The following is a 144,179-nucleotide window of genomic DNA, read 5'->3' as shown; positions in this document are numbered from 1 at the left end:
ACTTCTGTTTTATCCAGATCCTGAGATAAATGATCTTGTGGTCTTGATATAAAAAATTTTATTTATTCATTATTTTGTTATGATTTCCCTTTAGCGGTTCTGTAGAATTGGACTCCGAGTGTCTGTAATTAGAAAGCTCTCTGTGACTCTTACCAGCTCCTCCTTGTTCTCAATCACAGCAAGATGAGCACCGAGTTTGGAACAGGACTCGTTAGCAAAGTTCCAGGACTTCTGCTCAGTGGATAAGAAATAACAGCTTCCATTGTATCCCTTCCTCCATCCATCCAGACAGACTGCACACGACTCCACTGAAAATAATGAGAGCGGCATGAATGGTTTATTTAAGCAGAATAATGAATAAAATACAAGCATGATAAAAGCAGCACCTTCTGTACACAGACTTGCTGTCTCCACTCCAGTCTTCAAGATGTTGAAATAATAATGTGATCATTGTGGACACTGTGACATGTCACAGGGTTGGGGGGTGGGGGGGCACCACAGCACTTGAGGGACATTCATTCCAATCATGTATTCAGGGACAACATGAGGTACAGTATAGAATTCACAGGGATACCAAAATATCTACCTTCCTTGCCAGTGTTAGGATCTACACATAGTCTCTGCCTGAGGCCCTTCTTATACTTGCTGAGCTCTCTGGTGATGACATCGTTGCAATTCTCCAGACAGGGTGGACTGGTCGACTGGGAGCTGCTGTGATTGTGATGCACTTGTAGACCTACTGAAAAAACAGCAGAGTTTATTACCAGTGCTGCAGATCAGTTGCATCAGTTCAGTTGATCAATCAGAATGCTCTATTAAACAGTAAGTTTAAAAGTCTAGCTTTGAAAAAAAATACAAATTGAACGAATAGCAAAACATTATTGAAAAAGTTGCAGCAGGCTAAAACGGACATGACAACTTTCTGTACTTGTGATTTTAACAGCTGAACTGTTGTGTAGCTGAGTGTTAAATTCAAAGATCACATTTTCAATGCTGCTTCCCATTTTAAGAAAGCCATTCAAGTTAACTGAGCTGCAGTCTTGTACTCCCTGCAGATTGATAGCTTTAGATAAAAACTCAGAACAACGTTTAAACCTGTTCTTACTTGCTGTCCCCATGACGATCACTGCCAAGAGCAAGACCCCCACTGTGACCCCCAGAGCAATGGTGACCCTGGACTGAGAAGTGGGCTCGACTGGGGGGACTGGGAGAGAGAGAGGAGAATATGATCAGCTCGAAAACATTCTAGTCTAGAGAGATATACTTGTATTGTGCTGTTTTGTAATGCCAGGTAATTTCTGTACTGTTGCATATTACTTCAGCAATGCCTGTAATTGTACTGTTGTTGTATGTTATTTGCTGAATAAATACAGAAGTCCAGAAATAAATCAGCAGTGATTTCAGGAGTGAACACAACAACACAAAACTAATTCAAGTAAAATAAGATGAAATACCAGGAAACAATCTTCAAACACATATTATTTTTTAATTCAGGAGATGAGCTATCAAGTGTTATAATTCATCAGTAAGCAGTGAAATAGTTTCTAGTAGAAAGAGTTTTGGAGTGTTTCTAGAAGCATGGTACCTGCTTTGTCTTCCAGAGGGGGGCTGGTTGCTGTTGAATTGGGAGCTCCTGTACCCGCAGCTGGGATTTTAGAGAATTTGATATCTGCGTAGGTCACCTCCTCAGCCATCGCCCTTCTCTCTCAACTGCCCTGTGCTGTGTGTGTGAAGACAGAGAGACCAGGAAACGAGAGAGGAGGAAGCGTGGTGGAGGAAAGAGGAGGAAGTGGTTCATGTGATTGATGAGTCATGAAGATATATTAAGCTCCCGGCAAGATAGACCAGTCAAACCAAACTTTAATAAAGATCTTCAGTCACTTCAAGGATCAGCATTGGGATTCGCCTGCATAATCAGGGCTGCCTGCCTGCAAGTTGGCTACGAATTGCTGGCAGAACTGCATTTCCTCCGACAATGCGACAGTTCTGGATAGCTAAGCTGTCGGCTTGCAGTGTGAAAAGAGGTCGGCTGACGGCACGCGTTTCAGAGGACGCGCATGATAGTCTTTGTCGCTGCCGAGTCGAAACGGGAAGTTGCAGCGCTGAGACAAGGTCTTAAAAAACAATTGGATATTTCAAATTGGGGAGAAAAATGTGGTAAAAAAATGAACAAAAATAATAGTGCATTTGCATGTACTTGCGTTTCTTTAGGTCTTTTTGCCTCTTACATTCATCTGTAGTAGAACGACCCAGGGTCTGGTGGAATGATTGCACGAACTCAAAGAGACAGTTGATTGGGAGTTTCAAAAGTGTTGTGGATTTTATTAAGTTCACAATAATTGTTGTTTCTTGGTAAAACACCTCATTGGCACAAGCAATAAACTTTGAACAAACAAAAAAAAACAGTTTAAACAAACACTTTACCTAAACTTATACTAGTTTATAATGAAAAGAGAAACCTGGCTTCAGCAACCATCAGTTTTTTTAATATTATCTACAAATCTTCACAGAGTTTTTCTTTTCTTCTGGTTTTCCCTTTTATAACCAAACTAGGATGGGATCATTATTTATAAAGTTTTTTAACAACTCCCTGGCAACCAGCTTTTGGCCAATCAAAAGTCAGGACCTAGAACCTCCACTTGCCGTCATTTAGGCAGCCGTATTAAAAACAATCTAATGGTTATAATAAATGGTGAAGAATCACAGATTGAAGTCGTAGTTGTATCTACCCCGTCGCATAATCATCTGCACAACCGCAGTACTGTACGTTTGAACAGAAATATGTCTATATGCAGGTATATTATGATAATACAAAACTATACAAACAAAATAAGAACATGTTTTAAAAATAAATGTGTTTTTGTATCCTATAGACATACAAAGCAGTTATTGTTTTTACAATATCTCTTTGCTATTGAGAAATTGATATGGGCATAATTATTAGTTTATGCAGGATTCAAAGTTGGCCAAAATCCTTAGGGGCATCTGGCTCCTAAATTTTAAAATTTGGTTGTCTCAAAGAAAATTAGGGGCCAGACAAAATAATATGGTGATGTCACCGTTTGATGCCCCCCCCCCCCCCCCCCCAAGGAGATTTCCTGTAACCTGATTGGTCAATACGCGTGCCTTAATCCTCTGTGAAGTCGGGCCGAATATCCAAACTGTTTAATCACTGTTAGAAATCAATCTGAAAAAAATGAATTTGCTTGTGTAATTGAATTTCGTGAAAGTAAATCTCCTTTTTTGTACACACCCTATGAACGCTAGCAAAGAGGATGAAAACTAAATGTGAACGTGTTTGCAGCTGCTCTATGGTTTTAATGGCAAGTTGTAAAAATATCATACATGGATGCCGACACTGAGCAACTTGATTTCAGTAGTTCTTTATGCAACAGCAGACTTTGAATAAACTTTATGAACACACTGAAGAAGTAACTGGGCAAACAGCACGATAAGCAACAAACGACACGCTGGCAACCAGATAGTGTAGGAATTGAAATGTTAATCACATCAATTGATATTATATTAATCACATCAATCAATATTATATTATATTAATCATATCAATATTATATTATATTAATCATATCAATATTATATTATATTAATCACATCAATCAATATTATATTATATTAATCACATCAATCAATATTATATTAATCACATCAATCAATATTATATTATATTAATCACATCAGTCAATATTATATTAATCACATCAATCAATATTATATTATATTAATCACATCAATCCTTTATTCTGTTGTTCTGAATCAAATGTAATAACATTAACACAAACTTTTAAAGAGTAAAGGTGGCTTGATAAAGAATGTAACTCCTAGTTTAAAACAAGTCATCCAGCTTCTGCTTTTACATGCTTCTTTGTTTTCTGTTTCTTCCTGCTGCTGTCAAGAATAACGGCCTGTGGTTAACAGCAAAAAAAACATGAAAGGGGGGGGTCAAGATAAGCCCAGGTCAAGGCGTCCTTGCCAAATAACACAGGAGGGGAGACTTTTTGGGACACTTTTGGGGCGTAAACGAAATGGGTGTCATTTCTGTAGTTTGTGTGCATGCAAATTCATCTGCGCATGTGTAAGGGTCTCTCTCTCTCACAGTTCATTTTCCTGGACAGGGATTCGTTTATATCTCTGTGTGTGTGTGTGTGTGTGTGTGTGTGTGTGTGTGTGTGTGTGTATGTATATATACACACAGTGCTGGCGTTCTCTTCACTGTAACTAAAACAACAAGTCAGCAAACAATTGAATCAGTTCGGATTTCTTTTTTTTTACTGCTGCAATTTAAATAGCAAATCTGCAGCTGTACAAGTTTTTTAATGCACAATTACATAGGCATCAACACAAGAAAAGAATACAAAAGAAAACATGATATATATATATATATATATATATATATATATATATATATATATATAAATGTAAACCCCCCCCCCTTTACCAGGGTCGTCGTGTTTTGTTCTCTTTCTTTGAACACACTCACACAGGGTCTGCGGTTTTTTTCAGGGTCTCGGTTTATTCACCAAAAGTAGTAAGAAAGGAGGATTTGAGAGAGAGGTAACACAGGGGAAGGGTACAAATGAATAGAGCAGGTAAAGATAGAAATAGGGTTTGGTTTTAAAGATAGGTGAACAATCTTATACAGAGCAAGAGGGTGGTGGCGGCCTCTGTAAGAAACAGATACACATTATATTCAGGGCCTGCCATCTCCCCACGTGTTACATCATCTCTTGTCAAACAGTCAAATTTAACATGTTCTATACACACATTTGACTAAATCAACAATAGCGAAATCATACCTTTATTACGTGAAAGTATACACACCCGCTATTTCTCTTTTCAGGTTTCCCAGAAAATGTGCGCAACCGGTGCTTCAACATACAGCTCTTTCTCCATCCAGAGATATTCGCGCTCTGCTCAAACTGTTCTGATGCACTCTCTTTTAACTCGGTGCCTTAAAGGGATAGTGCTGCATTTGGCCGATATATATATAAAAAACACTTGCTTTTAACCACCCGGTCACACACATATATATATATACACACACATTAACCGGAGCTCAATAACTCATCTTCCCCAGGAGGCTCGCCACGTGACGTCACACATTGAGTATTAATAAACTGTTGTTGCTCCAACGAACCACTAGGTGTCATCAAAGAGACAGGTAGGGTTGGCTGCACACAGAGCACGCGACACGGGTATTCAAATACGAAACATGTTGAAGACACTAGAGCAGGGGTCTCCAACCCTGGTCCTGGAGAGCTACTGTGGCTGCTGGTTTCTGTTTCAACCAATCTCAGTTAATTAATTGAACCAATTACTGGGTTAATTAGTCAGGATTAACAGGTGTTCCAGATCTTTAGCCACTGATGATGTAAAGACACCTAGAAAACCTGCTGGATAGGGGCTCTCCAGGACCAGGGCTGGAGACTCCTGCACAAGACCAAGGGTTCCCAACTCCAGTCCTGCTTCTGACAAGTGCTTAATAAAAACTAAACCCTCCAGTAGGAGACATTAAGAAGCTGTGACACGGACGGGCTGTGCAGGTCAGGATTCAGAAACTCTCGTGCCGTGTTTGGACCGAGTCAAGCACGTTCACATCAGAAGTGATGATGGATGAGCAGTGTATGAAATCAAGACTTTCAAAAGCAGCTCACCCTGAAATACACAAGGGCTTCAGACTAAAAGAGACCATCTACTGAGGAACAACATGCTGTTTTAAAACTTGTCTGAACTGAAACTAGTAAAGTATTTTCTCAAGCTAGGGAAAGGAAGTGAAAAACTCTCAGGCAGCAAGAACTGTTGCCTGGTCCGTGGTTTCCCAGAGGAAATGGGCTACTTGGAAAAGGGAAGTGCTGGAAATATTTAGGAGTCACGGCTAGCTACTTTATTGGTGTTAATTAATCAAAGAAAACAGGTGTACTGCAAAAATATGAAAGCATTGTTCCGAAGAGAGAAGCAAACAGCTTGAGCAGCAGATGGTGTTGAATCTCAGTTTCTTATATGAAAAAAAAAAAAACGTTTTGCTGAAACACTTTTCCTTGGCTTGGTCACATGTGCCTTTGCATAAGTCGGGCTGCCTTTAATACACTCTGCCTGTATAAGGCACAATCACAGTTCTGAACAGTGGATGAAGCCAAGGCAACCTCTTGGTTTCAGCATGTAGTGCTGTGTAAGCAGGCAGGGCAGGTGAAGCAACACAACCTGTAATCAGATTACTCTTCAGCACCCTTTACAATGTAACTCCCAAGTAATTAGCTTTCTTTACAGCACCAAGTAATGAAGACTCCCTTAGACAGGTGTTGTGTGAAATTTTAATTACTTTAAAATTAGAAGGAAGTTGATGTGGAGGTAAATAAGACAATTACTACACAGAGTAATTCCAAATAAGGTCCGCTTTATTTCACACCCTTGATACAATAATAGACAAACACACATACAAGAATATATTAATCAGAGATATAATATACTCATAGAGACGCAACTGAACTAATTCTTACCCTTGCAAGCAGATCGGGAGAGCCCCTCGACCCTGGTAAGAGAAAGCAGCTGTCTCCAAAAATACCGAGCAGGACTGCGCATGTCCCCACGGCTGACTCTCACCAGAGTAGGGGAGGAACCCGTTCTTTTATAGCTTACCAAGTTAGGCTTCTGCGTACGAGAGAGTAATTGGCCAGATCACTTTCTCGAGGCTCGCCCTGTGAATCATTTCTGTAAGCTATCCCTTTCCCATAACATTCTGAGAAAAACAAGATAAATTAGCAGTACAGAAACAAGTTAGATAAGCAGTACAAAACAAGTTAGATAAACAGTACAGAAACAAATTATACAAGCAGTACAGGTTATTACAGGGCAAGGGCACAGATGGACTCGAACGCATTTCTAGAACTTTCTAGAACATTTTTTTTTTATTTCAACAGGAGATACAGATTGAAGTGAGGGTTGGTGGTTAAGTACAGGAAATACAAAGAAGTCAAGTGTATTTATTAAATAACAGCACTTTGTAGTCAGTGATCAATTTAATATGCCAGTTGAATATTCAGTTACACCTTCCTACTGGTTTTAGGAATCAAACTGTGCGAGTTTGCCTACAAGGCAGGTAGGCATTTCACATTGTGCAGCATCTCACCTTGCTAATCACTCCCATATACGTTGCACAATATGTAACACATTGCAGGTCTTCTACAAGAGATGTCACCTTGTGCAGTTTGGGTGAAAAGACTTGGATCTTCACTAAGCATCTATATTGCACACCTCATATAAGACACATTGAACACCACCGAGCAAATACATTAGCTTTGACAAGGCTTTTATTATTCAAACACATCAGGAAGACACAGCAAGCAGTTTGTCAGTAGACTGGGAGCGCCTCTTCAGGAACACGGCCAACAGGACAGCGCAGGAGAGAGCCAGAGCCACAGCGGAGACTGCCAGCACAGGGACAGAGGAGCCCGAGTCTGAGACAGGAGAGACAGAGGGGTTAACAGGACAGTGCAGCAGGGAAGCAACAGCCATTGAAGACTCCAGAGTAGCAACTCTGCAGAGAGCATCACTTAAATTAGATCTACAAGTACAGAAACCCATGGGACTGGAGGACATACTGGTCCAGTGAGGAAATCGGTTGTAGCCTAGTCATTGAAGGCTCCCATAGGTTTCCCCAGTACTGATAACAGCACAGAGTCCAACACTATACACACGTAATGGAACACTAGATCACAATACTAATAGCAAGTCATTCATTTGAAATATGCAAGACTAAATTGTTAAACAAATAACCTTTAGATTAATAGAAAGTTAAAGCAGGCTAGCCCAGCTCAGTAGCATTGACAGCTGCACTTACCCTGCACTTCCACAAGCTGCAGGGGGTGGTACAGGGACTCCTTACTGAGCACGACAGCATGGTCTCGGGCCACATGCACCACGGTCAGGGGGCCGATGGTGATCTCCTTTACATGCACTCGGTGGTCCTGGCCAGCTACACAGAGGGGGAAGAGACAGGAGGGCAAGGTTACTGGCATTGCTGAAACCAAGTAATGCACTGGTGATTGAGCTACTCCACAATGCAACTCCATTGAAGGGGAGCACATGGTCAAAAAAGGTTAGAAATGCTTTAGCACTAGCAAAGTCACTGGAGTTCATTTTCTTAAATTGAATATATAGAGTATCACACATGCAGCTTTGGAACACAAGATGTTGCTTCTTGCTGATCACTTCATGTGTTTAAACTCACACCAGTGGTCTAGCACCAATCAGACCAATTGACTTACTGCCAAGGCCAGTCACTGTTAGAATGGCAACAAGTGGATTTAGAATCATTGGTTAGAGTTCCTTTTACTGCCCAGTTTAATGCCTGTTGTCAATGTCAAATATATTACACTGGGCATCAAAGGGTTAAGACTAAATTAACTGGAGTTGCCAAGTGACAATATTGGAGCCGCTTGGTTAGAGTTCCAGCCCTATGAAGAGGCCTCTCCCAGGCTGGGTGTTCAGACAGTACCTGGATCAAGAGGAGCCGCTCTCTTCTGCGGCCACTTTCCTCTCCAGTTGATCCCGGCAGGAATCCCGTAGCTCGCCACCTGCCCGGGAGGAGGAGGGAGGAACTGGGGTGTCCCAGAGCAGGAGCCAGAGTCACAGCACCCACACACTGCAGAGGAGCCGTCCTCAGAGACCCACCTGGAGAAAGAGGCACAGCATGAGGGGGGCAGGATCACAGAGAGCCAGCTAGGATACAAAGACTGTGCAGAGCTACAGAACCTTCACTGTCCCAACACTCATGGGATTGGTACATTCAACAAGGGCACACAGGGAGGATTCAATATTTCTGCAAGAGGACATCAAATAACCAAACTGGATATGAAAAGTATGTATGATAAAATTCACACAGGATTAGAACAGAGGGCATGGGCAAGCAACAGGGCAACCTAGCATCTAAATAGATATAAAAATAGCCACACACAACCCCAAATCAGTGTGAAGAGAGGACTTGCAACTAACAGGGCCACCACCGCCGAATGTTGGAAGGCGTGTTGCAGAGCTTGTACTCAGGGAGAGCTGCAACTGGGCCACAGAGGTAGGCTGCCATGATTGCAATGGCAAAGTTCATCCCACAGGTGCTTGTGCTTGCTTAGGCAGACCGGTCTCCTAGAGACCATCACAAACAGCATGGTGGAATAAGGGGGCAGGGTCTGGATTTAAAGGCTAGTCTGCTCAGCACAGAGGATCTGATCACTTTTGCACAGCTTACCTGTTGGTTTGCTTCTGGTAGGAGCAGGCCTTGTTGGAGGCATCAGCTGGTTTTTCAGCATTGACAGCCCTCAGTGTGCATGTCACATAGATCTGTGGGGGGGAGGGAAAGAGTTAAAGGGAATGTAGTTAAACACCATACAGCACTTCAATGCACCAGAAAGCAAAACTCTAAATCATAGTATACTTTGACACGTTAAAAGGACCCATGTCTAGCTAAGCCTTACCAAACTCCTGGAATCCCCCTGGAACCTGAAAGCGGTGATGTCAAAGCGCAGCTTGTTCAGAGCAGGTCTGGTGAAGTAAGAGGAGGAGTCTGGAGCTTTGCTATCCATCAGGCAGCTGGGAGAGACAGGAGGAGAAAGGGTTACACCTCCAACACACACCATTCAAAACAGGGTCAATAAAGCAGCGTGCAGCACAAGCCGGTGTGTAAAGTAACACCAGTTCTCACCCAAGCTTGTCCACGATGGCATATCTGGGCTCCGAGTCCTTGTTGCCACTCAGGGTTGCAATGCAGCTGTCGACGTAGAGCCGCAGTGGCACGTGGTTGTCGACGGCAACAGAAGCCTCGATGTGAAGGACGTCACCCAGGTAGATGACATTGGAGACTCTGGGACCACTCCAGTTATCTGGAACATGAAGCAATTAGACACATTATACAGAGACCAGCATTAAACACACAATACATTAACCTCTACTACAGGAAAGTACGCACTAGCAAATCCTCACTACAGGACCACTCCAGTTATCCGGCAGAGGAATTGTGCACTGGCAACAAACAGCTGCAGGAACCCTCCATGCCAGGGGTGTGCAATGAGTCCTGGAGGGCCCTTCTGCTCCAGGGTTAAACAAACTACTTCAGGGCCTGGATGGAGGTTCAATTACATTTTAGAACAGAAACACCAGTAGTGGAAGACCCAGCTTAGGCCACCCCTGCTCCATGACAGACTGGCAAATCACCGGCAGGGTGAGAGTAGGTGGACGGCTGAATAAGTCTGCTATGCCAGAAGAGGCTAAGCACCCAGCTGTACTTTCTAAAGATCTTCGAGTTGCCACTCTCATTCTTCAATACATCCACAGAGAAGTTGGACATTGTGGACAGAACCACATGCTCGCAAAGCTATGGCAGAAGTATTGGATTCATCAAGCTAATTCGGCAATGAGAAGAATCCTCTCAGAATGTACAGTCTGCAGAAGACTACACGTCAGAGCTGGAGAGCAGAAAATGGCAGACCTACCAGAGGACCATTTGTTACCAGACAAGCCCCCCTTTACGAACATCAGAGTGGATTACTTCGGACTCTTCGAAGTCAAGAGGGGACGCAGTCTAGTGAAGAGATACGGTGTTATCTTCACCCGTCTGACTATCAGAGAAGTTCACCTTGAAGTTGCCCACTCTTTAGACATTGATTCTTGTATTAACGCTCTGCGTCGCTTCATCAGCAGAGGACAGGTGTCCGTCATGCGTTCTGACAATGGCACTAATTTTATAGGAGCAGAGAAGGAGCTACATGAAGCCATTGAAGATCTGAACCAGACCAAGATACAAGAAGTTATGACACAAAAAGGATGGGAAAAATTTTCAATCCACCCACTGCTTCCCACCACGGAGGTGTATGGGAAAGACAAATTCACACTGTGAGGAAGATATTAGGTTCAGTGCTCAAGCAACAAACATTGGATGACGAAAATCTCCAGACAAACCTGTGTGAAGTCGAATCCATCATCAATGATCGACCGATCGCCAAGACATCGGCTGATCCCAACGACTGAAGCCTTGACACCTAATCATCTGTTGTTACTGAAAACACAACCAGTTATCCCTCCAGGTGTGTTTAAGAAAGAAGATCAATATGCACGACGTAAATGTAGACACATTCAATACATCGCTGACCTATTCTGGACAAGATGGACATGTGAATACTTACCTATCCTACAAGAACATCAAAAATGGTCTAAACCAAAGAGGAACTTCGAGCCAGGAACCATCGTTCTGATCCTGGACGACTCTGCTTCCCGGAATTCCTGGATGATGGGGGAAATCATCAAAACCATGCCAGACTCAAGAAAAACAAGGACTATTAGTTATTAGTTTAAGTCTTTATTGAGATTTTTATGGCTCTAGTTTGAGTTTTGTGTATAATTGTTATGCTTCCCGCCTAGTCAATTAGGGGCCGGAAATGTAAGAGCCATAGTTAATTAAAAAAAAGGGAAAGGGGATATTTTCTAAATTAATATTATTGTTTATATGCATATTTGTATTCATGTTAGAACTTGAGAGAATATCTGTGTGTATTTGGACATTTGTATAGAGACCCCTATTAGATGCTCCATTGGTTTGGTCTGCGTGATGTGTGGCCATGACATCACTGCTTGACTCAGTAGGCAAGAAGGAGTCTATGGAGCAACACAGTTTTTGACCGTATACATTCTATTTCTTTGTATTGCTTTTATTTTTCAAGTAAACAGTCAAACGAAGAACCTTGTGGATATGTTTTATTCCCGTCAGACTCATTGCTTCACAGACAACTGTGGTTGCATTTTTTAAGAAAGCTGCGCCTCTACAGTGTGCATTGCAAATGTTTTTTACGTTAACTTTTTCTGTTGCGGGGGGAGAGGGCTAGAGGTAAACTGTGTAAGTTTCAAACAGAAATGTTATTCAGGGATATTTTCATTCGGCAGTGCTTAATTTGTAAAGGATGAGGTGCCGGGGCACAAGCAAAGACAATAATACCGTCCCAAAGAAGCGCACATTCAAAATCATAACACGTTTATTTGAAAGAGTATTGCACGTACTAGTGTTAGATGTTTACATTCACATATTCTACATCATATACAAAGTAGTAGTACATGCAGAAAAAATAAAGGCGGGGGTTTCACTCAGAGAAAGAAAGTACTATACTGTCTAAATCTAGAGTACACATTATGCACAAATGTACTTTTGTTAAAAACTATTTTGGGAAAAATATGTTGAAGTTTCTGTAATGATTATAAGTAAAGCCAGACGTGGTTTTATCTTATTTTCTTACATGAACTGAATAAACAAACAACTTTAAATGACAAATGTGTAATAATACACTGGAACGGGGCTGAATGCCATTACTCTTGCTTGACTGGTTAAAGTCGACCATCATTAAAATAAATTTGAAAAAACATTTCTAGTTTTTACTTTTGTAAAAGGAATGCAACAGAATTGTAGTCTTGAGTAAAGCAGCAGTATGCTTTTGATTGACAATGGTGATTCTGTCTTTTGTAAACTGGTAATTCTCAATGCTTTATGCATTTTTTTAAAGGATAAGGAACTGCTTTATTTCTAAACTTGTTTAATTTAATACACATTTCATTATTCTTTCATTTCATTATTCTTTTCATTTACGGGGTGTGAGCTAGGGGTGTAAAGATAGGGCCGACACAACCCAGTGGCAGAGGACCCAGCAAACGAAACAGTATAGAAAGATGGTCACTGACTGAGGGCGGCGATGCCGACACAACCCAGGGACAAGGTATAGAGGTTAGTATGGGACTCGAGCACAGAGTAGCCATGTCCCACATTGAGGCAGAGTATAGAACAGAGCCTCAAGTGAGGTAAGATAAGCACAGGAGCTGCGAAAGGACAGAGTGTGGCCGGGGGTCTGCTCTTACTCACATGGTGAGAACCCCCCTGAAGGTAAGGGAGGCAGATGCCTAGCCCTGAGGTCGGGGAAGTGAGAGTCACTTGCCCCCCAAAGGATGGACCCCCGGCTCCTCGCGAAATCTCCCACACCGTGAAATGAACAAAAGACAGCACATGCCAGCGCATAATTAATTATTTCCATTACACGAGAGTAGATGTTAAAACTTCATGCTGATTTGAACTCGGCTCTCGCCAAGATAAGCACCAACTAAGACGTAGCTTTACAGTAAACTAATGTGATCCATATGCGTCTCCATCCATTTACGTTTCCTTCCATATGATGATGTAGATATCCTTCTGTCTGGTGTTAATGGCTGAAGTGTAATGCTGGCTCCAGGGATCAGCTTATTTTGCCTCCCTGGCGCATCAGCACACACAACGGCTGCGATGCTGGCTCTGGGGATCAACCAAAGTGCGGCCTCCCCAGCGCATCAGCATGACAACCGTCTGGATTGAGCTAAGTAGGGTACATCTCTGGGGTTTTCAAGTGGGCACCTTCCATCCTCAGTGTTTCGTCGACTAGCCCACGACACCTCAAGAGGGCTCGACGGTGATTCTGGCGTCCCAGCATCACCCCCCTCCGTCCCCCACTCAACTCAGCCCAGCTTACTTACCTGTCCCCAGCCAGAATCTTTCCGTCTCAACCACAGCCAGTTGCTGCTCCTCTCTGCTGCTTCAGATAAGTTCTTCACTGTGCGACGCAACTCTTGGCCACTGAATCCGACGTCTCTGAGAAACCGGGTTGTAGAGTGTGCCACAAATCCTCGACAACCCACTTCCACTGGGTAAACCCGAACTCTCCATCCTCGCTGTTCCGCTTCAGTGGCTAGTTGAGCATACCGCAGTTTCTTCCTCTCATACGCCTCATCTACAGCGTCCTCCCATGGCACTGTTAACTCTACCAGGTGAACAAGGCGTGCTGATCCAGACCACAAGACAATATCTGGTCGAAGGTTAGTGGTGGCAATCTCAGGTGGAAAAATAAGCCGTTGACCAACATCTGCCAGCATATTCCAGTCTCTAGCAGCTTCCAGTTGTCCTGGGCGAGGATTGGTTTTAACACCTTTTCTTGGTGGTTGCTCTCCTGGGCGGAGGAATGTTGTCTTTTGTGTGTAATGTTTTGATGGAACAGGTGGCAACTTATTGGTCATGTTACGCTTGTCTTCCAATGCTAAGGCCAAACATCGCAGCACCTGGTCATGGCGCCAAGTAAACCGTCCTTGGCTAAGAGCCACCTTACATCCTGTCAAAATGTGCCTTAATGTTGCAGGTGATGAACACAAAGGACATGAGGGATCCTCTCCTACCCAGAGGTTTAGGTTCTGTGGTGATGGGAGAACATCATATGTTGACCTGATGAGGAAACTGATCCTGCTCTGTTCCATTGACCATAGGTCTTGCCAGCCAATCTTGCGTTGTTCCACACTCTCCCATCTCATCCATTCTCCCTGTTTGGCCTGGGAAATGGCCTTTATACACCTCATCCTCTCCTCCTGCTTTTGCACCTCGTTGACTACCAGCTTCCTTCTTTGAGCTGGGGCCGCCTTGTGCCATGTAGGAGGAGTTGAACTGAAACCAAGACCCCCTCTTCCATGCTGAACTTGCCCCATGATATCACCAATTCGAAGGGCAGCCTTTGCATCTTCCACAGCTTTCTTTGCCGCCCACTTTCTTCCAGTTTTCAACACAGGTGCTGCCTCCCTTACGCATTTATCGCGTGACTCTACTAATGTCATTTCCAGTCTGACCTTGGCGCACTTAAACTCCTCGGTTAGAGCAGAGACTGGTAGCTGCAGTATTCCTTTACCATAAAGTCCCACTCTGCTGAGGCAGCGTGGAACTCCCAACCATTTCCTGATGTATGAACTGATTAAAGCTTCCAGCTTCTCTACTGTTGTCAAAGAAACCTCGTACACAGTCAGTGGCCACAGCAACCTCGGCAGTAGACCAAACTGAAAGCACCAGAGTTTTAGTTTACCTGGTAGAGCGCAGCTGTCTATGCTCTTCAACCCTTCCACTGCTTGTTGTCTAACTTCTCCCACACGAACTGTGTCCTTTAGATCCCCGTCGTACCATCTCCCAAGACTCTTCACTGGCTTCTCAGACACTGTTGGTATTGCCTCACCATTAATGAAGAATGTTTTATCTACTACTTTGCCTTTAATTATAGAGATGCTCCTTGATTTAGTGGGCTTGAATTGCATTCGTGCCCATTCAATGTTATTGGTTAATTTACCCAATAATCGATTAGTGCAGGCTACTGTTGTAGTCATGGTTGTCATGTCATCCATGTATGCTCGAATTGGTGGTAGTCGCATTCCAGAAGCCAAGCGCTCTCCTCCCACTACCCATTTTGATGCCCTAATGATTACTTCCATTGCCATGGTAAAAGCCAGTGGAGAAATGGTGCATCCTGCCATTATTCCAACCTCTAGGCATTGCCATGTAGTGCTGAATTCTGAAGTTGAAAAACTGAATTGCAAATCTCCAAAATAGGCTTTCACTAAATTTGTTATTGTCATCGGTACACTGAAAAAATCAAATGCTGCCCAAAGTAGTTCATGTGGCACTGAACCATATGCATTAGCCAAATCCAGGAATGTCACATGGAGCTCCTTCCTCTCCTTTTTAGCTGATTGAATTTGTTGCCAGATCACATTGATGTGTTCTAAGCAACCTGGGAAACCTGGAATGCCCGCTTTTTGTATTGAAGTGTCAATGAAGCAGTTCTTTAATAGGTAAGCTGCCAATCTCTGAGCAATAATGCTGAAGAAAATCTTGCCTTCTACGTTTAATAGGGAAATGGGACGAAACTGACTGATGCTTGTAGAATCTTTTTCTTTAGGTATAAAGACTCCACCTGCTCGGCGCCATGCTCTTGGTACAACCTGTTTTTCCCATGCCACTTTCATCAATTTCCACAGAATTCGTAGAACTCCTGAAGCACTCTTGTACACTCTGTACGGAACTCCATTAGGCCCTGGAGATGATGAAGCCCTTGCTTTTTTCACAGCTTGCTCTATTTCTTTCCACTTAGGTGCACAGTCCTCCATTTGGTATTCTGGTGGATTGATAGGTGGGATGTCTGACGGAATTGACATAGGCTCCTGCCTTTTTGAATCTGTATGTGTTTCCTCCAAATATCTCTCCAGCTCAACCTTAGATGCTTTTAGTGTGCCATTCTTCTCACTGGTGAATAACCTCTTTACAAATTTGAATGGGTCTTTATAAAAGTTAGCTCTCGCACGCTCCTTCTTTTTGTAGCGTTTCCGTAGGCGCTCAGCTCTGCGCAATGTTGCAAGCTTATCTTTTATGACCCTTTGTAAGAGATTGAGTCCCTCCTTCTGACTTTGTTCTGCTCTTCTCCATTGGTTCCTCAGCTGTCTCCTTTCTCTAACTAAGCGTTCAATCTCCTGCTGCCGTCTAGACTTTCCAGGAATAGTTTGTACTTTTTCCTTCCTTTTTTCAACTCCAAACCTCTCACTTCCATATGCGTAGATGATGTCCCCAAATTTATCCAGCTTCTTTTCAACTGTTCCACTTAATCTTTCCAATGCAACGCAGAGATCTGTGTTTACTGTGTCCCATGCAGTTTTCTCACAAGCTCTTGGCCATTTAACTCCAGGCTTGTGCCCGTTGAGGTTCTTTTCTCTCTTATGCTGGTTTGTCTGACCGGGTTCACAAGGATCATTAGGTTCATCACTAACTGTGTCCATGCAAGTCCTCCTCACATCTATGACAGGGGTGCTGATATCCTGCGAACTGTGGTTTGCTTCCTGTCGCTGGATTTCATTCGACTGACTTGACTGACTTCGTAAGAAGTACTGATCAATGCGAGGCCCTTGTCCCTTCTCCCTCAAGCATTTCATTCTCCCTTGATGAATCTTCAAACCCCTGACCGTTGTCGCCTTGCTCCAGCCGCAGACACAAACCTGGAGTTCCATGTCTTTGTTAACTGCAGATCTTGAACTAGTCTTTTGTGAAGTACTCTCCATACTCATATCCGTTTCCGTTCCTAAGTCGTTAACCGTGTTGTCCAACGTTGAGTCATCTTCCGCCCCCGCTCTCGCAGACTCTAGGGGTATTTTTCTCTTTAATTTCTTAGAAGCCTTGGGCGGGTGTCTCCAGCATCCTGTAAACACAGAGCTGGATACTGCTGACAAGGGTAGCTAACCCTTACCAGCCCCTATGGGGTCTCTTTCCTCCTGTCAGCTGTCTCTCCAGGCTGTCACAAGGTCTTTCCCTTGTTGCCAGCTGCACTATTCACAGCAGTCACTGGACGTATCCAGATCTTCATGATTTCCATTACACGAGAGTAGATGTTAAAACTTCATGCTGATTTGAACTCGGCTCTCGCCAAGATAAGCACCAACTAAGACGTAGCTTTACAGTAAACTAATGTGATCCATATGTGTCTCCATCCATTTACGTTTCCTTCCATATGATGATGTAGATATCCTTCTGTCTGGTGTTAATGGCTGAAGTGTAATGCTGGCTCCAGGGATCAGCTTATTTTGCCTCCCTGGCGCATCAGCACACACAACGGCTGCGATGCTGGCTCCGGGGATCAACCAAAGTGCGGCCTCCCCAGCGCATCAGCATGACAACCGTCTGGATTGAGCTAAGTAGGGTACATCTCTGGGGTTTTCAAGTGGGCACCTTCCATCCTCAGTGTTTCGTCGACTAGCCCACGACACCTCAAGAGGGCTCGACGGTGATTCTGGCGTCCCAGCATCACCCCCCTCCGTCCCCCACTCAACTCAGCCCAGCTTACTTACCTGTCCCCAGCCAGAATCTTTCCGTCTCAACCACAGCCAGTTGCTGCTCCTCTCTGCTGCTTCAGATAAGTTCAGAGCTAAATGTGAACAAGCCATTATTAATGTAAAGTTTCTATTTCACCTCCCACAGTGCTAAATGTGAACGAGCCATTACTAATATAAAGTTTGTATTTCACCTCCTAGCAGAGCCAAATGTGAACGAGCCATTACTAATGTAAAGTTTGTATTTCACCTCCCAGCAGAGCTAAATGTGAACGAGCCATTACTAATGTAAAGTTTCTATTTCACCTCCCACAGTGCTAAATGTGAACGAGCCATTACTAATGTAAAGTTTGTATTTCACCTCCTATCAGAGCTAAATGTGAACGAGCCATTACTAATGTAAAGTTTGTATTTCACCTCCTAGCAGAGCTAAATGTGAATGAGCCATTACTAATGTAAAGTTTGTATTTCACCTCCTAGCAGAGCTAAATGTTAACGAGCCATTACTAATGTAAAGTTTGTATTTCATCTCCTAGCAGTGCTAAATGTGAACGAGCCATTACTAATGTAAAGTTTGTATTTCACCTCCTAGCAGAGCTAAATGTGAACGAGCCATTACTAATGTAAAGTTTGTATTTCATCTCCTAGCAGTGCTAAATGTGAACGAGCCATTACTAATGTAAAGTTTCTATTTCACCTCCTAGCAGAGCTAAATGTTAACGAGCCATTACTAATGTAAAGTTTGTATTTCATCTCCTAGCAGTGCTAAATGTGAACGAGCCATTACTAATGTAAAGTTTGTATTTCACCTCCTAGCAGAGCTAAATGTGAACGAGCCATTACTAATGTAAAGTTTGTATTTCATCTCCTAGCAGTGCTAAATGTGAACGAGCCATTACTAATGTAAAGTTTCTATTTCACCTCCTAGCAGTGCTAAATGTGAATGAGCCATTACTAATGTAAAGATTGTATTTCACCTCCTAGCAGAGCTAAATGTGAACGAGCCATTACTAATGTAAAGTTTGTATTTCATCTCCTAGCAGTGCTAAATGTGAACGAGCCATTACTAATGTAAAGTTTGTATTTCACCTCCTAGCAGAACTAAATGTGAACGAGCCATTACTAATGTAAAGTTTCTATTTCACCTCCTAGCAGTGCTAAATGTGAACGAGTCATTACTAATGTAAAGTTTGTATTTCACCTCCTAGCAGAGCTAAATGTGAACGAGCCATTACTAATGTAAAGTTTCTATTTCACCTCCCACAGTGCTAAATGTGAACGAGCCATTACTAATGTAAAGTTTCTATTTCACCTCCTAGCAGTGCTAAATGTGAACGAGTCATTACTAATGTAAAGTTTGTATTTCACCTCCTAGCAGAGCTAAATGTGAACGAGCCATTACTAATGTAAAGTTTGTATTTCACATCCTAGCAGAACTAAATGTGAACGAGCCATTACTAATGTAAAGTTTCTATTTCACCTCCTAGCAGAGCTAAATGTGAACGAGTCATTACTAATGTAAAGTTTGTATTTCACCTCCTAGCAGAGCTAAATGTGAACGAGCCATTACTAATGTAAAGTTTGTATTTCACCTCCTAGCAGAACTAAATGTGAACGAGCCATTACTAATGTAAAGTTTCTATTTCACCTCCTAGCAGAGCTAAATGTGAACGAGCCATTACTAATGTAAAGTTTGTATTTCATCTCCTAGCAGTGCTGAATGTGAACGAGCCATTACTAATGTAAAGTTTGTATTTCACCTCCTAGCAGAACTAAATGTGAACGAGCCATTACTAATGTAAAGTTTGTATTTCACCTCCTAGCAGAGCTAAATGTGAACGAGCCATTACTAATGTAAAGTTTGTATTTCACCTCCTAGCAGTGCTGAATGTTTGTTTAACTCCCCCTCCCCACATTGTTTGTGTGGCCTGTGAAGCAAATATCAAATTCAATATATATTTCTTCAATAGAATGTGACACATGTTGCTAAAGTTGATAACATTCTGGTAAAGAAAGAAATAACACTGAGTAAATCAAGTGCTCGTGTGCTCGCTTCCTGGGCTCAGCTTTAACAGGAAGTGTCAGTGAGCTGCTGCAGCTACAGTTCAGACCAGTTCAAAGGGCCTCAGCAGCATCAGCATATGACACTGTGAGAGGACTTTCTGTACCACTATTTAACATTTTACATATATACTGGTTTTCAGACTCCTATAACTTAGCAATTTAGCAATGTTAGAATCCTTGTACACACATGTGTTTTATTCTTTAGCATGCCTGCCTGTCCTTTATCGTGTTAGGCTATACTTTTACCATAGACCATGCAGTACCACACTTACATTTCATTTATCATACATTGACTTGGTTTTCTACCCTTTACTACACTTTTACGATCAAACTACCATGAAAAACACACAGTGCTCCTCACGTCCCTGTGCTTTACCATGTGCTTCCCTGCTTTACCATGCATACAGTATGTTCCACAATACTCTATTTCATTTACCTGGCTTGCATACTTTGCTTTTATCATGACATTTCAACAAGACACCACCTCAAAATACAGATTTTAAATTACGATCTAGTCTTCAAACCCAGAATCTTTCACTCTAACTGTCCCCAAACCAGATGGATAATCAGCAAAATGTTTAATAAAGCACCAGCGATAATACTTACATATCAGTGCAGCGACTTCACAAGCCTGCATTCTGTCTGGAGACGCTTTCAAAGATGAGCTCAGTGTAGAAACGTCACTGTTTTGAAGCTGTCAACATATAGGTTCCTCCCACTGTGCCTATTTAGTAAATGACCACGAATCTATTTCTAATGTGTCTGATTCTGTCAACTGATAGAACATCGCTACATGATCTCATTTCACAGAATATTTATTTTTACACTTAGAATCTAACAACTTCTTCAATATATTTAAGAAGATAAAACTTCTCTTAACCAACTGGCTGCTGGAAAACAAAAACACTTTACTCAATCTGGTCTGGTGAAACCACTGTTCAACTGAGGTGATTGAAACACTTCTCTACACACAGAGAGTGCTGAGGGTATGGAATGGGTTTCCTTGCCATGTTGAGTGGATTGAAACACTTCTCTACACAGAGAGTGCTGAGGGTATGGAATGGGTTTCCTTGTCATGTTGAGTGGATTGAAACACTTCTCTACACACAGAGAGTGCTGAGGGTATGGAATGGGTTTCCTTGCCATGTTGAGTGGATTGAAACACTTCTCTACACAGAGAGTGTTGAAGGTATGGAATGGGTTTCCTTGCCATGTTGTTGATGCTGAATCATTGGGATCCTTTAACAAAATATTGTGATCAAACAGCACTCAGAACTGGATGAGCACCGAGGGGTCGAAAAAAACCTGTACTGGCAAATGAAATAAGAAATGCACCAAAACACACACACACACACACACATACACACACACACAGACCGTGTGCGTGCCTACACACACACACACACACAAACACACACAAACACACACACACAGACGTGTGCACGCCTACACACACACACATACACAGACGTGTGCACGCCTACATACACACACACACAGACGTGTGCACGCCTACACACACACACACACAGACGTGTGCACGCCTACACACACACACACAAACACACACACACACAGACGTGTGCACGCCTACACACACACACACACACACAGACGTGTGCACGCCTACACACACACACACACACACACAGACGTGTGCACGCCTACACACACACACACACAGACGTGTGCACGCCTACACACACACACACACAGACGTGTGCACGCCTACACACACACACACACAAACACACACACACAGACGTGTGCACGCCTACACACACACACACACACACACACATATGTGTGCACGCCTACACACACACACACACACACACACACAGACGTGTGCACGCCTACACACACAAACACACACACACACACAGATGTGTGCACGTCTACACACACACACACACACACACACACACACAGACGTGTGCACGCCTACACACACACACACACAGACGTGTGCACGCCTACACACACACACACACACACAGGCGTGTGCACGCCTACACACACACACACACACAGACGTGTGCACGCCTACACACACACAGAGACACACACTCACATACTCACACACTCACACACGCACACATAAGTTTTAGTTGTGTAATTGTTAAATGGTTAGAGTAAATAATTGTTTTATTAGTTACATGAAAGTGTGACATGTGACCAGGTGGTGATTGAATGATTAATTGATTCAACCCCTGGCCACTGCATTGCTATATAAGCACAAGGTATTGTGTGTTTGTAGTGCAGAGTTATAGTCAGACCTACTAAAATGTGTAGTTATTGCAAACTCACTTAAAACTGGTGCTGTGTCTGTGTTTGCTATTCTCACCGCTGACCAGCCTTGACCATATATATGTATTTATGTAATGCTCTCTTCTGTACTGTAGGCTAGTCACATGAAGGTAGCTACAATGTATCAGCATATCATTATCATTAACATTATTAGTGGCAATAAGTAACATATATAGTCAAGATTTTTACACATTTCTAGTCTATAGAAATCTACAGCCAACATATTTGTATAGATTTGTAAAATGTCAACTATATGTGTGTTACTTTTATTTTCTATCCAGACTACGCAGTTTATTAGTAAGGCTGAACCAATTCACAGAGATCATCCTCATTGATCAATGCAATGCTTGTTTAAACAATTCAATGTGTTAATCATTGAATTCATGAAGCAGGAGAGAGGGGGTGGGTAGACAGTATGTTTCCTAGCAGTTAGGAAGCTGTCATTTTAAAATGAGAACATGAGAGCGAGCCCCTTCCTGTCTGCAGAGCAGCAGAGGCCACTGAGCTGCTGCACAGCATTGAGTCCAGTGAAGGAGGGCTTCAGGGGCTGCGGTTGAGTGAGAGGAAGTGCTGGAGGATGAGCACACAGCAGGGTGCACAGGAAGTGATAGCAAGGCATTAAACTGACACTTCAGATTATTATTTAGAGGAGATGTTAATGTTAAGATCTTCAATCCCTGTGAACGGGGCGGGACATCCCTGGACAAGAGATGCTGCAACTCAGAGGATTCAGAAAGCTTGAACTCACACAGCTTTAGATGATGAATTCAATACTTCAGTGGGGTTCTTTAACAGCACTGCAGAAAAGAGTCTCACATGCAGAGCTTCATCTCATGAGTTACAAGATCAAGTTAAAGCTTTGTGAACAGGGCCCTTCAGACAAACCCTCACAGTGACGCACTGTAACATAAACACTCACACTGCACCTGCTCTGTGGATGCATGGAGATGCACTATAAAGAAATCATTGCAATACTAGATTAGTAACACACATCTACTAGAGACACACATCTACATGAACTAGACAAACCCTCACAGTGACACACTGTAACAAAAACACTCACAATGCACCTGCTCTGTGGATACATGGAGATGCACTATAAAGAAATCATTGCAATGCTAGATTAGTAAGTCTGATCAGTCTGACCTGCATCCAGTGAATGTGCACAATGTGAATGTGACAGACAGACATCTCTTCATATTCCCAGATTCTGGTTCTCTCAATACACTAAAGAACACCCTCACCAAGTGTCACCACAACTGCACTTCAAGATAGAAATGTGAATATGAACCAGGTAAAATCTCTATTAACAAAACTAATAGGGACCAGGGGGTGTTCAGATGATCAAATTGTTCAGATAATTGAATTAAAACTGTGAAATTGTTTATATGACTCCCAATAAAATATATGATACTGCTTTATCTTTAAATACATATTGTACAGTACTGAACTGTACTGTAAATACCTGAGGTTGAGGGCTGAATACCACATTTCAATGACAACAGGGCAGAAGAGCACAGCACACAACAAGACAGGTTAACAAGGGGCTGCTTGGATAACAGAGGGGTTCAGATCATCAAGGTTTAGACGAGGATGTGCATCCCCAGCAGGGATAATACATGTTAAAGAATGAACAGGGGTCGGGCCAGATAGAAGAGCCTGAAAAGAGCATCACTGCTGTGCTTGTGCTGACAGACACAAGTCATCTTGACATTGGAGAGGGGACAGTACTTGCAGGGACAGTTAAACAAAGGCCATAATGACATTGAAACTTCCTCATTATGCAAAGGCCCTGATACTAAAATAAATGTTCAGTTTATATTTCTACACTTTTATTTTGGTGCTCATGAAGCTGCTGGGTTGGCATCACTGGAGGTTTTTAATCCAGAGAGCTGGGATAGCATGAGCAGTGGTAATGTGAGCTACCTGTGAGCTCCCCCACTCTGCCACTGGAACCATGTCTCACTGCCCAGCCAGTCTGTGACATCTCTTTTGGAGGCTGCCTGCAATGATGCACGAGGCAGGGGCAGCTTCAGGCTGGATTGAAGTGACTGTTTGTCCAGGGGGTCCCCCTCTGTCCCAGCAGGGAGTCTCCCTCAGAGGGGTGAGGCTCTACAGTGCCTGAGCCTTTAAGGAGGGGTGGCAAGAACCCCCAGAGCAGACACACAGAACACCACACTTGTAGGTTTGCATTCAACAGGAGAATAGTTAGAGAGAAACCCTGCTTCAATGTTCCCCTCAGATTTTCACATGAATTGTTTTTCATTATACCACAGCTTTATAACAGATCTTTGTTTAATTATTTTCTAAGGAGCAGAGCAGACCTCGTCATCTAAAGATGATTGAGGGCATGTTTGGTATCAAGCTACTCAGCTCAATCTCCCCTTTTCAGAATCCTCTCTTGTCAGTTTAACAGGGGGTGCAGGGCTGCATTCCAGTATTCAGGCTCAATTTAAACCCTGCCTGCCTTCACTTCCTCTCACTAACCACAGACACGTATTTCCTTCTCAGAAATGAACGCAGAGCAGAGCTGACTGCTTCCCAGCAAAAAAGGAGAAGTGTGTTCTGTTTTTGAGATGACCTCTCCAGTGAACAGCACTGTGAGCTCCACTTTGTATCTATAATACAGATCTATCTAAAGATCAATCTACAGTAAACCCTGTATTTACACACACTCTGTACATGCACTTTTGCTGGGCAAATTTAAATTACTGCAGCATCATAATATATTTTAAATGAAATTAAATGAAAATTTCATTTAATTTCATCTGATCATCTGATCATTTTGCAGTGGTCTCTTAATTTTTTCCAGAGCTGTAATTATATATATATATATATATATATATATATATATATTTCCCTTGTCATGCACGGTCTGCACTGTTGATGGTTAATATAAAACATGGCTGCCCTTGTGTTGCTGTTTTAACTGGTGTTGAGGTAAATCCCACTACAGGGTGCTTCATGTGGACAGCCTTTGGAAACACATTTAGAAGCACACTGCTGGAGTTTGATTACTATAATATGCATTTTTAATGGAATGAGGGTGAAATGATGCAAACAGTAACATGAAACAATAATAATCCTTGTTTGTTAACTTTAGTTTGTAGTTGTATTGGAACCCAAGGGCTGAAGCTGAAATGTATAGAAGGGGTTCAGACTGACACAAATGAACAAGGAAATGTCACTTACACTAACAAGGACCACATTAGAAATGGAAACATAATTACACCACAGAAATCTAACAGCGGTATTATTAATGTACAATAATAAACTGGATTGCTGGACTGCACTGGATAAAAAAAAATAATAGGATCCTTTCTGCCATCTACTGGTCACCTTTATTAACTGTGATCCAAATATAAAATCCATCACAGACTAGCAGCTCTGCACACACTAGAATCAACCATCACAGACTAGCAGCTCTGCACACACTAGAATCAACCATCACAGACTAGCAGCTCTGCACACACTAGAATCAACCATCACAGACTAGCAGCTTGGCCTTTCTAACTTCCTTTTTGACTTGTGTTTGCAGTTCCAAATAGGAGGAGTGGCAGAGGAAAGTGTAAGGTACTGAACGCAGGCAATACATTTCTCCCCCCTTCCTTTCTATATTGTGTGGTGCCTGCCTTGGAGTGGATCTGTGTGTATTTAGAAAATACATCAGTCATGATAAAGACATTCTCTCTTCCATCACTGGAAGGCTCCAAAACAGTAAAGTCTACAGCTGGAATGTCACCAGATGGCCCATAAAGCTATGTACTTTTGGCTGTACGGCTTTTGAAAAAGTCCACCGCTCACAGTTTTTACACCACTGCTCTACTGTCGGGGTCATACCCGGCCAATCGCATTGGCGATGCACCAAACTCCTGGTGCGTTCTGCCCCCTGGTGGCCATGGTCATCATGGAGGCTTGTGAGTACTTCTTGATGGAGTGCTGCAGGCAAAAGAAGCAGATGAAGCTCCTTTCCTCCATCAGGTGTATAAATGCGATGATAGAGTACGCCATCTTCTACCAAGATCCTATCCCACTGACGGAATAACTCCAGTACCTCCCCTGACAATTTTTCTCTCTCATCGTGATCTGGATGCTTCCTTTGCTTCCAGAAATTCAAGAAAAGTCCTATAACTGGATCGGAGGTCTGCAACAAAACAAGACTGCTCCTCGGACGCACTGGGGGTGCCACGATGGCCTCCTGCGCTGCTACCCCCTGCCCAGCATCCCTGGTCTGATCCCCTTGAATGTGCTGCTGCAGTTCCATAGGGACACCCGTCACAGGAACAACATCCTCCACAAAGCAAGGTGCATGTTCAACATACTGTCTTGAGAAAGCATCGGCGTTCTCAACAACCGCATTCTGCATGGTCCTAGTGTCCCACCCGCTACTATTGGTTAATTGTGGACTCTAGTTTTTTATTTAACATCACTGAGTCCCTTGTCCCTGTGGATTGCAACCACAATGTAGAAGCATATAGAGAATGGTTGGGAATGGTCAATAAACATCACTGCTGTTTCTCTTAAAGCGTGTTTATTTATTTATAATACTGGACCCTGTCTTAATACTGTATCACATTCTGAATATGAATATAGCTGAATTATTAATTGTAGGTAATACTTAGAATACCAGATACATATTTAGCATTAAAAAGCAATACATGTGATTTCTTTAACATTATTTTGTGTATCAGCCTCCACACAAAGCCGAGCGCAGTGCGGTATACTGTAATGATGCTGCAGTCAGTCTGCCCGGACTGCACCTGAACCATCTTAAAAACACGAAGCCTCCAATAAGCTCATTTGTAAAAGTTAGTAAAGAATGGCGCTATATAATCTAAGGAAGCTGAATGTGAACTCCTAGCTGGAGCAACGAGAGAGGGAGAGAGGGGGCGGGGCAGAGAAGGAGGCGGAGACGCTGCTAGGCAACCGGCTCCTGAACATTCCACTCCGCTGAGCAGAGACCGTTAGGATTTAAAAATGCGAAAGTTCCGAGCGGCGTCAGGCGCTTCGTTTAATTAACACACCGTTGCTGGCATTTTAATTTTGAAGATAACCATATTTTAAATACTCAAATAGCACTGTATTAAAAAGCACTTTACTTCAGTTCCAGACCGTTTTCCAACAAATAAAAGAAGGTACGTATTTATAATAAGTATATTTGTTATGATATTAAAACTAAACGAATGTGCTACAGTCTGGTGTATCATGTATTTGTTTATAAAATGTTGCAGTGTTTCTTTTTTTTAATATTAATATTTTATTGTTTTCACAAAATAACATCCATACATTATCAGTTCATCTGCTAGTGTAATCAAATCTCAATATTACTCGTCAGTAATTCACACATAGACACGCTGTGGTATCTTCAAGAAGTTAAAATGTAAGGCTGGATTACAGTTTAACCAAATAAATAAATAAATACATTAATAACGACATGAAACAAAAATACGTTTTGGTAGCTCGTAGGTATTTAAATTACAAAATGCGACCCGTTTTAGAAATGGATTTATATACTAACTGCCGTATTAATGTAAAATGATATTTCAGAGTGTTTGAGGTGCAGACTCGCATAGGTGATTTGTAAAATCCAGTAGTGTTGTAGCGGTCCGTGTGTTTGTGTTTCGTGTTGTGTATTCGCTCTTGTCTCCCCTGTCTGGGTGCTGTTATTACCGCTGTATTGTGTTCCTCCCCTCGTCTGTATTCCCTGTAGCTGCGGGTTCGCTCTGTCTCTGTGGCTGTGCGAGCTGTCCTGCACGCAGGGTGCGCCCTGCTCCCTGTCATTGGCTGTTAGTTGTGTGTGCCCATTGGTCCTGGTGTGCGGCTGAGGACCAATGGGATAGCTGTTCGCTCCGGCACCTGATTAGCATAAAGGGGCGTGGTTGAGTTATAAAAGGGGGCGTTGCACGCTGTGTTTTGTTGTTGTTCCAGGTTAAGCAGCGAAGCGTGTGGAGCAGTGATATGCAGGGTGCTGTTGAGAGATGGCAGTTTAAATACAGCTTTGACCCTGAAAGCAGCGTGTTGTCTCCTTCTCTTCTGTCTACTGCGTGAAACCCTACAATGTGTTAAGAAACTATAACGCCACGTTTTTTAGCACTCGGGGGGAAGCAGAAATGATTCATTTGGAAAGAATTCGCTGTGAGATTATTTGGATAAATACTCAGAATTATAGATGCATGGACTTTTGATTAAAATATACCCACATGTATCTTTGTTTCATGTCGTAATTTATTTATTTGTGTATTTATTTAAACTTTAACTGGCGCTTTCATTTTGAACCTCTTGCTGGTGCCACGGCTTGTCTGTATCTATTCACTGATATTTGAGATTGTGTTCAGTACACACTAGCAGCTGAGCTGATAATCTTATTGATGTAATTTTGTGAAAACAATAAAGCGTTAATACTGTATTAAAAAAATGACTCGCTGTGTTGTAACTTGTGCGGGTGATGTCATAGGTTGTCATGGCAGCGCCGCTCATCACGGGAGGGGTTATCCGGGACAAACGCTTCCTTCACTGGGTCGGAGAAACGCTGGAGTTCCGCTGGCTTCTCAATAAGGATCCCGAGGTATCCAACCTGAATATCTAAATCAATACAGTGACAACAAAGGAATGTGACATCTAAACCTAATGACTACATTAATGAAGCAGTAATACACGACAGGGTGTGTATGTTATCATGAGGTAATATCACCACACCTTGGGCGCGTTGTGAGGCACTAGACGAAGTGGAGTTCTTCAACCCTCCAGGAAGTGAGGATATTACCTCATGATAACACACACACCCTGGAGTGTTTTAATGCTATTATTAAATGGGTCTGTGAGTGTGTTGTTTTTGGTAAATGAAGACTTTAAACTTTATTTTAATAATTTTTTTTGTGGTTTTGTAGTTGATCTCAGGGATTGCTGTCATGCTGACTCGAGTGGTGTTGTAGTTAATCTCAGGGATTGCTGTCATGCTGACTGACTCGAGTGGTGTTGTAGTTAATCTCAGGGATTGCTGTCATGCTGACTCGAGTGGTGTTGTGGTTAATCTCAGGGATTGCTGTTATGATGACTCGAGTGGTGTTGTAGTTAATCTCAGGGATTGCTGTCATGCTGACTCGAGTGGTGTTGTAGTTAATCTCAGGGATTGCTGTCATGCTGACTCGAGTGGTGTTGTAGTTAATCTCAGGGATTGCTGTCATGCTGCTGACTGACTCGAGTGGTGTTGTAGTTAATCTCAGGGATTGCTGTCATGCTGACTCGAGTGGTGTTGTAGTTAATCTCAGGGATTGCTGTTATGATGACTCGAGTGGTGTTGTAGTTAATCTCAGGGATTGCTGTCATACTGCTGACTGACTCGAGTGGTGTTGTAGTTAATCTCAGGGATTGCTGTTATGATGACTCGAGTGGTGTTGTAGTTAATCTCAGGGATTGCTGTCATGCTGACTCGAGTGGTGTTGTGGTTAATCTCAGGGATTGCTGTCATACTGCTGACTGACTCGAGTGGTGTTGTAGTTAATATCAGGGATTGCTGTCATGCTGACTGACTCGAGTGGTGTTGTAGTTAATCTCAGGGATTGCTGTTATACTGACTCGAGTGGTGTTGTAGTTAATCTCAGGGATTGCTGTCATACTGCTGACTGACTCGAGTGGTGTTGTAGTTAATCTCAGGGATTGCTGTTATGCTGACTCGAGTGGTGTTGTAGTTAATCTCAGGGATTGCTGTCATGCTGACTCGAGTGGTGTTGTAGTTAATCTCAGGGATTGCTGTCATGCTGACTCGAGTGGTGTTGTAGTTAATCTCAGGGATTGCTGTCATGCTGACTCGAGTGGTGTTGTAGTTAATCTCAGGGATTGCTGTCATGCTGACTCGAGTGGTGTTGTAGTTAATCTCAGGGATTGCTGTCATGCTGACTCGAGTGGTGTTGTAGTTAATCTCAGGGATTGCTGTCATGCTGACTCGAGTGGTGTTGTAGTTAATCTCAGGGATTGCTGTTATGCTGACTCGAGTGGTGTTGTAGTTAATCTCAGGGATTGCTGTCATGCTGACTCGAGTGGTGTTGTAGTTAATCTCAGGGATTGCTGTCATGCTGACTGACTCGAGTGGTGTTGTAGTTAATCTCAGGGATTGCTGTCATGCTGACCCGAGTGGTGTTGTAGTTAATCTCAGGGATTGCTGTCATGCTGACTCGAGTGGTGTTGTATTTAATCTCAGGGATTGCTGTTATGCTGACTCGAGTGGTGTTGTAGTTAATCTCAGGGATTGCTGTCATGCTGATTTACTCGAGTGGTGTTGTAGTTAATCTCAGGGATTGCTGTCATGCTGACTGACTCGAGTGGTTTTGTTTACCCAGGCGTACAGGTGCAGTTGGCGTATCGATTTTATTTACTGTGATGAGGCCGCTTCACAGAAAGAAGTTCCGCACTGTTGTGTTATCACCAGATATCTAATGGCTGGGGAGAATCTAGTATTTTCACAAATTGTTTGTACCCATTTAATAATAACAAATAACATGATGTCTAAACCTAATATCTAAATGAATAACAGCAAATCAATATGACATCTAAACCTAATATCTAATAAATAGGGTGACCAGATTTTCAAAGCTGAAAACCGGGACACATTGTTAAATAATTGACAAGACTAATTAAACCATTTAAATACAGGCTGTTTTAATGGCTATTTAAACAGCATATCCATCCTGTCACTGGCAGCTCTTTTATTTATTTCATTTTCTTAAGCAGATAACTCATTTCAGTTCACTCCTGGGTGTATCATTTGCGGCTATTTAGTTTAAGTAGCCATATTGTGTTATATACGTATTGCTACTTTTACATTGAGTTTAATAATAATAATAATAATAATAATAATAATGATTCAATACATTCACGGTTTGGCATTTCTTTCTTTTTGTTTCTATTTTTACTCCCTGTGTCGGGACGGCTCTGTTTCTTAACGTTGTTGATGTTTTTAACCTGGTGGATTCGGATGCTTGCATCCTCTCACTGCTCTGCCTAGTGAAAGGGCTAAATCCCACCAGAACTGAGCAGCTACGAAATTACTGTGTTAGACCCAATTAGATTCATATTGAATATAAACTCAATGGGAACGCACGGCGCACTGAGGAATAAGCATGTATGTCTGTGTTAATCACTTTATACAAATATTGCTCTTGATGACCCTCGTGTCTTTTTATTTTATTTTGTTTTTGCTGCAGACGCCATAAACTGAAAGCGTTTGTTTCTGTTGTTTTGACAGAAGGTATTTATAGTGAGTCGCGCCCCAGCCCAGAGTGAGCAGAGCTGGCCTTTGTCCTCCAGGGGGCAGTAACTCTCCTGCACATACATTCGCTTTCCAGGTCGAAACACACATTACAGCAAACACGCCTTTTCATTTGAACACATCTGGCGCTGCACTGGGTTAAAGGAATATCTCTGTTTGTCAAACACACGCTTTCACACAGCGTTGCACTTCCTCGCCACCTGGAGGGTGAAACTGTCCCCGCCCCTCCACTGGCCTTTTTCTTGTTGGTAACCAATCAGCTGCTGCCTCCCCTATTGACCGACATGCTTTCAGCCAGTAACCTCGAAGACACTGCTGAGGTGAGCGAGGAAGAGAAGTTGTAACAGACTGCCAGAGAATATTTTATTATTTGTTTCTTGGCAGGCACCCTTATCCAGTTCGACTTAAAGTTGTTACAAAGTATCACATTCAAGATAATAGCAAGTTCAAATGAGAGAAAATAAAAAACACAGTAAATAATTATGTTTTGGAGTGATTTCGACTAAGAGCAGTTAAATTTACAAAGATCTGGTTATAAGAGTAAATTCCATTAAGAGCAAGTAGTCAGTACAATAAATAGAGAAGAACAATTTCAAATAAGCAATTACAAAAAAATGTGAATACGGTTACCTTTAAGAGTAAAATTAAGAGATACAGAAAATATAATTGGGCATTTCCACGCTAACGAGGTGCACCTGTGTAACACAAAGATTAAACATAAAGCTCATGGTTTTGTTGCTTGCACACAATTATGAGATGCCTATTTCCATGGCGACGTTGTGAGGGTGTGCCGAGTGGCTGATGTTAAACAGGGAGGAGGCACAACCACAGAGGTCAGGTATCAACCTCCAGCCCTCCCAGAGCTCCTCATACTCACCTCTTTGATACCTTATCTCAGGGAGGTCCCTCCCCCAGCAAAACCATTACTGTGCAAATACCCATAATAATTAAATACATAAATCCATTATTATTTACTCAATAAGAATGCTTTACTTCACATTCATTTCAATATACACTCAATCTTACCCTAAAATTTACCATTATTAAAATAGGATTCAGCAAATTCAACATTCCCTCTATGGAAAAGGTAAGCCGAGTCCTGAAAGAACAGCGCATATCCAGCATGAGCCTCAGGAGTGCGTTCCCCTTCCCATACAGACAACAGCCTGCCACAGAGAACAAGCAGACATGCATCACCTGAGCGCCTTCAATCCAATGGTGAGCACCATGTCTATCACTGATTGTTAATCTTCAAAATCACAACTCCTGTATGTAGAAGCATTTTCATTAGCAAAGAATACTGAAAATATACAAGTTCACTTTACCAGCAGTGTGCACCCCGCTACCCAAAATGATATATCACACTCAAAAAAACAACAAATGTATAAATACAGATTTCATTCTTATGCCATTCCCCGATCCCCGACAAGCAGACACACACACAGATTGAATAAGCCTTCAGTTATGAGGTAGTTTTATCTGTCCATTAACAGAAAGAAAGTGAATCAGTTTTTAAGTTTGCAGTTTCGGTTTTTGAAGCTAGTGTGGGTAGAGAACCGCTTTCTGGCTGAGTGAAGTTTAAACAGCGTGTCTTACTACAGTCAGAGAGAGAATTAGGGTAGGGTGAGGGAAGGGGCCCCCCTTAAGGATAATTCATATCTGTCATATAAACAAATGTACATTTCAACCCTTTTTATGTTCTAAATAAACTCATATGCAGCCTCCATATCTGAGTATAAGCAGGTGTCTCTAGTGATATCATAAATGCACAAAAAAACAAAAATCACATTTGAGAAAGGGGGCTGCTTACCCCCACATGCCACTCCAATATATGTTCACTCAAAAACACATCTCTCAAACATTTGAACTATACACTTCCATGTCCAGAAAAAAATTTCTTCAACTTAATTTTTTCAGACAAAATTATCTACACTATATTTCCAGTGTGGGATATCCTATTTTAATATTTAATCTCAAAGAAATCAAGCTGCAACTTGTCAATTTACTCAAACATTTACACATGTGTTAAGTTTCAATTAGCATGGAAATGCCCATGTATACACACACACACACACACACATGCATATTGTAAATGTAGCCTACCTGCAGAGGTTTACTTTTCACACTTTTAACACACAGAGCCAGACACAGAAAGGTACTTTAGCACTTTTATTATTTACAAAAACAAAGAAAACAAAACAAAAACCAAACTCCTTTTCGGAGCACTAACTAAAACTTCCTCCTGCAACTAACAATGGCTGGACAGCTAAGCCGTTTACCAGCCATACCAAGCCCCTTTTTAAACACACAGTTCACACACAGTACCTTCTTCAGGGCTCTTCAGCAGCTGGCTTGTGCTTCTTCAGCCAGTCTGCCTACGGCTGCTACTCCATCAGCCCTGACTGCAGGGCTTCTCCTGCTCTTATGCAGGGCTTAATTGGTCTCAGGTGCTTCCCATTTCCTCTGCAAACCTGTTGCCTTCTGGGTAATGTAGTCCTGCCGGTTCCTCCAGGACTACATTTGTTCCTCTTCCTCCCCCTACTCTGTCACAATATATATTTGTGTATGTATGTATTGCACTTTGCTCTTCATTGCTATTCATTTAATAGCAGTACTATATGTGTCCAGGTTTATGCTGCAGTAGGGGGTTCACTCAATTGCAGGAAGGTTCACATCATTTCATGGAGTTTTGCTTCAGGTTATACCAGTGCAGATTCATTCTTTTTAATCTACACATTTGTTTTTGTGTTGCATTTTATTGTATGTGGAAAACACTGTAGACACAATAAAAGGAGTAATGCAGTGGTGCCCCTCGATGTGCTAACCTCTAGAATCACCGCTGTGCAGGGCTTTGAGGTTGTGTTACTGGTAATATGTAGGCCTGGTGATTTCTTTTGTTGTTTTTATTTATCTTTGAAAGTCACCTTCTGGTACCATTTCACTGTGACAGACACGTTTACTGTAAAAGATAAGACCCCATTATTAACACATACCATTAATAATAATGAAACAGATCTGTTAACACGATAGCAACCTAAACTAAAGCTTTAACAGTATAGCAAATAAAGACTAACACTTGCAAGACAATAGCATTTATCTTTACCATGAAGCCTCCCACTTCACACTTCAGAATTGGGTACACACACAGACGCACACTCTTTATTCCTAACTTCAATACATAATAAACTTGACGTGTACTTTCGGCTGCTGAAATGCAGGTGAGCCTGCATCCTGTTGACAGTGCTATGGCAGGTGAATCAGTCCCAGTGTGGATCTACACCCTATTGACAGTGCTATGGCAGGTGAATCAGTCCCAGTGTGGCTCTACACCCTATTGACAGTGCTATGGCAGGTGAGTCAGTCCCAGTGTGGCTCTACACCCTATTGACAGTGCTATGGCAGGTGAGTCAGTCCCAGTGTGGCTCTACACCCTATTGACAGTGCTATAGCAGGGGTTCCTATTCTTTCCCATCCTCTGTCCATACAGACAGACAACACAAACACACACACTCTGACATACACACACACTGTGTCAGTGCTATAACACAGTGTCTGGGTATTACTAGCTTCAGTACCCCAGGATTTTCAATTAGGTTTAAAGTATGTGGCATACATACAAGGAGAGGGAGAGTGGGAGAGGGGTGTCCCCGTCCCACTTGGACATTTTTGAAAAAGGGATTAAAATGATATTTAATCCCAACACAGTGTGTTACGGGACTCCAGTATACAGAAAGGAAACAAAAGCAGTTTATTTTATGCAGTTACATCGACTTTAAATGCTTCAGCAATCTAGTACAGAGAGAACAAAATACAGTTCCATTAGTCTCTGAGGGCAGAGGCACACAAAGACACACAGAAGCACACAAGACACACAGAGACACTCATAGGCACTGGAACAGATGGTCTTCTATCGCTGCTCCTCTTCTACGGCTGCTCACTAACCTATTCCTCACTCACTTCTTACACACCCTCTCACTACGTGACCTTGTGATCTAAACTCCTTCTTCAGCTTACTTTACAACTTATTCACAGCTTATTTTACAGCCTATTTTACGATCCTCCATCCTATCTCCTCAGGACACTGTTGATAGTTTCTGTGATTAACGTCTATTTCCCTGAGATATGGTGCAGTTGTTTCATATCCTCCTCTAGCTCTCATTCATTTCTTTTCAGGGAGTTGGTTACTAGGCATTGCTATCTCGAGCTTCTTTTGAGAACAGAGACCACATGTGTAACCTCTCCTTCTCTCTTCAAACCCTAACCCTAACCTCTCCTTCTCTCTTCAAACCCTAACCCTAACCTCTCCTTTTCTCTTCAAACCCTAACCCTAACCTCTCCTTCTCTCTTCTAACCCTAACCACTCCTTCTCTCTTCTAACCCTAACCTCTCCCTCTCTCTTCAAACCCTAACCCTAACCTCTCCTTCTCTCTTCAAACCCTAACCCTAACCTCTCCTTCTCTCTTCTAACCCTAACCTCTCCTTCTCTCTTCTAACCCTAACCTCTCCTTCTCTCTTCAAACCCTAACCTCTCCTTCTCTCTTCAAACCCTAACCTCTCCTTCTCTCTTCAAACCCTAACCTCTCCTTCTCTCTTCTAACCCTAACCTCTCCTTCTCTCTTCAAACCCTAACCCTAACCTCTCCTTCTCTCTTCTAACCCTAACCTCTCCTTCTCTCTTCAAACCCTAACCCTAACCTCTCCTTCTCTCTTCTAACCCTAACCTCTCCTTCTCTCTTCTAATCCAAGCCCTAACCTCTCCTTCTCTCTTCAAACCCTAACCCAAAGCGTTTTTGTACACTTTCCTACCTATACCACTGGTTAGAGAAAGCGTCGGTTCTCCTAGTGGCCCCCAAGTGGCCCAGGAGAGTCTGGTTTTCAACCCTGTGCCAGCTGTTGCACGGCCAGCCCTGGGAGAATCCACTTTGCTTGGATTTCCTCAGTCAGGCGAAAGGCTCTCTTTGGCACCCGGAACCGGGCAGGTTCCGGCTATGGGTCTGACCCCTAAAAGGGGCCGCTGGTTAACCCTAGGGCTATCAGATGCGGTTGTGGGTACGTTGCAGTGCACTAGGGCAGACTCCACTAGGTCTCTGTACACCTATAAGCGGAGCTATTTCCAAGCTTGGTGTCTGGCTGGAAGCCATGACCCAATATCTTTCCCTATGCCATGCTGCTAGGTCACCATCCACTTTGAAGGTGTATTTAGAGACTATCTCTGCTTGCCATGCCCCCATAGATTTGGTGTCTCCGGGTGCACATTTCTTGGAGCCTTAATATTGTACTGGAGGCTCTCACGAAGGCCCAGTTTGATGCAATACACTCCATAGAGCTGAAATACCTGTCTATGAAGACAGACTTCCTCTTGGCTATCACCTCCGCTAAGCGGGTCAGTCAGCTGCAGGCACTGTCTGTGCACAGCTCCTGCATGCGTATTTGGGAGGATGGCATCAGAGTGTCTCTGCACACCAACCCTGCTTTCCTCCCCAAGGTGATCACAGCCTTCCACATTAATCCATCTGTGGAACTGGAGTCCTTCAATCCACCCCTGTTTGTTTCAACAGAAGATGAAAGATTGAATTTCCTCTGCCCAGTGTGGGCATTGAGATGCTACGTGCATAGGACAAGAGCTCTGTGTCAGTCTGACCAGCTCTTAGTCTGTCACGGACCCCAGGACAGCCCTTCTCTAAGCAACATCTTTCATATTGAATTGTGGATACAGTCTCGACTGCGTATAATAGTGCTGGCTTGCCCCCATCTGGTAGGGTAGCCGCACACTCCACTAGAGGGTTGGCTACATCTTGGGCCGTCTTCAGAGGGGCCTCGATGTCTGATATTTGTACTGTGGCTAGCTGGGCTACGCCGCATACCTTCTCCAGGTTCTACTGTCTTAATAATCATGACCATGAAACATAAATATAAGTAATTGCTATTACAATAGAGAGCAAGGATTTAACATATTGCTCATTCTTCACTAAAGTTAGATCTTTTTAAAAGTGATTCTATTATTTGTAATGTTAAACTGCAGTTACAGTGTGATTTTATGCAGCACTGGTTTTTGTTGTGAATGAATGCAGGCACGTTCCTCCTTATTCTATGAGTGATGCGGTTTGCTCAGAATTCCACCTGCGGTCAGGTAGTCTTCACTCGAGCTTCATCCCAGCCGTGGACACTTCGTGGGTGTTTATCGGTGTTTATAGTTCAGGCACCTCATACAGAAAAGTGTTTTGTGAACTGTTTGTAAAACATGTAAACAATAAAAGCACACCTAACTTTTTTTGGGGGATTTGAGTGCATGTTCGTGTTTTGGTCTCTGTGTGTGTTCAGAAGTCAAAGCCTCCTTCCTGGCTTTAGAGAAGAGAGTGCCGTGCCTGTGTTGTTATGATTTGCTGAAATAAAGTTGCTGAATGTAATCAGACTGCAGCCAGTTGATTTTATCATCTCGTCATTCAAACCGCAGACTAGTTGCTATTGTGGTTACTGTGTTGACACTGACAGCAAACACTATTCCCTTCCACGCACCTGGACTCACAGGGCCCTCTGGTGGTCCTTTAAGGAGAGTACACCTGTGGCAACTTTAGGTGAAATGCAGGACAGCGCTCCCTAGTGGTCATGATGGGAATGAGGACCCATTTTTAGACCCTGGCAGCCCCAGTAGACTAAGTGAGGTCATTTCTACAGAGGAGAGAAAAACTCAAAATGAACACAAAAATGCGTAACAGTACCAGATATGTGACCTTAAAGTGACGTAGTCTGGTTCATGACAGGAGGCGCTTTGAATAAAGGTCATGAACAGCAAATTCATTTAGGAGTGTAGACAACAAACAGCTAATATAGATCCATTCAACCAGCACCCAGTCTCCTGAACCACACTGTATAGAAAGGGATCCATCGCTATAGAGCATTCTTGTCAGGGGACTGCAGTCTCTGTGAAAATAGTAATAATAATAAAAAAGATGCCATAGATTGAGATTGAAACTTTATTGAAATAAATCAGCAAAAATACATTCAGAAATACAGAGTAGTAGAGTATCATTGCCATGCACAACCCTTCATACAATACAATGACATGAATCACATATTTTCTTTGGTATAGCTCGTGTGATTTCTATGTGTTTGCATGAGATGAACATGTTTCATGAATGCATGGATTTGCCCCCCTCCCCTCTGCTCCCCATACACTATAATGAGAAATAAAACTGAGTCAGTGACCCTGTTATTTTTAGTTTTTACAGTAATGTAAATTAAATATCAGAAAAAATAAGACATTTCCATTGAAATCATAAGCTGTAGCAAACCACCCTACTCATAGCCTTAATGATTCACCCCATGTTGCATTGCACCCTGCAGACTGCACATATATTTCTGTGTGATAATGCAGACCTATTTAAAGACCATAGGGGGCGCCACAGTGCTAGTATATGCTGTAGCTTCACTTGCATTGCGACAGGCTCCAGTCCTGGAGGGCTTTTCCTCCAGATAGAAACGCAGCCATGGTTGGAACGCAGACCTGGACTGGAAGGGACCAGCTTGCTGAGCTGCACTAGGACAACTCGTCTCACTTACCAGACAGAGACTCAGAGTGACCCAGGCTAGAGCTGCCCATGTCATTGCACTGGAGGATCATGTGAAAAAGAGAACTGTCCTTCATCTGCCATCTACCTTAGCCCTGTCCTCCTGATAAGCAATTCAACAGCTGTATCCTGGCTGCTGTTTGTAATGTACTGCAGCATCAAGACCTTCCAGGTGATTGTATCATTATACAGGAGCTTGCTCCCTTCCTCCCTCAGTAAATGTGTTTGTGGTGCCCTCTATGGGATTTAATAGTACACTGCAAGTTGTACATTCATTCTGTAAATCCATGCTCTGCCATGCCATGGTGAAGAGGCCTGTTACTCTGTTAGCACTCTGAATATATTCTTTACAAGGTGAAAGAAACTTGCACCAGTAACTAATGTAACCTCTATTAGAATCATTTACTACATTAAAACACACACACCTCACCTTAATATAAATATGTGCTGCACCAGTAAATAATTGAATATATATTTAAATTACCATTAAATTAAAACACACACCCCATCACCTTACTATAAATATGTGCGGCACCAGTAAATAATTGAACATATATTTAAATTATCATTAAATTAAAACACACACACAACCCATCACCTTAATATAAACCAGTGCTGCACCAGTAGATAATGTCAGATTAATATAAACAGTAGATAATGTCAGATTAATATAAACCAGTAGATAATGTCAGATTAATATAAACAGTAGATAATGTCAGATTAATATAAACAGTAGATAATGTCAGAGTAATATAAACCAGTAGATAATGTCAGAGTAATATAAACCAGTAGATAATGTCAGAGTAATATAAACCAGTAAATAATGTCAGAGTAATATAAACCAGTAGATAATGTCAGAGTAATATAAACCAGTAGATAATGTCAGAGTAATATAAACCAGTAGATAATGTCAGAGTAATATAAACCGTAGATAATGTCAGAGTAATATAAACCAGTAGATAATGTCAGAGTAATATAAACCAGTAGATAATGTCAGATTAATATAAACCAGTAGATAATGTCAGAGTAATATAAACCAGTAGATAATGTCAGAGTAATATAAACCAGTAGATAATGTCAGAGTAATATAAACCAGTAGATAATGTCAGATTAATGTAAACCAGTAGATAATGTCAGATTAATGTAAACCAGTAGATAATGTCAGATTAATATAAGACAGTGCTGCTCTGAAAGCCCACGCTTGTCATTGTGGGCGCTGGTATCTCACGGCTTGAAGTACTTCTTCTTCTCCTCCTCCTCCTCCTCTTCCTCCTTGTGGAATATCTCCCCGTCTTGTTTTCTCCAGCGCAGATTAACGTCGTCCATTGGAATGTTCTTGGAGAGGTGCTCCCGAATCTGAAACAGCAACACAAGAAACACAGTGTTATCAAGGAGCACCACATCTCTCTGTGCATCTATCAGGGAAACGAGAGGAAACTAGAAGGAACTAAAGAGAAGCAAAGTCAACGTGAGATTAGCTCATCAGTGTCACACGAAGCCCAGTACACAGGAAGCAGTGTCAGTTTGGATTTCTGAAAGGGAGTGTCACCTACCTGCTCTAAAATGGCTTCGCTGACTTTGGGGTCCTCAAGATTCACTCCTTGGGGTACGTTTAGTTTGACCCTTGCTGTTGCCATGTTATCTGTGCAGACAAACAGAAGAGTTCACACAGCCATTAAATAAACCCCATGTAAAACAATAAGACCTCACGTAGTGTGTAATGTGAACGGGAGCAGCGTTCCCTTTTTAGATTCTGAGAAATGTGCCGTTTTAACTGAGATCAATTATCAGTGAGGAACCTTCGACGACGCACTAACCCTTTGAATGTATTCATTTTGTTGCATTATACAATTTTGAAATATAATTTAATTAAAAAAAAAACTGCCTTTGTTTAATATTGCTAATTACAGCTTTATTAAAACACAAGTAGCATAGAAATAAATAAAGTAAACAATCATTAAACACACAATTCATATTCCTTCCATACTCCAGGAAAGCCAGCCTTGAACGCAGTGTCTTAGACCTCAGTTTTCAGTATAGTGAATGCAGTGTCTTAGACCTCAGTTTTCAGTATAGTGAATGCAGTGTCTTAGACCTCAGTTTTCAGCATAGTGAATGCAGTGTCTTAGACCTCGGTTATCAGCATAGTGAATGCAGTGTCTTAGACCTCAGTATAGTGAATGCAGTGTCTTAGACCTCAGTTTTCAGTATAGTGAATGCATGCTTTGCCATTGTTGCCGTCTTATTTGCTTTCTTGTTTCCTCTACATGTTTATGACTGGCAATATGATCTTTTAATGGGATTGACTCATACATGATCAACGGCAGCAAAACTTGAATAGTGTCCCACCATCCTCATAGAGATAATCAGATTTTGTTTCAGCTCTGTCTTTCACTGAAACATTGCTTTTTTTCTTCGTTGGTGCAGCTGTCATGTTGAGTTTCAGCAGCAGAGACACGCGAGTGAAGTCACCTAAACTCAACTTGCAAACAAATGCACGTGGTATGTCGTCTTCAATCACTACACTGTACTGTACGTTACATTTTTACCAGTTTCTAAACGCTTGATATGATGGTATTTCTGAAATGCTTATTTTTTAAAAGGGAAATAAAACAAAACTGTACTTACCTTGAGAGACCGGAGTGGAAGGGGGCCTCGAGGATTCTGCTTCTGTAACAAGAAAGAGAGAAAAAAAGAAAGTTTATAACAAAGCCAGATTCCTGCAGTGGTTCTGAATCTACTGAAGTGATTACACTGCATACCTTGAGAGACCGGAGTGGAAGGGGGGCTTGTGGGGTCTGAATCTGTAAAGAAAACACACAACAACAAGATTTAGTGTTTCCTGTTTCAAGTGTATTGTTCAAATGCATTTCAATGAAACTGTGTCTATGCTGCTATCTCCACCAGGGCAATGCTGACAATGACATGGTTTATTGTTTTCAAATAAATATAATAAATAGACAGTAAGAATGTATATCACAGCACACGTCTCTCCTGGGTATAACAATGAGGGGTAGCTGCTCCCTCTCACACTCTTAATGACCGGGCTGGTTTCTGTTTCTTCAGTTCACTAGGCTACACCCTGTCCTGCTCTGGAGGTCAGACAGCTACTGTAGGATAAGATGGACTGAGCCTCTGAGTCCCTGCTCACAGACTGGGGTACAAACCCTGAGCTGAATAATTAAATGAACCCCATGTAAAACAATAAGACCCACGTAGTCTGTAACATGCAGCACAGAACGTGAGTTAAGAGCAGGGCTCAGGTGAGGTGCTGGTACCTAGAACACAAGAAGCAGACGTGTAGAGGTAGACTTTCAAAGATGAACTCTTGTGTTTAGATGTTTAGAGGAGTGTTTAATGTTGGGGCAGTTTTAAACATGTTTCCGTCAGGCAGTCAGTTGAATGCTTGCATGCTGGTTTAGACGTCATTACCATTCCTATGAGTGGATTTCAATGCACTGACACGTCTACAGTGAGTGGTTTAGATCAGGGCTTCTCAAACTCGGTCCTGGGGACCCCCTGTGTGTCTGCTGGTTTTCATTCCAACTGAGCTCTCAATTACTTAACTAGACCCTTAATTGAACTGATAATTTGCTTAATTAGACCTTTTTACTTGTTTTCAGCTCTTAAACAGTTGCAGTTCAAGTTACTTATCAAATGTTATAGCTAACTTGAAATATTCAACTGTTCAAGAGCTGAAAACAAGTAAAAAGGTCTAATTAAGCAAATTATCAGTTCAATTAAGGGTCTAGTTAAGTAACTGAGAGCTCAGTTGGAACGAAAACCAGCAGACACAAGGGGGTCTAGTGGTTCACATGACACATGAGAGAGCCATTCTACTGTGGTTTGTGAATCCACTGAAGTGATTACACTGCATACCTTGAGAGACCGGAGTGGAAGGGGGGCTTGTGGGGTCTGAATCTGTAAAGAAAACACACAACAACAAGATTTAGTGTTTCCTGTTTCAAGTATATTGTTCAAATGCATTTCAATGAAACTGTGTCTATGCTGCTGTCTCCACCAGGGCAATAAATAAATACTAATACAATCAAACAATAAGACATTTATTACAAAGCCACATTCAAACTGAACTAGTGCACTCCATACCTTTAGAGGCTGGTGTTGAGAGAAGGCTTGAGAGGTTTGGATTTACAGGAGTAAAAATACGTCATTTGCATTTCTACATTATTGTTTAAATATATTTGAGTGACATTGTGTGTGTGTGTGTGTGTGTGTCAGTGTGTGTGTGTCAGTGTGTGTGTGTATATCATTGTGTGTGTGTGTGTGTGTGTCAGTGTGTGTGTGTATATCATTGTGTGTGTGTTTGTGTGTGTGAGTGTGTGTCAGTTAGTGTGTGTGCGTGTGTGTGTATCATTGTGTGTGTGTGTGTGTGTGTGTGTGTGTGTGTGTGTGGTGCTGTCATCACCAGGGCAATGGTGAACTCACTGTTAAATTATTGAGGTTGATAAGAACACTGAGATTCATTTATAACTCATGGTGTGGGCTGTCAATCACACTGAACAGACTGCCATCTTCAAACTGCACTTACCTTGAGAGACCGGAGTGGAAGGGGGGCTCGAGGATTCTGCTTCTGTAACAAGAAAAAAAGAGAAAAATAGAAAGTTTATAACAAAGCCAGATTCCTGCAGTGGTTCTGAATCCACTGAAGTGATTACACTGCATACCTTGAGAGACCGGAGTGGAAGGGGGGCTTGTGGGGTCTGAATCTGTAAAGAAAACACACAACAACAAGATTTAGTGTTTCCTGTTTCCAGTGTATTGTTCAAATGCATTTCAATGAAACTGTGTCTATGCTGCTGTCTCCACCAGGGCGATGCTAACAATGACATGGTTTATTGTTTTCAAATAAATATAATAAATAGACAGTAAGAATGTATATCACAGCACACGTCTCTCCTGGGTATAACAATGAGGGGTAGCTGCTCCCTCTCACTCTCTTAATGACCGGGCTGGATTCTGGTTCTTCAGATCTCTAGGCTACACCCTGCCCTGCTCTGGAGGTCAGACAGCTACTGTAGGATCAGATGGACTGAGCCTCTGAGTCCCTGCTCACAGTCTGGGGTACAAACACTGAGCTGAACAAGAGCACAGACTGAACAGGGAGCCTTCAGTCACAGCAGAACAAGGGGTACTGATAGCTGCAATCCACATCACCCCATTACCTCTGGAAGGATATTGACCATCCCATCAGCCTGAGCAGGGAGCCTGTGATTGATTCTCAAAGTGGAAACTGCTAGAGTTGTCACCACCAGGACCTAATGAAGAGATCTAATCATGCTTCCCTCTTTGAACCTGAAGGTACACACTGAATTAAATGAGAACACAGTCTGAACAGGGTCCTCACCCTCACAGCAGAAGAAGGAGTTCTGATTGTTGCAGCCATAGTCATTCCATCCACCAGTCATACTCATCACCACACACTTCTCATCCCCTCCCCAATTGTTTGGTTCCCCATAGTTCCACTTGTGAAATGTGTAGTTATCCCCCTGGTGTGACCACTTCCAGGGCTCATTGAACAGGCCTATCCAGAAGCGCTTGCCCTGCGCTTTCTTCACTATTTCTTCATTTTCACTGGCGTTCTTTATACCGACGAGGTCGGTGTGGTGTTCTCTACAGTACTGCTGAGCTTCAGTCCAGGTTTTCAGTTCTTCAATCAGGGTGTATCTCTCAGTGATGTTGCTGGGCTCTGTAAACACAAACAGCAGATCAAAATCAATGTCATCTGTGGAGGTGCGCTGGCTCTCCTGTTGTATAGTGATTGAACCCGAGTCACATCCGGCTCAGCTATCAAGGTCATGAAAAGCAGCATCTCTAGCAGTGCATGGGAGTCTCTTTAGTTTATGTCTGAAAAGTATTTAATAGCAAAGTGGGGGATGGGGGAGTATTTAATGATTTAGGAATAATGACCGTTCTTTTTCAAATTGATCATTCAAATTTTCCTCACAGTCGGTGCACAGTCAATATGAAGCAAACAGGATCATTATGAACACATCCCCCTGTGACAGTCTGGCTCGCAGTGGTGTGGTGGATGACGTCACGGACCAGGAAGTAACTGACTCCAAAACAGTGGATGGGCGGGTGAAACTGAGTGCAAAAGCACTCAGCGTATTTAATAATAAACAAACAACAGATTTAAACAAAATACAAACAAAAGGGCACGAGGGCCAAACGAATAAATAAACAAACAAGTAAGTGCCGTGCTGGATAATCCAGCACGTATTAGCAATTGTTTTTAAATGTTATACCTTCTCTCCGCTCCCCGTACTCTCTACTCCAACACCCCAACATCAAGTGCAGAGAGCTGCAGGTTTATATACTCTGGCCGAGGGATTAACTAGTTGGTAATTATCTTATTATCCCCCGGCCAGAGTCTGCACGCGTTTGGTAAGGATGCATGACTGTCAGCTATTTAAGTAATCAGTAGCTGATCAGCCATGCATCCTCACGGGGTTTTTAAATAATAATAAAAGACGCGGCGCTTTTACCCGCGCCGCAAACAAAAATACAAATAATAATAAATAGGGGCGGGACACTCCGCCACACATGCCCCCCCTTGTGCGCAGCACACATGGCCCCAACGGCCACCTCCCCCCTCAGTCTTAAAGTCCCGGAAGAGGGGGAAGCAAGTTACTTCTGGGGGGTGGCCATGGTGGAATCTCTGGCACCCCCCCATTCTTCGTGGCCGGCAGTTCCCTCTTCCGGGGCTCCCGCCACACTCTATCCTGCCGCGAAAGTGCGGCTGGGGGAGCTGGTCTCCTGACCTCTCCCCCCTTCTTCATGGCCGGCAGTTCCCCTCCGTGGGGCTCCGACCACATGATCTCCAGCCGCGAAAGTGCGGCTGGGGGAGCTGGTCTCCTGACCTCCCCCCCTTTCTTCATTTCTGGCAGCTCCCTTTCATGGAGCTCCGGCCATCGTGTAGCGACCCCAGGCGAAGCAGGATCCCTGGCGACCCCAGGTGAAGCCGGACCCTCGACGACCCCAGGCGAAGCAGGATCCCTGGCGACCCCAGGCAAAGCCGGACCCTCGACGACCCCAGGCGAAGCAGGATCCCCGGTGACCCTAGGCGAAGCCGGACCCTCGACGACCCCAGGCGAAGCAGAACAGCCATCCCCAGGCAATGGCGATGGTGGGAGGGGAAAGCAGTCCTCCCACAGCGGCTGAGACGGAACCAGCAGGTATTTACCCTCTGCTGGTGGAGCTGGGAGTGGCAAGCAGTCCTCCCACGGCGGCTGAGGCGGAACCAGCAGGTATTCACCCTCTGCTGGTGGAGGTGGGAGGGGCAAGCAGTCCTCCCACGACGGTTGAGGCAGAACCAGCAGGCATTCACCCTCTGCTGGTGGAGGTGGGAGGGGCAAGCAGTCCTCCCACGACGGTGGAGGCGGAACCAGCAGGCATTCACCCTCTGCTGGTGGAGGTGGGAGGGGCAAGCAGTCCTCCCACGACGGTGGATGTGGAACCAGCAGGCATTCACCCTCTGCTGGTGGAGGTGGCGGAGGCAGAGGCAGCTCTTGCTGCTCTGCTCCTGGTGATGGTGGAGACAGAAGCAGCTCCTGCTGCTCTGCTCCTGGTGGTGGTGGAGACAGAGGCAGCTCCTGCTGCTCTGCTCCTGGTGGTGGTGGAGGCAGAGGCGATGGGGCGGATGCTGGCCACTCAGAGGGAGGCTGTGGCGGTGCTGGCTCCCTCTGCTGTGGCGGCTGGGCTGGTGTGTGCCGTGCTCCCTTCAGCAGCATAAATAGAGGCTGCTGGGGAACACCAGCATCCTGCCCTTCTCCCCCCCAGAAAAATTCAGGGGGTTGAGCCTGTAACTCCTCCCCTTCTGGCTCTTGGGACTGCAGCTTGGGTCCTAAGGCTGTGGAAGCGCAGACTTCCACCTCTTGGGCTATGGACGCACCGACTCCCCCCTCTTTGGGCTGTGGACGCACCGACTCCTCCCTCTTGGGCTGTGGACGCACCGACTCCTCCCTCTTGGGCTGTGGACGCACCGACTCCTCCCTCTTGGGCTGTGGACGCACCGACTCCCCCCACTCGGGCGTAGGACGTTCGGGCTCCCCCCACTCGGGCGTAGGACGTTCGGGCTCCTCCCACTCGGGCGTAGGACGTTCGGGCTCCTCCTCCTCAGGCTGTGGAGGCGAAACCAGCAGGCATTCTCCCTCTGCTGGTGGAGACGGTAGCGATGGCTCCTCTCCCTCTGATGCTGGAGACGGTAGCGATGGCTCCTCTCCCTCTGATGCTGGAGACGGTAGCGATGGCTCCTCTCCCTCTGATGCTGGAGACGGTAGCGATGGCTCCTCTCCCTCTGATGCTGGAGACGGTAGCGATGGCTCCTCTCCCTTTGGTGCTGGAGATGGCAGCAGCAGGGTATCTCCCATATCCGCAGCCAGTTGAGCACCATGGCTGCGATGTCTGGGAGGGATGCTGGGTGGTGTTGCTGTTCCCAGGCCTCCCAGCGCTCCCCATCTCTTGCCCACAGGAGGTTGATCACTGCAGGGAGGGCTTCCTCATAATCCCTCCCCGGCTCCACCAGCCAGTCCCAGACTCCCTCAGAGGAGAGTGCATTCATCCTCTTTGGAGGATGCAGGTCCTCCCTCACTGGACGCTCTGGCTCCTCTTTCTCCTGCCATGGAGGGGGTTGGTCGGGTGCTATGTGACCCACCTCCCCAACAGCGAAGCACCACTCCTCACCTTTCAAGCAGGTGGGGCAGACGTCCAGCATGGTTGAGCTACAGTGGGACCTGCGACCGGCCCCACGCTGCTGTAGCTGCTGCTTCCTCCGTCCGCTTCTTCCCATATTTTTTATTTATTTTTTTTTTTTTCCCAAAAAAACACACAAAAAACACTTTGAAAAAAAAAAAAACGAACAAAAAAACGAGCTTTTCTTTCCTGGTCCGGCTATTGGAGGCGTTTGTTTTGTCCCACTTCTGACACCATATGTGACAGTCTGGCTCGCAGTGGTGTGGTGGATGACGTCACGGACCAGGAAGTAACTGACTCCAAAACAGTGGATGGGCGGGTGAAACTGAGTGCAAAAGCACTCAGCGTATTTAATAATAAACAAACAACAGATTTAAACAAAATACAAACAAAAGGGCACGAGGGCCAAACGAATAAATAAACAAACAAGTAAGTGCCGTGCTGGATAATCCAGCACGTATTAGCAATTGTTTTTAAATGTTATACCTTCTCTCCGCTCCCCGTACTCTCTACTCCAACACCCCAACATCAAGTGCAGAGAGCTGCAGGTTTATATACTCTGGCCGAGGGATTAACTAGTTGGTAATTATCTTATTATCCCCCGGCCAGAGTCTGCACGCGTTTGGTAAGGATGCATGACTGTCAGCTATTTAAGTAATCAGTAGCTGATCAGCCATGCATCCTCACGGGGTTTTTAAATAATAATAAAAGACGCGGCGCTTTTACCCGCGCCGCAAACAAAAATACAAATAATAATAAATAGGGGCGGGACACTCTGCCACACCCCCCCATGTGCTTTCATGTCTTTCCTGTACTGGCTGCTATTTGTCTGTTTTGAAGTGAGCCTGTTCCAATGACAGTTTCAACATTCTAAAGCTCTGAGGGTGTCAACTGCATGATAATGAGCACTCTACTAGGAACCTGATTGGCTGAGGCAGTGCAATGACTGCTTAGTTCAGGTGGCTGTGGTATTATTATTATTATTATTATTATTATTATTATTATTATTATTATTATTATTATTATTATTATTTCAAATGTAAATAAAAGTTACATTTGTCTCAAGCAACAAGACTGTCTCATCACTGTGGAGGCTGTACCTCATGAAACATGGCACCTGCTGTGCTATCAGCTGTGTATCAAAGTCTGTCCTCTGTTCATGGTGCCTGAAACTAACTTGCAACAGAGAGATGCAGCTTTTTTTTTTTTTTTTTAATACCTGTCAGACTTAACTTGCATAACAAACAAATCAGTCATGTGAGGTTCAGCCCACTACACAATACAGCAAAACTACAACCCTCTTTATCACCTTTTATTCTAATACAAATTGTTATTTAACTGCTAAACATATTTCTTCTACACATCTAATAAGGGCCACATATTTAAGACAAGTATTTTGCTGTCTGGAATATAAACAATCTAAACAAAACAATAAGAACATTTCTTTGAAGAATTCACATTTTCTTAAGATTCTTATGAAGGAAAAACAAACTAAGAAACTGTTATGAATAACACACCTTCTTAACATTTTTTATTAATAATAAACTTAGAAACATACTGTATTTAAGAAGATGTTTCTTCTTTTGAACGTTTCAAGATTATGGCCCCTCTGCAGTATCCAGGGGACCTGGCTTCAACCCCCAGTCCAGTCAGCTGTGTCATTAACAAAGGAATTGAATCTCAACTCACCGCTGTAGCACATGAAATAGTTTCTCTGACTGCAGAGTGAATCCTCCCACTCTCCCTCTGAATTCACTGAAGCACAGAAGAGGTATCGTCCCCAGTTGAAGTAGATGACATCACCTCCACTGGACCACTGCCAGTTCTCTTTGTCACGATGCAGCCCGATCCAGTAATACCCGTTACTATATGAAGGTATAAGACCTATAAGCTTATTAACCCTGGCCTGGTCTTGAATGGTGGGCAGGTCTCTGCCTTGGTTTCTGCAGTAGCTCTGAGCTTCCTGCCATGTCTTCCAAGCTCCTTCATAGAAACACTGACCAGAGGAGCCTCCTGGGGAGAGGGGACAGCACAATAAAGATGAGTGAAAACGTGTTCTTCAGAGAAAAGATTTCCACTGGAAATGGAACCAACAGTCACAGATTACTGGGCTTGTAAGAATGTAGGACATTAGTAGAAGTGTATGGTGATAACAAATATAATAACAACATGCTTGTGGTTTGTACTGTAACACGAGTATCATTCTGGCATGAGTGACGAAGGTCATGGAAACACCAGGTAGACAAAGAAATCGTTGTGAGAAAAACTCAGTTCACTGTCAATCAATGTTAATGTTATTTTAGAAGGAGTAAAGGAACATGTCTTGTTATTATAGGATATTGCACAGCACAGCACAATACCTTAAAGGAAATAAAACTGGGTTTTTTATTACCCTTTTAACCCCATTTAGATCCTCTGTGATTGATTCTCACAGTGGAAACTGCTAGATTTGTCACCACCAGGACCTATTGAAGAGATCTAATCATGCTTCCCTCTCTGAACCTGCAGGTTTACACTGAATTAAATGAGAACACAGTCTGAACAGGGTCCTCACCCTCACAGCAGAAGAAGGACTTCTGATTGTTGCAACCATAGTCAAACCATTCACCAGTGTTACTCATCGCCACACACTTCTCATCCCCTCCCCAATTGTTTGGTTCCCCATTTCTCCAGTTGTGAAATGTGTAGTTATCCCCCTGGTGTGACCACTTCCAGGGCTCATTGAACAGGCCTATCCAGAAGCGCTTGCCCTGCGCTTTCTTCACTATTTCTTCATTTTCACTGGCGTTCTTTATACTGACGAGGTCGGTGTGGTGTTCTCTACAGTACTGCTGAGCTTCAGTCCAGGTTTTCAATTCTTCAATCAGGGTGTATCTCTCAGTGATGTTGCTGGGCTCTGTAAACACAAATAAACAACAGCTGAGAGACTGGGAGCTGTGGAGGTTAGCTGGATCTGAAGCCAAAACAAACTGTGTGTTTCCATCAATCCTACAATTTATCACAAACAGCATCCTGTCTACAGTCAAGTACATCTGTGTGTTATTTAAAAATAAGGGGCAAAATTCAGACCAGAAGTATATTTTTGAGTTATTATTATTATTATTTATTTCTTAGCAGACGCCCTTATCCAGGGCGACTTACAATTGTTACAAGATATCACATTATTTTTACATACAATTACCCATTTATACAGTTGGGTTTTTACTGGAGCAATTTAAGTAAAGTACCTTGCTCAAGGGCACAGCAGCAGTGTCCCCCACCTAGGATTGAACCCACAACACTCTGGTCAAGAGTCCAGAGCCCTGACCACTACTCCACACTCCTGCCAGTTGGTTAATTTACTCCTGCTTCGGTGTTGTCAGTTGGGTATTGTAGATCACATTGCAGACAGATTGGTATTCTCAGTAACGAGTTTAAGTCTGCGAATGTGTAGACACTAGCTATCACTAATTAATCAATGTAATTTACTCAGTATGCAAAATGCAGAGACACGGTTATCACCGTGTGTAATCTACTCAGTATGCAAACGCAGAGACACGGGTTATCACCGCGTGTAATTTACTCAACGTTTGCCCGACACAGGAGACAATGATTGGCACCTCCACTTCAAACAGTGTCTCAGCTCTGGTATGACTAGCCAATCAGAAACGCTCTCTGGCCTCCCTTTGTTCTGAAGATTCAAGTCAAACTTGTCCCTTCAGAATGTCTGCAAAGCTGTGGAGTTGGTGTACCACGTCTCTGGTTCCCTTAAGAGATCCTGCTTTACCTGAAACTGAACTATACCAACAGGAAGTACACGCAAGTATCAAGCTAATACTTATCAGGGTATGAGATATATATAGAAAAATATATATGTGTGTATATATGTGTGTGTGTGTATATATATATATATATATATATATATATATATATATATATATGTTTAACCTGTAGTACTTTGTATTTAATCACATCCTGCTGTAACTATCACTATTATCTGCTGTATTATTGAATTGTGGTTTGTCACACTTGTACTTTGCTTGAACAAAAGTTATTGTATTTCTTGCTCTTATTGTATTACTTGTATTGTAACACTTGAAATGTATTTGCTTACGATTGTAAGTCGCCCTGGATAAGGGCGTCTGCTAAGAAATAAATAATAATAATAATAATAATAATAATAATAATAATAATATATATATATATATATTATTATTATTATTATTATTATTATTATTATTATTATTATTATTATTATTATTATTATTATTATTATATATAGTTCGCAGGACATCAGCACCCCTGTCATAGACATGAGGAGGACTTGCATGGACACAGTTAGTGATGAACCTAATGATCCTTGTGAACCTGGTCAGACAAACCAGCATAAGAGAGAAAAGAACCTCAACGGGCACAAGCCTGGAGTTCAATGGCCAAGAGCTTGTGAGAAGACTGCATGGGACACAGTAAACACTGATCTCTGCGTTGCATTGGAAAGATTAAGTGGAATAGTAGAAAAGAAGCTGGATAAATTTCGGGACATCATCTACGCATATGGAAGCGAGAGGTTTGGAGTTGAAAAAAGGAAGGAAAAAGTACAAACTATTCCTGGAAAGTCTAGACGGCAGCAGTGATTGAACGCTTAGTTAGAGAAAGGAGACAGCTGAGGAAGCAATGGAGAAGAGCAGAACAAAGTCAGAAGGAGGGACTCGATCTCTTACAAAGGGTCATAAAAGATAAGCTTGCAACATTGCGCAGAGCTGAGCGCCTACGGAAACGCTACAAAAAGAAGGAGCGTGCGAGAGCTAACTTTTATAAAGACCCATTCAAATTTGTAAAGAAGTTATTCACCAGTGAGAAGAATGGCACACTAAAAGCATCTAAGTTTGAGCTGGAGATATTCGGAGGAAACTCATACAGATTCAAAAAGGCAGGATCCTATGTCAATTCCTTCAGACATCCCACCTATCAATCCACCAGAATACCAAATGGAGGACTGTGCATCTAAGTGGAAAGAAGTAGAGCAAGCTGTGAAAAAAGCAAGGGCCTGGTAGAGTTAACAGTGCCATGGGAGGATGCTGTAGATGAGGCGTATGAGAGGAAGAAACTGCGGTATGCTCAACTAGCCACTGAAGCGGAACAGCGAGGATGGAGAGTCCAGGTTTACCCAGTGGAGGTGGGTTGTCGAGGATTTGTGGTACACTCTACAACCTGGTTTCTCAGAGACGTCGGATTCAGTGGCCAAGAGTTGCGTCGCACAGTGAAGAACTTATCTGAAGCAGCAGAGAGGAGCAGCAACTGGCTGTAGTTGAGATGGAAAGATTCTGGCTGGGGATCTCAAGCACAATAGAAAGAAAGAAACGCTGATGTACAGGTAAGTAAGCTGGGCTGAGTTGAGTGGGGGACGGAGGGGGGTGATTCTGGGACGCCAGCATCACCGTCGAGCCCTCTTGAGGTGTCGTGGGCTAGTCGACGAAACACTGAGGATGGAAGGTGCCCACTTGAAAACCCCAGAGATGTACCCTACTTAGCTCAGTCCAGACGGTTGTCATGCTGATGCGCTGGGGAGACCGCACTGTGGTTGATCCCCGGAGCCAGCATCGCAGCCGTTGTGTGTGCTGATGCGCCAGGGAGGCAAAATAAGCTGATCCCTGGAGCCAGCATTACACTTCAGCCATTAACACCAGACAGAAGGATATCTACATCATCATATGGAAGGAAACGTAAATGGATGGAGACACAGATGGATCACATTAGTTTACTGTAAAGCTACGTCTTAGTTGGTGCTTATCTTGGCGAGAGCCGAGTTCAAATCAGCATGAAGTTTTAACATCTACTCTCGTGTAATGGAAATCATTATATATAGTACACAGACATGCCTTTTAAACCCAGGATAATTCTGGTCGCTCTTCTTTGCACTCTTTCTAGAGCAGCAATATCCTTTTTGTAACGAGGTGACCAGAACTGAACACAATATTCTAGGTGAGGTCTTACTAATGCATTGTAGAGTTTTAACATTACTTCCCTTGATTTAAATTCAACACTTCTCACAATATATCTGAGCATCTTGTTGGCCTTTTTTTATAGCTTCCCCACATTGTCTAGATGAAGACATTTCTGAGTCAACATAAACTCCTAGGTCTTTTTCATAGTTCCCTTCTTCAATTTCACTATCTCCCATATGATATTTATAATGCACATTTTTATTGCCCGCATGCAATACTTTACACTTTTCTCTATTAAATTTCATTTGCCATGTGTCTGCCCAATTTTGAATGCTGTCTAGATCATTTTGAATGACCTTTGCTGCTTCAACAGTGTTTGCCACTCCTCCTATTTTTGTGTCGTCTGCAAATTTAACGAGATTTGCTTACTATATCAGAGTCTAAATCATTAATGTAGATTAGGAATAGCAGAGGACCTAATACTGATCCCTGTGGTACACCTCACATCAGTCATATGCAGGATATTATGAATGACTGGGACTGACAAGTGATCTACATGAGGCCAGACTGCTCTCTCTCACACTTGTAGACACAGTACAGAAGTGGACCAGGAAACATTTTGAGAAACTGTGTGCTGCCTTAACAGGGAAATGCTCCAAGTACAGCAATCCCTGCACAGCCCTGCACACAGCCTGTCTCAGACAATGTAAGAAGGATGAGGACCCGGTGATCCATGCACAGCCCTGCACACAGCCTGTCTCAGACAATGCAAGAAGGATGAGGACCCAAGAGACTTCTACAAGGAGCTGAAACTCCTTTACTATGCAGGTGAAGCACATCCAGGCAATGTAGACAAGAGCTTCAAGCTGCTGTTCAAACGTAACCTGTCTGCAGAGGTCAGAGTTGCCATGAGCACAGTGGTAAATGCCCACCATCCTGGAAGCTGCGGAGAGTATGTTGAAATATACAGATACCCAGGCCCAATACCAGCAGCACTCAGCTACTAGGAGATGAAGCAGAGCCTGACTTTCCTGGATCTGAAAGAAATGAACTGCCACAGAACTCCCAGAGAAGATTTCAACCTTCACACAGCAAACCCCAGCCCAGAGGGGAAGGTAAATCTGACAGCCCTACACCTCACCAGAGGGGGGAAACACAGTGTTATAGATCCATCCATCTATCACTAACAAAATGTAGGTATCTTTTGGAACTGCCTCTGAAACACACCAAACACATCTAATAAGCGTATGTTTTTGTATCCTTTCAAGGGCAACTTGGATTCAGGGTTTTGACTGAAAATATTTGCAAGCTGAAATAGTTTATGAGATATTAGCAGCTGTAGGAGTGGGTGGATTTGCAAACTCATACAAGCTCCCCTCACAGGGATGCTTAATAATTATAAGAACTGAAATAAATGAATAATCAATTGCAATATAGCAATAATTATGTCTTTACCTTTGTAGCACATGAAGGCTTTCTGAAGGTGGCAGGGTAAATCAGTCCACTTTCCGTCTGAATTGACTGAAGCACAGAAGTCGTCTGTCCTCCAGTTGGAGTAGATGACATCATCGCTGTTAGACCACTGCCAGTTCTGTGTGTCATCACGATACAGCCCGATCCAGGAACCCCAGAGAGAAGCTCCTGCAATATTTAAGAGCTGCTGTGCTTCTTCCTGGCTGCGCACAGTGGCCAGGTCTGTGTGCTTCTCTCTACAGTAGCTCTGAGCTCCAGACCAGCTCTTCACAGTTTCCACAAACACGTGTTTTCTGATCTGGTTGTACGCAGGCACACAAAACCCTGATAAAGAAAAAACAACATGATTAACATGCTGATAGCTAGTGGAGTGAAAGATTAATAGACTGAGACAGGTTAGCATCCTATACCAGCTCATTCTCAGAAATGTTCTGTCCCTGCTGAGGAACTGAAGACATTTAAAAAAAAAAAATAGATTTTTATTTGTATTTAAATAAATTTTAGAAATATATTTTCATATATTTTAACATCAATGGAGATTTATTCATTTTTAAATATATTGCAATATGTTCCATCAAATACATGAAGATATTTTGAAATCTATTCTGATTGATGTAAGGTATTACCCTGTGTGGCGCTGTAGCCTCTCAGATGGTATTTGCAGGCACAGACACAGAAAGCTGCACGGTTAAATGCACTAATGAGCCTTTTAATTAAACAAATGAACACCACAAAATGATACAAAAACTAACAACACCACACTGGTCAAAATAAAAGGCACAAGGGCTGACAGCGGTGCGAGGTATTCCGGCAGCGTAATGATGCTAGAGGCAATGCTAACAGCTGTGCGGGGTGCTGCAGCAGAGGAAATGATGCTAGAGGCAATGCTAACAGCTGTGCGGGGTGCTGCGGCAGAGGAAATGATGCTAGTGGCAATGCTAACAGCTGTGCGGGGTGCTGCAGCAGAGGAAATGATGCTAGTGGCAACGCTAACAGCTGTGCGGGGCGCTGCGGCAGAGGAAATGATGCTAGAGGCAATGCTAACAGCTGTGCGGGGCGCTGCAGCAGAGGAAATGATGCTAGTGGCAACGCTAACAGCTGTGCGGGGCGCTGCGGCAGAGGAAATGATGCTAGAGGCAACGCTAACAGCTGTGCGGGGCGCTGCGGCAGAGGAAATGATGCTAGTGGCAATGCTAACAGCTGTGCGGGGCACTGCGGCAGAGGAAATGATGCTAGTGGCAACGCTAACAGCTGTGCGGGGCGCTGCGGCAGAGGAAATGATGCTAGAGGCAATGCTAACAGCTGTGCGGGGCGCTGCAGCAGAGGAAATGATGCTAGTGGCAACGCTAACAGCTGTGCGGGGCGCTGCGGCAGAGGAAATGATGCTAGAGGCAACGCTAACAGCTGTGCGGGGCGCTGCGGCAGAGGAAATGATGCTAGAGGCAACGCTAACAGCTGTGCGGGGTGCTGCGGCAGAGGAAATGATGCTAGAGGCAACGCTAACAGCTGTGCGGGGTGCTGCAGCAGAGGAAATGATGCTAGAGGCAACGCTAACAGCTGTGCGGGGCGCTGCGGCAGAGGAAATGATGCTAGAGGCAACGCTAACAGCTGTGCGGGGCGCTGCGGCAGAGGAAATGATGCTAGTGGCAACGCTAACAGCTGTGCGGGGCGCTGCGGCAGAGGAAATGAAGCACACATAACATACATTAAGAACTACTATTGTTAGAGTATTCAAAACTGTTCAGTCATGAATTGCAACCGTATCTGAGAACTGAACTAAGAATATAAATACAAGCCGATCATTTTAAAAAAAGAGACGGAAATGTACGTCTTTTTAAATGAAGCAGTTGCTTTAAGGGTATTAACATTGAATTAAATCCGAAACCATTTATATTGATCCCAATTCAAATCATCAGACATTATGTCAATTCGTACAGATAAACATTAAAAACTGATACATAAACAGATGCCGCTTATTAGCAACTCTGATAAAGACAACTTTTGGTTTTGGTTATTAAAACCTTTACAGGAACCAATCCTATCCCATGGTTTTTCGCTTAAAAACTTTCAGATAATTAAAACTTTTTGATGGCTACCAAGCAGCATCTACTGTATATAAATCAAAAGCTGAATTCAGGAGTTGTAAAATTTACAAAGGATCATCCCGCGGAAGATTGAAAAGGGAGATAATACTATTTTTTTTTTTACTGTGTTGCTACAATTAAATGAGGAACACCCCCGAGGCATTAGTACTACGCGTAGTAGTGATAATAATAATAATAATAATAATAATAATAATAATAATAATAATAATAATAATAATAATAATAATAATATCTACCCGCTACCAAACCAAACCACGCCCCAGTCTTGACTGCTCATGAATATTCATGACAGTAGCAATTTCTGACAGCACTTCGGCTACAAAGAGCTCTCGTCAGGCCAGGTGAAAACATCGATTGTAGAAAGAATAACACGTATGTGTTAAGGAGGTGTGTCTCTAAATAAATCTAGGTTAATCTCGTTTAAAAATGGAATCGTTTTAAAAAAGAGAAGCCTTGGAATAGGAAATGAAGCAGATTTTACATTATATAGATAGGGGAAAAGTCGCTACCGGCACTCTTTGGATTCTCATGATGCACCGCTCAGGCACGGAAGGAAGTTCCGATGTTAAACCAGCGGAGGTGACCATCTTGTGTATATAGAAGATCTGTGCCCTTACTAATTACCACCCGTGAATACCTATTCTATTCAGCCGTGTCTGAAGCCTAATTAATCACTTAATCATGTATTCAGTTGTCGGCTCCAGCCACATTTCCACGTGATCTGACAGGGAGAAATGTAACCCCCTCCCTCCCTGCCAACCCAATATACCCCCTACACACACGCACGCACGCACACACGCACACACACACACACCCTGTGACAGGCAGACTGAACACTGAGGACTGGGAACCTCTCCATAGACATGTTAAATAATGTGTAACATACAGGCAGGGAATGTGGGAAATATCAAAGCAGTGTGGAGTAGTGGTTAGGGTTCTGAACTCTTGACTAGAGGGTTGTGGGTTCAATCCCCAGTGGGGGACACTGCTGCTGTACCCTTGAGCAAGGTACTTTACCTAGATTGCTCCAGTAAAAACCCAACTGTATAAATGGGGAATTGTATGTAAAAAATAATGTGATATCTTGTAACAATTGTAGGGCGTCTGCTAAGAAATAAATAATTTAATTTAATTTAATAGTGAGAAAAAACAGAGATAAAGGAAACCCACCTGCAAGCAGAAGGATGAGCAGCCCCCTCTCCCCCATCACAGCAGACTCTGCATTAGAAAGAGAAGACTTTCAATTAATCACCTTCATAGAGGGAAAGCTTCAAATATAAAAAACACAGCAAAACAAAATAACAATAAAAACAGAATACTCAATCACATTTAACCTCAATAGAAATGTTTATTTCACCGCAATAGAAATGTTTATTTTTATTATTTATTGAGGAATTACATTGCATATGTGTTCCATGTTCCAAGACTGCTGTTTACAAAATAAACACCACAGTATATTTGATAGGTCTGTGATACCACAGAGCTGAAGAGAAATAATATCATTAGAACTGAATATTTTCATGTGTTCAGGTCAGTGTTCGGTATTGAAGAGTTTGATGCATGCTCAAGCTTAAACACATAACAATTCCTCGTCTGCATTGCTTTCTTTAGGTTCATGATGTATTGGTGCTTTCACAGTAATGTTTTACTCATTAACAATTACAGTAGAACCTGCAATATCCGATTTAATAGAGACGAACAAAAAGACAAAAACTAAATAATGTACATGGACAGGACGGGAAAACATGCTGTATTACATAACAACGGATCCGCTTCTAACAGATGTGACAGCGGTCGTCATGGAAACGAGTTCAGAGCCCCAGCACTGTCGATTTAAACATCATGAATGTGGACAGCTGTATCACAACTGTATCTGTACTGTACCGGTACTGGAAAGTGAGTCAGGACAGAAAGTGGTTTCGTGCGGGTATATTCTATACCGAAACAAACTGTACCGATACAAGTGTGAACAGCGCTTAAAAACACTGTTGTGCCTGCTGATCTGATTGAGATCAGTCGATTGAATGGGACGTGATCAAGCAAAAATCATCCTATAGGAATGGGTCAGTAGGTACCTACTAGCCTGCTAACCCCTAAATCTAACCCCTACCCCTAAACCTAATGTCTACAACTAACCTAATCTCAACCCCTAACCCTAACTGTGTTACTATTAAAGTAATTTTTACTATTATTTCAGCAACGACTGTCCCTGAGACTGGAGAGGAGGGGACAGCAACGACTGTACCTGAGACTGGAGAAGAGGGGACATCAACGACTGTCCCTGAGACTGGAGAGGTGGGGACATCAACGACTGTCCCTGAGACTGGAGAGGTGGAGACAGTAATGACTGTCCCTGAGACTGGAGAGGTGGGGACAACAATGACTGTCCCTGAGACTGGAGAAGAGGGGACATCAACGACTGTCCCTGAGACTGGAGAGGTGGGGACATCAACGACTGTCCCTGAGACTGGAGAGGTGGAGACAGTAATGACTGTACCTGAGACTGGAGAGGTGGGGACAGCACCGACTGTACCTGAGACTGGAGAGGAGGGGACAACAGCGACTGTCCCTGAGATTGGATAGGTGTGGACAACAACGACTGTCCCTGAGACTGGAGAAGAGGGGACATCAACGACTGTCCCTGAGACTGGAGAGGTGGGGACAGCACCGACTGTACCTGAGACTGGAGAGGAGGGGACAGCAACGACTGTCCCTGAGACTGGAGACGTGGGGACAGCAACGACTGTACCTGAGACTGGAGAAGAGGGGACAGCAACGACTGTCCCTGAGACTGGAGAGGAGGGGACAGCAACGACTGTCCCTGAGACTGGAGAAGAGGGGACAGCAACGACTGTACCTGAGACTGGAGAAGAGGGGACAGCAACGACTGTACCTGAGACTGAAGAGGTGGGGACAGCAACGACTGTAACTGAGACTGGAGAGGAGGGGACAACAACGACTGTCCCTGAGACTGGAGAGGTGGGGACAGCAACGACTGTACCTGAGACTGGAGAGGAGGGGACAACAACGACTGTGCCTGAGACTGGAGAGGTGGGGACAGTAATGACTGTACCTGAGACTGGAGAGGTGGGGACAGCAACGACTCTACCTGAGACTGGAGAGGTGGGGACAGCAACGACTCTACCTGAGACTGGAGAGGTGGGGACAGCAATGACTGTACCTGAGACTGGAGAGGTGGAGACAGCAACGACTGTCCCTGAGACTGGAGAGGTGGGGACAGCAATGACTGTCCCTGAGACTGGAGAAGAGGGGACAGCAACGACTGTCCCTGAGACTGGAGAAGAGGGGACAGCAACGACTGTACCTGAGACTGGAGAGGTGGGGACAGCACCGACTGTACCTGAGACTGGAGAGGTGGGGACAGTAACGACTGTCCCTGAGACTGGAGAGGTGGGGACAGCAACGACTGTACCTGAGACTGGAGAAGAGGGGACATCAACGACTGTCCCTGAGACTGGAGAAGTGGGGACAGCAACGACTGTACCTGAGACTGGAGAAGAGGGGACATCAACGACTGTCCCTGAGACTGGAGAGGTGGGGACATCAACGACTCTACCTGTGACTGGAGAGGTGGGGACAGCAACGACTCTACCTGAGACTGGAGAGGTGGGGACAGCAACGACTGTCCCTGAGACTGGAGAGGTGGGGACAGCAATGACTGTCCCTGAGACTGGAGAAGAGGGGACAGCAACGACTGTCCCTGAGACTGGAGAAGTGGGGACAGCAACGACTGTACCTGAGACTGGAGAGGTGGGGACAGCAACAACTCTACCTGAGACTGGAGAGGTGGGGACAGCAACGACTGTCCCTGAGACTGGAGAGGTGGGGACAGCAACGACTGTACCTGAGACTGGAGAAGAGGGGACAGCAACGACTGTACCTGAGACTGAAGAGGAGGGGACAGCAACGACTGTCCCTGAGACTGGAGAGGTGGGGACAGCAATGACTGTCCCTGAGACTGGAGAAGAGGGGACAGCAACGACTGTCCCTGAGACTGGAGAGGTGGGGACAGCAATGACTGTCCCTGAGACCGGAGAGGTGGAGACAGCAACGACTGTCCCTGAGACTGGAGAGGTGGGGACAGCAATGACTGTCCCTGAGACTGGAGAAGAGGGGACAGCAACGACTGTCCCTGAGACTGGAGAAGAGGGGACAGCAACGACTGTACCTGAGACTGGAGAGGTGGGGACAGCACCGACTGTACCTGAGACTGGAGAGGTGGGGACAGCAACGACTGTACCTGAGACTGGAGAGGTGGGGACAGCACCGACTGTACCTGAGACTGGAGAGGTGGGGACAGCAATGACTGTCCCTGAGACTGGAGAGGTGGGGACAGCAACGACTGTACCTGAGACTGGAGAGGTGGGGACAGCAACGACTGTCCCTGAGACTGGAGAAGAGGGGACATCAACGACTGTCCCTGAGACTGGAGAGGTGGGGACATCAATGACTCTACCTGAGACTGGAGAGGTGGGGACAGCAACGACTCTACCTGAGACTGGAGAGGTGGGGACAGCAATGACTGTCCCTGAGACTGGAGAAGAGGGGACAACAACGACTGTCTCTGAGACTGGAGAGGTGGGGACAGCAATGACTGTCCTTGAGACTGGAGAAGAGGGGACAGCAACGACTGTCCCTGAGACTGGAGAAGAGGGGACAGCAACGACTGTACCTGAGACTGGAGAGGTGGGGACAGCAACGACTCTACCTGAGACTGGAGAGGTGGGGACAGCAATGACTGTCCCTGAGACTGGAGAAGAGGGGACAGCAACGACTGTCCCTGAGACTGGAGAAGTGGGGACAGCAACGACTGTACCTGAGACTGGAGAGGTGGGGACAGCAACGACTCTACCTGAGACTGGAGAGGTGGGGACAGCAACGACTGTCCCTGAGACTGGAGAGGTGGGGACAGCAACGACTGTCCCTGAGACTGGAGAAGAGGGGACAGCAACGACTGTACCTGAGACTGGAGAGGAGGGGACAGCAACGACTGTACCTGAGACTGAAGAGGAGGGGACAGCAACGACTGTCCCTGAGACTGGAGAGGTGGGGACAGCAATGACTGTCCCTGAGACTGGAGAAGAGGGGACAGCAACGACTGTCCCTGAGCCTGGAGAGGTGGGGACAGCAACGACTGTCCCTGAGACTGGAGAGGTGGGGACAGCAATGACTGTCCCTGAGACTGGAGAAGAGGGGACAGCAACGACTGTACCTGAGACTGGAGAGGTGGGGACAGCAACGACTGTCCCTGAGACTGGAGAAGAGGGGACAGCAACGACTGTCCCTGAGACTGGAGAGGTGGGGACAGCAACGACTGTCCCTGAGACTGGAGAGGTGGGGACAGCAACGACTGTCCCTGAGACTGGAGAAGAGGGGACAGCAACGACTGTCCCTGAGACTGGAGAGGTGGGGACAGTAAGGACTGTACCTGAGGCTGGAGAGGAGGGGACACATTTGAACAGCAGTGCTGAGGGCAGTTATTCTTCATGTTGTATGGCTCTGTCCACTCTCTCTCGAAAGATCATGTAAGAATCCTGCAGGTTTTTAGGCAGTCTGATGCGTTGTGTGCATGGCTATCATTACATTGAAACCATTGCTCATCTTTTCACACCCAGGGAACACAGTGACCATGGCTGATGGTTTCCCTTTGTGGGAATTACAACCGTGTCATGCTTGAAATTGGCAAGTGCTGTATTAATTGCAATATCATATCATTTTAATAAACAATATGGGGGATAATTAATTCCGTGTTTGAATTTTAAAATGGCTCTATATAAATCTGGTGATACTGAGCAGTATGTTTATTTTCTAACTCAGCACAAGTGACATTCATTTTCAGTATGAATAAACGTATAAAATGCATTCATGTCTTTACAAAATCATTCTCATTTCAGAATATTCTTTTAAAAACTGTAAACAGGATCATGTTATTATTCATGTCTTGTTGTCAACTGACATGTCGTTATTGTTAAACTTCCTGCATCCCTCTGAATGAAATCTGTACAGTAACAGTGTTGTTGCTTGCAATTGCTGTACTAGATACATGCTAGAGGCTGCGCCCCCACCAGTTTAATTCAATCTTAATTGTATAATAAGTAACACTACACACAGGGTCACTTTCATTTCATTATTTAAAAGCACAGAGAAGTTAACAGGTTTAATACCCACAGCAGCATAGATTTATTTGTATTGTAAGTCGCCCTGGATAAGGGCGTCTGCTAAGAAATAAATAATAATAATAATAATATTTGTGGAATGGAACGGTCTCGTTGAACTCCCGACCGTACCATAACAACAAAATTGAGAGGGGGAAATGAAAATCGTATTTCCTGAATTAACAAATTATTATTAGTTTCCCCAGTGGTGAAGGCACAGACAAATAAAAAAAATATATTATCACGGATTACAATTTTGATCCAGACAGAAACACAGATGTGACCCATTGTGTGCTGATCTATATATGCCATGTCTCCCTATTCAGTGCAATGGAACGGTCGCAATTCACTCTGCCTAGCAACGACGTCAGGCTGCCATGACGTCAGACTGCTAGCTTTGGGGTTCAGTTTCTGTAAAACTAGGACCCCCCCAAAATATATTAATTATTGCGCATGCACACCCCCGGGATTATGTGTATGCCGAGCGGGGTTCTTTAATTTGCTATGCTTAGAGATACAGGTGTATAAAAAAGAATCTTAATAATTTAAAATAAAGAAACTCTGTATCTCAACAAGTATTCAACCAAGTGCTACCCCGTTCTCAGGGTTTGTTGAGCCTGCCAGTCCGACCACACATAAACATGTTCATGCATGTCGGTGGGATGTTACCTCCCTTTTGAGCTGGTTGTAAAATCGACTTTAAACAGGATCTTCATTCAGACCTTAACGATGCCTGTGCGACCGTGCAGACACAACATTAAACAGCTCTACAGCCATCTCCACTCTTAACGAACAGTACTTAATCACAAAAATGTTTATGAAAAAATCTACATATTTCAATAAGAAACTGGAATGATAAAGTAAATACAAAGTCTGCTCTACAGTTTTATATATGCATTTGTTAAAAATGTACGCACTGGCATAATAACTTAAATAACAGTTATTCACATTTTGGGTTAGTGTAGGCTCATAGTTTAGATACTACAGTGATCCGGCGTGAATCCGCACGTCACATATCCTCCACGATCAAGCTCTTCAGCAACGTTAGTTTATTATTGAACAGAGAAGATGAGTTCAGAGATTGTAGATCCCACCCCAGTTTTCATACACTGTGTTGTATGTGTTCCATGCTCTTCCATTGATGGTAGTGTCACGTGTTCAGTGTGTCGATATGTAAATAAATCCTGTTCGCCTGCGGGGGGCGTATCAACTTCAACCTCCGTCTCGATCTCCTGCCTGTCACTCAGCAGTGAATGCACGCACCCACACGGCAGACGGCTACTCTGTCACAAACATTAATATCTTTCTAAACAAGGTATTTAGAGGAGCTCCCTAATAAAAGCTGAATCTCAAAACAAGAATTGTGTGAATATAATAATTGTTACAGCTGTGTGTAATGGTATTTAAAACAGGATTCATTCATCCACTTTTTGCATATCCGCCCTTACTCTGGTCCCACCACAGTCAGATATGAGACGGATTACTGTACTTTGCAATTATTTCTGTTCAGTGGAGTTATATACTTACAATATGACATACTGCAGTAAGAATCAAAGTGTAATATGCATCATTTGGAACTGATTTTATTATTATTATTATTATTATTATTATTATTATTATTATTATTATTATTATTATTATTATTATCCCCTTCTTGTTTGAAAAGAAACAAACTGCAGTTACATCACTGACCACTTGGTGTCTGTCTCTCTGTGAATCCAAATAATTATCTTTACTGAAATTATTCAACAGTTTAGATAACATTCCTAAAACTATGTATCAGGACACTTTTCTTGCACTAATTAAACAAATTATATTGTAGCAATTATATTGTAGCACATATAAAATGTATAACCACGTGTGTTGTAGAGGTGAATTTAACCCACAGCACCAACTAGCCATCCAGCTAGGACACCAGGCCTCCAGAGAAAGGTGACAGGCTAGTCGAGTGCATTAACATTAACCCACAGCACCACCTAGCCATCCAGATTGGAACCCAGGCATCCAGAGAAAGGTGACAGGCTAGTCTAGTGCATTAACATTAACCCACAGCACCAACTAGCCACCCAGATTGGAACCCAGGCCTCCAGAGAAAGATGACAGACTAGTCTAGTGCATTAACAATAGCCATCCATAACTATTACACACTCAATAGTGCTACATTTAGAAATACTAAAAGAAGGTATTTCTTAACATTAACATAAACCCAGTGCAGCACCTAGACCCCCCGCCCCTCCACCCGCTAGGACCCCAGGCCTCCACAGCAAGGTGAAAGGCAGGACACCAGTTTTGATTTGCAGACAGGTTGCTTTCCCTCATGTGACATATCTCGAGTGTTTTGCATGATCACATTTGAATCAAAGGCGAGCCACAGGACTGGTCTGCTGTGGAGTGCCTTTGATTCAAATGTGATAATGCAGAACAGTCTGTTCTTTTTTGCTTGTTCTTTTTTTCTATTCGCAGTGAATCGCAGAACCTTTAACTCTTTGTATCCAGGATCCCCAAGTGAAGGGCTTGTAGACTATTCATTTATTTTTACAGTTTTTTAATGGTTAAGTTATAGCCCAATTAAGGGATTATTTAACTATTCAGACAGTTCACCTGGGTTTCAAAATCACCAGTGTTGAGTTATATACATTTATAAACAAAAATGATTAGTAAAAATGATTTACAAAGGATTTGTCGATAAGGACAGGGGGTGACCCGGCTGTCAGGAGGCTCATAAATATGGTAACAATATCTCAGAAGGGTGATACAGCAAACCTGGGCAGGTACAGACCTATCAGCCTTACATCCAGGACATGTTAAAATATGGAAACAATAATAAGACTGTAAACGTGTGTTTTGTGTTTCTATTTTTATTAGTAGTACTGTTTTGTTTTAGTTATTGATTGGTTTGTTTACATTCCTGTCCTCTTTTGCACAGCTGCTGCTGGTCACACTGCTGGCTCCTTCATTGTGTGTCTGTTCCCCTCCCTGCACACATGCCGTGGAGGGAGGGGAACAATCTGTGCTCATCTACATCGGTACCTGTTCTAGAAATTGACGGTAGTGGAGTGTGGGGAGCTGGTCCTTTTGGACTTCTTTCTCATTGTTGTAACCTATTCGGTATTTTTTTTTCCTCTCTGCTAGCACTCTCGGCTCCGCTCCAGCAGCGCCTCAGTCTGGTGTTTGTGTGGATGTGTGGGATTATAAATATTGTGCGCGGCCGGCACATTGTTTTAAACTGTTTTGTTTAGTTTGTTGCATTATAGGAGTCTCAGGAGTGAGTTATTGAAGTATATTCCTGCCATTGTATATTAATGCATTTAGCCATTTTCTCTGCTAAGTCGCTGTTAACTTGTACCTAGCTACTATAGTTTGTTTTGTAAAATTAACTACACTTAGCTACATCAGGTTGTTTTATAGGGTTCTTGTGTATCTTAGTTTTGCTGTAGTTTTTGTTTTAGATTACAAACACTTATTATTTGTGTGATTGCACGTTTGTAATTGATACTGCTTCGTTTTGATTGCTGTGTTTATTTTATTATTGTTGGGTTTTATCTTAATTGATTTTCAGAGTGTTTTGCTTTGTTTTGGTTTTCATCATTTTGTTCTATTGTATTATCAGTTGACACTGACCTGCCTCTGCCCCCTCTCTGGGTTGTCTGGAATTGTGAAAGGGTTAAATTGTCTTTTGAATTTGTTAATATTATTTGCTGAATTTCTCCTCCTGTCTACAGCTCTTCTCTTCTGTAATAAAAGACTTGTTGATTTTTAACTTGCCTCTCTGGTATTTGTGACAAGGGAAGGACTCCTATTGAAAACACAAAATAACCTGTGTGCTAAGAATAATATTTTTATTCAGTTATTTTATATATACATTTTGGGATTCAATCCCAAATGGCGTAGCCGACTACAACAAGTATTTTAAATTAATTATGATTTACTGTTATCCAGGGTTACAAAACTATCCTCAGTATACAGTCACAACACTGATGTCTGCTGCTGGACTACAGTCTGCACGTTTTAAAAAAGAAAATACAAGACAGGCTGATCAAACTAATGTGATGGAAAATCCCTTTAAATATCAATTGTGGCTAAGCCGCTTATTTTTAAACAAACTAATATTCCATAAGCTCCCATTGCCTCTGCTTGTGTTATCCCTGCTCTGTGGAGACATAAAGAGGACTGGTCTCCAATCCACCACCTTCAGAGCAATAGAAAAATAAAGAAATAAAAGAACATTTGAAAAATCATTGAGATGTGTGCTTACCGATTCCTAGTGAGTGGAGTAGCTGCTCTCTGTCTCTGTGTCCTGCTCGTTCGATGTGAAGGTGCTGCTGTATTAACACCTGCACATGAATGAGATCACACTGTCAAACCCAACCCAACATGCAAATCAATACTGTGCAAGACATCGAGACATCTTTTATTATAGATTCTCAAAGAAACCCATTCCCAATGCAACCTGATAGCTGATCATTAACTTCATTTACTAATTAACTATCAACAATTTAAAAAAAAAAACCTTTACATATGTATCCATGGAAATACACAGTGGTATAAAAACATATTCAGACAGGTCCCCTAGGTTTCACTATGACTAATGTTACACTATATCAATAAAATGATAAGTAATCAGTATTTACAAATAATCTGCTGAAGCAAAAAAATACCTTCAGTAAATCTGACACTTTACCTACACATACCCTGAACCACCTAGCCATCCAGATTGGAACCCAGGCCTCCAGAGAAAGATGACAGGCTAGTCTAGTGCATTAACAATAGCCACCCATAACTATTACACACTAAATAGTGCTACATTTAGAAATCCTAAAAGAAGGTATTTCTTAACATTAACATGAACCCAGTGCAGCACTTTGCCCCCCGCCCCTCCCCCCGCTAGGACCCCAGGCCTCCGCAGCAAGGTGAAAGGCAGGACACCAGTTTTGATTTGCAGACAGGTTGCTTTCCCTCATGTGACATATCTCGAGTGTTTTGCATGAACACATTTGAATCAAAGGTGAGCCACAGGACTGGTCTGCTGTGGAGCGCCTTTGATTCAAATGTGATAATGCAGAACAGTCTGTTCTTTTTTGCTTGTTCTTTTTTTTCTATTCACAGTGAATCGCAGAACCTTTAACTCTTTGTATCCAGGATCCCCAAGCGAAGGGCTTGTAGACTATTCATTTATTTTTAGAGTTTTGTAATGATTTTAAGTACGGCTTTCAATTAATCGCAGTTAACTTCTGCAATTAACACGTAAATGTTTTTAGAGATTAATTATTTTAACTCACTGGACAGAAAGACGCTTACTTGTCTACTGTCAAAGTGAGTTCCTGTATCACACACGAGTACATCTAGTCTGCTGCGTGCTGAACACGCCTTCATCTCTCAAAATACACGAGCAGCTCTTCAGCTACAGACAATAACAACAACAAATTAAACCCACCAGTTTCAATAGAAATGCAGGATCGCTGCAAGCCCATATCAAGCGAAGAATGATCATGATAATAAATGAGTTAGGCTGCGTTGCTCCTTTTTTTCATGTAGTATGTAAAGCCTGACAATTGTTAGTTTGCAGTTTTTGGATATGATGACAGTTTTTTTTTGTATGTTCTCTTCACAATTAACAGTTCATTTCCTAGAAGTGCTTACTATAGCTACATATTTATATTTTTATTTAAAAAAACTAATTTATTTCAGTTCACAATCACATTTTAAAATATATATCCCATGTATTATGTTTTCTGATCTCTGTGTGCTGCTGATCAAGCTTGAACCGCACATGTTATTGTGTTGGTTGTATTTGTAATTTCTAAATTATTGCCCCTAGTACATTTTGGTGGTGGTCTCAATGGGTACATTTCCTGGTTAAATAAATACATAAATAAATACATTTTAAACAATTTTATTTACAGTTAAGGATAATGAAAACAATAGCATCAGTAATAAAACACATTTAAATTCAATGGATGTAGTAATTGTAACAATTTAATATGCAATTAAAACTGAGATTCAAGATTAATTTTTTTAATCGTGATTATTGTTTTTAATCGCTTGACAGCCTCATTTTAAGTTATAAGCCCAATTAAGGGATTATTTAACTATTCAAAACATTTCTTCCTAATTGAGAATTGTTCAATAATGAGAGTAATTGAACTCTAATTAGATAATTGACATTTCTATTAATAGGCTACAGTGTGTATCCGTTTGCTGGTGTGCCGTCATGAGTCCGGAGTCTGAACCTGAAATCACACTGACACAGACAACATATTGTGTTATAACTGAAGATAGCAACGAGGACTTTGTTTTAAATTTAGACCTTGAAGGTGGCATTAGAAAAATAAAAAGAATGAAAATAACAAAGGAGAAAGCGGAAAGTAAGCGTTTTGCTGCCCCTAAAACAGATGAAGAAGTTAATATCTTTGCAAGCGATCGATTTTCTGGAAGTACTCGCGCAAAATGTAAATGGGCTGTGAATCTGTTTGAAGTTTGGTTAAATGAAAGGAATTCAAAAGCTGACTTTAAATCTGAGATGCGTGTAATTAGTGGAGATTTAGTCAATATGGATCATGCTGCTTTGTCGTACAGCCTTAGCTGTTTTGTGAAAGAAGTAAGAAAATGTAACGGAGAGGAGTACGGTGGTAATTCACTATACGAACTTGTAATGTGTAGACAGCATTTTCTAAGACTGCAGGGACGCACTTTAAATTTCTTAAAAGACCCAGCAATGAAGCACAAGAACATATATTGTACTGAACTGTGTGCTGAAATTGGAAATCAATTATGTTTAAACGGTATAAAAGTATAGCTAATTGTTGTTTTAATTGCTGCTTATTAAAAAGACACGCGCTTTTTTGTCAATTGTTTGTGACTGTGGTTTGTTAACGAATCCACAGTTTTCTGTGGATTCGTAGCTCAAAGTGTGGATTCGTTTATCAACAATTCATCTGCCCCGCACTCCCCTTCTCTTCAAAGCCACACTGCCACTTTAGTTAGACGATTCGTAGATATAATCTACTGAAAGATCAAAGGCTGACGTCACAGAAATGTTTTAAAAATGGGATAAACCACGGTAAGTGTTGAATCGGTAAAATAATCCACAGTATCTCGTGGCTAACGGCACTCGAAACGGTGGATTATTTTACCGAGTCAACACTTTCCGTGGTTTATCCCTTACAGACAGTTCACATGGGTTTCAAAATCACCAGTGTGGAGTACAAATGCTACACTATGGAAACAATAATAAGACTATCCTCAGTATACAGGCACAACACTGAGGTCTGCTGCTGGACTACAGTCTGCACGTTTTATAAAAGAAAACACAAGTCAGACTGATCAAACTAATGGGCTTGAAATCCCTTTAAATATCAATTGTGGCTAAGCCGCTTATTTTTAAACAAACAAACTAATATTCCATAAGCTCCCATTGCCTCTGCTTGTGTTATCCCTGCTCTGTGGAGACATAAAGAGGACTGGTCTCCAATCCACCACCTTCAGAGCAATAGAAAAATAAAGAAATGAAAGAACATTTGAAAAATCATTGAGATGTGTGCTTACCGATTACTAGTGAGTGGAGTAGCTGCTCTCTGTCTCTGTGTCCTGCTCGTTCGATGTGAAGGTGCTGCTGTATTAACACCTGCACATGAATGAGATCACACTGTCAAACCCAACCCAACATGCAAATCAATACTGTGCAAGACATCGAGATATATTTTATTGTAGATTCACAAAGAAACACATTCCCAATACAACCTGATTGCTGATCATTAACTTCATTTACTAATTAACTATCAACAATTAAAAAAAAAAACTTTACATATGTATCCATGGAAATACACAGTGGTATAAAAACATATTCAGACAGGTCCCCTAGGTTTCAATATGACTAATGTTACACTATATCAATAAAATGATAAGTAATCAGTATTTACAAATAATTTGTTGAAACAAAAAAATATCTTCAGTAAATCTGACACTTTACCTACACATACCCTGAATCACCTAGCCCCCCCGATTGGAACCCAGGCCTCCAGAGAAAAGTGACAGGCTAGTATAGTGCATTAACATTAACCCACAGCACCACCTAGCCATCCAGATTGGAACCCAGGCCTCCACAGAAAGGTGACAGGCTAGTCTAGTGCATTAACAATAGCCACCCATAACTATTACACACTCAATAATGCTACATTTAGAAATACTAAAAGAAGGTATTTCTTAACATTAACATGAACCCAGTGCAGCACCTAGCCCCCCGCCCCTCCCCCTGCTAGGACCCCAGGCCTCCACAGCAAGGTGAAAGGCAGGACACCAGTTTTGATTTGCAGACAGGTTGCTTTCCCCCATGTGACATATGTCGAGTGTTTTGCATGATCACATTTGAATCAAAGGCGAGCCACAGGACTGGTCTGCTGTGCAGCGCCTTTGATACAAATGTGATAATGCAAAACAGCCTGTTCTTTTTTTGCTTGTTCTTTTTTTCTATTCGCAGTGAATCGCAGAACCTTTAACACTTTGTATCCAGGATCCACAAGCGAAGGGCTTGTAGACTATTCATTTATTTTTTACAGTTTTTTAATGATTTTAAGTATGGCTGTCAATTAATCGCAGTTAACTTCTGCAATTAACGCGTAAATGTTTTTAGAGTTTAATTATTTTAATGTGAGTTAATAACATTGCTGTGTCTTGAGCCTTTCGGCACACCGTACTTCAATCCCGGCCGTGGCAGCATGGTATTGAGTGTCTGAGTGCAGTTATTGTTTAAATAGAAAGTTAGTCCCTGAACCTCTTAATGGAGCAAAGCACTAAAAATGAATGGGATTTTTTTTTGACGGCTCACTGGACAGAAAGACGCTTACTTGTCTACTGTCAAAGTGAGTTCCAGTATCACACACGAGTACATCTAGTCTGCTGCGTGCTGAACACGCCTTCATCTCTCAAAATACACGAGCAGCTCTTCAGCTACAGACAATAACAACAACAAATTAAACCCACCAGTTTCAATAGAAATGCAGGATCGCTGCAAGCCCATATCAAGCGAAGAATGATCATGATAATAAATGAGTTAGGCTGCGTTGCTCCTTTTTTCATGTAGTATGTAAAGCCTGACAATTGTTAGTTTGCAGTTTTTGGATATAATGACAGTGTTTTTTTTTTGTATGTTCTCTTCACAATTAACAGTTCATTTCCTAGAAGTGCTTACTATAGCTACATATTTATAATTTTATATAAAAAAAACAAACTAATTTATTTCAGTTCACAATCACATTTAAAAATAGATATCCTATGTATGATGTTTTCTGATCTCTGTATGCTGCTGATCAAGCTTGAACCGCACATGTTATTGTGTTGGTTGTATTTGTAATTTCTAAATTATTGCCCCTAGTACATTTTGGTGGTGGTCTCAATGGGTACATTTCCTGGTTAAATAAATACATAAATAAATACATTTTAAACAATTTTATTTACAGTTAAGGATAATGAAAACAATAGCATCAGTAATAAAACACATTTATATTCAATGGATGTAGTAATTGTGACAATTTAATATGCAATTAAAACTGAGATTAACTAAGATTCATTTTTTTAATCGTGAGATTAATCGCGATTATTGTTTTTAATCGCTTGACAGCCCTAATTTTAAATTATAGGCCCAATTAAGGGATTATTTAACTATTCAGACAGTTCACAAGGGTTTCAAAATCACCAGTGTGGAGTAGTGGTTAGGGCTCTGGACTCCTGACCGGAGGGTCATGGGTTCAATCCCAGGTGGGGGACACTGCTGTTGTACCCTTGAGCAAGGTACTTTACCTAGATTGCTCCAGTAAAAACCCAACTGTATAAATGGGTAATTGTATGTAAAAATAATGTGTAAAAAATAATGTAATTGTATGTAAAAATAATGTGATAAGGGCGTCTGCTAAGAAATAAATAATAATAAAAATGATTGACAAAAGATTTGTCGATAAGGACAGGGGATGACCCAGCTGTCAGGAGGCTCATCAATATGGTAACAATATCTCAGAAGGGTGATACAGCAAACCTGGGCAGGTACAGACCTATCAGCCTTACATCCAGGACATGTTACACTATGGAAACAATAATAAGACTATCCTCAGTATACAGTCACAACACTGAGGTCTGCTGTTGGACTAGTCTGCACGTTTTATAAAAGAAAATACAAGTCAGGCTGATCAGATTAATGTGATGGAAAATCCCTTTAAATATCAATTGTGGCTAAGCCACTTATTTTTAAACAAACAAACTAATATTCCATAAGCTCCCATTGCCTCTGCTTGTGTTATCCCTGCTCTGTGGAGACATAAAGAGGACTGGTCTCCAATCCACCACCTTCAGAGGAATAGAAAAATAAAGAAATGAAAGAACATTTGAAAAATCATTGAGATGTGTGCTTACCGATTCCTAGTGAGTGGAGTAGCTGCTCTCTGTCTCTGTGTCCTGCTCGTTCGATGTGAAGGTGCTGCTGTATTAACACCTGCACATGAATGAGATCACACTGTCAAACCCAACCCAACATGCAAATCAATACTGTGCAAGACATCGAGACATCTTTTATTATAGATTCACAAAGAAACCCATTCCCAATAAAACCTGATTGCTGATCATTAACTTCATTTACTAATTAACTATCAACAATTAAAAAAAAAAACCTTTACATACAGTGCCTTGCGAAAGTATTCGGCCCCCTTGAACTTTGCGACCTTTTGCCACATTTCAGGCTTCAAACATAAAGATATGAAACTGTAATTTTTTGTGAAGAATCAACAACAAGTGGGACACAATCATGAAGTGGAACGAAATTTATTGGATATTTCAAACTTTTTTAACAAATAAAAAACTGAAAAATTGGGCGTGCAAAATTATTCAGCCCCCTTAAGTTAATACTTTGTAGCGCCACGTTTTGCTGCGATTACAGCTGTAAGTCGCTTGGGGTATGTCTCTATCAGTTTTGCACATCGAGAGACTGAAATTTTTGCCCATTCCTCCTTGCAAAACAGCTCGAGCTCAGTGAGGTTGGATGGAGAGCATTTGTGAACAGCAGTTTTCAGTTCTTTCCACAGATTCTCGATTGGATTCAGGTCTGGACTTTGACTTGGCCATTCTAACACCTGGATATGTTTATTTGTGAACCATTCCATTGTAGATTTTGCTTTATGTTTTGGATCATTGTCTTGTTGGAAGACAAATCTCCGTCCCAGTCTCAGGTCTTTTGCAGACTCCATCAGGTTTTCTTCCAGAATGGTCCTGTATTTGACTCCATCCATCTTCCCATCAATTTTAACCATCTTCCCTGTCCCTGCTGAAGAAAAGCAGGCCCAAACCATGATGCTGCCACCACCATGTTTGACAGTGGGGATGGTGTGTTCAGGGTGATGAGCTGTGTTGCTTTTACGCCAAACATAACGTTTTGCATTGTTGCCAAAAAGTTCGATTTTGGTTTCATCTGACCAGAGCACCTTCTTCCACATGTTTGGTGTGTCTCCCAGGTGGCTTGTGGCAAACTGTAAACGACACTTTTTATGGATATCTTTAAGAAATGGCTTTCTTCTTGCCACTCTTCCATAAAGGCCAGATTTGTGCAGTATACGACTGATTGTTGTCCTATGGACAGAGTCTCCCACCTCAGCTGTAGATCTCTGCAGTTCATCCAGAGTGATCAGGGGCCTCTTGGCTGCATCTCTGATCAGTCTTCTCCTTGTATGAGCTGAAAGTTTAGAGGGACGGCCAGGTCTTGGTAGATTTGCAGTGGTCTGATACTCCTTCCATTTCAATATTATCGCTTGCACAGTGCTCCTTGGGATGTTTAAAGTTTGGGAAATCTTTTTGTATCCAAATCCGGCTTTAAACTTCTCCACAACAGTATCTCGGACCTGCCTGGTGTGTTCCTTGTTCTTCATGATGCTCTCTGCGCTTTAAACGGACCTCTGAGACTATCACAGTGCAGGTGCATTTATACAGAGACTTGATTACACACAGGTGGATTCTATTTATCATCATTAGTCATTTAGGTCAACATTGGATCATTCAGAGATCCTCACTGAACTTCTGGAGAGAGTTTGCTGCACTGAAAGTAAAGGGGCTGAATAATTTTGCACGCCCAATTTTTCAGTTTTTTATTTGTTAAAAAAGTTTGAAATATCCAATAAATTTCGTTCCACTTCATGATTGTGTCCCACTTGTTGTTGATTCTTCACAAAAAATTACAGTTTCATATCTTTATGTTTGAAGCCTGAAATGTGGCAAAAGGTCGCAAAGTTCAAGGGGGCCGAATACTTTCGCAAGGCACTGTATGTATCCAGGGAAATACACAGTGGCATAAAAAACATATTCAGACAGGTCCCCTAGGTTTCAATATGACTAATGTTACACTATATCAATAAAATGATAAGGAATCAGTATTTACAAATAATTTGCTGAAACAAAAAAATACCTTCAGTAACTCTGACACTTTACCTACACATACCCTGAACCACCTAGTCATCCAGATTGGAACCCAGGCCTCCAGAGAAAGATGACAGACTAGTCTAGTGCATTAACATTAACCCACAGCACCAACTAGCCATCCGGATTGGAACCCGGGCCTCCAGAGAAAGGTGACAGGCTAGTCTAGTGCATTAACATTAACCCACAGCACCACCTAGCCATCCAGATTGGAACCCAGGCCTCCAGAGAAAGGTGACAGACTAGTCTAGTGCATTAACATTAACCCACAGACCACCTAGCCATGCAGATTGGAACCCAGGCCTCCAGAGAAAGATAACAGGCTAGTCTAGTGCCTTAACATTAACCCACAGCACCACCTAGCCATCCAGATTGGAACCCAGGCCTCCACAGAAAGGGGACAGACTAGTCTAGTGCATTAACATTAACCCACAGACCACCTAGCCATGCAGATTGGAACCCAGGCCTCCAGAGAAAGATAACAGGCTAGTCTAGTGCATTAACATGAACCCACAGCGCCACCTAGCCATCCACATTGGAACCCAGGCCTCCAGAGAAAGGTGACAGACTAGTCTAGTGCATTAACATTAACCCACAGCACCACCTACCCATCCAGATTGGAACCCAGGCCTCCAGAGAAAGGTGACAGGCTATCCTGATGCATTAACAATAGCCATCCATAACTATTACACACTCAATAGTGCTACATTTAGAAATACTAAAAGAAAGTATTTCTTAACATTAACATAAACCCAGTGCAGCACCTAGCCCCCCGCCCCTCCCCCTGCTAGGACCCCAGGCCTCCACAGCAAGGTGAAAGGCAGGACACCAGTTTTGATTTGCAGACAGGTTGCTTTCCCTCATGTGACATATCTCGAGTGTTTTGCATGATCACATTTGAATCAAAGGTGAGCCACAGGACTGGTGTGCTGTGGAGCGGCTTTGATTCAAATGTGATAATGCAAAACAGTCTGTTCTTTTTTGCTTGTTCTTTTTTTCTATTCGCAGTGAATCGCAGAACCTTTATTGATTTATTTTTAAACTTTGTTTTTAAATAATTTTAAGTTATAGACCCCATTAAGACATTCTTTAACTATTCAGACAGTTCACCTGGGTTTCAAAATGACCAGTGTTAAGTTATATCCATCTATAAACAAAAATGATGAGTACAAATAATTTAGAAAGGATTTGTCGATAAGGACAGGGGGTGACCCGGATGTCAGGAGGCTCATCAATATGGTAACAATATCTCAGAAGGGTGATACAGCAAACCTGGTCAGGTACAGACCTATCAGCCTTACATCCAGGACATGTTACACTATGGAAACAATAATAAGACTATCCTCAGTATACAGTCACAACACTGAGGTCTGCTGCTGGACTACAGTCTGCACGTTTTATAAAAGAAAACACAAGTCAGACTGATCAAACTAATGGGCTTGAAATCCCTTTAAATATCAATTGTGGCTAAGCCGCTTATTTTTAAACAAACAAACTAATATTCCATAAGCTCCCATTGCCTCTGCTTGTGTTATCCCTGCTCTGTGGAGACATAAAGATGACTGGTCTCCAATCCACCACCTTCAGAGGAATAGAAAAATAAAGAAATGAAAGAACATTTGAAAAATCATTGAGATGTGTGCTTACCGATTACTAGTGAGTGGAGTAGCTGCTCTCTGTCTCTGTGTCCTGCTCGTTCGATGTGAAGGTGCTGCTGTATTAACACCTGCACATGAATGAAATCACACTGTCAAACCCAACCCAACATGCAAATCAATACTGTGCAAGACATCGAGACATCTTTTATTATAGATTCACAAAGAAACCCATTCCCAATACAAACAGGGTGAATACTTATCTAATGAAGACTTTTCAGTTTTTTATTTTTAATTGATTTGTTGACAGGGGCAGCTTCAGGCTGGATTGAAGTGACTGTTTGTCCAGGGGGTCCCCATCTGTCCCAGCAAGGAGTCTCCCTCAGAGGGGTGAGGCTCTACAGCAGCTGAGCCTTTGAGGAGGGGTGGCAAGAGCCCCCAGAGCAGAGACACACAGAACACCACACTTGTAGGTTTGCATTCAGCAGGAGAATAGTTAGAGTGAAACCCTGCTTCAATGTTCCCCTCAGATTTTCACATGAATTGTTTTTCATTATACCACAGCTTTATAACAGATCTTTGTTTAATTATTTTCTAAGGAGCAGACCAGACCTCGTCATCTAAAGATGATTGAGGGCATGTTTGGTATCAAGCTGCTCAGCTCAATCTCCCCTTTTCAGAATCCCCTCTTGGCAGTTTAACAGGGGGTGCAGGGCTGCATTCCACTATTCAGGCTCAATTTAAACCCTGCCTGCCTTCACTTCCTCTCACTAACCACACACACATATTTCCTTCTCAGAAATGAATGCAGAGCTGACTGACCACAGAAAAGGAGAAGTGTGTTTTGATGGGCACATTAAAATGACTGCAGCATCGGAATATATTTTAAATAAAAGAAAATAAAAAGGGTTTACATCTGACCCCTGGGATTTAACTCATTACCATTGCAGGCATGGAGATTACACACACAGAGCAATGAACTGGGTGAGGAGGTGATTGAACTCTAGTCATTACCATTGCAGGCATGGAGATTACACACACAGAGCAATGAACTGGGTGAGGAGGTGATTGAACTCTAGTCATTACCATTGCAGGCATGGAGATTACACACACGGAGCAATGGACTGGGTGAGGAGGTGATTTAACTCTAGTCATTACCATTGCAGGCATGGAGATTACACACACAGAGCAATGAACTGGGTGAGGAGGTGATTGAACTCTAGTCATTACCATTGCAGGCATGGAGATTACACACACAGAGCAATGAACTGGGTGAGGAGGTGATTGAACTCTAGTCATTACCATTGCAGGCATGGAGATTACACACACAGAGCGATGAACTGGGTGAGGAGGTGATTGAACTCTAGTCATTACCATTGCAGGCATGGAGATTACACACACAGAGCAATGAACTGGATGAGGAGGTGATTTAACTCTAGTCATTACCATTGCAGGCATGGAGATTACACACACAGAGCAATGAACTGGGTGAGGAGGTGATTGAACTCTAGTCATTACCATTGCAGGCATGGAGATTACACACACAGAGCAATGAACTGGGTGAGGAGGTGATTGAACTCTAGTCATTACCATTGCAGGCATGGAGATTACACACACAGAGCAATGAACTGGGTGAGGAGGTGATTGAACTCTAGTCATTACCATTGCAGGCATGGAGATTACACACACAGAGCAATGAACTGGGTGAGGAGGTGATTGAACTCTAGTCATTACCATTGCAGGCATGGAGATTACACACACAGAGCAATGAACTGGGTGAGGAGGTGATTGAACTCTAGTCATTACCATTGCAGGCATGGAGATTACACACACAGAGCAATGAACTGGGTGAGGAGGTGATTGAACTCTAGTCATTACCATTGCAGGCATGGAGATTACACACACAGAGCAATGAACTGGGTGAGGAGGTGATTTAACTCTAGTCATTACCATTGCAGACATGGAGATTACACACACAGAGCAATGAACTGGGTGAGGAGGTGATTGAACTCTAGTCATTACCATTGCAGGCATGGAGATTACACACACAGAGCAATGAACTGGGTGAGGAGGTGATTTACAAAGAAAAGAAACAGGAAGATTCTTAGAAGTTACATTTTTTTGAAGAGAGGAAATTACGTTTCACAAAAAAACAAAGATTTTGTTTCGATCAGCCATCATCTTATTTTACATTTTCCCATTAGTGGCACAGTAGAACACTGAAAGTATAATTTAAAAAGCAAAATGGGTTCAACATAATAATCTAATTATTAGAAGACTTACAAACTAAACACAAATGTTTGTGTACATTCAATTTATTATGCAGCAATTTAAACTAAGAATTAAAGAATGCTTTATATTGTGGAGCACATTGTTTTTATGTGTGTATTGTATCACAAAAATATCAGTAATGCTGTTTGAAATATTTAGGCCCGCCCCTTTTTACTGAACTCATTCAAGGAGGAATGTACATTATCAACCAATGCAGTCTAAACTGTACAGTGTAAAAGCTGAACAGTGTTTTGGTGCCACCTACTGGATACATTGAAGCATTGCAAATTTAACGCTTGTAACTTTTGAAGGGCTACAAGCTAACGCCACTCAAAGAGAATACTGGTGCTTATTAATAAAACCTGAGAGATGTCTCGTCATGTTTTAATAATAAACGCTTTCTGCAATGCACACATTCTGTAGGCTGCTTATTCACCTTCACTCGTGTTGCTTCTCCTGAATGAATACACTTGGTACAGACTGGGGACAACAACTACAGACCCAAATACAGCTTTACAGAAAGTACTGTTGGGAGCAGTAATATAAATGCAGAGTATTGTATGAGAATATTTACATTTGTTTCCAATCCTCGCAGTCATAAGCAGTTAAACTACTAAAACATTTTAAAAATACTGTAACTGGACTGTTTAATACAAACCTCTCACTCTCTGACATATATGATCTGATTTCATTATTCATTCAATACATTTAGTTTATTAACCTGCTCTGTCACTCCACTGGGTAGTTATTCATATAATATAAAGCATTTCATTCAAATAACCACCTGTTCATTTTACAGAACTAGAACCACACAGCTGAGTAATACACTGTATTTCAAGCCCTCTTCAGCACTCTCAGTGTGTTTAGTTTTTCATGTTGTAACATTAACATGATGTTTTGTCCTTTTTAAAATCAAAAGAAATTAATTAAAGCCTGGAGGAAGCGCTTTGATAATGCAGCAGCTCGAGTCTCACAGAGCAGCGCACTCCTTGGCGTGTGTAAACGGTACTTACTTATTAATAATAGTATTAAATTATCACTATTGGGAATTGTATATAAATGAATACACACGTGATTTTAATGTTTCGTATTTGTTATGTTGTATTGGATTATAACAGTGTTTGACTTTGCTCTGTCTCTCGTTTTTTTGTACGAATTGTTTTGTTTGTATTTAACTAGTTTGGGATTCTTTCTGTTGGTCCTGTTACCATGACGACTTCATTGAAACCAACGAGCGCAATATGTTCTGCCCGGAGTCTATTGGATAAGTTAAGTTTTGTTTTTAGCGTTTATTCCAGTTTGAGGGAAATGAAATGTTCTACCCACGAATGAGTTGACCCGCGGAAGAGTCGTGATCCGTTAATGCTTGCTGTATCTGGTGACAACAAAGCACGTCTGTGTAGCTGAGAAAGTATATGTTTAAATTGACTTTTGTAATATATTGGCTCTCTGTTTTTCCCTCGCGTTGGGCCACTATTTATTGTTTATGGGCTAATTGATTTTATGATGTATCCATTTTAGAATTGAAACCGGTAATTCAATTTTAATTATTGTATTAATTGTGTTGGTGGATTTTAAAACATATGTCTTGTCTGGGGGTTAATGGAGTGTGAGCTTTGTCTATAGGATTTATCTTATAGTTAATCTTTATGGCACTGTCATTTTGTATATAGTCCAATTGTGAACCTTTTCATTTCTCTACCATTTTGCTTTGCAGTGTTAATGTTTTTCTTTTTGTAAATTGTTCATTTATATATTGTGTTCATGGTGTTATATGGGATTCTTCTTTATTTTGATTGTTTTGATCTGTTAAATGGTTAGTTTTTATTTTGTTTACACTGTGTTGAAAGTGTGTAATTGAGTCGATGGGGTTGTTTCCTTTTTATTTTTGTCCTATGTTGTATTGATGTGTGAAGTGTCGTTTTAGAATGTGTTATTGACATTGTATCCTCTTTCTCCACTCCTTCTGTTCTTTTTTTAAAATTGTATATTTCTTATTAAAGATGTAATTGATTGAACTATCCTTGTTTGTACATTTGTCCTACCTGAGATTGGCTGTCCAATTAAAAGGAGCCTGGCCCTGGGTATTACATGAGCATGAGTGTTTAAAATGTATAATTGTATTTAGGCACGGGGATTGCACTTCACTTCACGTGCATTTAAAGAATTTAATATGTGAGCACGAGGTTGCACATAATTAATTCACGTGCTGGGATTCAAGTGAATAATTAATTAGTAATTGAATCCCAGCACAACAGTGTATATATAGATGCACGTTTTACTCACTCGTGGTTGTGTGTGCGGTGAGTGGAGGAGGAGGAATTGCTATTGCGTGCTGGTAGGACCAGCATGGTACTTGTTTGTTTATTTAAACTCCTCATGTTTGTGTGTCTGTCCGTCCACCGTTTTTTAAGTGTTAGCCCGTTTTGTTTGTCTATTTATTTTGGCGTGAAGTGCCGTGTCCTGTCTTCTGTTTAAACCTTTGTATTTATAATAAACCGGGGAACAGCGCTTTCATTCATTCATTTTCACTCGCAGTGCTGTGTGTTCATTTCTGGTCTGAGGTCACCACTAAAACCAGCCTGTCACAGGAGCGCATTGTTTTTATGTGTGTATTGTATTGAAAATATCAGTAATGATGTTTGAAATATCTAGGCCCGCCCCGTTTTACTGAACTCATTCAAGGAGGAATGTACATTATCAACCAATGCAGTCTAAACGCTACAATGTAAAAGCTGAACAGTGTTTTGGTGCCACCTACTGGATACATTGAAGCATTGCAAATTTGACGTTTGTAACTTTTGAAGGGCTACAAGCTAACGCCACTCAAAGAGAATATTGGTGTTATTAATAAAACCTGAGAGATGTCTCGTCATGTTTTAATAATAAACTCTTTCTGCAATGCACACATTCTGTAGGCTGCTTATTCACCTTCACTCGTGTTGCTTCTCCTGAATGAATACACTTGGTACAGACCGGGGACAACAACTACAGACCCAAATACAGCTTTACAGAAAGTACTGTTGGGAGCAGTAATATAAATGCAGAGTATTGTATGAGAATATTTACCTTTGTTTCCAATCCTCGCAGTTAAACTACTAAAACATTTTAAATACTGTACCTGGACTGTTTAATACAAACCTCTCACTCTCTGACATATATGATCTGATTTCATTATTCATTCAATACATTTAGTTTATTAACCTGCTCTGTCACTCCACTGGGTAGTTATTCATATAATAAAAAGCATTTCATTCAAAGAGCTTTAGTTTTCTAACGCCTCTCAGGTTTTTCTTGTGGAATGGGACGCTTTTTAATCACAATAAGACACCTCAGGACATCTTTTCAAAGCTTTTACGCCAGTCTTTAATGAACTCCTATTTATTTTAAAGAGGTAAACCACCTGTTCATTTTACAAAACTAGAACCAAACAGCTGAGTAATACACTGTATTTCAAGCCCTCTTCAGCACTCTCGATGTGTTTAGTTTTTCATGTTGTAACATTAACATGATGTTTTGTTCTTTTTAAATCAATAGCAGTTAATTAAAGCCTGGAGGAAGCGCTTTGATAATGCGGCCCCTCGAGTCTCACAGAGCAGCGCACTCCTTGGCGTGTCTCATTGCTGATGACTCTTCTGCTGCTGTGGACGCGGCTCTGTTGCCTGGTTTAGTTCGCAGCGCAGTCTGAGGAAGATTCTAAATCTGTGCCGCTGGACAGCAGGGAGGAATACTGTCCTGGATAAAGAATAGGAGACAATAATACAGTTTAAGAGAAACTAAATAAAAGCATGGGGTAGAAATAGCAGAGGTTACTGCCTGGAAGTTTACTCGTAAAGAATGACCTTTCTGCGACCCTGTGCTGTATTTACCAAAAACAAGTTCACACACACTGAACCTCCAAGACTAGCGAAGAGAAAGCTATGAAACTGCGCCCATGCCTGCGCCATTGTGGATCTGTTTGTGACAACAGTCTAAAAACATTATCAGGCCTATACCGTTAGTGTTTAAACATCTTGTTCTGAAGAAAAAGACGGGAAATAACAATATCGGTACAAAACACAGATTACATATCCGCGAAAAACTCTCTGCATCGGCGCTGCTGCCTCCAGTCACAGCGTCCCGGTTCATAAAAGATTGTACCAACTCCGGCATTGGAAGGGGGTTACCTGAATTAAAATTGTATTCACTGGAAAAACTAGAGCTAAAAACAGCCATTTTACGGTGTTACAATTGAAAATGATATTTAATTTTTAATTAAAAGGTCTCCGATATAACAATTATATTTGCGGTCCATATTAGATGAATTGCTAAACCGCGCTGATCAGTTTGTATTTTGTGATTGGTATATTCCTCGTTCTGTGCGAGACAGACCCGTTCAGACACTGAGGGAGAGCAGAGAGGAGGTGAGAGAGTCTGCATGGAGCTCTACAATGTGTTTATAAACTACAGAGCGCTGTTATATTGTATTATTTTGAAAGGTCCGGGTTGTAGTGTGGTAGGAGCGCGTTGTTTTATCCGTTCAGACACTGAGGGAGAGCAGAGAGGAGGTGAGAGAGTCTGCATGGAGCTCTACAATGTGTTTATAAACTACAGAGCGCTGTTATATTGTATTATTTTGAAAGGTCCGGGTTGTAGTGTGGTAGGAGCGCGTTGTTTTATCCGTTCAGACACTGAGGGAGAGCAGAGAGGAGGTGAGAGAGTCTGCATGGAGCTCTACAATGTGTTTATAAACTACAGAGCGCTGTTATATTGTATTATTTTGAAAGGTCCGGGTTGTAGTGTGGTAGGAGCGCGTTGTTTTTGTGTGTGTGTGTGTTGTATTTGTGAAGCGGCGTGTCTGTGTCAGCGCGTTTGTTTTTCTTCTCATCCTCTCATTCACAGTCTGTGTGTTTCAGGGCTGACAGCTTCGCGGGTTTCCAGACAGATTCTCATTGTTCTGAAAGCGTCTCGCGGGTCAATACGGGGTTCGTTCTGTTACCCGGAGCGCGCGCCGGCTGCTCCTGGCTGCTGTCTTTCTGACGTCACACGCAGCTTGTAGAGAAGCGCGTCTCCAAACCTCGCAGCGCAGCTCAGTGACGCGCTTGAAAACGCGACACAGCATTCCCTAATAACACTTGCCATGCATTATGACTTCAAAGTCATCACTGTAAGGCGATGACCTTATTATTTATTGATTTTATTTTGTTTTATTTTACTTCATTATTTCTTTGATCACCAATTGCCACGACAACACACTGTTTATTTATGTAGTACTTATTTTAAGGTAATAAATAAACACAATTCTCTAGGGATTTATTTATTTTTAATTCTTATTACTCTCTTACATCTCATTACATTATGTATGTGTGTGGAGATTAGATAAAGGGCTATTTGGAAGAGAAAATAGGGGGCACTTTTTTACACAGAGAATTGTGAGAGTCTGGAACCAACCCCCCAGTAACATTGTTGAAGCGACACCCTGGGATCCTTCAAGAAACAGATTCTAATAATAATAATACTAACAATCTTTAGTTTTATATAGCGCCTTTCATAGTGGTCCACTATCACAAAGTGGTGTGTGTGCTATGTATCAGCTGCAGAGTCACTTACAACAACGTCTCACCCGAAAGAAGGAGCACAAGGAGGTTTAGTGACTTGCTCAGGGTCACACAATGAGTCAGTGGCTGAGCTGGGATTTGAACCGGGGACCTCCTGGTTACAAGTCTGTTTCTTTAACCACTGGACCACACAGCCTCCTAAAAGGAACAATAAGCTCCTAACAACCAAGGTTTGAGGACAAAATGACTCCTTGCTGATCAGTCTTTTTAAGAGAATGTATTATAAAACACTAAACATACTTATTTAACGAAAAGAGAACTATAGTAACTTTCATCCATCATTCTTGAGATTAGACAGATTCAATCCTCTGGTATTATAAAAACGTATTACAAGAAATTCTGTGTCCCTTCAATAGTAAAGCCAGCCCTGCTATTAAATCCAGGTTTTGTCGGTCCCTTGAATGGCCTTAGTAGCACTATATTTAAATAAATGCATTTCTTTTTCAGCTGCTACTAAGCAGAATCCTGTGTGCTGCCATGGACAGTGTGGAGATGGAATCTGTCCAGATTAAAGAGGAGTTCCCTGAACCTGAACTTGTCCCCTTTAGAGCGGAGATCGCTGGGCTGGCTTCCCTCCCCATTAAACAGGAGCTCTGTGAGATGCAATGTGACAGCAGCCAGCCAGAGGTCCCTGAGATTAAAGCTGAGCACAATGAATTGGAGATCCCGCAGACAAAAGAACACCTTGCTGTGAAACAAGAGGAGGTGCTGGAAATTAACCATATTAAACAAGAGCCCCCTGAAGTAGAGTTTGACCACGTGGAACCAGGGAAGGAAGAACCCGATGACTTCAAACCAAACATCCCTAAGATGGAGAGAGTCTGTGTGAGAGAGCAAGGTGCTGGAGAGGAAGGCTCTCCCAACAGCACGCAAGGAGGTGGAAAGGAAGACAGACTCTCACATTCAGAATGCAGTCTAGCAGGTGAGTGACTCCCAGTAGCTGTGACATTGTCATTCTAGATTGCGTGATAGTGTGGCAGAGAGGTTGGGAGGGAGCATGTGGGTTACATTACTAGCTATTTGTTTTTCCTGTACCACTCACACCAGTTCAGGATAGGACTCACTACTGGTGATCTTAAGATACAGATATAAGCCTCTTTCACACTGGCACTCCTACCCGATTATACCAAGGGGAGAAGAGCTAAAGTACTGTATATAACATTAGAAATGTTCAGTGTCTAAATAGAGGGATATTATTGTACATGTGTAGCGTTATTAGGGGTGCTTGATTCCATTACATTTATTTTAGACTTTTAGACTTCTACAAATAGTTAGTTTAAACGTTCAAGTAAAAACATTGAGAGTGCTATATCTTTTTAAATAAATAGCTTTCTATAAATGATCGCACAGCCTATATGTCTGTAAAAAGGTCTTCTGATTGTTCAGTGTTTTACCTCAGCTTTTCAACTCTCCTTAAATAATGCAGTTGATCCTGTTAAGTAGAGGTGCAGTCGGCACCCTCATTTCATATTCGATTATCGTATAGACATTTATCAATGATTATCCATGCATTGAGGTTTTATTTTTCAAAATAAACAAACGTTATTTATTTATTTTTTTTAACAGACGCTCTAATAACTAAAACAGTGTTGTGCATAATAGTTAAACAAAAAGGCACGACTTGCATTCAAATGAGAACACTTCAATTATATAAAAAACAAAAAATACAAAGGACTTACATTTAACAACTGAAAAGAATATGCGTGTGTCTGCATCAGATTAACATTGTAATAATAATTTAAAATACTGTATTTAACAGAAGTAATTTCTGAACTATGGTTGTTCAGTACTGTTCACATTTTATGTCCAAAAGCAAAGCATTTGAATTAATCTCACAAACCGTGACTAATGTAACAATTGTACTAAATTCAGCTTATTTTTCTATAGTATTGCCATATAATCCAAACACAACATGCTTTGAAACAAAAGGTAATTGGTAGATTTAATAGATTAAAAAAAGTGCTGCCTTAATTTTTAAATGAAGAAGACGTGCATCCAATAGGCCTGCTTGTGATTTGTCTTCTCCAAGACGAATGTAAAGGCTTGAAGTGTGTATCCTAGCAACGCGCTGATCTGCCGTACCAGCACACACTCACACTCAAGGATTTAATGCAAACCAGCAAGACTAAAAATCTGGATCAACAAAACACATGAACTTGTTGAATCAGTTGCGATCGTCTCAATTATCAACCATGGTATTGTGTTTTCAGCCCGAGTTTTATCACGTTTCCTGCACTACCAGCCATGCACTTGCATTGTTGTTTGCCTGGGCTCCACCTCCTCCTCACTAGATCCAGCACCAGTAGATATATTTTCATGTATTTTAACATTGTTCATGTACTGCTGCTGTAACTAAGCTCTGCAGAGCACAGTCTCCCTTTATATCACAATGTGCCCAGACACCGCTTCGGTTATTTCGATCTCCTGATGATAACATTGATAGCAATGAGAGCAAAAGCATGCTGGAAACTGCGAGGTGAATATCCAGTGACAATGATGTCACGTGACAAAGGTAGGAAATGGACAACGAAAGAAACCTCTGAGTAGCCGTTATTTGCAGACACGCTCTTCTTAATATTTGACTTGCACATTTGACAAAGTTTAAACAATTAAGCAAAATTAAAAACATTTGACACTTTGCTAACGTTTAACCGTTTAAATTTTAAATGATTAACACCCCTAAACGTAATGCTATTGAAAAATATATAATTGTAGGGTGTTTTAGAGGAAATAGACCCGAAACATTACAGGAGAACTCTGAGGGCAGATTTTGATCCCAGGGCTCAGTTTCACCAGCGTCAGTCTTTACTGACTTTGCTTTTACAAATAAAGTAAAGGCTATAAAGAGTATGTAGCTGGGTTCTGAAAATTATAGCGTTCCATGTCCCCACGTGTTGCTACATCTGTTTAAGTAACGCACCTGTCATTTCTTTTCATTCTTCACTTCCAGACAACTTTTAACACATGACTTTAGTCTGTTGCAAAGCTCTTTTAGAAATGTCTGCTCTAGTGCACTGAGGTTTGAGATCTGTACTCTAAATCACTGCAGGAAGAGAGATCCATAAAACAGGGGTGAGTCTGAATAATCGAGTATTCGAAATGAAATTACTACTCGAACACTGTGATCAAGTTTCGAGTACTAGTTAATTTCTAAAACAAATGGAAAAATTAGCTAACTACACCCGAAAAAGCTTGGCGTGGTATTTTGACAGAGGAGCAAGTTAAAAGTGATCAGCCACTACAATTGTCACCTCACTGATAACTGACAGGAGGCGGGGCTCTTCATTACCTAGCTCTGCTATTGGCTAAGGGAGTACATGAGCAGTGAAAATAGCATCTTTAAAAAAAAATGCAGTGCTTGGAAGTATTTTGAAAAAAGTTAAACGAGATCACCGTGCAATGTAATCTCTGCAGCACAAGCATTTCATATTGTAAATCAACAAGTACATTCTCAATCATCTAAAATGCCAGCACCCATCTGCTACTTTGGAAGAAAACATGTGACAAAAAACATGTGGCAAAAAACAAGCAAGCAGTGCATCTTTTACTGTGTGCAGTGGGGATGTGAGGCGTCTCGACTGAAACAAGCAAGCAGTGCATCTTTTACTGTGTGCAGTGGGGATGTGAGGCGTCTCGACTGAAACAAGCAAGCAGTGCATCTTTTACTGTGTGCAGTGGAGATGTGAGGCGTCTCGACTGAAGCAAGCAAGCAGTGCATCTTTTACTGTGCGGAGTGGGGATGTGAGGCGTCTCGACTGAAACCAAGGGGTCACGAGGGACGGTATAAATAGAGGACGTAGTGAAAGTAATCTGTTCCTTTGTAAATGATTAGAAACAAACCAAAAAAGAGAACCGGTGACTGAAAAACGTGAGTGTTGTGTTTGTTCGTTTGTCTAGTAAACTGTTTGTTTGTTTGTTTGTTTGTTTACTAAGACTACTAACACGATCCGGAGCTGTAGCCGCAGGCCAGCATCAAACCCGGACACCAGCACTTCCCTCACCACAACAAATTGTATTACACACCACGAGCACTAAAATCACTCACTAAAGAACTGTGTCTGTGTTTTGTGTTACGTGTGGGTGTTAAAAGGACGGGACTTTTTGTTACGGGTCAAACCCGGGGATTCTAATTGAAGTGATACACGCCACTGTATCACTTTACAACAGTATTATTTACAGCTGATTGCCGTCAGCCTCTGGACATTGTGAAACCAATACACACCCTTGCACCTGGAGATAATTGTGTCTGTTTTCTTGCACCTGGATATAATTGTCTGTCTGTTTTCTTCTGCACTGCTGCATTACCTTCACCTGCACTCACTTACCCACTTTGCCACAGCGTCCCTATGTGTGGTTGCTGCTAATACTTTCTAAGGACCTGTCACTGTTATGAGTAATTAGTGGGGCTTGCAAAGCAAGAGTCCCCACTTTAAATCTTCGACATGCTTCTTCTTCTTATTATTATTCTTTGGCATCCTACTCCTCTTACACCGTTTAAGCTACAAACGCCATTCAAACTTTAAAACGTGTAGACCGGTCTGGAATAGTGTGCTTGTGTACAACTTTTTGATATCTTTTATACTTTTTAAACTATTAAGCTTTTTGTCCTTTTTTGTCCATCTTCATTCACTTTAATGGGACTTTATTCAACATTCTAAAGCTCCCCATTGTTTAAAAACTCCCAGACTTCCAACAGACTTTTGACACAAATCAGCTACTTTGACCACTTTCCCAACAAGTAAGACAAAAAGTTAGAGTATATGGAAGTATATGGAATCTTCCTCTACTTCTCAGCTATTCAAATATGAAATCAAAACAGGAATGGCGTCTACCAATCAAGAGGTACAGCTGTTTTCAGTAGGCTACTTCCCACTGTTGAATTAACTGTCATAGAACTTTGAGAAATTTCAAATTATAGCACCATTGCAGTGGTGAGGTGTGGTGACGTCACGGACCAGGAAGTAACTGAATCAAAACAATGGATGGGCGGGTGAAACTGAACGCAACGGCGTTCAGCTGATTTTTATTAACTAAATAAACAAAAACAACAGATTTAACCAAACAACAAAACAAAGGGCACGAGGGCCAAACGAATAAACAGACAAACAAGTAAGTGTTGTGCTGGCTAATCCAGCACGTTTTAACAATTGTTATTTTCTGTCTCCTCTCTATCTCCCCGTACCTCCTCTCTGTACACCCAAACCCTGCAGCAAGCACAGCTGCCGGTTCTTATACTCTGGCCGAGGGGTTAACTAGCTGTTAATTATCTTATTACCCTTCGGCCACAGTCTGCACGCGTTTGGTAAGGATGCATGACTGTCAGCTAGTTAAATAATCAGTAGCTGATCAGCCATGCATCCTCACAGGGTTTTAAATTATAAAACAATAAGAAAAGACGCGGCGCTTTTATCTGCGCCGCAAACAAAAATACAAATAATAATAAATAGGGGCGGGACACTCCGCCACAGGGAGACACAACTTTACTTGTAAAGTTACCATCTAGTTAGAGGTTGAGTATTCGAAACTTTTATTCTTGGTATATTCGAATATCTTATTCAAAATTCCCACCCCTAACAAAAAACCTTAAGGGCTCTGGTTTTTCTGTTCCGTACCACACCATGGATCGCTATTGCTGTGTTACCTGACAGTGTTGGCAATAATCCTGACGCTATCAGTGCACTAGGGTGGGCATTTTGAAAAGACCTTTGAAACATACTTTAAAGTTATGTGTAAAAAGTTGTCATGATGTTAGCATTGCGGTACGTTATTTAAACAGTTGTAGCAACACATGGGGATGTGGAACGCTATTTACTCTTAAGTTTTTAACTTTAAGCTGGTGTAACCCAGTGCAAGCCCCCACAGCTGAAATTCATATGCTTTAATCCACTCCTCCACCATTGTTGAACTCCATGGCAGTGCTTGACAACACAGTGGGGCTCGGGCACAGAAATATCACGCGTGCACATCCAGCGATCTTTGAGAAACTGCATCTGCACAGGGGATACACAATTCTATGGGTTACAGAAATCTGCATAACACCCGTCAGGACAATTTGATTTTGAGATGCATGCCTCGGTTTGAACGTCAGTGAAGTCAAGTTTTATCTGTATATCTAGTTTGCCTATGTGTTAATCCGGCCCTGCACATGCCCTGAGAGTTGATTCATACATCACTGCAGATGAATGCGATACATCCAGCGCAGACCCCATGCGATTTCAGGTCGCAAACGCATGAGAAAAGCCTGTACGACTTTCCAAAAAATAGGCATGTCGCAAGAGTGTGTGTGACGTAATTCCGACCTGTCACACAGGGTCAGAGACCCTCGACAAATTATGTCGGAGTCTGAATTATGAACCAACCTTAAGCCTACAAGCAGCCCCTCTTACTTTCTTTTCTGTTCATGTTTTCCAGGTTCCAGTCCAGCAGCTAAAGCGAGGGCAGACGGTGGAGAATATCCTGACTGTGGGAAAGGTTTCATGCAGATAGGGCATTTAAACAAAACCCAACGAACTCACACAGGCGAGAAACCGTATCACTGCTCTGACTGTGGGAAGAGTTTCAATCATTTTAGAAACCTAAAACAACACCAGCGAATTCACACAGGAGAGAAACCGTATCACTGCTTTGACTGTGGGAAGAGTTTCAGTCAGTTAAACAGCCTTGTTTTACATGAGCGAATTCATACAGGAGAGAAACCGTATCACTGCTCTGACTGTGGAAAGAGTTTCAGTCAGTCAAACAGCCTTGTTTTACACCAGCGAATTCACACAGGAGAGAAACCGTATCACTGCTCTGACTGTGGGAAGAGTTTCAGTCGGTCAGACAGCCTTGTTTCACACCAGCGAACTCACACAGGAGAGAAACCGTATCACTGCTCTGACTGTGGGAAGAATTTCAGTCGGTCAGGCAGCCTTGTTTCACACCAGCGAACTCACACAGGAGAGAAACCGTATCGCTGCTCTGACTGTGGGAAGAGTTTCAGACAGTTAGGAAGCCTAAAAGAACACCAGCGAGTTCACACAGGAGAGAAACCATTTCACTGCTCTGACTGTGGGAGGAGTTTCAGTCAGTTAGGAAGCCTAAAAGGACACCAGCGAACCCACACAGGAGAAAAACCGTATCACTGTTCTGACTGTGGGAGGAGTTTCAGTCACTTAGGAAGCCTAAAAGGACACCAGCGAACTCACACAGGAGAGAAACCGTATCACTGCTCTGACTGTGGGAAGAGTTTCAGTTGGTCAGACAGCCTTGTTTCACACCAGCGAACTCACACAGGAGAGAAACTGTGTCTGCTCTGACTAGGAAGTTTCCGTCTTAAACAAGCCCTTCAAAAACACCAGCGAATTCACAGAGGAGAGAAACCTTAAAGACTGTTTTGTGTATCACTCTTAACCCTTTGCGGTCAGTTTATTCAGCACCTGTGAGGCACGTCAAGTCCTACAAGGGAAGGCTTTGCGCTCTCACAGCCTCTCAGTCTCGTGTTCTTATTGTTTCCGATCGTATACTCGCGGCATCATGTTATTTCAGTGATACTGTATTTCTTTTATTTCACTCTATTATGTCATTCATATCATGACTGGAAAGCGACCAAGTGATAGCAAGAGTGCAGGACCAGTTCGTAAGCGAAAGAAGATTGATTTAGAGCAGAAAATGAAAATGGTGAAAAGTATTAAGGCGGACAAAGCCTGTCTTCAGTTGCTTGTGAACTCGATTTGGCTACCTTTTTTCATGTTCTATAAACATACGTACTGTACACACATACATTTACATAGCCACACATACACAAAAACAAATATACTGTACAGTATTTCAGTAATATACACATACTGTGTGTGTATATATATATATATATATATATATATATATATATATATATATATATATATATAGCGTCTGTATTCTGTAATTTTGAATACTGACTGGATACTGTTTTAATTCTGGAAACCTGAGTTTTTTTAATCGTTTGGTTTTGCTAAATTGCATTGCCTCTTACTGTTTACACATTTCTGACATTTAGATTTAAAAATACAAACAATTATACTTTAATTAATAATTGAAACAAGATAAGACTTAAACTGAACAGGTGATATTTTGTGCATTTTAAAACAACAATTACAAATGTCTGAACCGTTTAAACATTGATTTGAATGTATCTACAAGTTTTGAAGTAACTCTAGATTACAGCTTAATAGGGCTGTCAGTTAATGCTGTATTACTGCAAATGTTTTACTCCAGCTTGTCTCTAGACTTCTAATTCTGGTACCGTGATTTCTAACTTTTATATTCATCTTACTTTTGTGAGCCTTAATAAACCTAATCATTTATATGTGTTGAGTTTCATTTTGCCTATTATGAGTACTAAAGTAAGCTTTGGTGATTGATTTGGGCTCCTTAAACATACATTATATATATATATATATATATATATATATATATATATATATATATATATATATATATATAATTGTGATAATAGGGCGTAGGCCTTTTAAGAAATAGCTGTCTGGCTTCAAAAACTACGTTCCCCAGAAGCCCTGGGGTTAATGAATTTTGGGAGGAGTCTGCTGTGATATAAGGAAGCCAGCAGATCACTCGTGGTGGGTGGCAGTGGGGTATACACCACCAGAGAGATCTACAGTCTTCTGAAATCACAGCGTGAAAAGGTTTCTAGGTGTCTGAAGAGTTCTAGGAGGAGGCTGTGTGGTCCAGTGGTTAAAGAAAAGGGCTTGCAACCAGGAGGTCCCCAGTTCAAATCCCACCTCAGCCACTGACTCATTGTGTGACCGTGAGCAAGTCACTTAACCTCCTTGTGCTCCGTCTTTCGGGTGAGACGTAATTGTAAGTTACTCTGCAGCTGATGCATAGCTCACACACCCTAGTCTCTGTAAGTCGCCTTGGATAAAGGCGTCTGCTAAATAAACTAATAATAATAATAGTTATTTTCATGCTTCGTGAAAAGTAAGTTTCTTGTGTTAGACCAAGTATAATTTATTTGTTTACAGTGCATTACGGAATTACTGTTTATTGTTGTGAAGACATCGCAGTTTATTTTTAGCTGTAGCAGAGAGTGAGTATAATCTCTGCGTATTAAATAGTGCACAGAGCCCATCTTTGGTTCTGGCGTGGCTGTCGCATTTGATACAGTTTAGAGTCGGGACAGGTTTAGTTTTGTTATGGTGTGCTGGGAAGGACTCTGCAAACAAAACACCCAGACAGTCGGACAGGCTTTATAAACGTTTATTTTGGGATTGTGTACTGTGTGGAACTGGACAACACAATACACAGACAACGGGACAAAGTTTTAGGACTCTGTTTATTGTTTTAATACACACCAGAATTTAGTACTGTTGTTACCACCGTTTCACGATTGCTGCAGCTATCGTATTGCTGCAGCTATCGTATTGTTTCAGCGCACTCCAGCTACTTTCATGGAATAGAGTTCAGCATGATTTCAGGAGCTAACGTGTTGTTTCAATGCACTCCAGTTTACTTACCTGAGATACAGTTTGCCACGATAGCAGGAGCTATCATACTGTATCAACGCACTCCAGTTTACTTACCTGAGATACAGTTTGCCACGATAGCAGGAGCTATCATACTGTATCAACGCACTCCAGTTTACTTTCCTGGGATACAGTTTGCCACGATAGCAGGAGCTATCATACTGTATCAACGCACTCCAGTTTACTTTCCTGGGATACAGTTTGCCACGATAGCAGGAGCTATCATACTGTATCAATGCACTCCAGTTTACTTTCCTGGGATACAGTTTGCCATGATAGCAGGAGCTATCATACTGTATCAACGCACTCCAGTTTACTTTCCTGGGATACAGTTTGCCATGATAGCAGGAGCTATCATACTGTATCAACGCACTCCAGTTTACTTTCCTGGGATACAGTTTGCCATGATAGCAGGAGCTATCATACTGTATCAACGCACTCCAGTTTACTTTCCTGGGATACCGTTCTTCTACGATTGCAGCAGCTATTGTACTTTTTCGCCGTGCTCCAGCAGAGGGAGCCAGTTCCTGTAAACTTACCTGTGTGCTCGCCATGCTCCAGCAGAGGGAGCCAGTTCCTGTAAACTTACCTGTGTGCATGCTGTGCCCCAGCAGAGGGAGCCAGTTCCTGTAAACTTACCTGTGTGCATGCCGTGCCCCAGCAGAGGGAGCCAGTTCCAGCATACTTACCTGTGGGCATACACACAGCGAGCGGCAAGTACACCTCAATAATAACAACTGTGGTGACCATTTTTCTCAAGGCCTAACTCGGAAAGAAAACCACATACAACATCTGGTTCTGTTTATGTCATTGTAACGCTGTCCTTCCTCCTAAGGGGTAGCTTTCCAGGATAATCTTCCGTTTCCTCTGCAGAAAGAAACGGACAGTGTTCACAGAGCTCCCTTCACTTCCGCAAAGCCAAGACATCGAGGCTCTTGTGCTGCTTTGCTCCCCAGCGCCCGAGTGCTTGCTGGCAGTGCTGAGGCACGCTGACCCTGAACAGCAGCGCTAGCTTTGCCTATGGAGGAAGGATTGGCACTCATGTTGTTTCATCAGTACAGTGCTCGGGGGGATGAAAGTTTACATCAGAATGGAAACTTTGCACAAAGTTAACCTGCTGGAAGTGGAATCATTTCTTCTGCACAGCTTCAGATTCCACAGCTTGACGAGGGACACAGTATAAAAAGCACATGTTCCTCTGGAAGCCACACAGTTATTATATATATGAGGAGTATTAACACTCATAGCATTGACCCTGGGAGCCCTGGTATCTACCTCGGAGCCCTGCTGTGTAATAGGTGTGTGTCTGATAATCCCTGCTCTCTTCAGTGACATGAAACTGTGCAATAAGATTCACGATTCTCAACTCGTGTGTGATCTCTGACAAGGGAAGTTCATCTCATATACAAGGTTAGACTGCTAGACTGTCAAAGTGGTGCAGTGGGCTAGCTCACTAGTATGCTGTGCTGTTCAATTTGGGGGACTAGGTTCAAATCCAGGTGAGTTCTTCCTTTATTTTCAAAGACTTGGTTAATTTCCTATATAAGGCAATGAAAAAGCAGACTCTTCCATGGACGTGAGATGGACAGGGTTCAAATCCAGGAGAGTTCTTTGCTTTATTTTCAAAGAATTTGAACCAACGCTTTCCTGCAGGAGCTGGTGGTGCAGTGGGCTAATCACATGGCCTCCTCTCCCTGAAGATGGCGGTTTGAATCCAGGTCCCAGAGGTGAGTTCTTGAAGTTAAGTAATGATGTTTGGTTGTAACTAACGATGTTGGTTGTGTTTCCACAGATGGAGATGGAGGAGGTCTCTGGAAATGTTTCCTTTTTTTCTCTCATATGGGTCACATATTTAGTCTCGGCTCTCCGTACATATCAGACAAAAGAAGGAAACATTTTTAAACTGCTTTATAGGCGAAAGGCTCTGTCTTTTCAGAGTCAATGATTCCGGGAAAGCGGTGAGCCAGCTTTCAGCACGAATGCAAGGGAAATACAATCTACTCAAGAAGCTGTTTTGGATTATTACTGGATTATTACCATAAAATTACAGTAATTACATGGTTATTTGTGCACTGTAATCTAAAGAGCAAAAATATATTTTAAAAAGAAACAAATGGGGGGGGGGGGCTGTGTCTTCATTTTATTTTAGCAACATGTTAAATAACTGAAGGTATAGTAATTGCCCTGTTTATTGATCAATAGAAATGACTTCATAAAAATAGGGTTACAGCTCAATAGAGGAGAGAAGTCTTTACCCTGGGTTCACACAGTGAAGTAGTGAAGGGTCCTTGAATAACACACCATATTGAGCGTGGCCTGATCAGGAATTGACAAATCTTGAGATAAGCAAAACATACAATGCAGCAAGGGGAGAGAATCTCATTGACATGGCCATTTGGACACACTCTATATACAGAGGCTTGCTGCTATTTGATTTCATTTTGACACACTCCATATACAGAGGCTTGCTGATAGTCGATTTCATTTTGACACACTCCATATACAGAGGCTTGCTGCTATTTGATTTCATTTTGACACACTCCATATACAGAGGCTTGCTGCTTTTTGATTTCATTTTGACACACTCCATATACAGAGGCTTGCTGCTATTTGATTTCATTTTGACACACTCCATATACAGCGGCTTGCTGCTATTTGATTTCATTTTGACACACTCCATATACAGAGGCTTGCTGCTTTTTGATTTCATTTTGACACACTCCATATACAGAGGCTTGCCGATAGTCGATTTCATTTTGACACACTCCATATACAGAGGCTTTCTGATAGTCGATTTCATTTTGACACACTCCATATACAGAGGCTTGCTGCTATTCAATTTCATTTTGACACACTCCATATACAGAGGCTTTCTGATAGTCGATTTCATTTTGACACACTCCATATACAGAGGCTTTCTGATAGTCGATTTCATTTTGACACACTCCATATACAGAGGCTTTCTGATAGTCGATTTCATTTTGACACACTCCATATACAGAGGCTTTCTGATAGTCGATTTCATTTTGACACACTCCATATACAGAGGCTTTCTGATAGTCGATTTCATTTTGACACACTCCATATACAGAGGCTTTCTGATAGTCGATTTCATTTTGACACACTCCATATACAGAGGCTTGCAGCTATTAGTTTTTTTTTTTTTTGCCAAATCGACGATTAATATTTATTTTACAATTGACCATCTTTATTTTTCAGTTCAAGAAGGGAATGGGTGAAGTCAATCTTTATGCTTTAAACAAAACAAAAAAAGACTATGCCATTGAGAAATGTCTCATTTAACAAAACACCTTTATCATATTCAACATACCACAAAACCATGGTTACCAGCATTCTATTGAAATATCGTCACAGCAGAGCTATACCTTGTAAAGATAATGATCCTACACAAATAAAAACAATTCTCACTGTAGAAAACAGATTATAAGAGTGTATTACACAGACAGATAGCATAAACTGTACATCTAAAAATATTCACAGAACAAAACATGAGGTAGTTGAGCAGAACTCAGTTGCACTGATTCTTCAGTACAGCTGGAGTCACTGGAAGGCAAGGCAGGAAGATGTGTGGAATTATTTTGTCAGCTACGATTACTTTAACATGGTCTGTATTAATTGTATGAAAAAAAGGTTTGGCATAGACAGATGAAGCAGACCCATCAAACAGAAATATATCCCCTTTAATGTGATGCCCAGAACGTCCTTGTCTGACTCTGTAAACAGGGTGTATTTGTATTTTGGTTTGGAACCACAGTCTGCTGTCAGTGTATTTCAGAAAGGAGTCTTTCATGTGCAGTATGACTTCATGGACACTGGGACAGTTCAGGCTTTTCAAGTCACACCCCAATCCATTAAACAAAACACATGAACATAATTTAAATCTTTTATTTACCTTCATGTAATCAAAGAAACTACACAATTATATCACAAAAGTCTACCAGAAGCCATAATACCAGTACAGTATTTGTTAGATTTCAAAATGTCTAATTTTCAAATCAATAAAAAGAGTTCTACGTATAAGCTTTCTAATCTTGTTATTTTATCCCTGAGTCGTGGGTCTGGCTTGTTCTCAGCTGCGTCCCCAGTGGGTTCAAAGCCCAGCTCAGGACGCTGGACATGCAGCTGAACTCACACACTGAGAACAAGCAGGCAGCAGAGAAGACTGAGCCCACACTCCAGGGCTTACATCATGATACACTAGCAAAGCAATTCCATGATACAGAGGGAATTTCATTTCTCATTTCATGAAGCCAAACCTGCAGCAGCATCTCCCTCTTTGGCAAGCTTGTATTTTCCAATGTCTCTCTTGGGTTTGTTCAGTTCCACTTTATCACAGGAATCATTGACAGTTTAAAAATGAGAAACCTTTTACACACAGAGGTAATGGAAACATAATAATGTGCCCTTGTAGTGCATAATTATGAAGATATCATATTTCACATTAATACCTCAATATCCTAGGCCACTCCCACACACAGAGACACTGGAAAACGTACAGGAACTCAAACTCAATGTCAATGAAATCCTTTCGAAATCGCAAAGCTTGCCTCAGGACAGGGCTGTCAAACTCAGTTCCTGGAGGGCCGCAGTGTCTTCTGGTTTCGTTCCACCCGAGCTCTCAATCACTTAATTGGTCTAATGATTTGATTAACTGGACACATTTAACACTTCTCTCCAGGTCTCAAAATGTTTCATAGGTTGTGTACCTTGAATCAAGTGCATTTTTTTAAATCATCAACTGTAAAAGACCTTGAAAAATATGAAATATGTCCAATGAACAAATAATTAGATCAATTATGTTAATTGAGAGTTTAAGTTGGAATGAAAACCAGAAGACCCTGCGTCACTCTAATAATAGCATACTAATAAAAAAATAGAAACAAGCAGGCCATATTTTGCCCAAAAGGAATAAGCAGCTAATGGTGATTCCACAAAAGCACCAGCTCTGTTACAGTCAAACAGTCTGAGGCAACTTCATTCTGCTGATTGTTTAGATGAATTATTCAAACTGTATAAACTATGAATGTAGTAATGATGGTAATGTTGCTGCATGTAGGTTCTGCAGATTTGTAACAAATGTAACATTAGTGAAAATTGTTTGCTTGCTAACCTTTCATGTTATACAGTATTATATACAGCTCTAATATTGTGGTCTGTCACAATAATTAGATATACAACAATCTACACATTGTATTTCAATCCCATTGCACTGAAGCAGGGCTCCAGTAGACAACAAGCTTGGGGTTTCTCGGTATTTAAACACTCAGCAAAGCAGATTCATTCATTCAGATTCATGCAAAAAGCTTTTGCTCCAGTGCAAAGTTTGCACAACCTAAAATAAAAACAAAAAAGACAAGGTTGCTTCAGCTTGTGTCTGCACTGGTGCAATAGCTTAGAGGCCATTCTAGTTAGACCAAGCACACATTGCTGCCACACCCATGAAGATATTCTTAGTTTTGGGTGCTTTTAAACAATTCACTTCTGTATTGTATACTGTACTCACTGACATTGGAACAGTAATGCCATTTATAGCTCAAATTACATTTTAAAAATATCATAAATGTTATTGGCAGCTTTGTTTAACACTAGAACCGCCACGGTAGTCATTTTGACGGTTTTCACTTTTAAAATTTAAATTACTCTGCGTGTGTTAAAGATCCGCGGTTGTCTGTTCTTGACTTTTCCTAAATCCATGTATTAAATACCCTGACGGTGTTTGAAAGTCAGAATCACAAAAATAAAAAAGTTATGAGCACTTCTACCTAGAACCGCCAAAAGTAGTCATTTTGACGGCTTGTTTCAATACATGCTTTTATTATTAATATAACCTACAATACGCTATTTTTATATGTATACAAGCCAGTTTGTTATCTGTACCTCCACTAAGCTTACAGCAGTATGTATTTGAATAGAATATTGCTCTTGACGTCTAGATATGCGTTATCCAAATCTCTATTGTAATCATATCAATTCCTTGCTGTCTACGTGAGCGTATATAGTCTGCTGTCTTATAATATTACTATTACAAGAATTTTTCGAGAAATCTTTATTTTTGCGTTTTGATTTGAGTGCAACTACAGATATATTTGCCTTGGCATCAGAAATTTGGAACGACTTCATTGAAAACAGCGTTGCCCGTTTCAAGCTAAACATAAAACATTACATGGACAAGCAGCTGTTTCTGACAAAAGCACGGTGTTGCTGCACAAACAAACCTGTCACGTTTGGGATCAAGTTTTGGTTGGCAGCGGACCCTACCCCTATCCCTACCTGTGCAAAGATTATTTCACTGTAATTAGCAAAACAGTTGGAAAAAAACAGCCTGGTTGCAACAGTAAACAAAGAAGAAGAGCGTTTCCACCATCTGCGCAAAACGTAGTACTCAGTGAAAACAATCACTGGTTTTCTGTTGCTGTATTTTACAATGTACTGGACATGACTGCCATCAATTCCTTAGTTTTGTACAATGAATGCACCGGGGAAAATATCAGTAGGAGAGACCTCTTATGATGCTAGCCACGGAGCTTTGGCAGAAACATTTCGATCAGAAAACTGCAAAGCGGCAGGGAAACGCAGCTCAACCTGGATACAGTGCACAGCCATCAAGTGACACGCGCAACAGAAAACAATGCCAGGTAACTAAATGCAATAAAAATAAAACTTCTGATATCTGTGCGCAGTGTGAAAGAGCAGCATGTGTTAAATGCACACGACAAGTTGACAAGCGTTACGTCTGTGTGGATTGTGCGAATATGGGGGCTACTTTGAAGTACGTTTCCCTGAATGTGCATTTCATTTTATTATTGTTTTTCATTTTTTGAAGTCGTGCTATGCAGTAGGCTAATGTAAATAATTACTTCGTTTTCACAATTTTGTATGTACATATAGCAGTTTACACCTGTTTACACAATATCTTCTTTTGAAATGTTTATATTAGTTTTTCATTTTTTACATCATGCATTATATGCATTCATTTCGAAAATAAAGCCTTTTGTTATTTTTGTAAATAATTACTTAGTTTTTACAATTTCGTATGTACATATAACAGATTACAGCTGTTTACACAATATCTTCTTTTGAAATGTTTATTTTATTATAGTTTTTCATGTTTTTACGTCATGCATTATATGTGCTAATTTAAAAAAGGCATATATTTCCAACGTGTCCCTTCTAAGTAGAATGACCCTGTAACTCTGTCCTAAATCCTCACAGCATGATGAGTGAGATTCATTTCCAATTCAGGGGCAGGAGTGGAGCTGAATCCCAGGGCTCTCCAGTTCATTCTGAAAGAATGGGTCTGTCTCCTTCAGGACTGGCTCTCACTCTGGGGACCCCCTTCATTCACTAGAGAGAGAGAGAGAGAGAGAGAGAGAGAGAGCATTAATGAGACAGCTATCCACACATTCAAACAAGCAGGGTGGAGAGGTGAGGGATTGTGAAGGAGGCTGGCTCCAGTGTGATTTCACTTGTGTAGATGTAGGCTTCCTAACTGACTGAAATTCTTACCACATTCAGTACTGTGATACGGCTTCTCTCCAGTGTAAATTTGCTGGTGTCTTTTAAGGTCTCTAAACCTACTAAAGCGTTCCCCACATTCAGTACAGGGATACAGCTTCTCTCCAGAGTGAATTCGCTGATGTGCTTTTAGGTCTCCTGACTGACGGAAGCTCTTCCCGCATGCAGTACAGTAATATGGCTTCTCTCCAGTGTGAATTCGCTGGTGTCTTTTTAGGACTCCTAACTGATTGAAGCTCTGCCCACATTCATTACAGTGATATGGCTTCTCTCCAGTATGAATTCGCTGGTGTGATTTTAGGTGTCCCAATTCACTGAAGCTCTTTCCACATTCAGTGCAGTGACGAGGCTTTTCTCCAGTGTGAATTCGCTGGTGTCTTTTTAGGCTTCCAATCTGTCTGAAGCTCTCCCCACATTCAGTACAGTGATATGGCTTCTCTCCAGTGTGAATTCGCTGGTGTCTTTTTAGGTCACCTAACTGAACGAAGCTCTTCCCACATTCAGTACAGTGATTCGGCTTCTCTCCAGTGTGAATTCGCTGGTGTGTTTTTAGGCTTCCTGACACAGTGAAGCTCACCCCACATTCAAAACAGTGATATGGCTTCTCTCCAGTGTGAATTCGCTGGTGTGTTTTTAGGGTTCCTGACTGACTGAAGCTCTTCCCATATCCACTACATTGATGTGATATCTTTGGCCGGGATATGTTTTCTGAACCCTTAAACAAGAAGTCAATAGGCTCCTCTTCAATGTAGAGAGGCTCCAGTTCAGTCTCTTCCTCTTTAATGTGGACAGGCTCCAGTTCAGTCTCTTCCTCTTTAATGTGGACAGGCTCCAGTTCAGTCTCTTCCTCTTTAATGTGGACAGGCTCTAGTTCAGTCTCTTCTTTAATGTGGACAGGCTCCAGTTCAGGCATCTCCTGTTTAATGTGGACAGGCTCTAGTTCAGTCTCTTCTTTAATGTGGACAGGCTCCAGTTCAGGCATCTCCTGTTTACTGCAGATAGGTACCAATTCCTGAACCACCTCCTGTTTAATGTAAACAGACTCCATATTTGTTTCTTGGCTTTCACCAAGATAGGGCAGTCCTGAAAACAGAAATGAAATGAAGTATTACGATCAGTTCTCTATTGGTGTGTTTACACTTATAACTCAGATCTGAACTGGCTTAGGTTTGATCAGATTAAAAGATTCTTCTCATTTGAGCCCCCATTTACGCTTGAGCACAGACCTAGGCTGGCTGTGGCCCCGTATGCGCACCCATACCCCCTGAACTGCAGAGTGTGCCCAATAACATCATATCAACCAGCCCTTGCTGAAGACATTACCCCTGCCAGAACACAGAGGCAGAAGTGTTTAACCCTTTGTGGTCCATTTATTCAGTGTGTCTCAGGCGCGTCAGGTCCAATTTATTTTCACACACGCAGTTTATTTTAGACGCGCTGTTTAAAAGTATTTTCACAGTAAAACAGGTTTAAAAGGCACTGCATATCAACAGGACATTCAGTACTGCATCTCCAGGCCCGCCCCACCCCTTGTTTGCTTTATTTTTCACATACCTCTTCATAGTCATGCCTACTGATAAATCATCTCCTGATCACTCATTTTATCACCAAATTCCTCAATAATGCGATCCAAGTCATTATTTTATTATTATAAGACCTCAAAAAGCTCTGCAAATGTCCGTGATATTCTTTGAGCGCTGGATGTTATCTCTGTGGTGCCGGGGCTATGTGTACTGCTCAGATCCGCCCCTTTTTCTCTGCTTCCATCGGTCTCACTCAGCCATTGAATGGTTTTCTCTGCTTTTTCCAGAGAAAAAACGACTATAGACCTGTGCTTTACGTCTTTTTTAAAAAAAAATAAATTTAGTCGTTGCCAATTATTTTTATTATTTTCTCCCAATTTGGAATGGCCAATTATTTTATTATGCTCAGCTCACCGCTACCACCCCTGCGCTGACTCGGGAGGGGCGAAGATGAACACACGCTGTCCTCCGAAGCGTGCACCATCAGCCGACCGCTTTTTTTCACACTCACCATGCAGCCACCCAAGAGCTACAGTGTCGGAGGACAACGCAGCTTTCGGGCAGCTTACAGTCAAGCCCGCAGGCGCCCGGCCAGACTACAGGGGTCGCTGGTGCGCGGTAAGCCGAGGACATCCTGGCAGACCTAACCCTCCCTCCCCCCGGGCGGTGCTTGGCCAATTGAGCGCCCCCCCCTGGAAGCTCCCATCCTCGGTCGGCAAAAGAACAGCCTGGACTCGAACTCGCGACGTCCAGACTATAGGGCACATCTGCACTCCACGTGGAGCGCCTTTACTGGAAGCGCCACTCGGGAGCCCCAGCTTTACGACTTTTTGATGATAGTCGGACAGGGTCCGACATCGAACCAGAAAGGGAAAATTGTAATGTTGGACCTGGTCCAACATAGGACAGCAAAGGGTTAAATCAACAGCAAGCCTGTGATTTGTATCACTTGTGTGTTTCTACTTCAAGGCGGTCGTTCTGTGCCAATTAATATTTCAATTTTGCCAATGGAGTATTGAAAACGTGCATATCGGACGTTTAAAGAAACAGGTGTCTACACTTACACATCAGTCTGAAACTCTTCTCATATGGAAATGTAAACAGTAACTCCCATGTATTTTCTTATCCATGACAAGTATTCCATCCACACAGAGAAAGCAGGCAGGTGGCAGAGCGTTCAGCTTCAGAGCCCCACAGGTGTGGAATGATCTGCCTCGATTCGGAAGGGAGGCACCATCTCTTGCTGCTTTTAACCCTTCCGCTCCGGTGAACATTCTACCTGTTTGAGGTCTGACTGACAGAACGTGACTTTCGGCTTGTCTGTCAGGACAAATATCCACCGAAACATACTCTTCTAAACAGCTGAGAATCTGAAGATTATTAAGAGACTAACATTTTACTCTGTGATGAAATATACCTTACGATTACCTGGTTTGAATGTAAGAAGTAATTTTTAAAATGTACTTAAATTAATTTCTCTTTAGAAATGTCTCCATAAGTGCAATTTAGTGATCTGCTATCTGAAAACTGTAAAACTATCAGTGGTAGCCACAATTCTCAGGAACTAGGATCATAAATAATTGTATAAAAACCGTGTCTGGTTTTCATTCTACAGCACCTTGTTTGACGGGTGCGTAATGTGAAGATGTTCGCCATCAGATCTGTTAACTCATCAACATCTTCTGTAACTATATATATATATATATATATATATATATATATATATATATATATATATATATATATATATATATATACACGCTCTCTTTTGGGTCGGTAAGCATTCCTGGTTCTGTAAAGCAATTTAGTCTGCTCTCTGGTAACCTAAGATACTGAAATGCTGCACCTCATAATAAAAGGTATTTCTAATGGCCTGGGGCTTTACTGACATGCATTTCGTGTCTAAACATGCTTCGTGTCTAAACACAAGAACCACAATAATATTAACAATCAGGGGTTCATAACAGAAAACTGCTGCTGATGTTAAAGGGTACATAAGGACCTTTTTAATTTTATTGTGTTTCATGTTCCCATTTGTTGCTACAACTGTTTACGTAAGGTGTGTGTATGTATCTGCATGGACCTCTCAGAACTACATTTCCCATCATGCTCACTGGTAAATCCATCTCAGTTACATATGTGAGCAGGAGGATGATGGGAAATATAGTTCTGAGAGGTCTATGTGGGTACATGGGAAGCCATCTCGAGGCAGGGAATGCAATTTAAAAGTTAAAAAAAATGGTTGAAATGTAAAAAAATAAACACACACCTTATGTAAACAGTTGTAGCAACACATGGGAACATGCGACACAACAGAATAAAAAGGTCTAATGTATCCTTTAAGCCGGACATGCAAAGTGAAATTCATGCAGTTTAATGTTAATTTGAAAATGCACAAAAAACCTCAACTTATGTTGCTTCACTTAACTTTGTTAATTCTTTGCCACATCTGTTAAGGTATTTTCTGGATGCCATCAAGATTACAATTATTGTAGATAATCTCTCTTTTTCTCCTCCCCCCCCCCCCCCACTATAAAAATTACTTTATTTACAACAGACGTTTTATGGCAAAACATTCAGCGTTGATAAGAATGTAGTGACAGTCCTGAAGTGCCGCAGTAATGCTGCTGCTATATTTCACTCCTTTAGCATAAAACAAGGCAGGCAGAAAGTTTATTAATGAAGATGCACCCTCAAAATGAGACCGAGCCAGCTGTGAGGTGGAGAAAGGGGAGACGATGGGAGAATGAAGCGAGATGACAGTGTAACTAATGAAAGTAAAATAGCACTTGCCACTTTTACCAGCTCACACTGCTTACTCGGGAAATCAAAATAAATGAATGACCTTCCTACCCACCCGATTGTTTCTTCCAGCGTAACCCAAACCACACATTCATATTTTTTTCTTTTGGCCTTACTTGTTGTATTTATGACAAAAATGAACCGGTATTGTTTACGTGTTGCATTTACTTCAGAAAATGAATACAAAGAATAACGAAGTATTACATTGTGTGCTGGACAGCAATTTATACATTTGTTTTACAACATAATCACACAAAAATAACACTTTACATTTGTACTAGTAAAAACACTTCTGTAGAAAAATATCTATAATGTGACATGAACTTGTATAGCCACTTGCTGTCTAGCACTGCGTATCATAACCTCTACCTGCACTGTACAGTAGAAAAGAAACACAGTCTAGACAATGTGAATTACAACAGCGATCATTACATTCTTATTGTAAGCATACACTGCTTCAAAATGCAGCACAGCTTCAACTGTTCACTTAATCAAAAACAAAAAGATCTCATGAAAATATCCGCTTACAAAATTCATTCAAACTTGAATTTGTTACTAAACATGACGGCACAGTAATCAATTACAGCTTCAAAATGCCTCCGAATACACCCGCACCCAATGAGATTGAGCAAGATACAAGATTACAAATAATAAGAATTTAAACCATCAATGTTATTTAGGATTCAACCTATTTTTTTTTTAAGCATCATAATAATATTCTACTCGCAGATCATCGTTGGATTTAATGCAGCATCAAGTCTGTTCTGCTGCACACAACTCGCTATCCTATTGTTGTCTTCAGATATTAAAAATCCAAACACGGCTCTTTTGAGACTTATTTACTGCAGGGTGATCACACGTTACACAGCACTGGCAAAATGAGTGTCTCAATGTTCTTGAATCATTAGTAAGCATGCCTGAGCAAACATTAAATTCTGTGCTGGATGAAATTCAATCATGTATATGGATGTACATTATCGGCTAAAATAACACACACTGCAGATAGCCGATTGTGTGTGTTTTTATTCCCTCTCATCGGTGCCATGCAGACAGGCTCCCGATTATCAGAGCACCCCTATTATTAACTAAAAACATGTAAACTGGCACAGAAATAAAACATAAAAGCTTCTTGAAGTGCGTCCTGAATGGTTATAATAACGAGATGCAAAGTGAAATGCAAGTGCTTTGAATGAAGTGACTGAACTAACACAATGAGACTGCAGTTTAAACGTACGTGTATTTTGTTGATCTTACAGTAAATCAATGAAATGTGCGTGTTTCAGCACATTGCCACCAACTGTCATTTTAACATTTTACTATGGAGGGGCGTTAACATGAACAGAAAAATGTAAGACCAGCAGATGACAGAAAACACTTTAATCCCCATTAAGATGAGTGACATGATTGTTTGGTCTTGTGGTCTGTTTATATGGTCTCATGACAATGTGCTCTGATGCCCTTCAGTGATTACAATTAATATTTAGCTTGTGCATGATAAGACATGGGATTACTTTGCAATCTCATCAAGCTTACTACCAGTCACATCCAGAACTGTCACGTCCATGACGCTAATCTGGGCACTTACTATTAAGAAAGGGTCAACATTTTTATTCCAGAACATACATTTTAAAAAATTAGCTTTGCAGAGAAAGTTTGAACAAAATATATAATGTAGTATCCAACTTTTATAGAAACTTTACCAAGAAAATGTTATGGCTGTGACATTTGGTTTAATTTAAACACCATGATTTTGAATCACTAAAATATTTTCTACATCCCAAGAAAATGTAATATTAGTAACTGGGCAGCAGTGTGGAGTAGTGGTTAGGGCTCTGGACTCTTGACCGGAGGGTCATGGGTTCAGTCCCAGGTGGTGGACATTGCTGCTGTACCCTTGAGCAAGGTACTTTACCTAGATTGCTAACCCAGTAAAAACCCAACTGTATAAATGGGTAACTGTATGTAAAAAAATAATGTGATATCTTGTAACAATTGTAAGTCACCCTGGATAAGGGCGTCTGCTAAGAAATAAATAATAATAACTTGGTATTACATACCCAGAGTCAAAATGTGACTTATTTACAAATGTGTGATTAAAACATGTATCTACCATTGATACCTAAAATGTATGGAAGGCAGACTTCTGAAAATGTTGCTTTTTTAACAGTAATTTTAAATGCCTGTAAAGTAAGGCACAAAGAGAACAATAATAATACAGCCTGCATTGATAGACACCCTTTAGTACAAATACAGGGAGAGATGCTTTTGATAAATACAACTTTTTTTTTTCATGGCCATGGCACTTTTTCATGGAATTGTCCTTAATGTTTTTACTTATTAAAAACAAGGCTAATTGTTCAGAATGTTACTGCAATTACTGATCTGAGGACACCTGTGTGCAGAGCAATAACTTGCATAGTATTGATTTGAGGACACCTCTGTGTGCAGAGCAATAACTTGCATAGTATTGATTTGAGGCACCTCTGTGTGCAGAGCAATAACTTGCATAGTATTGATTTGAGGCACCTCTGTGTGCAGAGCAATAACTTGCATAGTATTGATTTGAGGCACCTCTGTGTGCAGAGCAATAACTTGCATAGTATTGATTTGAGGCACCTCTGTGTGCAGAGCAATAACTTGCATAGTATTGATTTGAGGCACCTCTGTGTGCAGAGCAATAACTTGCATAGTATTGATTTGAGGCACCTCTGTGTGCAGAGCAATAACTTGCATAGTATTGATTTGAGGCACCTCTGTGTGCAGAGCAATAACTTGCATAGTATTGATTTGAGGACACCTCTGTGTGCAGAGCAATAACTTGCATAGTATTGATTTGAGGCACCTCTGTGTGCAGAGCAATAATTTGCATAGTATTGATTTGAGACACCTCTGTGTGCAGAGCAATAACTTGCATAGTATTGATTTGAGGCACCTCTGTGTGCAGAGCAATAACTTGCATAGTATTGATTTGAGACACCTCTGTGTGCAGAGCAATAACTTGCATAGTACTGTTCACTTAAACAGTTGCAAATGAGTCATGGAAAAGAGATCTACTGAAATTAATTTAAAAGCAAGTGATCAGCCCTTTTTAATCTGTGACAATAACAGAGATTAATTGTACTGTAACGCACATTCTTGTGCTGAACTCTTAGCCTTTCAGATGCTTTTCTTTATGTAATATTACGCAAAAATGTCACAATAAAAAAGGCATTGCACACAATTACAATCCTGCCCAGTAACACACTCAGTTACAATGAGACAATACAAGAAACACACTGACTGCTCCGACACACTCAGTTACAATGAGACAATACAAGAAACACACTGACTGCTCCGACACACTCAGTTACAATGAGACAATACAAGGAACACACTGACTGCTCTGACACACTCAGTTACAATGAGACAATACAAGGAACACACTGACTGCTCCGACACACTCAGTTACAATGAGACAACACAAGGAACACACTGACTGCTCCGACACACTCAGTTACAATGAGACAATATAGACCCAGTATGAAGCTGATTGAAGTTGAATGAATAGAGAGAGAGACACTTACTTCAGGTATTGTCAGTGGGATGTGCAGCACGGCTCTAGTGCTCTAGTCACTCGCTCTGACCGTCTCCTCAGTGAATGTGTCCTTTCTGCTCTTCAGATCTGAAAATGTGTTTTAGTTCAAGGAGAACAAAGTTTTTTTTTTTTTTTTTTTACATATTTTATTTGCTTTAGTTCACTTTCACAGATGTATACTGTACTATGAGATTACAAGAATACAGATTAAGATACTGTGAAAGGAGTCGTCCAAGAGGAGGGGACAATTTCACCCCCCAGGTGATCAAGGAAGTGCAGCACTATCTAAAAGCAAGGCTTGTAAACCCGTATTGTAACCTCGTGTAGTAACAGATATCTTGCATCAAAATAAAAATGTGTTTCTTTCAGGTAGCAATATTAAAAACCCTGTGTGACGCTCCACAGCACGAGTTTGGAACTGAGGTCTCCCTCAGAGTTTAAAATGATACCAGCAGAATAAAACTAGTGAAGGAAACAAAGCTACACTTCATTGAGAGAATGTTTAAACATGATTTCAAACTCATTAAGAAGGACAGAAAGCCGGGTTTCCTTGCGTGTTCATGTCAGTGTGAAAATGTGATAGTCACTGTATTAACGTTTTGGAATGCGCTGCTTTTACAATCATTACGTTACACGTGCACGCACACTCCACTCACTGAAATAATAATTGTTTGATACTGAAAATATATTTGATCTCGTTTATCTACAGAAAGACAAACATCAGTTTACTACACTAAACAGATCAGCGCTTGATATCAAAATGTAAAAGTCACATTATTATTATTATTATTATTATTATTATTATACCAGACACCCTTGTTAAGGGGGAGATAGATTTAGCAACACTCCACCACTTGTGTATTTGTAAATTTGTTTTAGTAGACCTTTATTTTGCATAGCATGGTATATATGTATTATATTGTCCAACATGCAAAAATATGTAATTGACAATTGTTTTATAGCATGTCTTCTACTAATACCTCTTTCAGCTTGCTTTGGACAGTTTCATCAGCAACATCCTCTACAAACCACTGGTTGATTCCTGCAATGGTGTTGATCAGAGATTCTGCAAAAATATTGAGCTGTAGAGAACTCTGAACGAGAACAGTGCCAACAATCCTCCCTGCCATACAATGGGATCTGTTCTGCAATGTTAAAAAGTCAGGAGCTGGAATGAGGTGTCCTTCTTTCCCACACCAAAGTCCTCCCCAGTTGATCAGTCCACGAACAGTCAGTTCCATTAGATTGCGCCTAGGTCCTCCAGAATCAAGCCCTTGTTCTCCAACAAAAGAAACATTAAGATGTTTGTCCCAACCATAATCAGCTCGGTTCATCCAACGTAGCAAATCTTGGAAAGCATGGTTCCATCTGACCTTGACATTCTGAACTCCATCAGCAAGAACTGAGGAGCAAAGTTCTGCTATTACACTTTCTGGGCTCCTGTTGACAAGAGGAAGATTAACCGCAATACATGTATTTGGGAGAAAAAAAAAGTCTAAAACTTTATATACAGTACTATGGAATGTTATTCGGCTGATTACTTTAATAGCCCTGATTTGGGAAACAATTGATCAAACTGATCATAAGGAAAAACACTGCCTCACTGTATGCCAGAACACACATTGAGGGAAGTTACTTAATATTCTACAGAATTCTAAGCGTTTCAATTTGCAGTCCAACACTATATTTGTATTACATATTTATTTAGTATCGCCATTTCTCAAAATACAAATACTAGCGATGCTACTGAGGGTTAATATTTTAATGTTTGATCATATGTTACAAGTATATAATATTTTGTAAGCTAGATTAACTGGCTAAAATGTAAAGAACATAATGCAAGGTTAATGGCTTCATTTTCAACAAGTGAATTTACCTCAAAAACTAATCTAATATACAGTATGAGGTCCAAAGTACAAACTAAAGAGTGCTGGGACTTGCTTTTCCTGTAGACAACCAAAGAAATCTGACCATGAGTTACAAAATGCAGACGTCTAGTATATTAAGTCATTGGAGCCTAAGGGTCAAGCTAAGGACCACTGAACAATTTACCACATTTTAAACTCATATGGCAAGATTTTTTATTTATTTATTTATTTATTTATTTACAAAAATGCATACTTCCCTGTCTACACTGTGAGCTAAATGTTCTAGTAGTCACCTCTGAGCCAGTTGACAGTGGGGGAACATCTTCAAAAATGTTTACATCATCATGCTCCGTGACTATGCTATTAAATAAACTGAGATAACAAGTTTAACTTTTTTCAATAGCAAATATTACACACAGAAATAAGTGTTCTTGCAATTAAAAAAAGGGGGGGCATGTATATATACATATCATATAAAAAATATATATATATCAAAGTTTGCATTGCACTCCACAACACATTACTTACACATTCTTTACCCAACCATTTGGTGCTGATTAAATGTGGGATTCCTGGTAGCCCACCCCACTTACTGCCTTTCCCCTACATTCTTCATTGCTCAATTGCAGCTAAAATGTATGCTTGTAGTAACACTAGACATTGTCATATCATATGAGCTATACCAACTAACCTCTCCATTAGAAATAATGTACACAAACATTTTTCACATTACCTTTCAGCACTGGACTACTGCAGTTCTATGATGTAGTACATTCTATAAGACCAAAAATGTACACACATTAATACATACAACATTGTTTGTATAACCTACTGTAACTGTTAAGTCAAACTGAGAACAGCACCACAAGAAAGGTAACACTTGTAGTGTTTAAAGTGTGCAGTGTGGTTATTTTGCATGTATTGTGCCTGTTCAGTCCTACAAAGGACCTCACCTGATCAGTTTATTAAACCACTATTCCCCTTTTACAGGAACTTAATTGCCTGGAATTAGTGATACTGTACATATGATATTTTTAGTTTTCCATAAGCGAATAGTTTAACATTTAAGACCAGGTTACTTAACCCAATATGATGAAACAAGACTGGAGAGAGCAAGAAAAATAAATAAATAAATCAATAAATACAGGGGTACTAATATATATGTGTGTAACATCTCCTGTCCCGTACCTGTTCTAGCTGCTGAACATCATTTTCAAGATTTATTTGATGGGTCAATGAATTGGTAGAACTGAGGAAAGACAGAGTCTCCTTACTTGGTGATTCATGTTCCTGTTCCAGAAACAAACATTTTAAGCAAGATGTCAGGTATTTGTATTAAGCAACATTTCTTTCAAATGAAGGGATTACTGAAAAGGTGTAGACAGCAAGCCTCAATATGACGTTGCCCTTCATTCACATGTACAAAAATATGAACTTGGTTTAACGTAGGTGTTGCACTTGATGAGTACTTCACTGTACATATTTGTAGGTACAGTTATTGTTCCCAAAACAAGTCAAATTTACCTCACTTTCTGGCAGGTTGTGGTGACTAAGAATGTACAGAGCTCCTTGTCCTGCAAGACTAATCACTTCAGCACCATTCCAAGAAAAACTGACAGAGGTGTTGGGTTTGATCAGTTTCCTTCCACCTGGCAAACACTAAAAACAGTTCAGAAACTTATAAATGCGTTGAGTTGAAATTAAATTGTTCTGAAGAAAATAAGAGTAGGCTTATGTCAGGAAACTACTTAAAATAGAGAAAGATGTGTAGATAAACACTTACCTGTAAAAATGAAAAAACAAACTCTTCTCCATCTGCGCAGAACGTTGTTTGGAAGAGTGATCGAATTTCATGTTGCACCTCCTGAGAATTCCATGTAGAGTCCAGATTAAGTTTGCCTGTCAGCCCGACAGAAGCCAATTTCTCCTTGTCCTGACCTCTTGGTGCTTTCCAAGAATTATCCTCTTGCTGAGGTGTACTAAATGGCATACATAGGATGTCTCTAATCACCACCCGGGCCCTTCCAGCTACAGTTCTTCTTCGCTTGGTGAAAGTATTTTGAGGCCTTGTTCTGCCACGAAACACTGAGGGTAGGGATAGAACTCTCTGCAGAGAATGAAATGGTTAAAAAAAATAAAATTCTGACACTTAAGCAAACAACTTTCTTTATTAATATTTTTTTGGCAGACAAACACTGGTACCCAGGGCTGCACAACAGAGAAGCTGACAGTGGCTTATCAATGGAAATCAGTTTAGACATAAAGTAACACTTATAAATGACTTACATCAGGTTCAGGTGAGAAATTGGGCTCAGGTCGTTCTCCAATCTGCATCTAAATCAAATAAAACACAACAAATGTATCATTTAAGCGGTTAAAAAAAGGATATATATATATATATATATATATATATATATATGCACAAGACATGTTTATGCACAAGACTTTTTTTTTTTGTAAAATTGCCATTTAAAATTCCCACTTGAAACAACGTGATAGCAGCATTTGTCAACATCTGCACATATGCTGAAACAAACGCGCTTTACAGCAAAGTTTTACTAGCAGCCCTAAGTTCCAGAGTTTATGATTTCCCCGTGGTTACCTAGTCGTCTTTTAAAATGACCTGACAGCACCAAAAATGTGTTTTTGTTTCTAGATGAAAATGGAGAAATGTGTGAACTGTGGCAGGAGTTAAATTAGGTGGAATCTTATTATATATTTCCATTTTAAACGTGATTCAAATGCGTTTGTCTCTCGACGGATGTATGAACTGTGGGAACGCTAATCAAAGTTTGTCGTGTTTATATGTATTTATTTAATGTAAACTATATAACTCAACTATTCAGAAGAAGATTTTTTTTAAATGGGATATAAACAACAAAATTGTGTCATGCAAGATACAGCAAAGTTACATTTTGAAAAAAAAAACACGATGTGAAACATAACAGCACAGAAATAACACATTTCTGCATTGTCGTTGAGACACTAATGACCCAATAATCATCAATTGAATTTATAAGAGGAGGAGAAAAGTCGGACGAAACGGAGGGGGGGGGGACTTAAAAAAAAAAAAAATAAACTAACGTTCATCAGACTTACCCGTGGCAGAGGTGATTCACTGCTGGCCCGCTGCCTATCACAGTTGAACTTGTACCAGTGGGCTCGCAATGGCATGCTGTACAGCAGGTTGTTGTACACCGCTAGTTCGAGGCTCAGCTAACGATTGAAAGAGTCTTGTTAGGCTGCTGACCCCATCAACAAGACTCTGTATTGAAGACCCGGCGATGAACACACGACCAGCAGCGTCAGCCATAGTTACTGTCTTGTCTGGAATAAAATTACTTATATTTCCATAGAAAAGCATGCGCACCACAAAGCAGTGCGCACATTGGGCAACACTTATCAAGTGACAGTGCGCCATGGTGACGTCACAAATAGAAAGTCATGTGACCCACAAAAGTGCATTTTGTCCCACAGAATGAGTATTCTGTGCCACAAAATTGTATTCTGTGCACATAATTAGCATTTTGTCCGACATAATGAGTATTTTGTGGACATAATTATCATTTCGTCCGACAAAATTGTATTTTGTGGCACAGAATGAGCATTTTGTCCCACAAAAGTACATTTTGTCCCACAAAAGTGCATTTTGTCCCACAGAATGAGTATTCTGTGCCACAAAATTGTATTTTGTGCACAGAATTAGCACTGTGTGCTACAGAATGTGTATTTTTTGCACATAATTAGCATTTCATCCCACATAATGTGTATTTCGTCCCACAAAATTAGTTTTAGCCCCACAAAATATGCATTTTGTCCCACAAAATGATAATTGTATGTTGAATGATTTTGTGGACGGAACTGAAAACTTACTTTGCTTTTCGTGGACAGAATGTATACTTGACTGTTCGTTATGTCCACAAAATGATCGAAGAAAAAGTGTATTTTGTGCACAAAATGAAAACATTCAATTTCATTTTGTCGACAAAATGAAAACTCTCTTTTACCTTTTTGTCCACAAAATGAAAACTCTCTTTTACCTTTTTGTCCACAAAATGAAAACTGTCTTTTGCCTTTTGTGGACAATATTATATGCATTTGTTTTTCGTTTTGTGGGAGGAAATACATGTTGTAATGTATTTTGTGCACAAAAGCCCTTTCGTGGACAAAATTGTGCATGACACAAACGGCGCCCCATAGAGTACTGCCGTAAAACTTAGAGACTTTCATCAGAAAAACAAGTCTGAGTCTGCTGTACCTAAGCCAGTATAGTTCCAGTTGCATTTTCCTCTCATGAAACTAAATTAATTAATTGTAACACATTCACTACCATTGAACTGTTAATTGTTTGCACACCTTGTGTATGAAATAACGTTTTAGTGAAACTTGAAGTAACTATAAATAATCTACCTCATAGTTGTATGAAGAATGTATTTTAAAGTAAACTTGCTATATCGATAAACAATTTACTATTAGTAAGCTTAGTGTGATCTATTGTAAGATTGTCTGAACCATTTCAGTTTAGGCTGTATGTGTGTGTGTGAGTATAAGCAGTGTCATATTTCACTGGTCCTGCCAGCTGCTTTAACACATGCTGAGAGTTTTGACTTTATGACTGTTATGCTTAGAAAACTAAGAGATTGACTTTCTGACTTTTGTGATTTCTGTTTAATATTTGTGCTCTGAATACAATACTACTATTGATGAAACATTCCTTGTGTCTAGAGTGTGTATGTGAGTTCATAGTAAATCCTCAATCTTGTAACATTAATTAAATAGTTTTTATAAGAGAACTAATAGATAGATAAAACTCAGCTCTCAATTATAGAATTGTTCTTGGGGGGCTTCATGAAATGAGAAATGGAATTCCCTCTGTGTCCTGGAATTCCTTTGCTAGTGTCTCATGATGTAAGCCCTGGAGTGTGGGCTCAGTCTTCATGAAATGAGAAATGGAATTCCTTTGCTAGTGTCTCATGATGTAAGCCCTGGAGTGTGGGCTCAGTCTTCATGAAATGAGAAATGGAATTCCTTTGCTAGTGTCTCATGATGTAAGCCCTGGAGTGTGGGCTCAGTCTTCATGAAATGAGAAATGGAATTCCTTTGCTAGTGTCTCATGATGTAAGCCCTGGAGTGTGGGCTCAGTCTTCATGAAATGAGAAATGGAATTCCTTTGCTAGTGTCTCATGATGTAAGCCCTGGAGTGTGGGCTCAGTCTTCATGAAATGAGAAATGGAATTCCTTTGCTAGTGTATCATGATGTAAGCCCTGGAGTGTGGGCTCAGTCTTCTCTGCTGTCTGCTTGTTCTCAGTGTGTGAGTTCAGCTGCATTTCCAGTGTCCTGAGCTGGGCTTTGAACCCACTTAGCTGAGAACAAGCTAGACCCACGACTCATATGCAAAATTTGGTTTTATTGTTTTGTATTTAATTTTTTTCTTTACATTTATTAAGACTTAGAATCTCTTTGCATTGTGTTGCAATTCAGACATTTTCATGTTTCATATTAAAAATCACAGCGAATTCTATTAGAAACAGACTACAGATATGACCAAAGGTTTTGCCTCATTCTATAGAATGAACTCAATTTGCTTCATAAAGTCAATGGAAACCTGCTGAATAATGTTACATTAACATATTGAATTACACACCACCTTGTAGTTATCCATATACAATTAAAAACGGACATTTTGGAATCGAACATGAAATACAGTGCTAGTATTTTGGCTTCCACTAGAGTTTTGCTGTACAATTTTGTAGTTTCTTTAATTACATGATGTTAAATAAAATATCTAAACTGTCCATAAGTTTTGTTTTAAATCATTGGGGTGCGAATTGAGAATCCTAATCTATCACGCTTTAACTACGGCTATGAACAAAAGTTTTGCATCACCCTATAAGATTAAATAATTTTGCTTCATAGTCGAATGAAAGCTGCTGAATAATGTTCCCTTGTTAACATATTAAATTACACACTGCTTTGTGTCTGTATGCTTAAAAAAGCTGAGAAATTGAACATGGTATACTGTACAATGATGGCTTCCAGGAGACTTGCGATCTCATTTTGTAGTTTAGTTGATACATCATGATAAAGAATTATGTTTTCTTTTAATTGTCTCGATCCTAAAATTCTAGGTGATGCTAAACTTTTTGCCAGCGCTGTACATATAAATCAGCTTTATATATTGTGTATCAATTGCATTCTATAAGAAAGTGTGAAGTGTAGATCATGTAAGACTGACGAGACTTTGTGTGGGTTTGTAAATCAAGACCATTCCCGATATTGTCTTCAACAAGGTGATTTTTAAATTAACCATTTAAATATAACCTATAACTGTTACATTTACCCCCCCCCCCCCCTTTAAACAAGGAATGCACTCGTTCCACAATCAAGTGAAGAAAAATAAAAAACACTTCTAACATGAAGTACAGTTTTAACATGTGAACAGGTAAACGTTTACTGCAATTATTATTTAAAGTCCGAGTTCAGGTCCTTATTAATGCTTGACAGAGTATCTGAAGTAACTGGGGGTTGTAATCAGGCTACCACTCCGTGTGGCTTTCTCGGTTTTCAGTCGCAAGCAAGATATTCTTTCATTTCAAAGCTCTGTTAAAGCTAGACCCCGTCAGCCAGAGGAGCCATTAGAAGTGTATGCAGCTGAAATAACTTGGATGGTACTGTTAGCCTTTCCTGATTATGGCAGGAATGCAGTTGAAGGGGAGACGTTCAGGTGGTTTATTGCTGGCCTGGACACTGATTTACAATCTAAATGTTTTGAATTTGGTGTAGCAGTGTGGAGTAGTGGTTAGGGCTCTGGACTCTTGACCGGAGGGTCGTGGGTTCAATCCCCGTGGAGGACACTGCTGCTGTACCCTTGAGCAAGGTACTTTACCCAGATTGCTCCAGTAAAAAAACCCAGCTGTATAAATGGGTAATTGTATGTAAAAATAATGTGTAAAAAAATAATGTAATTAAATGTAAAAAATAATGTGATATCTTGTAACAATTGTAAGTCGCCCTGGATAAGGGCGTCTGCTAAGAAATAAATAATAATAATAATAATAATAATAAAACCGTGTCTGAAGCCCTTCAGATTGCCATCCAATGCGAAAGAGCCAAAAATGCTCTTAAAGTGACAGCCACACCTAATTTGCAATCTCTGCCTGAGGCAACCGGCACTGCTTCTGTGCAACTTAAATCAACACCATCAAACTGTGACATGTTTCTACTGGACTCTATGAAAGAATTGACTACAAAGCTAGACAACTTACAGCTGTTACTCGTCTGCAAGTCACAGTTTCCTGTTTACAAACAGAGGGAGGACAGATTTGGAAGAGCATACCCACACAGCCCTGAGCGCAGATATAACAGGTCACCTTCTCCATATACGTGTCGCCCTCGCCATGGTAACACATATCAGCAAGATGACCGTAACAAATACTATGAACGCTGTGAGGGTGATGCTCAACGCCATTCATATCACCACAGTCCCAGCAGACAACAGTCTACAAGCCCTCATTCTTCTCTTAGGAGTCAAAGAGGCAGGTATTCACCGCCTTACCGCTCATCAAGCCCAGGACGAGATCGCCATGTCAGGATCCAGTCTCCTGAAAGAGAAAGCTGTGAATACTCACACCAGGGAAACGAGTATTAGCTGGTGACACGGGCCACTCATCAGCTCTTACAGCTTCAAACCAGGCCCTCAATTTATGTGACTCATCTGGACCTCCGGAAGCATATATAAAGGGGATACTAGAAGACACAGAAGTCAGTATTTTTATTGATACAGGCTCTGACATCTCCCTTATCCGTGAAGAAGTACGAATGTCAATTAATGCACTAAGGAAACGACCTATTCAGAAGTCATACTGCCTTACCAGGTCAATTACTGGACAACCACTGGATACAGTTGGAGCCATTACAATTTCTGTTTGCATTGGATCTGAAGTCTTCTAACATGATGTCCAAGTTATTCGGAACACTAAATATTTTTGCCTACTAGGATGGGATTTCCTTAAAAGGAACCACACCTGCATTGCCAACCAAATGTCATTACTTACCTTCAAGAACTCACCTCTGGGACCTGGATTCAAACGCCATCTTCAGGGAGAGGAGGCCATGGGATTAGCCCACTGCACCACCAGCTCCTGCATGAAAGTGTTGGTTCATATTCTTTGAAAATAAAGCAAAGAACTCTCCTGGATTTGAACCCAGTCCATCTCAATTCCATGGAAGAGCCTGCTTTTTCATTGCCTTACAGGAAATTAACCAAGTCTTTGAAAATAAAGGAAGAACTCACCTGGATTTGAACCCAGCCCCCCAAGGTGAACAGCATAGCATGCTCGTGAACTAGCCCACTGCACCACCTTATGACAGTCTAGCAGTCTAACCTTTGTAAGACAGCGGGTTGTGGGAGACAGCAGGGAGGGGGTTAAAACCTCCCTGCGAGAGAAACCTGTGTGGAATGCACCTTTTTGTTTGATTTGTATTGCTAATTGATTTGTTTAATTGTTTTATTATTAATTATTATCCGCACCTGGGCGTTATTAAAAATTAGACCCAGGTGCAGGGTTTAAAAGGAGAGCAGGCAGTCTGCTCAAGGCTGCTGAGGAGAAGGAGGCAGAAAGGTGTGCTCTGCTTCCTGGCAGTCGGGAGTTAAAGAGTAAGTGCTGTTTCAAACCAGTGTGTTTTGTGAGGACGGGGAAACAGCGTAGCTGTCCCGTGTTAGCCAGGGTGTTCCTGTGTGTTAGTTAGTGCTCGTACAGAGCTAGGTGTTTATTTTGTGTGTTTTGTTTGATTTTTTGTGTTTATTAAAAATAGCGCACCAGCGCTTAAAACTCCATTTCATTGTTCTGGGTCGTATTTTTAAAGGGGCACGAACCCGAGTCAGTTGTGCTTTGTCACATATTTCTTTTGCAGGGAGGTTTTAACCCCCTCCCTGCTGTCTCTCACAACCCGCTATCTTACACCTTGTATATGAGATGAACTTCCCTTGTCAGTGATCACACACGAGTTGAGAATCGTGAATCTTATTGCACAGTTTCATGTCACTGAAGAGAGCAGGGATTATCAGACACAAACCTATTACACAGCAGGTCTCTGAGGTAGATACCAGGGCTCCCAGGGTCGATGCTATGAGTGTTAATACTCCTCATATATATAATAACGGTGTGGCTTCCACAGGAACATGTGTTTTTTATATTGTGTTCCTCGTCAAGCTGTGGAATCTGAAGCTGCGCAGCAGAAATGATTCCACTTCCAGCAGGTTGACTTTGTGCAAAGTTTCTATTCTGATGTAAACTTTCATCCCCCCCGAGCACTGTACTGTCTCCACTAATTCATTATTACTGATGAACCAACGGGAGCGCCAAGCCTTCCTCAATAGGCAAAGCTAGCGCTGCTGTTCAGGGTCAGCGTGCCTCAGCACTACCAGCAAGCACTCGGGCGCTGGGGAGCAAAGCAGCACAAGAGCCTCGATGTCTTGGCTTTGTGGGAGTGAAGGGAGCTCTGTGAACACTGTCCGTTTCTTTCTGCAGAGGAAACGGAAGATTATCCTGGAAAGCTACCCCTTAGGAGGAAGGACAGCGTTACAATGACATAAACAGAACCAGATGTTGTATGTGGTTTTCTTTCCGAGAGGCCTTGAGAAAAATGGTCACCACAGTTGTTATTATTGAGGTGTACTTGCCGCTCGCTGTGTGTATGCCCACAGGTAAGTATGCTGGAACTGGCTCCCTTTGCTGGGGCACGGCATGCACACAGGTAAGTTTACAGGAACTGGCTCCCTCTGCTGGAGCATGGCGAGCACACAGGTAAGATTACAGGATCTGGCTCCCTCTGCTGGAGCACGGCGAAACAGTACAATAGCTGCTACAATCGTAGAAGAATGGTATCCCAGGTAGGTAAACTGGAGTTCGTTGATACAGTATGATAGCTCCTGCTATCGTGGCAAACTGTATCTCAGATAAGTAAACTGGAGTGCGTTGATACAGTATGATAGCTCCTGCTATCATGGCAAACTGTATCCCAGGTAGGTAAACTGGAGTGTGTTGATACAGTATGATAGCTCCTGCTATCGTGGCAAACTGTATCCCAGGTAAGTAAACTGGAGTGCGTTGATACAGTATGATAGCTCCTGCTATCATGGCAAACTGTATCCCAGGTAGGTAAACTGGAGTTCGTTGAAACAGTATGATAGCTCCTGCTATCGTGGCAAACTGTATCCCAGGTAGGTAAACTGGAGTGTGTTGAAACAGTATGATAGCTCCTGCTATCGTGGCAAACTGTATCTCAGGTAGGTAAACTGGAGTGCGTTGATACAGTATGATAGCTCCTGCTATCATGGCAAACTGTATCTCAGGTAAGTAAACTGGAGTGCGTTGATACAGTATGATAGCTCCTGCTATCGTGGCAAACTGTATCCCAGGTAGGTAAACTGGAGTGCGTTGATACAGTATGATAGCTCCTGCTATCATGGCAAACTGTATCCCAGGTAAGTAAACTGGAGTGCGTTGATACAGTATGATAGCTCCTGCTATCGTGGCAAACTGTATCCCAGGTAGGTAAACTGGAGTGCGTTGATACAGTATGATAGCTCCTGCTATCATGGCAAACTGTATCTCAGGTAAGTAAACTGGAGTGTGTTGATACAGTATGATAGCTCCTGCTATCATGGCAAACTGTATCCCAGGTAAGTAAACTGGAGTGTGTTGATACAGTATGATAGCTCCTGCTATCGTGGCAAACTGTATCTCAGATAAGTAAACTGGAGTGTGTTGATACAGTATGATAGCTCCTGCTATCATGGCAAACTGTATCCCAGGTAGGTAAACTGGAGTGTGTTGATACAGTATGATAGCTCCTGCTATCGTGGCAAACTGTATCCCAGGTAAGTAAACTGGAGTGCGTTGATACAGTATGATAGCTCCTGCTATCATGGCAAACTGTATCCCAGGTAGGTAAACTGGAGTTCGTTGAAACAGTATGATAGCTCCTGCTATCGTGGCAAACTGTATCCCAGGTAAGTAAACTGGAGTGCGTTGATACAGTATGATAGCTCCTGCTATCATGGCAAACTGTATCCCAGGTAGGTAAACTGGAGTTCGTTGAAACAGTATGATAGCTCCTGCTATCGTGGCAAACTGTATCCCAGGTAGGTAAACTGGAGTGTGTTGAAACAGTATGATAGCTCCTGCTATCGTGGCAAACTGTATCTCAGGTAGGTAAACTGGAGTGCGTTGATACAGTATGATAGCTCCTGCTATCATGGCAAACTGTATCTCAGGTAAGTAAACTGGAGTGCGTTGATACAGTATGATAGCTCCTGCTATCGTGGCAAACTGTATCCCAGGTAGGTAAACTGGAGTGCGTTGATACAGTATGATAGCTCCTGCTATCATGGCAAACTGTATCCCAGGTAAGTAAACTGGAGTGCGTTGATACAGTATGATAGCTCCTGCTATCGTGGCAAACTGTATCCCAGGTAGGTAAACTGGAGTGTGTTGATACAGTATGATAGCTCCTGCTATCGTGGCAAACTGTATCCCAGGTAAGTAAACTGGAGTGCGTTGAAACAACACGTTAGCTCCTGAAATCATGCTGAACTGTATTCCATGAAAGTAGTTGGAGTGCGCTGAAACAATACGATAGCTGCAGCAATCGTGAAACGGTGGTAACAACAGTACTAAATTCTGGTGTGTATTAAAACAATAAACAGAGTCCTAAAACTTTGTCCCGTTGTCTGTGTATTGTGTTGTCCAGTTCCACACAGTACACAATCCCAAAATAAACGTTTATAAAGCCTGTCCGACTGTCTGGGTGTTTTGCTTGCAGAGTCCTTCCCAGCACACCATAACAAAACTAAACCTGTCCCGACTCTAAACTGTATCAAATGCGACAGCCACGCCAGAACCAAAGATGGGCTCTGTGCACTATTTAATACGCAGAGATTATACTCACTCTCTGCTACAGCTAAAAATAAACTGCAATGTCTTCACAACAATAAACAGTAATTCCGTAATGCACTGTAAACAAATAAATTATACTTGGTCTAACACAAGAAACGTACTTTTCACGAAGCGTGAAAATAACTAGAACTCTTCAGACACCTAGAAACCATTTCAGAAGACTGTAGATCTCTCTGGTGGTGTATACCCCACTGCCACTCCTCCCAAAATTCATTAACCCCAGGGCTTCTGGGGAATGTAGTTTTTGAAGCCAGACAGCCATTTCTTAAAGGGCCTAAGCCCTATTATCACAATTATTTATTTATATATATATATATATATATATATATATATATATATATATATATATATATATATATATATATAATGTATGTTTAAGGAGCCCAAATCAATCACCAAAGCTTACTTTAGTACTCATAATAGGCAAAATTAAACTCAACACATATAAATGATTAGGTTTATTAAGGCTCACAAAAGTAAGATGAATACAAAAGTTAGAAATCACGGTACCAGAATTAGAAGTCTAGAGACAAGCAGGAGTAAAACATTTGCAGTAATACAGCATTAACTGACAGCCCTATTAAGCTGTAATCTAGAGTTACTCCAAAACTTGTAGATACATTCAAATCAATGTTTAAACGGTTCAGACATTTGTAATTGTTGTTTTAAAATGCACAAAATATCACCTGTTCAGTTTAAGTCTTATCTTGTTTCAATTATTAATTAAAGTATAATTGTTTGTATTTTTAAATCTAAATGTCAGAAATGTGTAAACAGTAAGAGGCAATGCAATTTAGCAAAACCAAACGATTATAAAAACTCAGGTTTCCAGAATTAAAACAGTATCCAGTCAGTATTCAAAATTACAGAATACAGACGCTATATATATATATATACACACATACAGTATGTGTATTACTGTAATACTGTACAGTATATGTGTTTTTCAGTATGTGTGGCTATGTAAATGTATGTGTGTAGAGTACGTATGTTTATAGAACATGAAAAAAGGTAGCCAAATCGAGTTCACAAGCAACTGAAGACAGGCTTTGTCCGCCTTAATACTTTTTCAGTATTTTCATTTTCTGCTCTAAATCAATCTTCTTTCGCTTATGAACTGGTCCTGCACTCTTGCTATCACTTGGTCGCTTTCCAGTCATGATTTGAATGACATAATAGAGTGAAATAAAAGAAATACAGCATCACTGAAATAACACAATGCCAGGAGTATACGATCGGAAACAATAAGAACACGAGACTGAGAGGCTGTGAGAGCGCAAAGCCTTCCCTTGTAGGACTTGACGTGCCTCACAGGTGCTGAATAAACTGACCGCAAAGGGTTAAGAGTGATACACAAAACAGTCTTTAAGGTTTCTCTCCTCTGAATTCGCTGGTGTTTTTGAAGGGCTTGTTTAAGACGGAAACTCTTCCTACAGTCAGAGCAGACACAGTTTCTTTCCTGTATGAGTTTGTAGGTGTGAAACAAGGCTGTCTGACCAACTGAAACTCTTCCCACAGTCAGAGCAGTGATACGGTTTCTCTCCTGTGTGAGTTCGCTGGTGTCCTTTTAGGCTTCCTAACTGACTGAAACTCCTCCCACAGTCAGAGCAGTGATACGGTTTTTCTCCTGTGTGAGTTCGCTGGTGTCCTTTTAGGCTTCCTAACTGACTGAAACTCCTCCCACAGTCAGAGCAGTGAAATGGTTTCTCTCCTGTGTGAACTCGCTGGTGTTCTTTTAGGCTTCCTAACTGTCTGAAACTCTTCCCACAGTCAGAGCAGTGATACGGTTTCTCTCCTGTGTGAGTTCGCTGGTGTGAAACAAGGCTGCCTGACCGACTGAAATTCTTCCCACAGTCAGAACAGTGATACGGTTTCTCTCCTGTGTGAGTTCGTTGGTGTGAAACAAGACTGTCTGACCGACTGAAACTCTTCCCACAGTCAGAGCAGTGATACGGTTTCTCTCCTGTGTGAGTTCGCTGGTGTAAAACAAGGCTGTTTGACTGACTGAAACTCTTCCCACAGTCAGAGCAGTGATACGGTTTCTCTCCTGTATGAATTCGCTCATGTAAAACAAGGCTGCTTAACTGACTGAAACTCTTCCCACAGTCAAAGCAGTGATACGGTTTCTCTCCTGTGTGAATTCGCTGGGTTTTGTTTAAATGCCCTAACTGCGTGAAACCTTTCCCACAGTCAGGATATTCTCCACCGTCTGCCCTCGCTTTAGCTGCTGGACTGGAACCTGGAAAACATGAACAGGAAAGAAAGTAAGAGGGGCTGCTTGTAGGCTTAAGGTTGGTTCATAATTCAGACTCCGACATAATTTGTCGAGGGTCTCTGACCCTGTGTGACAGGTCGGAATTACGTCACACACACTCTTGCGACATGCCTATTTTTTGGAAAGTCGTACAGCCTTTTCTCATGCGTCTGCGACCTGAAATCGCATGGGGTCTGCGCCGGATGTATCACATTCATCTGCAGTGATGTATGAACCAACTCTTAGGGCATGTGCAGGGCCAGATTAACACATAGGCAAACTAGATATACAGATAAAACTTGACTTCACTGACGTTCAAACCAAGGCATGCATCTCAAAATCAAATTGTCCTGAAGGGTGTTATGCAGATTTCTGTAACCCATAGAATTGTGTATCCCCTGTGCAGATGCAGTTTCTCAAAGATCGCTGGATGTGCACGTGTGATATTTCTGTGCTCGAGCCCCACTGTGTTGTCAAGCACTGCCATGGAGTTCAACAATGGTGGAGGAGTGGATTAAAGCATATGAATTTCAGCTGTGGGGGCTTGCACTGGGTTACACCAGCTTAAAGTTAAAAACTTAGAGTAAATAGCGTTCCACATCCCCATGTGTTGCTACAACTGTTTAAATAACGTACCGCAATGCTAACATCATGACAACTTTTTACACATAACTTTAAAGTATGTTTCAAAGGTCTTTTCAAAATGCCCACCCTAGTGCACTGATAGCGTCAGGATTATTGCCAACACTGTCAGGTAACACAGCAATAGCGATCCATGGTGTGGTACGGAACAGAAAAACCAGAGCCCTTAAGGTTTTTTGTTAGGGGTGGGAATTTTGAATAAGATATTCGAATATACCAAGAATAAAAGTTTCGAATACTCAACCTCTAACTAGATGGTAACTTTACAAGTAAAGTTGTGGGGCTTTGTGGCAGAGTGTCCCGCCCCTATTTATTATTTGTATTTGTTTGCGGCACGGATAAAAGCGCCGCGTCTTTTCTTATTGTTTTATATTTTAAAACCCTGTGAGGATGCGTGGCTGATCAGCTACTGATTATTTAACTAGCTGACAGTCACGCATCCTTACCAAACGCGTGCAGACTGTGGCCGAAGGGTAATAAGATAATTAACAGCTAGTTAACCCCTCGGCCAGAGTATAAGAACCGGCGGCTGTCCTTGCTGCAGGGTTTGGGTGTACAGAGAGGAGGTACGGGGAGATAGAGAGGAGACAGAAAATAACAATTGCTAAAACGTGCTGGATTAGCCAGCACAACACTTACTTGTTTGTCTGTTTATTCGTTTGGCCCTCGTGCCCTTTGTTTTGTTGTTTGGTTAAATCTGTTGTTTTTGTTTATTTATTTAATAAAAATCAGCTGAACGCCATTGCGTTGAGTTTCACCCGCCCATCCATTGTTTTGATTCAGTTACTTCCTGGTCCGTGACGTCACCACACCTCACCACTGCAATGGTGCTATAATTTGAAATTTCTCAAAGTTCTATGACAGTTAATTCAACAGTGGGAAGTAGCCTACTGAAAGAAGATGCGGTTACTAAAACAGCTGTACCTCTTGATTGGTAGACGCCATTCCTGTTTTGATTTCATATTTGAATAGCTGAGAAGTAGAGGAAGATTTCATTTGCTCTAAGTATTTGTCTAACTTGTTGGGAAAGTGGTCAAAACGGCATTTGTTTATAAAAAGTTAGAGAAAATTGAGTTGATGCGGTTACTAAAACAGATGTACCTCTTGATTGGTAAAAGTATTTCTGTTTTGATTTCATATTTGAATAGCTGAGAAATAGAGGAAGATTCCATATACTTCCATATACTCTAACTTTTTGTCTTACTTGTTGGGAAAGTGGTCAAAGTAGCTGATTTGTGTCAAAAGTTACATCGTTTACAGTAAATAGAATGTTGGAAGTCTGGGAGTTTTTAAACAATGGGGAGCTTTAGAATGTTGAAAAAAGTCCCATTAAAGTGAATGAAGGACAAAAAGCTTAATAGTTTAAAAAGTATAAAAGATATCAAAAAGTTGTATACAAGCACACTATTCCAGACCGGTCTACACGTTTTAAAGTTTGAATGGCATTTGTAGCTTAAACGGTGTAAGAGGAGTAGCGTGCCGAAGAATAAGAAGAAGAAGAAGAAGCATGTCGAAGATTTAAAGTGGGGACTCTTGCTTTGCAAGCCCCACTAATTACTCATAACAATGACAGGTCCTTAGAAAGTATTAGCAGCAACCACACATAGGGACGCTGTGGCAAAGTGGGTAAGTGAGTGCAGGTGAAGGTAATGCAGCAGTGCAGAAGAAAACAGACAGACAGTTATATCCAGGTGCAAGAGTGTGTATTGGTTTCACAATGTCTAGAGGCTGACGGCAATCAGCTGTAAATAATACTGTTGTAAAGTGATACAGTAACGTGTATCACTTCAATTAGAATCCCCAGGTTTGACCCGTAACAATGGGAATTTCGAATAATAAGATATTTGCAGGCGATCTGATTCAAACATTCAAAATCCTAAAAGGTATAGACAATGTCAACCCAGGGGACTTTTTTGACCTGAAAAAAGAAACCAACTCCCCAGTAATGTTGTTGAAGCTGACACCCTGGGAGCCTTCAAGAAGCTGCTTGATGAGATTCAGGGATCAATAAGCTACTAACAACCAAACGAGCAAGATGGGTTGAATGGCCTCCTCTCGTTTGTAAACTTTCTTATGTTCTTATGCACAGTTCCTATAGAAAGTCTACACCCCCTTGAACTTTTTTCACATTTTGTTGTGTCAGTGCCTCAGAGTTTCAGAATTTAAATTATCTACACACCATACTCCACACTGTTAAGGGGAAAAAAAGTTTTTTATTGAGAAAAAGATGATATATTACAAATACAAAACTGGAAGATCATAATTGGATAAGTCACCAACCCCCTGAGTTAATACTTGGTGGAAGCACCTTTGGCAGCAATTACAGCTGTGAGTCTGTTGGGAAGCAGACCAGATTTGTGGAGTGCTTGGGATATTGTTGTCACATGCACACTTTGATCAGTCTTGGCCATAAAAGCCTGTAGCTCGTGCAAAGTTGTCATTGGCCTCTTGGTAGCCTCTCTGATCAGTCTCCTTGCTCAGTCATCCAGTTTGGAGGGACAGCCTGATCTAGGCAGGGTCTTGGTGGTGCCATACACCTTCCACTTCTTAATAATCGTCTTGACCATGCTCCAAGGGATATTCAAGGCCTTTGGTATTTTTTTATACCCATCCCCTGATCTGTGCCTTTCAACAACTTTGTCCAAGAGTTCTTTTGAAAGCGCCTTGGTGCTCATAGTCTTTGCTTTGAAATGCACTACCCAGCAGGGGGAACCTACAGAAACTGCTGAATTTATCCTGAAATCACTACAATTTAACACAGGTGGAGGCCACTTAACTTGGTGTGTGATTTTGAAGGCTATTGGTTACACCTGAGCTAATTTAGGATTGCTATTACAAGCGGGGTGGACACTTATCCAAACAAGCTCAGTTTTTATTTTTAATTAATTTTCTACAAATTTCTAGAATATTTTTTTCACTTGGAAGTTGTGGGGTAGGACGGCACTGTGTATATATATATATATATATATATATATATATATATATATATATATATATATATATATAAGGTATATATAAGGTTTAGCATTGCCCGGGTAGTTTGCAGTGTAAATCTGAATGAAAGGTCACTTCTAAAGCCGTATCCACACCAGACAGAGCGACGCGAGCGAAGTCACCGAATGTCAATGTTGGAAAGGATCCAGAAGACTGGAAATAAACACATGACCCAGCCCACGCATTCCTATTGGACAAACTAGAGATGGGCTGTCTTTACAAAACAGGGCTTGTTTTGATAAAAGGTTATCCTGACCTCTGGCAACTCCATTGTAAAATAATATATATACACGTTACTACAATCTCAATTGTGATTCTTTACAAATTCCTTTTGTGATCCTTTTTGTTCATTAACTTTTTAAAAGTATTTTAAAGTGCAACATTATTATTATTATTATTATTATTATTATTATTATTATTAGTATTATTATTAATTAGTAGTAGTAGTATTATTATTATTAGTAGTATTATTATGTTGTTGTTGAGCACTACATCTTGATTATTATCATTATTATTATTATCATTATTATTATTATTATTATTATTATTATTATTATTAGTATTATCCGTGTTATTATGTGCCGTTCTGCAAATCTATTTTTTGCTACACTTCTTCATAAACGCTGTTGAAGACTGTGACACATCAGATCATGTGTTTGAGTCATCTCTGATTTCATTTACTTATGAATGATTATATTTTCTATGCATTCAGACATTCTATCAGTAAACTAAAAACACGTATCCTCGAATTTGACATGAAGTGTTGTGTTCAGATAAAAGTGTTAACATCCTCACCCCATGGATGGGATGTGTCTTGAGGCGTGTGTTTGACGTCTGTTAAGGGTGTTAACCTTACTTCAGATTGATCAGCTTCATTCCAGTTGCGCAATGAAAAAAAAATAAAAACAGAAACAAGTTCTATTTTAGCGACGCAGAATTTTCTCAAAGCGACGTCGCTCACATCACTCGCTGCTGGTGTGGATACTCCCACTTGGCTGCAATGACTTCTAAATTATTTGCTTGTGTTGCTCGCGTTCCGTGTGGATATGGCTTAATAAACAAAAAGCCTTTTTTCAGTCGAGACGCCTCACATCTCTAAAAGATGCACTGCTTGCTTGTTGTTTCAGTCAAGACGCCTCACATCTCCACTGCACACAGTAAAAGATGCACTGCTTGCTTGTTTCAGTCGAGACGCCTCACATCCCCACTGCACACAGTAAAAGATGCACTGCTTGCTTGTTGTTTCAGTCGAGACGCCTCACATCCCCACTGCACACAGTAAAAGATGCACTGCTTGCTTGCTTGTTTCAGTCGAGACGCCTCACATCTCCACTGCACACAGTAAAAGATGCACTGCTTGCTTGTTTCAGTCGAGACGCCTCACATCTCCACTGCACACAGTAAAAGATGCACTGCTTGCTTGTTTCAGTCGAGACGCCTCACATCCCCACTGCACACAGTAAAAGATGCACTGCTTGCTTGTTTCAGTCGAGACGCCTCACATCTCCACTGCGCACAGTAAAAGATGCACTGCTTGCTTGTTTCGGTCGAGACGCCTCACATCTCCACTGCGCACAGTAAAAGATGCACTGCTTGCTTGTTTCAGTCGAGATGCCTCACATCTCCACTGCACACAGTAAAAGATGCACTGCTTGCTTGTTTTTTGCCACATTCTGTGTTTTCTTCTAAAGTAGCAGATGGGTGCTGGCATTTTAGATGATTGAGAATGTACTTGTTGATTTACAATATGAAATGCTTGTGCTGCAGAGATTACATTGCACGATGATCTCGTTTAACTTTTTTCAAAATACTTCCAAGCACTGCATTTTTTTTTAAAGATGCTATTTTCACTGCTCATGTACTCCCTTAGCCAATAGCAGAGCTAGGTAAGAGCCCCGCCTCCTGTCAGTTATCAGTGAGGTGACAATTGTAGTGGCTGATCACTTTTAACTTGCTCCTCTGTCAAAATACCATGCCAAGCTTTTTCGGGTGTAGTTCGCTCATTTTTCCATTTGTTTTAGAAATTAACGAGTACTCGAAACTTGATCACACTGTTTCGAGTAGTAATTTCATTTAGAATACTTGATTATTCAGACTCACCCCTGTTTTATGGATCTCTCTTCCTGCAGTGATTTAGAGCACAGATCTCAAACCTCAGTGCACTAGAGCAGACATTTCTAAAAGAGCTTTGCAACAGACTAAAGTCATGTGTTAAAAGTTGTCAGGAAGTGAAGAATGAAAAGAAATGACAGGTACGTTATTTAAGCAGTTGTAGCAACACGTGGGGACGTGGAACGCTATATTTTTCAGAACCCCGCTACATACTCTTTATAGCCTTTACTTTATGTGTAAAAGCAAAGTCAGTAAAGACTAACGCTGGTGAAACTGAGCCCTGGGATCAAAATCTGCCCTCAGAGTTCTCCTGTAATGTTTCAGGTCTATTTCCTCTAAAACACCCTACAATTATGTATTTTTCAATAGCATTACGTTTAGGGGTGTTAATCATTCAAAGTTTAAACGGTTAAACATTAGCAAAGAGTCAAATGTTTTTAATTTTGCTGAATTGTTTAAACTTTGTCAAATGTGCAGTTCAAATATTAAGAAGAAGAGCGTGTCTGCAAATAATGGCTACTCAGAGTTTTCTTTCATTGTCCATTTCCTACCTTTGTCACGTGACATCATTGTCACTGGATATTCACCTCGCAATTTCCAGCATGCTTTTGCTCTCATGACTATCAATGTTATCTTCGGGAGATCTAAATAACCGAAGCGCTGTCTGGGCACATTGTGATATAAAGGGAGACTGTGCTCTGCAGAGCTTAGTTACAGCAGCAGTACAGGAACAATGTTAAAATATATGAAAATATATCTACTGGTGCTGGATCTAGTGAGGAGGAGGTGGAGCCCAGGCAAACGACAATGCAAGTGCATGGCTGGTAGTGCAGGAAACGTGATCAAACTCGGGCTGAAAACACAATACCATGGTTGATTACTGAGATGATCGCAACTGATTCAATAAGTTCATGTGTTTTGTTGATCCAGATTTTTAGTCTTGCTGGTTTGCATTAAATCCTTGAGTGTGAGTGTGCTGCTTTGAGTGCTGGTACGGCAGATCAGCGCGTTGCTAGGATACACACTTCAAGCCTTTACATTCGTCTTGGAGAAGACCAATCACAAGCAGGACTATTGGATGCACGGCTTCTTCATTTAAAAATTAAGAAAAACACTTTCTTTTATCTATTAAATCTACCAATTACCTTTTGTTTCAAAGCACGTTGTGTTTGGATTATATGGCAATACTATAGAAAAATAAACTGAATTTAGTACAATTGTTACATTAGTCACGGTTTGTGAGATTAATTCAAATGCTTTGCTTTTGGATATAAAATGTGAACAGTACTGAAAAACCATAGTTCAGAAATTACTTCTGTTAAATACAGTATTTTAAATTATTATTACAATGTTAATCTGATGCAGACGCACGCATATTCTTTTCAGTTGTTAAATGTAAGTCCTTTGTATTTTTTGTTTTTTATATAATTGAAGTGTTCTCATTTGAATGCAAGTCGTGCCTTTTTGTTTAACTATTATACACACACTGTTTTAGTTATTAGAGCGTCTGTTAAAAAAAACTAACGTTTGTTTATTTTAAAAAATAAAACATCAATGCATGGATAATCATTGATAAGCTGAGGTAAAACACTGAACAATCAGAAGACATTTTTACAGACATATAGGCTATGCGATCATTTACAGAAAGCTATTTATTTAAAAAGATATAGCATGCTCAATGTTTTTACTTGAACGTTTAAAGTATATATTTGTAGAAGTCTAAAAGTGTGAAATAAATGAAACGGAATCAAGCACCCCTAATAACGCTACACATGTACAATAATATCCCTCTATTTTGACACTGAACATTTCTAATGTTATATACAGTACTTTATTTCTTCTCCCCCTTGGTATAATTGGGTAGGAGTGCCAGTGTGAAAGGGGCTTATATCTATATCTTAAGCTCACCAGTAGTGAGTCCTATCCTGAACTGGTGTGAGTGGTACAGGAAAAACAAATAGCTAGTAATGTAACCCACATGCTCCCTCCCTCCCTCTCTGCCAGACTATCACGCAATCTAGAATGACAATGTCACAGCTACTGGGAGTCACTCACCTGCTAGACTGCATTCTGAATGTGACTGCCCGTCTTCCTTTCCACCTCCTTGCATGCTGTTGAGACAACCTTCCTCTCCAGCGCCTTGCTCTCTCACACAGACTCTCTCCAGCTCAGGGATGTTTGGTTTGAAGTCCTCGGATTCTTCCTTCCCTGGTTCCACATGGTCAAACTCTACTTCAGGGGGCTCCTGTTTAATACGGTTAATTTCCAGGACCTCTTCTTGTTTCACAGGAAGGGGTTCTTCTGTCTGAGAGATCTCCAATTCACTGTGCTCAGCTTTAACCTCAGAGACCTGTGGCTGACTGCTGTCACACTGCATCTCACAGAGCTCCTGTTTAATGAGGAGGGAAGCCAGCCCAGAGACCTCCGCTCTAAAGGGGACAAGTTCAGGTTCAGAGAACTCCTCTTTAATCTGGACAGATTCCATCTCCACACTGTCCATGGCAGCACACGGGATTCTGCTTAGTAGCAGCTGAAAAAGAAATGCATTTATTTAAATATAGTGCTACTAAGGCCATTCAAGGTACCGACAAAACCTGGATTTAATAGCAGGGCTGGCTTTACTATAGAAGGGACACAGAATTTCTTGTAATACGTTTATAATCCCAGAGGATTGTATCTGTCTAATCTCAAGAATGATGGATGAAAGTTACTATAGTTCTCTTTTCATTAAATAAGTATGTTTGGTGTTTTATAATACATTCTCTTAAAGACTGATCAGCAAGGAGTCATTTTGTCCTCAAACCTGGTTGTTAGGAGCTTATTGTTCCTTTTAGGAGGCTGAGTGGTCCAGTGGTTAAATAAACAGGCTTGTAACCAGGAGGTCCCCGGTCCAAATCCCAGCTCAGCCACTGACTCATTGTGTGACCCTGAGCAAGTCACTTCACCTCCTTGTGCTCCGTCTTTCAGGTGAGACGTTGTTGTAAGTGACTCTGCAGCTGATGCATAGCTCACACACCACTTTGTGATGGTGGTCCACTATGAAAGGCGCTATATAAAACTAAAGATTGTTAGTATTATTATTATTAGAATCTGTTTCTTGAAGGATCCCAGGGTGTCGCTTCAACAATGTTACTGGGGAGTTGGCTCCAAACTCTCACAATTCTCTGTGTAAAAAAGTGCCCCCTATTTTCTCTTCCAAATAGTCCTTTATCTAATCTCCACACACATACATAATGTAATGAGATGTAAGAGAGTAATAAGAATTAAAAATAAATAAATCCCTACAGAATTGTGTTTATTTATTACCTTAAAATAAGTACTACATACATAAACAGTGTGTTGTCGTGGCAATTGGTGATCAAATAAATAATGAAGTAAAATAAAACAAAATAAAATCAATAAATAATAAGGTCATCCCCTTACAGTGATGGCTTTGAAGTCATAATGCATGGCAAGTTTTATTAGGGAATGCTGTGTCGCGTTTTCAAGCGCGTCACTGAGCTGCGCTGCGAGGTTTGGAGACGCGCTTCTCCACAAGCTGCGTGTGACGTCAGAAAGACAGCAGCCAGGAGCAGCCGGCGCGCGCTCCGGGTAACAGAACGAAACCCGTATTTACCCGCGAGACGCTTTCAGAACAATGAGAATCTGTCTGGAAACCCGCGAAGCTGTCAGCCCTGAAACACACAGACTGTGAATGAGAGGATGAGAAGAAAAACAAACGCGCTGACACAGACACGCCGCTTCACAAATACAACACACACACACACAAAAACAACGCGCTCCTACCACACTACAACCCGGACCTTTCAAAATAATACAATATAACAGCATTATCTGAAACCAAGGCTTGTAAACCCGTATTGTAACCTCGTGTAGTACCAGATATCCTGCATCAAAATAAAAACGAGTTTCTTTCAGGTAGCAATATTAAAAACCCTGTGTGACGCTCCACAGCACGAGTTTGGAACTGAGGTCTCCCTCAGTGTTTAAAATGATACCAGCAGAATAAAACTAGTGAAGGAAACACAGATATACTTCATTGAAAGAATGTTTAAACATGATTTCAAACACATTAAGAAGGACAGAAAGCCGGTTTCCATGCGTGTTCATGTAAGTGTGAAAATGGGATAGTCACTGTATTAACGTTTTTGAATGCGCTGCTTTTACAATCATTACGGTACACACGCACGCACTCCACTCAGTGAAATAATAATTGTTTGATACTGAAAATATATTTGATCTCGTTTATAAAAATAAAATAAAAACTTCCCCGATTGCATTTACTCGCTAGATGTTTTCAACACAAGATCAATCTGTCTGCAAACCCGCCACTCGAGCAGCACTGAGCCCGCGGCACGGAGACTGCAACTGAGAGATATGAATAAAAACAAACACGCCGCTTCACAAATACAACACACACACACACAAAAACAACGCGCTCCTACCACACTACAACCCGGACCTTTCAAAATAATACAATATAACAGCGCTCTGTAGTTTATAAACACATTGTAGAGCTCCATGCAGACTCTCTCACCTCCTCTCTGCTCTCCCTCAGTGTCTGAACGGATAAAACAACGCGCTCCTACCACACTACAACCCGGACCTTTCAAAATAATACAATATAACAGCGCTCTGTAGTTTATAAACACATTGTAGAGCTCCATGCAGACTCTCTCACCTCCTCTCTGCTCTCCCTCAGTGTCTGAACGGGTCTGTCTCCCACAGAGCGAGGAATATACCAATCACAAAATACAAACCGATCAGCGCGGTCTGACAATTCATCTAATATGAACCGCAAAGGAAATTGTGATATCGGAGACCTTTTAATTAAAATTTAAATATCATTTTCAATTGTAACACCGTAAACGAGCTGTTTGTAGCTCAAGTTTTTCCAGTGAATACAATTTTAATTCAAGTAACCCCCTCCTCAATGCCGGAGTTGGTACAATCTTTTATGAACCGGGGCGCTGTGACTGGAGGCAGCAGCGCCGATGCAGAGAGTTTTTCGCAGATATGTAACCTGTGTTTTGTACAGATATTGTTATTTCCCGTCCTGTTCTTCAGAACAAGATGTTTAAACACTGACGGTATATCCATGATAATGTTTTTAGAAGTGTATTAGGTTAGTTCAAGTTGAGCGCCGTTGTCACAAACAGATCCACAATGGCGCAGGCATGCTCGCAGTTTCATCGCTTTCTCTTCGCTAGTCTTGGAGGTTCAGTGCGTGTGAACTTGTTTTTGGTAAATACAGCACAGGGTCGCAGAAAGGTCATTCTTTACGAGTAAACTTCCAGGCAGTAACCTCTGCTATTTCTACCCCATGCTTTTATTTAGTGTCTCTTAAACTGTATTCTTGTCTCCTATTCTTTATCCAGGACAGTATTCCTCCCTGCTGTCCAGCGGCACAGATTTAAAATCTTCCTCAGACTGCGCTGCGAACTAAACCAGGCAACAGAGCCGCGTCCACAGCAGCAGAAGAGTCACCAGCAATGAGACACGCCAAGGAGTGCGCTGCTCTGTGAGACTCGAGGGGACGCGTTATCAAAGCGCTTCCTCCAGGCTTTAATTAACTGCTATTGATTTAAAAAAGGACAAGACATCATGTTAATGTTACAACATGAAAAACTAAACACACTGAGAGTGCTGAAGAGGGCTTGAAATACAGTGTATTACTCAGCTGTTTGGTTCTAGTTTTGTATTCATTCAGGAGAAGCAACACGAGTGAAGGTGAATAAGCAGCCTACAGAATGTGTGCATTGCAGAAAGCGTTTATTATTAAAACATGACGAGACATCTCTCAGGTTTTATTAATAACACCAGTATTCTATCTGAGTGACAAGTTACAAGTTAAATTGCAACAAAACCGTCAAAATGTAAGTGCTTCAATGTATCCAGTAGGTGGCACCAAAACACTGTTCAGCTTTTACATTGTACAGTTTAGACTGCATTGGTTGATAATGTACATTCCTGCTTGAATGAGTTCAGTAAAAAGGGGCGGGCCTAGATATTTCAAACATAATTACTGATATTTTTGTGATACAATACACACATAAAAACAATGTGCTCCACAATATAAAGCATTCTTTAATTCTTAGTTTAAACTGCTGCATAATAAAGTGAATGTACACAAACATTTGTGTTTAGTTTGTAAGTCTTCAAATAGATTATTATGTTTAACTCATTTTGCTTTTTAAATTAGGCTTTCAGTGTTCTACTATGCCACTAATGGGAAAATGTAAAATAAGTTGATGGCTGATCGAAACAAAATCATAAGAACGTTTACAAACGAGAGGAGGCCATTCGGCCCATCTTGCTTGTTTACTTGTTAGTAGCTTATTGATCTCAGAATCTCATCAAGCAGCTTCTTGAAGGATCCCAGGGTGTCAGCTTCAACAACATTACTGGGGAGTTGGTTCCAGACCCTCACAATTCTCTGTGTAAAAAAGTGCCTCCTATTTTCTGTTCTGAATGCCCCTTTATCTAATCTCAATTTGTGACCCCTGGTCCTTGTTTCTTTTTTCAGGTCAAAGAAGTCCCCCGGGCTGACATTGTCTATACCTTTTAGGATTTTGAATGTTTGAATCAGATCGCTGCGTAGTCTTCTTTGTTCAAGACTGAATAGATTCAGTTATATTATCCTGTCTGCATATGACATGCCTTTAAAACCTGGAATAATTCTGGTTGCTCTTCTTTGCACTCTTTCTATCCTTTTTGTAGCAAGGTGACCAGAACTGAATGCAATATTCTAGATGAGGTCTTGCTAATGCATTGTAAAGTTTTAACATTACTTCCCTTGATTTTAATTCATCACTTTTCACTATATACAGTGCCTATAGTAAGTATTCCCCCCCCCCCCCCCCCCTTGGATGTTTTCACCGTTTGTTGTGTTACAACCTGAAATCTTGATGCATTTAAATGGGATTTTTTCTCCTTTGATTTACACAACTTACTCAACACTTTCAACGTGTGGAAAAATGGGGGGGGGGGGGGGGGGGGGGGTGAAAAAACAAATCAATTAAAAATAAAAACCTGAAAAGTCTTCATTAGATAAGTATTCACCCTGTTTGTATTGGGAATGTGTTTCTTTGTGAATCTATAATAAAAGATGTCTCGATGTCTTGCACAGTATTGATTTGCATGTTGGGTTGGGTTTGACAGTGTGATCTCATTCATGTGCAGGTGTTAATACAGCAGCACCTTCACATCGAACGAGCAGGACACAGAGACAGAGAGCAGCTACTCCACTCACTAGTAATCGGTAAGCACACATCTCAATGATTTTTCAAATGTTCTTTCATTTCTTTATTTTTCTATTCCTCTGAAGGTGGTGGATTGGAGACCAGTCCTCTTTATGTCTCCACAGAGCAGGGATAACACAAGCAGAGGCAATGGGAGCTTATGGAATATTAGTTTGTTTGTTTAAAAATAAGCGACTTAGCCACAATTGATATTTAAAGGGATTTTCAAGCCCATTAGTTTGATCAGTATGACTTGTATTTTCTTTTATAAAACGTGCAGATTGTAGTCCAGCGGCAGACCTCAGTGTTGTGACTGTATACTGAGGATAGTCTTATTATTGTTTCCATAGTGTAACATGTCCTGGATGTAAGGCTGATAGGTCTGTACCTGCCCAGGTTTGCTGTATCACCCTTCTGAGATATTGTTACCATATTGATGAGCCTCCTGACAGCCGGGTCACCCCCTGTCTTTATTGACAAATCATTTGTAAATCATTTGTACTTATCATTGTTGTTTATAAATGGATATAACTTAACACTGGTCATTTTGAAACCCAGGTGAACTGTCTGAATAGTTAAAGAATCCCTTAATTGGGTCTATAACTTAAAATCATTAACAAAGTTTAAAAATAAATCAATAAAGATTCTGCAATTCACTGCGAATAGAAAAAAAAGAACAAGCTAAAAAGAACAGACTGTTTTGCATTATCACATTTGAATCAAAGCCACTCCACAGCAGACCGGTCCTGTGGCCCACCTTTGATTCAAATGTGATCATGCAAAACACTCGAGATATGTCACATGAGGGAAAGCAACCTGTCTGCAAATCAAAACTGGTGTCCTGCCTTTCACCTTGCTGTGGAGGCCTGGGGTCCTAGCGGGGGGAGGAGCGGGGGGCTAGGTGCTGCACTGGGTTTATGTTAATGTTAAGAAATACTTTCTTTTAGTATTTCTAAATGTAGCACTATTGAGTGTGTAATAGTTATGGGTGGCTATTGTTAATGCACTAGACTAGCCTGTCACCTTTCTCTGGAGGCCTGGGTTCCAATCTGGATGGCTAGGTGGTGCTGTGGGTTCATGTTAATGCACTAGACTAGTCTGTCACCTTTCTCTGGAGGCCTGGGTTCCAATCTGCATGGCTAGGTGGTGCTGTGGGTTAATGTTAATGCACTAGACTAGTCTGTCATCTTTCTCTGGAGGCCTGGGTTCCAATCTGGATGGCTAGGTGGTGCTGTTGGTTAAAGTTAATGTACTAGACTAGCCTGGCATCTTTCTCTGGAGGCATGGGTTCCAATCTGGATGGCTAGGTGGTGCTGTGGGTTAATGTTAATGCACTAGACTAGTCTGTCATCTTTCTCTGGAGGCCTGGGTTCCAATCGAGGGGGCTAGGTGGTTCAGGGTATGTGTAGGTAAAGTGTCAGATTTACTAAAGATATTTTTTGTTTCAGCAAATTTGTAAATACTGATTACTTATCATTTTATTGATATAGTGTAACATTGGTCATATTGAAACCTCAGGGACCTGTCTGAATATGTTTTTTATGCCACTGTGTATTTCCATGGATACATATGTAAAGGTTTTTTTTTTAATTGTTGATAGTTAATTAGTTAATTAAGTTAATGATCAGCAATCCGGTTGTATTGGGAATGGGTTTCTTTGTGAATCTATAATAAAAGATGTCTCGATGTCTTGCACAGTATTGATTTGCATGTTGGGTTGGGTTTGACAGTGTGATCTCATTCATGTGCAGGTGTTAATACAGCAGCACCTTCACATCGAACGAGCAGGACACAGAGACAGAGAGCAGCTACTCCACTCACTAGTAATCGGTAAGCACACATCTCAATGATTTTTCAAATGTTCTTTCATTTCTTTATTTTTCTATTCCTCTGAAGGTGGTGGATTGGAGACCAGTCCTCTTTATGTCTCCACAGAGCAGGGATAACACAAGCAGAGGCAATGGGAGCTTATGGAATATTAGTTTGTTTGTTTAAAAATAAGTGGCCTAGCCACAAGTGATATTTAAAGGGATTCTCAAGCCCATTAGTATGATCAATCTGACTTCTTTTATAAAACGTGCAGACTGTAGTCCAGCAGCAGACCTCAGTGTTGTGACTGTATACTGAGGATAGTCTTATTATTGTTTCCATAGTGTAACATGTCCTGGTTGTAAGGCTGATAGGTCTGTACCTGCCCAGGTTTGCTGTATCACCCTTCTGAGATATTGTTACCATATTTATGAGCCTCCTGACAGCCGGGTCACCCCCTGTCCTTATCGACACATCCTTTGTAAATCATTTGTACTTATCATTGTTGTTTATAAATGGATATAACTTAACACTGGCCATTTGGAAACCCAGGTGAACTGTCTGAATAGTTAAAGAATCCCTTAATTGGGTCTATAACTTAAAATCATTAACAAAGTTTAAAAATAAATCAATAAAGATTCTGCAATTCACTGTGAATAGAAAAAAAAGAACAAGCTAAAAAGAACAGACTGTTTTGCATTATCACATTTGAATCAAAGGTGCTCTACAGCAAACCAGACCTGTGGCTCGCCTTTGATTCAAATGTGATCATGCAAAACACTCCAGATATGTCACATGAGGGAAAGCAACCTGTCTGCAAATCAATACTGGTGTCCTGCCTTTCACCTTGCTGTGGAGGCCTGGGGTCCTAGCGGGGGGAGGGGTGGGGGGCTAGGTGCTGCACTGGGTTTATGTTAATGTTAAGAAATACTTTCTTTTAGTATTTCTAAATGTAGCACTATTGAGTGTGTAATAGTTATGGGTGGCTATTGTTAATGCATCAGGATAGCCTGGCATCTTTCTCTGGAGGCCTGGGTTCCAATCTGGATGGCTAGGTGGTGCTGTGGGTTAATGTTAATGCACTAGACTAGTCTGTCACCTTTCTCTGGAGGCCTGGCTTCCAATCTGGATGGCTAGGTGGTGCTGTGGGTTAATGTTAATGCACTAGACTAGCCTGTCACCTTTCTCTGGAGGCCTGGCTTCCAATCTGGATGGCTAGGTGGTGCTGTGGGTTAATGTTAATGCACTAGACTAGTCTGTCATCTTTCTCTGGAGGCCTGGGTTCCAATCTGGATGGCTAGGTGGTTCAGGGTATGTGTAGGTAAAGTGTCAGAGTTACTGAAGGTATTTTTTTGTTTCAGCAAATTATTTGTAAATACTGATTCCTTATCATTTTATTGATATAGTGTAACATTAGTCATATTGAAACCTCAGGGATCTGTCTGAATATGTTTTTATGCCACTGTGTATTTCCCTGGATACATATGTAAAGGTTTTTTTTTAATTGTTGATAGTTAATTAGTAAATGAAGTTAATGATCAGCAATCAGGTTGTATTGGGAATGGGTTTCTTTGTGAATCTATAATAAAAGATGTCTCGATGTCTTGCACAGTATTGATTTGCATGTTGGGTTGGGTTTGACAGTGTGATCTCATTCATGTGCAGGTGTTAATACAGCAGCACCTTCACATCGAACGAGCAGGACACAGAGACAGAGAGCAGCTACTCCACTCACTAGTAATCGGTAAGCACACATCTCAGTGATTTTTCAAATGTTCTTTCATTTCTTTATTTTTCTATTGCTCTGAAGGTGGTGGATTGGAGACCAGTCCTCTTTATGTTTCCACAGAGCAGGGATAACACAAGCAGAGGCAATGGGAGCTAATGGAATATTAGTTTGTTTAAAAATAAGCGACTTTGCCAATATTGATATTTAAAGGGATTTTCCATCACATTAGTTTGATCAGCCTGACTTGTGTTTTCTTTTATAAAACGTGCAGACTGTAGTCCAGCAGCAGACCTCAGTGTTGTGACTGTATACTGAGGATAGTCTTATTATTGTTTCCATAGTGTAGCATTTGTACTCCACACTGGTGATTTTGAAACCCATGTGAACTGTCTGTAAGGGATAAACCACGGCACTCGAAACGGAGGATTATTTTACCGATTCAACACTTACCGTGGTTTATCCCATTTTTAAAACATTTCTGTGACGTCAGCCTTTGATCTTTCAGTAGATTATATCTACGAATCGTCTAACTAAAGTGGCAGTGTGGCTTTGAAGAGAAGGGGAGTGCGGGGCAGATGAATTGTTGATAAACGAATCCACACTTTGAGCTACGAATCCACAGAAAACTGTGGATTCGTTAACAAACCACAGTCACAAACAATTGACAAAAAAGCGCGTGTCTTTTTAATAAGCAGCAATTAAAACAACAATTAGCTATACTTTTATACCGTTTAAACATAATTGATTTCCAATTTCAGCACACAGTTCAGTACAATATATGTTCTTGTGCTTCATTGCTGGGTCATTTAAGAAACTTAAAGTGCGTCCCTGCAGTCTTAGAAAATGCTGTCTACACATTACAAGTTCGTATAGTGAATTACCACAGTACTCCTCTCCGTTACATCTTCTTACTTCTGTCACAAAACAGCTAAGGCTGTACGACAAAGCAGCATGATCCATATTGACTAAATCTCCACTAATTACACGCATCTCAGATTTAAAGTCAGCTTTTGAATTCCTTTCATTTAACCAAACTTCAAACAGATTCACAGCCCATTTACATTTTGCGCGAGTACTTCCAGAAAATCGATCGCTTGCAAAGATATTGACTTCTTCATCCGTTTTAGGTGCAGCAAAACGCTTACTTTCCGCTTTCTCCTTTGTTTTTTTCATTCTTTTTATTTTTCTAATGCCACCTTCAAGGTCTAAATTTAAAACAAAGTCCTCGTTGCTATCTTCACTTATAACACAATATGTTGTCTGTGTCAGTGTGATTTCAGGTTCAGACTCCGAACTCATGACGGCACACCAGCAAACGGATACACACTGTAGCCTATTAATAGAAATGTCAATTATCTAATTAGAGTTCAATTACTCTCATTATTGAACAATTCTCAATTAGGAAGAAATGTTTTGAATAGTTAAATAATC

At 41.4% G+C, this 144,179-nt stretch overlaps 6 protein-coding genes and 1 long non-coding RNA gene across 9 annotated transcripts in view; 1 reads left to right on the top strand and 6 right to left on the bottom strand.

The window, feature by feature from the left end:
• The window catches only part of LOC117965830 (killer cell lectin-like receptor subfamily F member 1), a 5,021-nt gene extending 3,312 nt beyond the window's left edge, over nt 1–1,709 (bottom strand). Inside the window, exons 1-4 of the mRNA XM_034910980.2 lie at nt 1,586–1,709; nt 1,106–1,204; nt 587–739; nt 154–308 (exon numbers count right to left, since the gene is read on the bottom strand). Coding sequence (XP_034766871.1) covers nt 154–308; nt 587–739; nt 1,106–1,204; nt 1,586–1,694 — 516 coding nt within the window. The 5' untranslated portion in view covers nt 1,695–1,709. The remainder of the gene's footprint in view (nt 1–153; nt 309–586; nt 740–1,105; nt 1,205–1,585) is intronic.
• Nucleotides 1,710–39,850: 38,141 nt separating this feature from the next.
• On the bottom strand, nt 39,851–41,565 carry LOC131709406 (uncharacterized). Its single transcript, XR_009311510.1, has 3 exons — nt 41,529–41,565; nt 40,454–40,542; nt 39,851–40,256 (listed from the first exon to the last, which is right to left on the bottom strand). It is a non-coding gene; the product is annotated as an uncharacterized LOC131709406 (long non-coding RNA).
• Nucleotides 41,566–42,146: 581 nt separating this feature from the next.
• Nucleotides 42,147–58,339, bottom strand: LOC131709442 (macrophage mannose receptor 1-like). Its single transcript, XM_059011981.1, has 6 exons — nt 58,285–58,339; nt 54,992–55,333; nt 50,167–50,508; nt 49,302–49,625; nt 44,266–44,607; nt 42,147–42,178 (listed from the first exon to the last, which is right to left on the bottom strand). Exons 1-6 carry the CDS (start codon nt 58,319–58,321, stop codon nt 42,147–42,149), a joined length of 1,419 nt encoding a protein of 472 aa, XP_058867964.1. The 5' UTR covers nt 58,322–58,339.
• Nucleotides 58,340–85,234: 26,895 nt separating this feature from the next.
• On the top strand, nt 85,235–93,027 carry LOC117963000 (zinc finger protein 135-like). 2 transcript variants are annotated; one of them, XM_059011891.1, is made up of 3 exons: nt 85,235–85,370; nt 85,648–86,122; nt 91,612–93,027. In XM_059011891.1, exons 2-3 carry the CDS (start codon nt 85,678–85,680, stop codon nt 92,496–92,498), a joined length of 1,332 nt encoding a protein of 443 aa, XP_058867874.1. In that variant the 5' UTR covers nt 85,235–85,370; nt 85,648–85,677; the 3' UTR covers nt 92,499–93,027. The 2 variants fall into 2 exon arrangements, with proteins under 2 accessions (XP_058867874.1, XP_058867873.1); XM_059011890.1 differs by having other exon boundaries at nt 85,235–86,122.
• An 8,848-nt stretch (nt 93,028–101,875) lies between these two features.
• LOC117965909 (zinc finger protein 239-like) lies at nt 101,876–136,774 on the bottom strand. Of its 2 annotated transcripts, XM_059011911.1 has the most exons (4): nt 136,507–136,774; nt 110,128–110,225; nt 102,231–103,322; nt 101,876–102,068 (listed from the first exon to the last, which is right to left on the bottom strand). In XM_059011911.1, the coding sequence occupies exons 3-4, from the start codon at nt 103,285–103,287 to the stop codon at nt 102,031–102,033; spliced, it is 1,095 nt and encodes a 364-aa protein (XP_058867894.1). In that variant the 5' UTR covers nt 103,288–103,322; nt 110,128–110,225; nt 136,507–136,774; the 3' UTR covers nt 101,876–102,030. The 2 variants fall into 2 exon arrangements, with proteins under 2 accessions (XP_058867894.1, XP_058867893.1); XM_059011910.1 differs by lacking the exon at nt 101,876–102,068 and having other exon boundaries at nt 102,130–103,322.
• LOC131709393 (uncharacterized) lies at nt 110,298–115,715 on the bottom strand. Its single transcript, XM_059011931.1, has 7 exons — nt 115,106–115,715; nt 114,293–114,340; nt 113,790–114,113; nt 113,531–113,665; nt 113,195–113,296; nt 112,740–112,781; nt 110,298–111,578 (listed from the first exon to the last, which is right to left on the bottom strand). Exons 1-6 carry the CDS (start codon nt 115,178–115,180, stop codon nt 112,743–112,745), a joined length of 723 nt encoding a protein of 240 aa, XP_058867914.1. The 5' UTR covers nt 115,181–115,715; the 3' UTR covers nt 110,298–111,578; nt 112,740–112,742.
• On the bottom strand, nt 124,411–135,778 carry LOC131709385 (zinc finger protein 391-like). Its single transcript, XM_059011902.1, has 2 exons — nt 134,025–135,778; nt 124,411–126,206 (listed from the first exon to the last, which is right to left on the bottom strand). Exons 1-2 carry the CDS (start codon nt 134,467–134,469, stop codon nt 125,404–125,406), a joined length of 1,248 nt encoding a protein of 415 aa, XP_058867885.1. The 5' UTR covers nt 134,470–135,778; the 3' UTR covers nt 124,411–125,403.
• Nucleotides 136,775–144,179: the final 7,405 nt, after the last annotated feature.

Source organism: Acipenser ruthenus, chromosome 43, assembly GCF_902713425.1.
Source record: "Acipenser ruthenus chromosome 43, fAciRut3.2 maternal haplotype, whole genome shotgun sequence".
NCBI classification, from domain to species: domain Eukaryota; kingdom Metazoa; phylum Chordata; class Actinopteri; order Acipenseriformes; family Acipenseridae; genus Acipenser; species Acipenser ruthenus.
This window is presented reverse-complemented; position numbering and strand designations above follow the sequence as displayed.

Bases quoted from the DNA above. Each gene is read 5' to 3' on its own strand.
- LOC131709442 (XM_059011981.1), bottom strand. From the start codon at position 58,321: ATGGGGGAGAGGGGGCTGCTCATCCTTCTGCTTGCAG. The intron at 44,608-49,301 runs GTGAGTTGAGAT...TTGTGTTTACAG, and splicing joins CTATTTCATGTGCTACAGCG to AGCCCAGCAACATCACTGAG. The intron at 42,179-44,265 runs GTGAGGACCCTG...CTTGTGTTCTAG, and splicing joins CTCCTTCTTCTGCTGTGAGG to GTACCAGCACCTCACCTGAG.
- LOC117963000 (XM_059011891.1), top strand. From the start codon at position 85,678: ATGGACAGTGTGGAGATGGAATCTGTCCAGATTAAAGAGGAGTTCCCT. The intron at 86,123-91,611 runs GTGAGTGACTCC...CATGTTTTCCAG, and splicing joins TTCAGAATGCAGTCTAGCAG to GTTCCAGTCCAGCAGCTAAA.
- LOC117965909 (XM_059011910.1), bottom strand. From the start codon at position 103,287: ATGGAGTCTGTTTACATTAAACAGGAGGTGGTTCAGGAATTGGTACCT.
- LOC131709393 (XM_059011931.1), bottom strand. From the start codon at position 115,180: ATGCCATTGCGAGCCCACTGGTACAAGTTCAACTGTGATAGGCAGCGG. The intron at 114,341-115,105 runs GTAAGTCTGATG...TATTTGATTTAG, and splicing joins GTGAATCACCTCTGCCACGG to ATGCAGATTGGAGAACGACC. The intron at 113,666-113,789 runs GTAAGTGTTTAT...AACTGTTTTTAG, and splicing joins TTGTTTTTTCATTTTTACAG to TGTTTGCCAGGTGGAAGGAA.
- LOC131709385 (XM_059011902.1), bottom strand. From the start codon at position 134,469: ATGGACAGTGTGGAGATGGAATCTGTCCAGATTAAAGAGGAGTTCTCT. The intron at 126,207-134,024 runs GTGAGTGACTCC...CATGTTTTCCAG, and splicing joins TTCAGAATGCAGTCTAGCAG to GTTCCAGTCCAGCAGCTAAA.